The sequence below is a fragment of the Phoca vitulina genome, unplaced genomic scaffold, assembly GCF_004348235.1.
Source record: "Phoca vitulina isolate PV1807 unplaced genomic scaffold, GSC_HSeal_1.0 scaffold24, whole genome shotgun sequence".
NCBI classification, from domain to species: Eukaryota; Metazoa; Chordata; class Mammalia; order Carnivora; family Phocidae; genus Phoca; species Phoca vitulina.
In genome coordinates, this window is record NW_022589727.1 from 7,774,758 (window position 1) to 7,918,936 (window position 144,179).

Consider the following 144,179-nt stretch of genomic DNA (forward strand, 5'->3'; position numbering starts at 1 on the left):
TGGCAGTATTTACACGTACAAGAAAATCAGCCAAAGTACCTGATCTCCTAATTTATTTGTTTCCTGGAATAGTTTAGTAATACTAAAGATTTCAGAGAAGTCTGTAGGGATCTAAGTATAGTAGACACTGAACAAGGCGGGGCTTAAGGGTGCCAAACTCCCTGCACAGTCAAAAATCCACGTATAACTTTTGACTCCCCCAAAACTTAACTACTAATAGCTTACTATTGACTGAGCTTAACCAACAACATAAACATTTGATTAACACATATTTTGTATGTTATATGTATTATATATTGTATTCTTACAATAAAGTAAGCTAGAGAAAAGAAAATGTTATTACAAAAATCATAAGGAAGGGTCACCTGGGTGGCGCAGTCGGTTAAGTATCTGCCTTTGGCTCAGGTCATGATCCCAGAGTCCTGGGATCAAGCCCCACGGCTCCTTGCTCAGCGGAGAGCCTGCTTCTCCCTCTCCCTCTGCCTGCAGCTCCCCCTGCTTGTGCGCGTTCTCTCTCTCTGTTAAATGAATAAATAAAATCTTAAAAAAAAAAAAAGAAAATTGTAAGGAAGAGAAAATACATTTACAGTACTGTACTGTAAAAAATCCAAGCATAAGTGGACCGATGCAGTTCAAACCCATGTTGCTAAAGGGTCAGCCGTACATTTTTCTTTCTTTTTTTTTATTAACATAAAATGTATTATTTGTTTCAGGGGTACATTTTTCTTTTAAGATAGTACATATTGCACCTTGAGAGTCTAATATATCTGGAGCTGCTCTATTTTGATCATTGCCTATCCAAGTTTATGAACTTTTGAGAGGGGTTCTAAGACTTTAGTAGCTTACCATTACCTTTGCTGCTATTTCCTTACCTTACCATGTAAGATCCCCTCCCCCCCAACACACACACACACTTTTTGGTGGAGACAGGATTGTCCCTTCCTAGTATGACATGAAAGGGATTATAGACTTTTGAATATTTTGCCTGTTGTGGTGTAAGCTTGTTAGTGGGGCACCTGGCCGGCTTAGTCGGTAGAGCATGCTATTCTTGATCTTGGGGTCGTGAGTTCAAGCCCCATGTTGGGGGTAGAGATTACTTAAAAAAAAAAAAAGAATGTTAGTAATTGAAGCTAATTAACCAGGAAATCAACTGAATTTTTACAAGGAAAGACACTGGTGGGAACTCAAAGGTGGCCTTTGAGGTGGCCCTCAAAGGAAAGTGGATACAAACATAGCAGCTGGTTTTATTATATGTTTTAGCTAAATCATAAAAAATCACACTAGGTATTAGACTCAATACCAATGACTAGAGATGAAAAGAACTGGGGTGCCTGGGTGGCTCAGTCAGTTAAGTGTCCAATTCTTGATTTCGGTTCAGGTCATGATCTCAGGGTCATGAGATCCAGCCATGCATCAGGCTCTTTGCTGGCCATGGAGCCTGCTTAAGACTCTCTCTCTCTGCCTCTCCTCCCGTTCGTTTGTGTAATAATTGCCATATTAACAATGCAAGCCTTTCAATCCATGAACAAGGTATATATATCCACTTATTTAGGTCTTCTTCGATTTCTTTCAATAATATTTTGTAGTTTTCAGTATATACTTGAAAATCTCCTTGGTTACATTTATTCCAAAGTATTTTATTATTTTTCATATTATTGTAAATGGGGTTGTTTTACTAATTTCATTTTCAAATTGTTCATTGCTAGTACGTAGAACTACAACTGATTTTTGTGTATTTATCTGGTATCCTGTTATTTTGCTGAATTAATTTATTAGCTCTAGTGCTTTTGTGAATTCCTTAGGATTTCTTTTTTGAGGATTTTTTAATGTATAAGATCATGTCTTCTGCAAATAGAGATCATTTTACCTCCTCCTTTCCAATTTGGATACCTTGTATTTCTTTTTATTACCTAATTTCTATGGCTAGAACTTCCAGTATAATGTTGAATAGAAGTGGCAAAAATATATATGCTTGTCTTGTTCCTGATCTTAGGAGGAAAGCTTTCAGTTTTAAATCATTGAATATAATGTTAGCTATGGGCCTTCCCATACACTTTTTTAAAAAAAATATTTTATTTATTTATTTGACAGAGAGAGCACAAGCAGGGGGAGTGGCAGGCAGAGGGACAAGGAGAAGCAGGCTTTCTGCCGAACAGGGAGCCCAATGTGGGGCTCGATCCCAGGACCCTGGGATCATGACCTGAGCTGAAGGCAGACACTTAACCAACCGAGCCACCCAGGCACCTTCCCATACACTTAATATGTTCAAAAAGTTTCCTTTTATTCCTACTTTGGTGAGTGGTGTTTTTTTTATCATGAAATGGTGCTGGATTTTTTTTCATCATTTGAAATGATCATGTGTTTTTTCCTTCATTCTATTAATATGGCATATAATATTGATTGAATTTTGTGTTTGAACCACCCTTGCATTCTTGAGATAAATCCCACTTGGTCATGATGCATAATCCTCTTAATAGGATGCTGGATTGGGTTTGCTAGTATTTTGCTCAGGATTTTTGCATCCATATTCATAAACAATATTGGCCTATAGTCTCTTCTTGCAATAGGCTTTTTTTAAGTTGAAGGAGCACATCTCTTTGTTACTTAGTGGTTATTCCAGGAAAGCCAAAGATAGTTATGGAAAAAATGCATTATTCTGAATTTGAGACCTGTATTTGGAAAGACAAAATCAAGAAGTATAGTCAGAGGCTATTATGAAAATAAATCATAATTATCTAAGGGCAAGGGTGCCAGGGTGGCTCAGTGGGTTAAGCATCTACCTTCGACTCCAGCCATGATCTCAGGGTTCTGGGATTGAGTCCTGCCTTGGGCTCCCTGCTCAGCAGGGAGTCTGCTTCTCCCTCTCCCTCTACCCCTCCCCCTGGCTCATGCAATCTCTCTCTCTCTTTCTCAAATAAACAAATAAAATCTTTTTAAAAAATTATCTAAGGGCATATGCAGTTACAACCAATATTTTGAAAACACAGCAATAATTAACAATGTCAATAAATATAGATCTAACCGTTCCATGTGGAAAGCTGTGTTACACACAAGTACAGAATACTGTGTAAGTCCATAGCAGGAGCAGACAAATCAGACTGAGAACTAAAACAAACAGAAGCGTTGGTGCTTTGGCTGAGTCACTGAGAGCAAAATCTAGCTGGGGAGAGAATATATAAACTATATAATTATAAATAACACAGATTAGTAGTGTAAGGCATTCAAATCAGTAAATGATACAGGAAGAAACTTTTTACATACATTGGACTGGTTGGGAAAGAAAAGGTGGAATTTACGGTGGTCTTTAAATTTCAGGTAGAATTGAGGTAGAGAAGAAGGGTGTGTGAAGAACTGGAATCTTAGGTGAAATTTAGCAATTTTGGTGGCTGCAGGGTTCACGGAAGGGAATAGTGTTGAAGATACATTGAGGTCTCAGAAGACAGATAAGTTAAACTCTAAGTTCAGGCTAAAAACTAGACTAAACAGTTTGGAAAAACAAAAGGATGTACAATAGGGAAAGAAGCATGAAGAGATAGGAATAGATATTGGAGTGAAAGGAAGAGAGAGGAGAGTTATTTCACCTCTTGAGATATCCTCTGAACCTCATAGTAACATTAAAAATTGGAATGATAAACTATAATTATAATCAAACAAAAAAACATATTTGCTGCCTACTTGGTGCAAAGTTCTTGAACAGTGCTTCTCAAAAGGTAAGAATTCCTGTGGTTTTTTATTTATCTTTCTTGAAGTTTATATTAATATTTGGAATGTGACAGTATCTACCTTTCTGCTTCTTTCTACTATGAACTCATAGTACTATGTTAAAATGTATGGATTTGTCATACATCATAAGTCATTTGTCACATGTCAAAATGTTGGATTTTTTTTAAAGATCATTTATTTATTTATTTATTAGAAAGAGAGAGAGAGAGAGGGAGCAGAATGGGGGGGTGGGGGGTGGGGCAGAGGGAGAAGCCGCCTCCCCAGCAAGCAGAGAGCCCTAGGCAGGGCTTGATCCCAGCACAGGATCATGACCTGAGCCAAAGGCAGACGCTTAACCAGATGAGCCAGGCACCCAAAATGCTGGATTAATTAGGAGATTTCTGAAATTAATTTTTAATTATATAAGAAATACATGAACCCATTCTTGTAAAAAATAAAAACAATATAAACACAGGTTAAGGGCTCCAATTCTGATCCTGTCTTTGACACCACTATTAGTGTGTATTCTTCCAAACTTTTTGCCATGCCATTTACATACTTATGAATTCATATACAATATATACTTTTATTTTTTTAAAGATTTTATTTATTTATTTAGAGAGAGAAAGAGAGAGCATGAGCAGGGGGAGGGGGAGAGGCAGAGGGAGAGTGAGAAAAGAATCCCAAGCCCACTCCTCCCTAAGCAGGGACCCCAGTGGGGTGGCTCGATCCCACAACCCTGAGATCAGGACCTGAGCCGAAATTAAGAGTCTGAGGCTCAACCGACCGAGCCACCCAGGTGCCCCACAATATATACTTTCATAAAACGAATGTTATACTGTATTTTTCACTCTGAAACTTAAAAAAACCCTCCAATCCACCACTGGATTTATTAATCTTTTAAACTGCTACATATATTCTATAATATGCAGTATCACAATTAATCTTGCCATTTACCTTCTGTGAATGTCCCAACTCTTAGGGTTAGTGAGCCAGACCGAACAGCTAGCATACAGCTTCTTGTGCAAACATGCTGCTGTTTCCCTAGCACTGATGGCAATTAGCCAAATTGCAGGGTCATAGGGAAGGTGCAATTTTAAATGTAATATATCACGCCAAATAGTCTTCCAAATTGGCTGTACCAATTTACACGCCAATGTAGAGATTTTTTTTTTTTTTAGCCAGTGTAGAGATTTTTAATCACTCCTTTTTCAGCAGATAGTTTTACCCTAGAAGGCGTCCAGGCTGGGCAAACCCCACCCCTCCCCTGGCCAAAACCCCGGCGGCACGCCCCCGTGTGCCTCCCGTGCGCCTCCCGTGCGCCAGTTTTGGCCCCGTCCTTTCGCTCCGAGGTCCTGCCGCTTGGCCTCGCCTCTTCCGAGGGCGGGGCGTGGATGGGCCCTGACGTCACTGCCGGCCAGACGCCATCTTGCTGGTTTGCGGCCGGTCTTGGATGTGGCGGCAGCGGTGGTGAAGGCGTGGGGAAGGGTGGGGTGAGGGGGCGAGGCCGCGGCGCGGGCGGCTAAACTCTCCTCCCCTTAGCCCCACCGCGTGGGACGGCGTGAACGCGGTATCGGAGGGATGTCAGCCTTCTCTGAGGCGGCGCTGGAGAAGAAGCTGTCGGAGTTGAGCAACTCGCAGCAGAGCGTGCAGACCTTGTCCCTGTGGCTCATCCACCACCGCAAGCACTCGCGGCCCATCGTCACCGTGTGGGAGCGGGAGCTGCGTAAAGGTGAGTCGCCCCGCCACCCGGCCTGTTCCCTGGTGCCGCCGGGCCCCCCTCCCTGCCAGCCCCATTCCCCCAGCGACCCCAGCTCCTTGCTGCCCGGCACCGCCCTGCCCGGCGCCCCCGGCTCCCTGGCGTCGGTGGTCCACGGGCTAGGAGGAGCGGCATCCACCGCGCTTCCCGCAGAATCTGCGCTTAGTAGGTATTATTGCTTAGGGAATGAAGGATTAAAAACAACAACAAAAACAAAAATAAAAAACCCTTCCGATTTAACACAGAGGCAGTAGTCAGGGGCTCAGGACTCTGTCCCTGATTAGGGCCAGGAATTCAGGCAGTCAGGTATTTTTTTACATTCTGTAGATCATAATGGAGGATAGGGGTGGAAAAGGGAAGTGGAAAGGAAAAAAAAAAAAGATTGGTGTGGGCATGGGAGTTAATTCCATCATTTCTATAATACATCAACTCAATCTTGTAAAATTAATAGCGGAATCAGAGTTTTGGAATTGGGGAATCTAAAATTGCATCCATGCATGGTGCAGTGGAAGAACCCTGAATTTGTAGATTTTAGAGGACTAGGATTCGGCGAATTTATTAATGTCTGGATTGCAGTTGCCTCACCTCAAAATGAAGTTCGATTGAGTGATCTAAAGTCCTTTCTTGCTGAGTGATTATATGCTTCTAGGGCAGCGTGCTTGTTTTGCAAAACATTAGCGCTCCTGTAAATGAAGTTAACTTTTAAGAGCAGTATGTGCTCTCACTAAAATATTCAGAATCATTTCACTTCTGCAGAGCAACTGTATCTGTCAGAACTGATTGTATGTTAGTGTGACTAAAAATAAAAAAAATTTCATTTGCTTGGAGTCTGGGTTTGCACCTTAATTCTTCAATTCATTGGGGAGAGAGAATGGGCACTTGTAGTTATTGTTTCAGACATCCTGATGTATCGATATGATGGTTATTTATTAAGGGTTTTAACAACTGTTATTAATCAAAATAGATGCTTGTTTACTGACCCATATGAAATCTCTGTGATGTATTAATATGAGAGCTAAAATGTGGCGTTGGCTATAGGGAATGGAGAGCTGTGCTGGTGTATTTGCTTGTGGTTAATCTTAGGAGAAATTGACTTAGAGTCCTGTTTTTCAGTTCATGTATAAAGTGTATGTGTATTGGCACTCAAGGAGGAATTCATCTTCGGTGAGTGGTCAGAAAGGTTTGAGAAACCTAGGTATAAAGGTCTGGAAAATAGCTGTGAACTTTGAAGAGGCAGAAATTGTCTTTGCTCCACCTCTACTTTACTAGATTTCGAAATAAGCAAAAGGCTTATACTTTGGGGTGGAGGGAATTTTAGAAACACATAGAATCAATAAAGGATTGGTACCCAGACTATCTTAAGCACTACTACAAATCAATAGAAAAATAGCAATGCTGTTAAAGGTATTTCACATGAGAGAAAACCTGAAAGGCCAATAAATGATACTTAATAATCAGGAAAAAATAAACCAATGAGGTACCACTTTATACCCTTCAGTTTGCAAAAGTAAAAAAGTATGACAATACCAAGAATCAGTGAGGGTGAGGAGAAAAATGGAACACTCTTACTTAGTGACCTCTAATGAAGTTGAAGGTACATAGTCTTTGACCTAGCAGTTCTCCTTCTAGGAATGTATCCTAGAAACTAGTACCTGTGCTCAAGAAATTATATTTATTGCACCTTCTTAGCAACAAAATTAGAAACCGTTTAAACATCTCATTAGTTGGGAGTATGGACAAATATATTGTAATATTCATAGAATATAATACTGACCAACAGTTGTCATGAAACAACATGACTGAATTAAAAAACAACAAACAAGCAAAATGTTGAGCTAAGAAAGCAAGGTGCCATTTGGTAAAGTTTGAAAACAGGCAAAAACAATATTCTATTTTCACAGATACCTGTAGTTACAGTTAAAATATGCATAGTGATGATTAACATCATATTGCAAGATAGTGGTTACCATAAGGGAGAGAGGAAGTGAAAATGGATCTGTGTTATCTTATATTTCATACATTTTTGAAAAATTTGATACACGTGGGAAAATGATAAGATGTGCTATTTACTGGGTTTGGGGATATTTCCATACATTTAAGTGCTTCATAATTAGAAAAAATTAAAGGCATATAAATAGATGTTTTAGGAGGAGCGTGGTGTTGGGTGATGATGGTGATGGTGGAAGTAGTGGTGGTGATGATCATGCTGCTGCTGCTGCAGTTTTGTTTGGTCTTTGATTATCTGCCAAAAGTTTCTTTTCCTTGACATAACTGTACCTTTGTAGGGCACAGTCTTTGTGTCCCCCCATCCCCACCTCTGCAGTTTTGCTCCTCAACTTTAGGATCCTGTGTTACCTGTAGCATAATGATAATGAGAATAATTTACTGAATATCAGGGATTGTTTTAGCCATCTTATGTGATATCATGAATCCTCACATTATCTCTGCAAAATAAGTGTTTATAAAACAAATTGATCAAACTTGAAATAAGGAAGTAGATGAATAAAATCAGTTGAACATTTTATATTAAGCTTGGTATTCTTTAGTTTCTTGAAATGTTTAAAGAAGACAAAAATGTGACACTAGTAGGAAAAATTAGTGTTCGAAATATAAGAATGAGTAGGTAAAATGATAATGTCACACATGGTAACCATTCAGTTTTGAAGATTTCTTTCTTGTTCTGCCTTCCTTGTTTTTGCCTCCTTTAAAGAAAGAGAATTTCTGGAGTGGGGATAAGAAAAAGAGAATTTCTGTTTAGAGGGATATACCCCAAGGCCTTTATGAAGACTAAAGTAGCTATAATTTCCCTGAGAAATGCAATAGAGTGTAACCAAAAACGTGAGGATTTTGTTGTTTTGTAACAGCTTTAAAAAAAAAATTTTTTTTTTTTTAAGATTTTATTTATTTGAGAGAGAGAGAGAGAGAGATCAGGAGCAGGGGGGAAAGGGTAGAGGGAGAAGCAGACTCCCGCTGAGCAGGGAGCCCTATGTGGGCCTGTCCTGGGATCATGACCTGACCTGAAGGCAGATGCTTAACCAGCTGCGCCACCTAGGCACCCTGTAACAGCTTTATTGAGATATAATTAACATATCACACAATCCACTTATTTAAAGTATACAGTTCATTGGTTTTTAGTGTTGTGAGTCTGCCACCACAATTTTAGAATGTTTTCATCACCCAAAAAGAAACTGCCTTTTAGCCATCATCCCACAACCCCATCCACCTTCCCCAGCCCTAGACAACCATTAATTTACTTTGTCTCTATAGATTTGCCTATTCTTAGCATTTCATTAAATGGAAGCATGCAGTATGACATCTTTTGTGATTGACTTCCTTTGGTTAGCATGTTTTCCACGCTCATCCATGTTGTAGCATTTATCAGTACTTCATTCCTTTTTTTTTTTTTTTTTTTAAGATTTATTTATTTTAGAGAGAGAGTGTGGTTGGGAGGGGCAGAGGGAGAGAGAGAGAGACAGTCTTAAGCAGACTCCCAGCTGAGTGTGGAGCCCGATACCGGGCTGGATCTCATGACCTTGAGATCACAACCTGAGCCAAGACCAGGAATCTGACGCTTACCAGACTGTGCTACTCAGGCGCCCCAGTACTTCATTCCTTTTTATGGCCAAACAATAATCCATTATATGAATTTTTTTATTCATCAGTTGATAGACATTTGGGTTGTTTCCATGTTTTGCTATTATGAATAGTAGTGCTATGAACATTTGTGTACAAGTTTTTGTGTGGCTGTGTTTTCATATTTTTTGGAAATATACCTATGGGTAGAATTGCTAGGTCATATAGGAACTCTGTGTTTAACCTTTTGAAGAACTGCCAGACTGTTTTCCACAGTGACTATCATACATTCCTACGAGCAGTGTATGAGGATCCAATTTTTCTACATCTCTGCCAAGACTTGTATTATCTGTCTTTTAGATTATAGCCACCCTATTGGGTATAAATTGGTGTATGATTGTGAATTTTATTTGCATTTCCCTGTTAGCTAAGAATGTTGAGCACATTTTCATGTGCTTATTGGCCATTTGTATGTTGTCTTTGGAGAAATGTATGTTCAGATCCCCCCCCTTTTTTTTAATTTTTTTTATTTTTTTAAAGATTTTTTATTTATTTATTTGAGAGAGAGAGAATGAGAGAGAGCAAGCACATGAGGGGGGGAGGGTCAGAGGGAGAAGCAGACTCCCTGCCGAGCAGAGAGCCCGATGCGGGACTCGATCCAGGGACTCCAGGATCATGACCTGAGCCGAAGGCAGTCGCTTAACCAACTGAGCCACCCAGGCGCCCCCCCCCCCCTTTTTTAAAGTAGGCTCCACACCCAGCCTGAAGCCCAGTGCAGAGCTTGAACTCACCATCCTGACATCAAGACCTGAGCTGGGATCAAGAGTTGGACACTTAACCGACTTAGCTACCTGGGCGCCCTGATCCTTACCCATTTTCAAATTGGGTTGTCTTTTTATTAATTGAGTTATAAGTGTTCTTTATGTATTCTGGATATGAGTCCCTTATCAGATCCATAACTTGCAAATGTTTTCTCTCATTCAGTGGTTGTTTCTTCACTCTCTTACCTACTGTCTTTTGAATGCAGTTATTTTAATCTCTGACTCAAGTTTGGGGCTGAATTATAAAACTATTACCATACATCACTTATTAAGTTATATTTTACATTCATTGCTATGGAAATAATGACCATGAACATACCAGAATTTACAAAACAACACTGATATTTGGGCTCTTTTCTACACACAAACACAACAAAATTGGGCTCAGTTGGTTAAGCGTTTGACTCTTGGTTTTGGCTGAGGTCATGATCTTGCTGTCATGGGATAGAACCCCACATTGGGCTCTGCCCTCAGTGCCGAGTCTGCTTCAGCTTCTCTCTCCCTCTTTTTTTTTTTTTTTTTTTTAAAGATTTTATTTATTTATTTGACAGAGGGAGAGAAAGCACAAGGAGGCAGAGCGGCAGGCAGAGGGAGAGGGAGAAGCAGGCTCTCCACTGAGCAGGGAGCCAGACGTGGGGCTCGATCCCAGGCCCTGGGATCATGACCTGAGCTGAAGGCAGCTGCTTAACCAACTGAGCCACCCAGGCGCCCCTTCTCTCTCCCTCTTATTCTTGCTTACTCACTCACTCTCTTTCTAAAAATAAATAAAATCTTTTTTTTTTAAGATTTTATTTATTTGACAGGGAGACAGCACACAAACAGGGGGAGCAGCAGAGGGAGAGGGAGAAGTAGGCTCCCCGCTGAGCAGGGAGCCCGATGCGGGGCTCCATCCCAGGACCCTGGGATCATGACCTGAGCTCAAGGCAGCCACTTAATGGACTGAGCCACCCAGGTGCACCAAAACAAAAACATTTATTTTTTATTTATTTTTATTTATTTATTTGAGAGAGAGGATGAGAGAGAGAGAGCGCACATGAGAGGGGGGAGGGTCAGAGGGAGAAACAGACTTCCCACCAAGCAGGGAGCCTGATGCAGGACTCGATCCTGGGATTCCAGGATCATGACCCGAGCTGAAGGCAGCCGCCCAACCAGCTGAGCCACCCAGGCGCCCCCCAAAATGAAAACATTTAAAGTATTTACTTAATAATTACTTATTTTAAAACTACAGTGCTAAATTGATTTCATGTTAATATAAAGTAACATAATGAAAGATAACTATTTCCTAAAAATATTAGGGAAAGGAGTGACTTACATTTTTGCAAATTTTCATGTCTGTCTTAATTGAAGCCAGCTAGATTCTCATGTCTGCCTTTGCATTTAGTCTTGCTGTATTTTATATCACATGACCTCTGGAATACACCACTCTACACCTGTGAGAGAACTAGAATGAAAAAGGCAAATAGTGTAAAAAAATAAAAGGCAAATCATGTCTTGGTATTATTGTGAAAATAGTTCTGACTTCATGGACTCTATGAAAATGTCTGGAGGACCCCCAGGGATCCACAAACCAGACACTGAGAACTAGACCATTTCCTCTAAATTGGTAGTTAGATCAAACGTCTAGGGGCGCCTGAGTGGCTCAGTTGGTTAAGCGTCTGCCTTCGGCTCAGGTCATGATTCCAGCGTCCTGGGATCAAGCCCCGCTTCCCGCTCAGTGGGGAGCCTGCTTCTCCCTCTCCCTCTGCCTACCTGTCTGCCTACCTGTGATCTCCCTATCTCTCTCTGTCAGATAGATAGATAGATGATAGATAGATAGATAGATAGATAGAAGGAAAGAAGGAAAGAAAAAAGAAGAAAGAAAGAAAAGAAAAGAAAGAGAGAGTCTGGGATACATTGCATTACCTAAAGCAGACATTGCTTTGCCTTAAGCAGACATATTCTCTCCAAGATATTAATTCCTGTCCTACTCAATGTGAACTTTAACTTAATTTATGAAATTTCCCTTTGTCTTGTAATTTTTTTAGGTTCTCTTTCCTATGACATAAGCTTTTTAAAAAAATTGTTCATGGGCACCTGGGTGGCTCAGATGGTTAAGCGTCTGCCTTCGTCTCAGGTCATGATCCCAGGGTCCTGGGATTGAGTCCCACATCCGGCTCCCTGCTCAGCAGAGAGCCTGCTTCTCCCTCTCCCTCTGCACCTCCCCCTGCTCATGCTCTCTCTCTCTCTGTCTCTCTCTGTCTCAAATGAATTAAAAAAAAAAAAATTGTTCATGTGATATTTTTGCTGTCACAAAATTTTAAGCAAATTACCCTTAAATTTCTTTTTTTTTTTTTTTTTTTTTTTAATATTTATTCATGAGAGACAGAGAGGCAGAGGGAGAGGCAGGCTCCCCGAGGAGCAGGGAGCCTGATGCGGGACTCTGGGATCATCACCTGAGTTGAAGGCAGACGCTTAACCACCTGAGCCACCCAGGAGCCCTACCCTTAAATTTCTAATAAAAATAAAAGTGTGCTTCTAGATTAAACAAACATAGTATGATAATCCATAATTTTAAAGGTGTGTTTTGGATAAAATGAATTTTTGAGTTGAAATGTATCAGTAAGTTAATTCTATTGGTTTCCTTTTTCCTCAAATACTTATTAAGGGATCTCCTTAATAAGTTGCTAGACCAAGGATGATTCAGCAGATAAGAGACACATAGCTGTCTTCATGGAACTTACATACCAGTCAGGGAAATGGACTGTACTAAATTAGTACCTGAACAGTGATACAAAGAAGAAATATAACTGGGAAGCTAGTCTAATTTAGGCAACCAGGGAAAGCTTCTTTGATTTGAGATTTAAGATATGAATAGAATTTGCCAGGAGTTTACAAAATATATAGACAATTTTTACTGTTGCTTTAGTCATTTAAATGTGGGTTTATGTAGAACAAATGTTACTTGACATTGTAACTATAACATTTCAATTCATGATTCCTTTTTGGAACTAGGCAGGATAATAAACATTTTAGATAAATTTTTAATGTTCTATGTCTACAAAGAACTTTAAGTGATTTAAGATATTTTAAATCTTTTTGTTTGTAAAATGCATTAAAAGGATTATAATGATTATTTAGTCACCTTGCTGTGATCTAGGTTTTTTGGGCATTTTTTGTTCTGTAGCATAACTTGACTGCTATCAGGCACCTATTAGTCTTACTCTTCTTTTTATAGCTTTTCCCTAGTCCCTTCTCTAATAACTGAGAAATTAAGTAAAAACTTTACTGCACTTATGTTAATTGCTTGGACTTCCCAGGTATATTAAAAAATACACAGCTGTATCTTAGTAATAAATGCCCATAAAGTAAAATTCAAAAGGGAAAAAAGTTATAAAGAGAGTAAGACTCCTTCCCATTATTCTTCCCTACCTTACCTACACATTTTCCCCACCTAGAATCAATTTGTTAATTTATATATTCTTCCAGAATTTTCTATGTATAGTCATATATATGTTATAATTTCATTTCTCTTGCTTGGACAGATAGTAGAGTATTATATAGACTAACATATAGACTTCTCTGTGCTTTACTTTTTTCCCTTTTGATATATCTTTCAGATTGTTACGTATTTGTGTATATGGTGTTGCCTCATTTAAAAAAATTACAGCAATGGGGTTGCCTGGGTGGCTCTGTTGGTTATGTGTCCGACTCTTGATTTCATTTCAGGTCATAATATCAGGGTCAGAGTTGAGCCCTGCATGGCTCCACACTCTGTTTGAGGGTTCTCCCCCCACCATCTCTCAAATAAATAAATCTTTTTTTAAAAATTACTGCATGTATTCTGTTTTATGGGTGCACCAAAATTTATATAACCATTACTTTATTGATGAACATTTACAATGGATCTGTTTTTTAATCTTAAAATTTATAAATATTAATTTATGTTACTAAGTATTCTAGTTTTTTTTCTTAGTCGTTTCAGCTGACTTAAGAGACCATGATAGAAGTGATAGGCATTAGTGTATCACACCATTTTTTAAGTTCATTTTTATCCCCACATATTTGAAATGTCTCTTTTATCATAAATTAAGTTTCTATCTGTATTTGGTATATTTCTAGACTGTCATTCTGTTTCATTGGTGTGTCTGTTTATGTACCACTATCACATTCTTTGGTATGTTTTCATATCTGGTAGGACATCTCCCCACCCCCATCCTTTCTGCCCTGCTCCCTGCAAGTTGGTCTTCCCCCCCACCCCAGTTTTCCTGTGTATTCTTATAAGTTGTATGCCCATCAACAGACTTATAATTATTGTTTTATGCATTTGTCTTTTAAATCATGTAGGAAACAAAGAGTTACAAACCAAAACATAAGTTAATACTGGTTTTTATATTTACTTATGTAGTTACCTTTATTGATGATCTTTCTATGGCTTCTAGTTATTATCTAATGTCCTTTCATTTCAGCCTGCAGGAGTCCCTTTAGGATTTCTTGTAGGACAGGTCTACTAGTGACAAACTCCCTCAGCTTTTATTTAGCTTAAAATGTCTTAATTTCTTCAGTATTGAAGGACAGTTTTGCCAGGTTTCTTGCAGTTTTTTGTTTTGTTTTGTTTTAATATGGCATACCACTTCCTTTTGGCCTCTATAGTTTTTGATCAGAAGTTGGCTTTCAGTCTTATTGAGCTTTCTTTGTGCATGACAGTGAGTCGTTTCTTGCTGCTTTCAAAATTCTTTGTCTTCTGAAAGTTTTTTTATAATATGTCTCAGTGTGGGTCTCTTTGAGTTTATCCTAACTAGAGTTCATTGAGATGCTTGGATTTGTAGATTGATGTCTTTCCTAGATTTGGGGGCATTTTTGGCCATTGTTTCCTCAGATATTCTTTATGCACCTTCCTCTCTTCTGGGATTCCTATAATGTTTATGTTTGTTGTATTGGTGGTGTGCCACAGAGTCCTTTTCTTTATTCTTTTTCTTTCTGCTCTCCAGACTCCATTTCAGTGGTCTTATTTTTAAATTTGCTGAGTCTTCCAACTCTGACATAGTCTGTGGTGTCACCTCCCAAGTACTTTATATGGCTATTTTTATAGCACTTACTGTACAGTATTTTAATGGTTCTGTGTTGAGTTTCTTTCTACTGGAGGACTGAGCCTATTCCTTTGTTGCCTCAGAATCTAGCACAAGGTAGATACTCAGTAAATATGTGTTGAATGAGTTAATGAATGAATGTTGGAAAGTATGTAGCATCTGAGACTTTTAGAGCTGGAAGGAGTATTGCAGAATGTTTTGGTGTTTCTTTTAAAGACAGTGCCTGATTTAGGAACTTCTGACATCTTAAGGCAAATAATGAATTCCAGTTACAGACATTTCCCTTATTGAGAAAGACTTGGAAAATTTCTAGCTTTTTCAGTTTGTCATATTGTTCTGTTCTTCCTATATTTATCAATTCTTAGAGTAGTGTTCTTAAAGTATAGCTCGTGGATCACCAAGATTCTTTTAGGGAGTGTATGAGTCCACAGGGTAAAAATTATTTTCATAATACTTTTAAAACATTTTTCCCCTTTTAACTGTTGACATATGCTGTGATAGTGTAAAAGCCGATGTGAGTGAAAACTGGTAGTACCTAAATATTAATCAAGGCAGTTCCTAAATATTAATCAAGACCACTCTGTACTAAAATTCATTGTGTTTGTCACACCACATTCACAACTAAAAATATATCACATTCCTGACTGCTAATCAAAGCAGTTCACATTACTAATTTGTTATATCTTGATCCTTGAGTGCATATCTGTGTGTGTGTGTGCGTGCGTGTGTGTGTTCACAGTGCACCTTTCTTCATTGTGGTAAAGTATATGTAACATAAAATTTAACATTTTAACCTTTTTTCTTTGTCTTTTTTGTGTTAAGCTATACGTAATATAAATTTACCATTTTAATCATTTTTATTTTTATTTTTTTTTTTTTTTTAAAGATTTTATTTATTTATTTGACAGAGAGAGACACAGCGAGAGAGGGAACACCAGCAGGGGGAGTGAGAGAGGGAGAAGCAGGCTTCCCGCGGAGCAGGGAGCCCGATGCGGGGCTCGATCCCAGGACCCTGGGATCATGACCTGAGCCGAAGGCAGACGCTTAACGACTGAGCCACCCAGGCGCCCCTAATCATTTTTAAAATGTGCAGTTCAGTGGCATTATGTACTTTCACATTATTTTGCAACTGGGATCACCATCCATCTCCAGACCTCTTTTCATTTTCCCAAACTGAAACTCCATATCCATTAAAAAATAACTCCCCATTCTCTCCTCTCCTGGCCCCTGGCAACCACCCTTCTACACTCTATGAATTTGACTACTGTAGGTACTTCATATAAGTGAAATAATGTAATTTATTGTGTGTGTGTGTGTGTGTGTGTGTGTGTGTGTGACTGGCTTATTTAACTTCGTATGTCTGCAAGGTTCATTCATGTAGCATATGCCAAAATTTCTTATCTTTTTAAAGCTGAATAATATTCCATTTTATATATATACCGCATTTTATTTATTTATCTGTTGATGACATCTGTTGCTTCTGCCTTATGGCTATTGTGTATAATGGTGTTATGAACATGGTTGTGCAAATATCTGTTTGAATAGCTTCTTTATTTCTTTTTAATATGTATCCAGAAGTGGAATTGCTGGGTCATACAATAATTCTATGTTTAATTGTTTGAGGAACCACTATACTGTTTTCCGCAGCAACTGCACCATTTTACATTCCCACTTGCAGTGTACCATGGTTCCAGTTTCTTTTCCTTTTTTTTTTTTAAAGATTTTATTTATTTATTTGTCAGAGAGAGAGAGAGAGCACAAGCAGGGGAAGCCACAGGCAGAGGGAGAGACAGACTCCCTGCTGAGCAAGGAACCCAGTGCAGGACTTGATTCCAGGACCCCGGGATCATGACCTGAGCCGGAGGCAGACACTTAACGACTGAGCTACTCAGGCGCTCCTGCTTGGGGTTTTAATTTGTATTTCCATAATGACTAGTGATGATTCTGTGTGTGAGGGTTTATTTCTGGGCTATTTTGTTCCTTTGATCTATTTGCCTGTATTTATGCCTGTACAATACTATTCCAGTTAGTGTAGCTTTCTAGTAAGTTTTGCAGTCAGGATGTACAAGTCTTCCAACTTTAATTTCTTTTCTAAGATTCTTTTGGCCATTTGATATCACTTGAGAATCTATATGAGTTTTAGGATGGGTTTTTTTATTTCTGCAAAAATGCCGTGGAGAGTTTAATAGGGTTTCCATTTAATCTGTAGGTCACTTTGAGAGGTATTATCTTATCAGTAGTAAGTCTTCCAACCCGTGGACATGGGATCTATTTGAATTTATTTATGTCTTCTTTCATTTCCTTCAGCAGTGTTTTGTAGTTTTCAGTGTACAAGTCTTAACACCTCCTTGGTTAAATTATTTCTAAGTTACTGTTTTTATCTGATTTATAAATGGAATTGTCTTTAGTTTCCTTTTTGGGTTGTTTATTATAATTAATAGAAACTGAATTTTGAGTGCTGATTTTGTATGCTGCAACTTTGCTAAATAGGTTTGTTTTTTGTGGAATCTTTAAGGTTTTCTACAAGTAAAATCATGTCATCTGTGAATAGATTTTTGGAAAACTTGCATGTGTCACCTTGAGCCCAACAACTTCCCAATATTTTTAAACACTTTTCCAGTGAAATCAATAAGGATATATACACATGTGACTTTTGATACTGCCTAATGAAATGTTTCAATAGTTGGAATGTCTGTATAACTGTGAACCAGTATTTTTCAGAAGACCAATGCATGATGTTACAAAATTATGCATGAGTAAAAGATCCATTCAAAGAGCCTGGTAGACAAGGATTTTAATGTCACAGTTTTTAAAGTTGATTGATATGTTTTAGGATTCCGTATTGCAATTTAGCATCTTTTTAAAAAATAGAATTTATTGGGTTTTGTTGTAGTTTCAAAAAGAATATCCACAATTATCTGTGATAGTTATTAAAATACTTGCACTGACTATATCAGGGTGAAGCCTGCTTTTTTTCATTGCTTCCACTGAAACAACATTATCATGGCTTATTTAATAGAGAGCAGATATGAAAATCCAGCTCTGTTCTGTTGAGCTGAAGATTTGCAAAAATGTAAAACACGACTCTTCATTTTTAAGTTTTGGAAATACTTTTTTTTTTTTAAAGATTTTATTTATTTGACAGAGAGAGAGAGACAGGCAGAGAGGGAACACAAGCAGGGGAGTGGGAGAGGGAGAAGCAGGCTTCCCGCAGAGCAGGGAGCCCGATGAAGGGCTCGATCCCAGGACCCTGGGATCATGACCTGAGCCAAAGGCAGACGCTTAACGACTGAACCACCCAGGCGCCCCTGGAAGTACATTTTTTAAACGTTATGTTAACATCTAATTTTTATTACTACTTTAAAATGAACTAATACATATTTTAAAGTTCTTCTGTTTTAACTTTTAATAAGGTAAGCATTGGTAAATGTAAGCTATGTGAGTAAAATCTCTCTTGTGTTCTCAATAATTTGTAAGAGTATGAAGGGGTCCTGAGAGCAGAAAGTTTGAAAACTGCTCTCAGATTAGTGGAGACCATGAATGTTTTACATTAGTTTTATTTATAATCTTGCCTAATTTAACATAATAATTGTTTTAATTTTTAAAGTTTAGCTTTCAGATCCTTTTGGGGTGAAATCAAAGAAATTGCTATTAATGTCTGTAAATAAGTATGTAAATACCATAAGAAGTTTCTTCCAGTTACCTTCTTATGGGCAGTGCTTGTGTAGTGATTCTTTAGCCCTGAAACTAGAGGTATTAATGTGAAATTATAAAGAATACTGTATATTTTTAGATAATTGTAGATTCACATTCATTTGTAAGAAATAATACATCCTGTTTAGCCTTTGCCAGCTTTCCCCAGTGGTAACATCATGCAGAACTAGTTTTTGTAATTTCCAAAAAAATAGATATTGAATAAAAAGCCCAGCACAGTTGTGATACTGACATTATTATAGTCAAGATAAAGAACATTTCCATCACCACAGGCAATTTTTTTGTTACCCTTTTATTGCTATATTCACTTCACTCCCAGCACACCCCCTACTTATCCTCGGTTTATCCAATTTTCTATTTTGAATTATGCTTTTTTTACAAAAAGATTATTTGAAAGAGAGAGAAAGTGTGCATGCATATGAGCCAGGGGGTGGGAGGTCAGAGGGAGAGGGAGAGAAACAGACTCCCTGCTAAGTGTGGAGCCCAGTGCTGGGCTCTATCCCATGACCCCGAGGTCACTACCTGAGCCGAAATCAAGAGTCTGGCACTTAACTGACTGAATTCCCAGGTGCCCCTGCATTATGCTTTTGATGTCATTTAAGAACCTTGCTTAACCCTGGATTTTGTGGGGTTTTTTTTCCCCTATGTTTTGTTCTAAAATGTTTATATAATTTGCCTAAGTCCATGATATGTTTCGAGTCAATTTTTGTATAAGGTATGAAATTTAGGTCAAGGTTTGGTTTTTGCATGTAGATGTTCAGAATCTCCAGCACTTTGTTCAAAGGCTGTCTTTCTTTCATTGAATTGCTTTTGCACTTTTGTTTAAATTTTTTTTTTTTAAGATTTTATTTATTTATTTGACAGAGAGAGACACAGCAAGAGAGGGAACATAAGCAGGGGGAGTGGGAGAGGGAGAAGCAGTCCTCCTGCCGAGCAGGGAGCCCGATGTGGGGCTCGATCCCAGAGTCCTGGGATCGTGACCTGAGCCGAAGGCAGACGCCTAATGACGAGCCACCCAGGCGCCCCTGCACTTTTGTTTAAATTGACTTGGACTTCTTTGTGTGACTCTATTTCTGGGTTCTCTATTCTGTTGATCCATGTGTCTTTCCTTCCACCAATGAATACCATACATAGTCTTTTTTTTTTTTTTTAGATTTTATTTATTTATTTGACAGAGAGAGAGAGGGAGAGAGCACAAGCAAGGGGAGCAGCAGAGGGAGAGGGAGAAGCATGCTCCTGCTGAGCAGGGAGCCTGATGTGGGGCTCAATCCCAGGATCCTGAGATCATGACCGGAGCCGAAGGTAGATGCTTAACCAACTGAGCCACCCAGGCACCCCACCATACATAGTCTTGATTACTGCAACTGTGTATCTTGAAATTGAATAAACTGGTTCCTTTTATATTTTTTAAAATTGTTTTAGCTATTCTAGTTCCTTTGCTCTTCTATACAGACTTTAGAATAATCTCGTCTATATTAATAAAAGTTATTTGATGGGATTTTGATAAGGGTTCTTTAATGCTATATGTCAGTTTAGGGAGAATTGACATCTTTATTACTTTGAGTCTTCCAGTCCGTAAACATGGCACATCTTTCCATTTCCTTAGATCTTCTTTGATGTTTATAATCAACATTATGTAGTCCTATATGTGTTTTGTTTTTGCACTTGAGCAGTTTAGCTATTTTGAGCAATTTAAAATGGTATTGTATTTTTAATTTCACTGTCCACATGCTCATTGCTTATATATTCAAATACAAGTGATTTGTAAGTATTTATCTTGTTTTCTGTGACCTTGCTAAACATACTTATTAGTTGTAGGAGTTTTTTGGTAGGTTTCCTTGGGATTTTTCTGTGAAGACAGTCATGTCATCTGCAAATGGGTACACTTTTATTTCTTCATCTTTGACCTTTGTGTTTTTCTTTTTCTTACCTTATTGAACTTGCTGGCATTTCAAGCACTGTGTTGAATAAGAATGACGAGAGTGGACATCCTTGTCTTTTTCCTTATTGGGAAAGCAGTCAGTCTTTCACCATTAGAATGTTAGCTATAGTTTTATTTTTAGATTCTGTATGAAGTTGAGGAAGTTCGTCTCTCTTCCTGGTTTTTGAGAGATTTTAAAATAAAATGTCTGAATTTTGTCAAATTCTTTTTTGCATCAGTTGATCATGTGATTTTTCTCTTTAGCCTCTTAATATGCTGTATTATTGATCAGTTTTCAGATCTTGAGCCGGATGTACCTCCCTACCATAAACCCCACTTGTTTGTGATTGTGAATTCTTTTTACATATTGCTGAATTCTATTTGCTAATATTTTGTTAAGGATATTTACATCTGTATGTATGAGGACTTTTGCTCCACTTTGTGTGTGTTTGTGCATCTTATTTTGAAATTAGAGTAGCACTGACTTCATAAGGTGAATTGGGGTGTGTTCCCCTATTTCCTGGAAGAACTTGTGTAGAATTTTTTTAAATTCTTTAAATGTTTGGTAGAATTATTTGGCAGAAACCATCTGGATCTGGAGATTTCTTTTTTGGGAACTTAAAAATTACATATTCAATTTTCTTAAATGTCACAGGACTATTTAGATTTTCTGTATCATACATTGGGTGAGTTGCTGCAGTTTGTATTTTTTTGAGGCAATGTAGTCCATTTCACCTAAGTTGTCAAATTTATGTGTCCGGGGTTGTTCATTGTATGCTCTTTGTGTCCTTATTGTCCTTTTGATGTCTATACTGATATTTTTGATACTGAAAATATGTGTTTTCCCTTTTTTCCCTTGTCATTCTTGGTAGAAGTTCGTCAGTTCTATCTATATTTTCAAAGAAACAGCTCTTTGATGCTCAACATTACTAATCATTAGGAAAATGCAAATCAAAACCACAATGAGGTATCGCCTTCCACCTGTTAGGATGGCCATCATCAAAAAGATAAGAGGTAACAAATGCTGGAGAGGATGTAGAGGAAAGGGAACTCTTGTTGGTGGGATTATAAACTGATACAATTACTATGGAAAACAGTGTAGAGGATCCTCAAAAAATTAAAAATAGAGCTCCCATATGATACAACAGTTCCACGTCTGGGATGTATCCAAAAGAAATGAAAATGCTAACTTGAGAAGGTATCTGCACCCCCATGTTAATATCAGTATTATTTACAATCTCCAGGACATGGAAACTACCTAAGTATTCATTCTCAGATGAATGGGTAAAGAAATTACTGTATATATACACACTGGAATATTATTCAGCCATAAAAAATGAGGAAATGCTGTCATTTGTGACATGGGTGGACTGGAGGGCATTATACTAAGTGAAATAAGTCAGAGAAAGACAAGTACTGTATGATCTTATTTATATGCCAAATCTTAAAAAAAAAAAAAAAAAAGCCCTAGAAGCAGAAACTCAGCAAAAAGACATCAAACGTGTGGTTACCAGAGGAGGGAGGGGGGTTTGGAAGAAGGGGTCAAAAGGTACAAACTTCCGTTTACAAGGTAAATAGGTACTAGGGCTGTAATGTACAACATGGTGACTGGTTTATCTTGCTATATTATATAAACGAAAGTCGTTAAGAGTAAATCCTAAGAGTTCTCATCATAAGGAGAAAAAAACTTTTTTTGCGTCTGTATGAGATGATGGATGTTAAACTTATTGCAGTAAGCATTTCAAAGTGTATGTAAGTCAGACTATTATGCTGCACACCTTAAACTTGATGTACAATGATGTATGTCAATTAAATCTCAGTAAAACTTGGGGAGAAAACAGCTTTTGTTTCACTGATTTTTTTTTTCCTCTACTTTTGTTTTAGTTTCATTAACTTCTGCTTTTATTATTTCCTCTTTCTGTTTTCTTTGGTTAATTTTGCTCTTATTCTAGGTTTTTGAGGTGGGAGTTTAGATTATTGATTTGGGACTTGTTCATCTTTTCTATTATATGCATTTAGTGCTGAAAGTTTCTCATCCCTCCTTCAGTTTTATTCCACAAATTTTGATAGGTTGTATTTTCAGTATATTTGCGTATGCTAGTTGAAGCATTCTTATGATGGCTGCCTTAAAATTTTTGTAAGAGAATTCTGATATCTCTGTCTCTGCAGTGTCAGCATCTATTTATAGTCTTTTTTCATTCAGTTTGAGATCCCTTTGGTTCTTGGTATAATGAGTGATATTTGCTTAATCCATATTTTGTGTGAGTGTTATGTTTGAGAATCTGGACTTTATTTAATACTGTTTTATCTGGATTTCTCTGATACTACCCCATCAGGGAAGGGAGGTACTCTTTGTTACTGTTGAGTGCAAATGGGAGTTTGGCAGACATCACAAAGTGGGGGTTAGGAATATGGTCTTAGGACTGCTGGGCCATTGTGGAAGTCCTAGCTCTCCACTAGGCCTTCTGTGACACCATCCCAGGGGGCAGTGCCTTCTTACTGCTGGGTGGGAATGGAAGTCCAGGCTTCCCTACCTTTGCCTTCTCTGACACCACTCTTGAGAGGTGTTGGGCTCCACATCACAGCCTGGCTTCTCATTTAGCCTTTGTTTAGTGTGGGTGTGGGTGGGGTACAGTTTTTTGTGCTGTTTTATCTTTTTTTTTTTTTCCCTGTGGTATTTGGCTGGAGTAGATTGGTTATTATCTAAAAGTTTTCTATCTTTCTAGGTTTCCCTTTTCCTGGTCATTTGGCTAGAATGGAAAGGTTTGTGTTGGAACTTTTTATGTCGGCACCTGTTAGGATTTCTGGGTTGCTGACTTTTTCAACTCCCAACCTAAGATAAAGGCAAAAAGAAAACTCCAAGAACTCACCTTGTACTATTCTTTGGGTCCCAAGGTCCCTAGCCTGTCTGCCTTTGCTTCTTTTCTTATGTTTGTTTTATTTATAATGCCCAGGATTTGTAGTTGTACTTTGCAGGAGAAATAGGTAAAACGACATCTCCATCTTCCTGGAAACACAAGTTCCCTACAAACTGGTCTTTATATTGGAACTGGGACACATCATTTGGAACTCTGAGACTAGTATTTTTACTAGTGTTTTCTTGTCTTAGATATTATAAGATACTTTCTGATTTGCATGTTGTATTAGTATTTTAACAAACTTATTTTAATATAACTATGCTAAACACTTTTAGTTTTTATTGCTTTAAAATACACACTTGTTATAAAATTTAAAACAGCACAGTAATATGTTAAATTCCTAAGTAAAAATTCATTGCAAAAAGGCCAGTTATTCCCAGATTAATTTGTAAATTCAGGGCAGTCCAAAAGAAATTTGTTCTTTTACAGGAAATTTAAAGCTAAATCTAGAGGTCATTGGGAAAAGTAAATGTGGAGGAAGAGCAAGGCAATTTTTAATTTTTGTCTTGTAAATTTTGACAATTTTTTTAAAAGATTTTTATTTGACAGAGAGAGAGAACAAGCAAGGGTAGTGGCAGGGAGAGGGAGAGGGAGAGGGAGAAGTAGGCTCCCCGCTGAGCAGGGAGCCCAGTGTGGGGCTCCATCCCAGGACCCTGAGATCATGACCTGAGCCAAAGGCAGACGCTTAACCAACTGAGCCACCCAGGTGCCCCATGAATTTTGACAATTTTGAAGGGAAAACAGTAAAGGAGATACTGTGTTCTTTTAGGTATCCACACAGCCTTTAAAGGCATTGAAGTTAGAAGAGTATGATGTCAGTACAGGAATAGGAATATGTATGAAAGGAACAGAGTAGACACTTATGAGGAAACCCATTTTATGTAGGCATTTGGTAAATTAGACACTATATTCATGGGAGAAGGACTGGAATATTACGAATGATTCTTAGATTTCTACTCAATACCATATGTAAAATTAATCCAGTTAAAGATAGAACACTGAGAAAAATCAACTATGGAATCATGTAAGGAAAACATGCATTTATAGTTCTTTCTAGTCCTGCGTTGTGAAAAGACTTTCTAAATAAGGCCCCAGTGGTCTTATAAGAAATACAAGGAGATCATGACCTGAGCCGAAGGCAGATGCTTAACCAACTGAGCCACCCAGGTGCCCCTATAGTCATTCTTTTTGATGCTCTTTTGCCAGTGGCAGCCTCTTAGAGGGTCACTCGTGTCCTTTGGATACAACCCCTGTAATTTTTAAAGAGCTTTCTTGCTTTCTATCATGACAAGTTACGCCAGGTTATGCCAGGCTCATTTTATACATTTCCTGCTTTTATTGGCAAAATGTGTAGGGACCACAGTATGGGTCCTGGGATTGCTGATTGATTTTAGTGCATTTCTTTGAATGCATTTTATTACTTTAATAATTATTTCATTGGTAAATGGAGATAATAACTTACCTTGTAGGGTTGTTTTGAAGATTAAATTAGATACACAATAAACTTTCAGAGCAGTGCCTAGTTATAAGAAAATAGTCAGTATGTATTTTTTTAATTCAAATATAATTAGCATATAGTATTATTAGTTTTGGGTGTACAGTATAATTCAGCAATTCTACACAATTCTCAGTGCTCATTGTGGTAAGTGTACTTTTAAACCTCTTTATCTATTTCACCTACCCTCCCACCCACCTCTCCCCAGCAATCATCAGTTTGTTCTCTGTATTTAAGAGTCTGATTTTGTCTCTTTTTTCCCTTTATTTTGTTTCTTAAATTCCATATGAGTGAAATTATATGGTATTTGTCTTTGACTGACTAATTTAGGATTATACCCACTAGGTCCATCTGTGTTGTTGCAAATGGCAAGATTTATTCTTCTTTATGGCTGATTAATACTCCACAGTATATCCATCTTTATCCATCAGTGGACACTTGGGTTGCTCCCATATCTTGGCAATTATTTTTTTATTTTTTAAAGATTTTATTTATTTATTTGACAGAGACACAGCGAGAGAGGGAACACAAGCAAGGGGAATGGGAGAGGAAGGAGAAGCAGGTTTCCCGCGGAGCAGGGAGCCTGATGCAGGGCTTGATCCCAGGACCCTAGGATCATGACCTGAGCCGAAGGCAGATGCTTAACAACTGACTGAGCCACCCAGGTGCCCTGGCAATTATTTTTTTATAAGATTTATGTATTTATTTATTTAGAGAGAGCGTGTGAGAGAGTGGGGGGAGGGGTAGAAGTAGAGGGAGAAAATCTCAAGCAGTCTCCCCACTGAGCATGGACATGGGGCTCAATTTCATAACCCTGAGAGAATGACCTGAGCTGAAATCAAGAGTTGGATGCTCAACCTACTGAGCAACCCAGGTGCCCCCATATCTTGGCTATTGTAAATAATGCTGCAATAAACATAGGGGTGCATATATCTTTTCGAATGAGTGCTTTCGTTTTCTTTGGGTAAATACCCAGTAGTGGAATTACTAAATCATATCGTAATCCAATTTTTTTTTTTTTGAGGGACCTCCATACTGTTTTCTGCAGTGGCTGTGGAAATTCCACAATACTATTTTAAAAATACTATTCTTAAAAGAGCAAAAAAGTTTTAGTCTCAGTCCCACTCTAGAAGTATAATGTGAACAAACCGTATGATGTGTATTCTTCCAGAACTCTTCCAGTTGACAGTGTCTTCTATAGTGGTCTGATGGTCCAGGATGAAGTTTGTTCTTTTCAAGATTTAAAAAATTCATTTGTGGGGCGCTTGGGTGGCTCAGTCATTATAAATGTCTGCCTTCGGCTCAGGTCATGATCCCGAGGTCCTGGGATCGAGTCCCACATTCTCCCTCTCCCACTCCCCCTGCTTGTGTTCCCTCTCTCGCTGTGTCTCTCTCTGTCAAATAAATAAAATCTTAAAAAAAAATAAAATAAAATAAAAAATTCATTTGTTGTATATACTAAAATCAAAATTTTTTGAAATTATTTCAGGAACTTGAATTGACTTTGACCTATTAGACTGGGGAAGATGTCCATTTGCTTGGGTCTAGGTGGAGTTTTTTTTTTTCCCAAATATTGAAATAAGAGAGATCATGTACCTATAGGACAAAGTCAAATTGGAGCATCAAGTGAGCACTACTCAGAAGCCCTCTTCAGCATGTAGGCCCAAGTTATTTATTTAATATATAACTCATGTGTTTTCCCTTTATTTTATTTTTTTTAAAGATTTATCTATTTTAGAGAGAGAGTGCATGGGGGCAGGCCAGAAAGAGAGGGGGAGAAAGAATCCCAAACGGACTCCCTGCTGAGCTGGGAGCCTGATGTGGGGTTCAGTCCCCATGACCCTGAGACTGGGACCTGAGCCAAAATCAAGTCAGAACACTTAACCCACTGAGCCACCCAGGTGCCCCATGTGTTTTCCCTTTATTACTTAAATCTTTGTTGGCAACTCTTTTTTTTTTTTTTTGGATTAGAGGCACATTTTATTTTATTTTATTTTATTTTTTTAATTTTTTTATTGTTATGTTAATCCCCATACATTACATCATTAGTTTTAGATATAGTGTTCCATGATTCATTGTTTATGCATAACACCCAGTGCTCCATGCAGAACGTGCCCTCCTCAATACCCATCACCAGGCTAACCCATCCTCCCAACCCCCTCCCCTCTAGAACCCTCAGTTTGTTTTTCAGAGTCCATTGTCTCTCATGGTTCTTCTCCCCCTCTGATTTCCCCCCCTTCATTCTTCCCCATTTGTTGGCAACTCTTGACACACACCCCTCCCCATATTATTTATTGATCTTCCCATGAAGTAGGTCTGTCTACTGTGTGTTTGTGTGAATATGTGTAACTTAACACTATGTCTGAGATACATGTCTGAGATATCTTTCCATATCAGTATATAAATTTCTCTTTTTTTTTGAGGGGTGGGAGGGGCAGAGGCAGAGGAAGAGAGAATCTCAAGCAGACTCCACACTGAGCGCAGAGCCTGACTCGGGGCTCGATCCCATGACCCGGAGATCATGACCTGAGCCAAAATCAAGTCGGACATTTAACTGACTGAGCCACCCAGGTGCCCCTCTGTCTCATTTTTGAACAGCTGTAGAGTATTGGATTGTATGGATATACTATGATTTATCTAGTGATATCTTGTTATCATGAGTATCCTTAGTGATTTCTTTGTGCAGTTATGATAATATATCCATAGGGTAAATTCCTGGACATGAAATTTGCAGGGTCAAGGGATTTGTGCATTTACATTTTTCATGGGTGTTGCTAAATTAATTTTCTAAGAGGTTTCACTAATATATATATTAACCACCAATGTCTGAAGGTATCTAAAGGTGATAATCCCACCATATTTTTGCCAACTTTAGTGTCAGATTTTCATCTCCATCACTCTGATAGGTGGAAAATGATAATTGGTTTTAATTGCTTAATATTTGTGTTTCTTTCATCTTTCCATTCACACTAGCCCATTTTTCTATAGATTATTGATTTGTGAGAACTCTAGAATGGAGGAGGAGAAAAAATACTTGAATTCAGTACTTCGAAAATAAGATTAGCTAGATCTGTAAGAAAGTTTGTCTTTCATAATCTGAATTTGAAGTTGAGGTTTCTGAGAGCAGTGTAATTATACATTTTTCCCCCTTCAGCTATGCTGGGTGAGGTTAAAACCAGAAGCCAACTTAGTAGAACAAATAATTAAAGGAAAAGTTTTAGGCCAAAAAAATTACTGATTTAGTAAATAACTAAGCAAATTGTGAATCAACTACTGGGCTTGATGCCATAGATGGGTAGATGAGAGTGACAGTTGTTGCTTTTGATGGAGCTTAGTTTAGTTGGGAAGCATTAGATTAAATAAAAGTAATTATAGTTGGAATAAGTGCTCCATAGGAAAGTATGGGGTGCTATGAGAGCCCATCAGCGTTGCCTAACCTGTGTACTGGGTGGTGAAGGAAAACCAGAGGAACCTGTTTAACTGAGGTCTAAAGGATGGGTAGGAGTTGAGGAAGTTAGAGGAGTAGTTGTATTGGGCATGAAGAGAGTATTATAGAGGGCAGAGACAGACATTTGTGGGCCTTTGGTTTCTATTAAGGATTTACAGTGTTCCCTGGAGAACAGTAGAAAATCTTTGAAGGATTTTAAAGCAAGGGATGGGCTGCCAAAAGTCTGGGGCATTGTGGCAGTGGTACAGGAATACACTGGCTTTATCCACCTCATTTTTCACCCACCTCAGCTATTATGAAGCAGCCAGCTGTATTTGACTGAACTCTTGGTCCTGTCTGGGACAGATAGAATCTATTCATGAGTCACCTGTGGATTACGCACTTTCTGTGGCAAAGAGAGTTAAAGCAGTTTCTGCTCAACTGGCTGAGCTACCTAGGTGCCCCAATGCTCTCACTTTCTGATTATGATTAAGTAAAACTAGATTCTGAACTGATCATGAATTGGTGAAACTAGGTGGCATTTATGTAGTCCTTTGATTGACAAAGTTTGTTTCATATTGTTTATGTAAGAGCCCAGGCTCTTCTTTTTGAACCTTGTAGTTGATACTTCTTTTATTTGAATTGTGAATTGTTATGTAACTGTCTCTTACTTATGTGATGAACTGAATTTGTATTGCCCTTTGGGGGATATGCTCAACATTTTAGGTAATACTATGTCCTCATATATTATCCAGCCAGATTTTATTATTATTTATTATTATTGATTTACCTGATACAAGGTCCAAGGAAAAGGGGCTATACTTAATACCCACAGTAGCTTAAAATTTTTAGTTCAGAGAGGTGAGATATAAGAAAATGGTTCCTTACAATGTAAATATTGACTGGTCCTTATTTGCTTATACTTTATTAGCACAAAAATAGCAGTATACACATACAGATACACTTGGATATAATATTATATTTATGATTGCTTCCAGTGTTGGTGTGATACATTAGTGGAGAGTAGGAATAAAGAGAACTCACATTTTTAGTGATGTGACCTGTCATGTGCCAGTCTATATAGAGCTTGAAAATTCTTGATTAAACAGGAAAGGTTATTTTTGGTCAATGCTCGGCATGGTCCCTGGCACATAGCAAACATTAAATAAATGCTATTTAAATTGAATGGAAGATTTAGAAAATAGCCAGTTTTACAAGGAACCCTGTGACAATAGAAATAAAGGAAGAGATTAGGTCAGACCCAGTTTTAAGCGTTATATTTTATTACCAACAGAGTTTTTTCTTTAAGGAATTATGAAATGGTTTGTTTGCTCTGTTAATTTTGTATGCTTTAATAACAATTTATGGCTCTGTTATTATCAAATTATCAAAATTCATTTGAAAATCATTTTTGTGATTTTCTTCTGGAATTGCTTGTTGTAATTAGTTCCATTAGTTTATTTTTGCTCTACATGAAGGTACACATAGTTTTAAATGGAAGTAAGTTTTTTTACTGAGAATTTGGAGAAGGATATACGTTATAGCGGTTTCTAAGTATTTCTCATATTTTAGCTTGGGTTCCACAAGGGGAAGAAAATGAAAATAATGTGTTGATATTTGGACCTCATACCAAATCCATGCTGTAGTTTTGGTTTGTTTTTTGGAATATGCTGGGAAATACATTTTGATATCTTGTAAATTTTTGCTTTAATGTACATTGTAGAAACCATTCTGAATTATTTTTAAGAGCTGGTAGCCCATGGATGAATGAACCTAGAGGATATTACGCTAAGTGAAACAAGCCAGTCACAAAAAAAAAAAAATACTATATGGTTCTGCTTATATGAAATACCTAGAATAGTTAAATTCATAGAAACAGAAAGTAAATGGTGATTGCCAGGCGCTGGAGGGAGAAGGGCACAGAGAGTTACTGTTTAATAGGTATGAGTTCCAGTTTTAGAAGATGAAAAGAATTCTGGAAATGGATGGTGATGATAGTTGTGTAATAGTGTGAATATATTCAATACCAATAAACTAACACTTAGAAATGGTTAAAATGGTAAATTCTGTTATGTACCACACAAATTAAAAAGTGTATTTTACCATATCTATAAATCCATGGGCTTGGATTAATTAATTAATATTAACCTTTTCTTTGGGTGGGATTTTCTTTGGGCAGGGATAGGTAAAAAAGAGACAGGTTTGAATATTGGGAAAGTTGCCATTATAATCATCTTCATGGGAAAGGGTCCTGGTATCTTAACCAGTTATACTGAATGGTTTATCTAACCAGACAAGAGCCAAAAGAATCAGAAGTTGGTCTTTGTTATTGCCATCTCTTCCATATCTTTATTCTATTCCAGGACTTTCAAAAGCATAGTGGTGAGCCACATCTTTTTAGACAGGCAAATGAGACTATGCAGTGGATGGCACAGATTTATAAAGTCTGGTCGTCTCTGACTCAGTATTTTAGTTTCTTGTAAGCAGGTTGTGTGTCACTAGTTTTTTCTCAAGAAAGACATGAACTCAGAAGTGGCTTTTAATGTGTTGAATGATTAAACTGAATACTCAAATCTAGAGGGCCCAAAGTAGCCTGCCTGTTTTCGTCTTAAATCCACTAAGCTGGCACACATATATGGTGCACTGGATTATCAGTCTTGACCATAAGTTTCCTACGCCATTGAATGTGGATGCCACAGAGTACAGTGTTTCTGAATATAACTGTACTACTTTGAATAATTCATATTTAATTCTAGTAAAATTATATTATGAAAATAGTCAATATAAAAGATTATGTTCAACCTACTAAATTTTACTTGTATGTATGACTCTTGAGTTGTACTTAATACTGTACCACTTAACATTGTAATTAGTAAAAATGTATTCTGGCCCACAATTGTTGAAATCTTTTCCGTTCTTTTAGAAGAATGACTACACCCACTGAATATTATGAGAAGAGACATCTTTTTGTCTAGATGAATTCAGCTATTTAAGGCCATGTAATCCAAAGTGGGTGAAAATCTAAACTGCCCATTTGGTCTCCCTAACATTTACTCTGTCAGCTTGGGAAATATTTATTTCATAAGCAAAAAGTACATAATTAATTGAAGTGAGGTCTCTTTCAACATATTTTACATTTCGTACTCTTGTTTTACAATAACTTAATGATAACTTTAAAATCAATGTGGGTATTAAAACAGTCATAAATTCAAGCTTTAAGGTACCATCTTAACATGACCAGTTACCATCTTATTTTAAATAAGCTGTATTTCATGTAGTGTTTAATAGTTTTAACAAAATTTAGTACAGATTGAGTCACAGAGATGCATTTTTGTAGACCTGAGGATTTTGGTGTATAAAACTACTAATTTGGGAATAGTGATAAGACTAGTAATCAAAAGGTAAGTAGTTTGGGCAACTTAGTGAAAGTGCAAGGAAACTAATTATTGACTAGTTCCTCCTCCTGAGTCCTTTTTTTCCTCACATGCTGCATCTCCAGAAACTATAGAAACCTAGAGAGTTAAAGAATAGTGACTTGATAAGTTCGGTAGTAGAATGAGAAGCTAGAGTTGAACATGATACATAAAGGTTAGTAGGTTTGTTGTAGTTCTCAAACTGCTTGAGTCATATATTGAGAAAGTTTGTCCAAGTTAAATGAGGATATTTTAAGTAGATTTTTAATTTTTTTTTTTATTTTTCAGCCAAACCAAACAGGAAGCTTACTTTTCTCTACCTAGCCAATGATGTCATTCAGAACAGCAAAAGGAAGGGACCGGAGTTTACAAAAGATTTTGCACCAGTTATAGTGGAGGCTTTTAAACACGTTTCAAGGTATGGTAATTGAGTACTAGGTAATCTCTTAAATATGCATAATATGTCCTTTTGTTAAAATTTGCCATAAGCCATTCAAACAAAAAACAGGGAATTTATTTCTTTGAAATTTTCATTTGAAAAGACTTAACTATAAATGGCATTTGTAAATGTGTTAAATACTTTGTGTGAATGGAAATTTTTGAACTGTTGCAATGGTGGGTATTTGGAGTGCTTGAATTAACAGCTTTCCTTTAAGAGACCAAAAGCAACTGTCATTTTGGAATGAACTTCATTAAGAATAAATGAAGGTATTGAATTGAAAATTTGTGTGCTTATAAAGTTATTTTTCCAACTAATATTTCTGGATAAACGTCATACCTTTTCCTTTCATATTGCTTATAATTTTAAGGTTTTTTTAGTGTTTGGATACATATTATAACATTTTAAAATGCTTTGGAAGTATAGAATATTTATTTAGAATAATTATAAGCCTGTTGAAAAATTTTGCTACAGAAAAATTCTGAGGGTAAAGGTCAGGGCTTTGGCTTATGCCCCTTTTAAATGCTTATTTCCAACATATGTGAATATTTGGTAGATTACTGGGTAAACATTATTGGGGTAGACTACTAAATCAGTCTAAATTATAGAATCCAGGGGTAAATGAAGATCTGTGTTGAATGATTTAAGGATGAGAATATACTCCAGGCATGCCCTGCAACTTTAGTCATAGTGGATGCATTTTTCAAAAATTACAGTGCTGTATGTTACTTTCTTAAATGTATATTATTTATCTTTCCTTTTAGATATTGTCTTTTACCATCTTTTCAGATGTTGGCATTACTTAAGAGTTCAGTCCTAAGCCCTCTTTCTGTGGTCATATTCTTCACTTGACCTCTGGGCGATTTTATACATTGCATGTATTTATTTATTATCCACACCCTAATAACTCACAATCTTACACTCCAGTCCAGATGTGTTTTCTTTGTTTTAGACCTGTGTGTCCTGTTGCCTAATGAATTTCTAGTTGTATGCCTCCATACATCTCAAACGTACTAAGTCATGTTGAACTCATATTATGTCCTTGCTCCTGTCAGACTTGTTCCTCCTCTAGGTTTCACTCTCTCAGTAGATCCAACTCTATCTATCCAGATGCCCATATGAGAAATTAGGTGTCAGCTTTAACTTTCTCTGATACTGTGATATATAGTATATCACATTCTCCTCTCTCTTTCACTCCCTTTATCCCATGTAGTATATATAGTTCCCACAGTTCTTTAGATTTCTTTCCATTCCAGTTTCCATAATGTCATTTCTTTTTTTTTTTTAAGATTTTATTTATTTTTTTAGAGAGAGAGCGCACACGAAAGCATGAGCGGGGGTTGGGGGGAAGGAGGGACAGAAGGAGAGGGAGAAGCAGACTCCCAACTGAGCAGGGAGCCCAAGGCGCAGCTCTATCCCAGGACCCCAAGATATGACCTGAGCTAATGGCAGACAGTTAACTGACTGAGCCACCCAGGTGCCCCCATAATGTCATTTTCTATATAATTGCAGGAGCCTCCAGTATTGTTTAATCCACTTACAAAACTAGCCACAGTGCAGAGCTGATCATAATGCTCCCTTGCCTTTGAGTTGTTCTCATTTGTCCCAGAGATTAAGTCTAAAGTCCTGAGCAAGACTTAAGGTGTTGCTTCATGGCCCTGTCCACATTTTCAGACTCCTGTCTCACATTTCTTCCACACACACAATTTATAGTCCAAGTTTAAGCTAACTGAACTCACTCTTTTAGTTCTTTCTACCTTAAGTTTTTTAAATATGTTGCCTCTTCTGAGAAATTCAATAAAGTATTTATTGACTGCCTACTAAGTGCTGGGCCCGAAGGATACTTTAGCGAACAGGATAAAGTTCTGTCCTAGTGGAGCTTGCATTTCAGTGGATGACAAAGGTAAAAACTAGATGTAGAGGTGAATATATACTATGCTAGTAGGTAAGTATTGTGAAGAAATAAATTAAGGAAAGAACTAGAGGGTAGGAGAGCTTTACATCATGAGATAAAGAATGACTATTTTGGGGAGGTGGCATTTGAACAGAGACTGAAGGAAAAGATGAAATGAGCCACTTGAGCATTCTAGGAGAGGATTCTATGTAGAGGGAATACTTGGCAGAAATAGACAGCTGTGTGCTGGGCATGTTTGAGGATCAGCAAGGAGATTTGTATGGGAGAAGGTGTTTTGTTTTTTTTTAAAGATTTTATTTATTTATTTGACAGAGACCAGCGAGAGAGGGAACACAAGCAGGGGAGGTGGGCTCTCTGGGAGCCCAGTGTGGGGCACAATCCCAGGACCCTGGGACCATGACCTGAGCCAAAGGCAGACGCTTAATGACTGAGCCACTCAGGTGCCCCTGTATGGGAGAAAGTATTTAGAGAATGTAGACTGAGAAGTAGCCAGGAAGTAGAACATGTCCACCTGTGGTCCAGCATAAGGATTTTGGTTTTATTCTTGGTATGATTGATAGCTCTTAGGGGATTGAAGAGCCGTATGATTTGATTGACATTAGTAGAGCATAGTGAAGAGTAAGAGCCTAAGAGACCAATGAGAAGACTTAAGAAATCCAGGCAAGAGGTAATAGCAGCTCAGTCTACAGTGGTAGTGATGAAGGCAGTTCGGAGGTGGTTGGGAGTAGTCTGTTTGCCACTACCCTGTTATTCCAGTCATCAGATCTCAAATATCACTTCCTCAGATCCTTTTTTTAATCTCTTTTGAAGTGGGCCAGGCCTCTGCATTATGCTTGTCTTTAATAGCTTGTTCTTTTTTGTGGCCCTTATAAGCAACGGCTGCTATAAAGCTCCATTTGTATCTCCAGTGTCAAAGATAGTGCCTTGATCAATAAGTATTTGTTAAATAAATTTAAAAATCACCTATTTGAAATCTTCTTAGCCTCATATTCAGCCGCCATTCAGTTAGGGGCATCTTCTTTGTAAACCCCTAGTAGCCAGTGTGAGCACCTTTACATTTTTTTGTAATTTTTTGTTTAATAATGTGTCTAGGGGTACCTGGCTGGCTCAGTCAGTAGAGCGTGTGACTCTTGATCTCAGGATTCTAAGTCTGAACCCCATTTTGGGTGTAGAGATTACTTAAAAAAATAAAATCTTAAAAAAAATATATGTCTATAAGATTTTAAAGGAAGCAGGGAGTAAGTCTGTCTTGATCACTTCACCCCTGAACTTCTGGTCACATAGTGGTGCTCAGTAAACATTTGAACAGCTTTTTTCAGGGAATGAGTGTCTGACTGTATTGAAAATAACCATTACCTTCTTAGTAGCTCTATTAATTGTTATTATTTGTATTTTTTCTTTAGTGAAACTGATGAAAGTTGTAAGAAGCACCTTGGAAGGGTATTATCTATTTGGGAAGAAAGGTCTGTTTATGAGAATGATGTATTAGAACAACTTAAGCAAGCTCTGTGTAAGTGTGTAATCTTTTATCATGATCTCTTCGTTAAAATGTTTGCTTTCATTAAAACTTCAGTGTTCTTCCATTTCAGATGGTGATAAGAAGCCTAGGAAGCGAACTTATGAACAGATAAAAGTGGGGGATGAAAATGAAAACTGTTCCTCTTTGGGATCTCCAAGTGAACCACCACAGGTAGAAGTTTTTCTGTGTTGAGGGAGTTTTGCTACTGTTACTTCATGTGGCCACGAAGCTTTATTAATTTTACTTAAGTTTTACTTAAGTTTTACTTCTATAAATTGATTTTTATTATAATTCTGAGTGCAAGAAAGAAGCTATGTGAATATCTCTTATTTTCTGATTAACAGATTGCTTATGTTTAATATATGTTGTATAATGTATATTAGGCAACCGTATTTTGCATAGAAAAAGAATATCTGATTGCTAAATATGAGGTCTGGTGAGATATCCACCATTTAAATAGTTTCCTTTTAAATAAATAAAACATTATGTGGTAAGACTATTTTGTTATATGATTTAAGTACACTGAAAATGCCATTCCTAGAGATAAACACTGCCCTTTAAAGTATTTTTTCTTTTAAACATGTAAAAATGAGTGTTACAGTAACAAGCATGTATTCATACAGTTCTATGTAACTATAGAACCATATAGTTCCATGGTAAAATAAGTGGATTAGAGTCATTATCTTAATACCCCATGTCCTTCCAGGTTGGTACAGTATAGCATTCTTTAGCCATCAAATGATTCCAGAAAAACATTTTTAACTTTTAATTAATGTGGGCATTGAGTGTTAAAGCTTCCTCCTTCTATGTTTCAAACATATAGGAGGGACAGATAAAATTTAAAAGGAGAAAATGAAGACATAGCCATACTCATAAAACAAGGTAAATATCTTCGTGGGCTAGAAATGGTACAGAAGCACAATTCAGTATGTGAGCCAGAGCCTGGTTCTTGCTAAGCTTTGGTCCGGAAGTACATATGGCTTTCCAGAAATACTAGGGTAATAAGAACTCAAAGTGCTCCATGGGAGTTGGAGGACTGGACCTGAATTCACTGCATGAAACCAGAGGCTGGGTGAAACTCTTTCCCAATGAAAGGAACTTGAAAGAAAGATAAAACCAATCACTGCCTAAAACTGTTGGTGTGTTATGTCACTGTTAATACTGGGGAGGCAGAAAGAATCTCAGCTAGGTACTCAGCCAGGACCTGATCCAAACTACCTGTTCACTCATTGACAGGAGGTACAGAAGCCCACATGATCACCAGGGACAGAAGCTTGAGGAAAAAATAATAACATAACATTTCAAATAACCAAACGCTAAGGTTTATATTTCTTTCTGTTTGGTAATAATTAAGACAAAGCACTTTGTGCTGAGAGCCTTATTATGATTCCATGAACAGTATTTTACCCAAGTTCTAGATACAGGGTCTGATCCTCTTGTGTTCTCCCTGATGAAAAGAGTAACCTCAGTTGTATATCTTAGGAGTATCTGTCTGACTCTAATCTAGTACTTAAATAAAATGCTGTTGCTTTTTATTTTATAATGACTATTTTCAGATTAGTTGTACTGCTTAATTCTCAGTGGTTCAGCTTTGTAGCTACCATTTTATTTTAGGAATGGCTAAAATTTCTCTTTGTAGGATCCAATTGAACTCATTTCATTCTCTTCTATTAGAAAGTTGTAGGCTAGTGTTGTTTTCAGACAACTTTGCTTTTTTATCTGATCCTTGACCCAGCGCTGGAAACTTAGAATTAACTCATGTGGGAATGTAAAGGCGAGATGAGAGCAGATTGTAGTTAAAGCATGCATATCAAGACCATAAAGCCAGATTACTTCTCAGAACTTCAGAAAATTTTAGAACTTTCTAAGACTAATTAAAAAATTACTATATAAAAGTTAATTGGGGCACCATGAGAAACAAGCTTCCTGATAATCATCATTGCTCTTAAGCTCACTTTCATTTGTAAGGGGATATATCTTACATCAAAATTATTTTGTAAAATATTAGAATATTAAACACATAGTAATGAATTAAAAGCATATGTGGGATAGTATATTTCATATTAGATTCCACTCATTCTTAATATTGTTTGATATTTACTTTGTGCTAGACCCCAGTGACAGCACTTTTTTGTAAGGGAATAGCTTAAAGAAAAACCAGTAACGATCTGTCAGTGTCATCTTTAATGTATACACAGAATTGATTATATCCTATATTTTTCAAGTGTGTGTAATTTCCTACTGTTCCAGGAACTAGTCTTAGAGATTAAAAAAAGAAAAAAAGAAGGAGGTGAGATGGAAATAGAGACCAGTAAAAAGAAAATGTATTTATTTTTCTCTGGAGTAAATTTATAGACATTATGAATTGTGAAGTTACCAGCAAAGGCTTGCTGTTCCCTCCTAATTATATCTGATATGAAAACAGTGCAAGTAAAATATTCTAATGATAAAATAATTTTTATATTGGCTAAGTGTTTATGTAAGTATTAGTCATCAGATATATGGAATTTTGTGATATTTTAATGATCTTATTAACAAACTGTAGAGTAGTTGAAGATACCATATTTAAACATATTCCAAAGCTACATTGCTCTTGTGCTTTAATTATGTCATATAGAAATACAATCGGTAAGACTCTTCTTTGTTGTAGTAGAACAATTTGTATCCCCCTACCCCAAATATGCAATTTAGTATTAAAAAAATTCTGCTCATGTATAATGATAATATAATGAATATGTCATATGTAAAACTTGTATTGTCTAGGTTGAAGTTATAGCCTGCTTTCCCTTTTGCCACTGTATGTATTTGGCATATAAATGAAGCATGTTACTTTCAGAGTCTGATAATTATTTTTACACTATCTGTCTCTACCACTGGAGTATGACTTCCTCAGGGCTGAGGGCCATGTCTTATTTTAGTTTTCAATTTATATATTTCCAATACTTGACATAGTATAGTTTCTTTTTCTTAATATTTCTTAAAAGAAATGGACTGCCTTCAAAAGTAGTTTATATTTAAAACTTCGAACAGATACATAGCCCATAAGGAGTAAGGAATATGAAATAAATTTTAAGTCTTTTGTATTTGTTTAAGCTTCATTTATTATGGTTCTAAAGTTGTATAACTTTTTAGACTCTAGATCTTGTTAGAGCATTACAAGATCTAGAGAATGCAGCCTCAGGTGATGCAGCAGTTCATCAGAGGATAGCGTCTTTGCCTGTTGAAGTCCAAGAAGTATCCCTACTAGATAAGATAACAGGTAAGAAAAGGAAAATGTGATCTGGAACTTTTTTGGAAGTCAGGGTGAGGGAATGGCATATGGCATTGTTTTTGTTGTGTAATAATGTTGTTATTCTGTGCTTTTCTTAGATAAAGAATCTGGAGAAAGGCTTTCTAAAATGGTAGAGGATGCTTGTATGTTGCTGGCAGATTACAATGGCAGATTGGCGGCTGAAATAGATGATAGGAAGCAACTCACTCGAATGTTAGCAGATTTTCTTCGTTGTCAAAAGGAAGCCCTTGCAGAGAAAGAGCATAAATTGGAAGTGCGTAACCTTTTCCTTCTTTAGTGCTTGTTTAATTTATTTCTTGGGTAGGCGTTTCAGAATACTCTGTTTCCACACATTTTGCATTTTTTGACATAGACCTTTTTAGACAATGGCCCAGGTAAGCTACTCCTTGCAGGAATGGGTTTCTTTCTACTTGAACCAAGTCAGCAGCCTAAGTAAACTTAGAAATTTGGTATTATGAAAATTGGTTGCTTTATAAAATTATTCATGTGGAATTCCAGTAATAGTAATTCATCTGAAGAGCTTAAACTCTTATTTTCAAGAACAGATTTATGGGAAAATAGCAGTATAAAGTCTGGTGTCAGCTACAGTAAATTATGGTTGGATTTCTTGAATTCCTGTTCAGAGTACATGTATGCACTTTTAGGTATACAATCAAAAAATAAAAAGAGTTTTTTTGGCATAGAATTAATTGTGGGTATGCTAGTCCCCCTCTCCCTGTCCCTGTAAAGTTCATCAATTCCGTTCAAGAAGTTAGTCTTCAAGTTACTCTTTTGTTCCATCCCTGATTCTAATGTTTAACATATTCCCACCTCACTCCTGACTTATACACAACCTTTGGTAAAAGAAAGTCATCACTCCTTTAAGTTAAGTGGTGACTGATACTGTTGATGAGTCTGGAGGTTCAGGGGTGAGAAACATTTTCCTACTTCCTTTGAGCAGAGTAGCTGTTGTCAGGGGTGGTTGGACCAGAATCTTTTTTGACTAGTTCTTGTTTAAATTGTTTATTGCTCTAGCAATTTCTTATTCTATATGTATATGTAGGAGAATTTCTAACTCGTCTGGATCCCTTTATTTAAGCAGTTCTCTGTAAATTTGTAGGTATGTTATGATACTGCCTCTACTAAGTTGCTTTTATTAGTGTCTAGTTCTTGTTTTAGCGGTCTCTGCCAAAGAGGATCGTCATTTCTACCTGTGAGACCAGCTGTTTGATCAAGAGCTCTCCCACCCCAAATTCTCAGCTTTTAATTTAGCATTACCCCTTTACAATTTGGAGCATAGTTATTGGCACCATGCTCTACCTTGGAGAGAGCACGTACAAAAGGTTTCCCAATTGTACATAGAAAGGAAAAGGTAAAAAATTTTATGAAGATACATACGATATTTAACTTGGCTAGTTTTTGATCTTGTGATGCAACTTCAATCTTAAACATATTGTTACTTGTTTTATTGTTAGCAGAATTAAGGGTAAGTAATGTTATGCAATTTTTGTCCTTAGTCTTTTGGTATGGTTTCTTTAACTTCTATTGAGCTTCTGTTGCAGGTATTGGACATGGGCGTATCTTCTAACGATGTCATCATCATTAGCATATTCTTCCTGCTAAAAATAAATATCAAACTCCAAAGCCTGTATTGTCTCATGTTTTTGAAAACTGAAGACTGAAACTGTTATTCTACTGTATACTGCTTTTTCACTTAAGTTGGTTATTTATCACTGGTTACAAAAATAGAATTTATGTTTGAAATGTTAGGAAGTGTAGAAATCAGATGTCACCCTCCAGTTCCCTCTTTTCCCAGTTCCTTTCAGCTAGATTGCCTAGTTGATGGTTATAGGTGATGAGGCTGATGATAATAATAGCAATAACATTTACCATGTGTTAGGTACTATTGTGAGCACTTCACATCTGTCAACTCATTTAATCCTATATAGCAGGAAAAATGATCCCCATTTTACAGGTAAAGAAAACCGAGGCACAGGGAAATTAAATAACTTGCCCAAGGTCAGAAAGAGGTAGTGAGTTGTTAAGAACCCAGGAACTCTGCCTCCAAAGGGCACATTTGCTTCTAGGTTTTACTTAAAGAAATTTAAATTCACAGCAAAAGCTAAAAACTCTCTCTCCAACTCTTTCTGCCTGCTCCCTCCTCAGAGGTAATCACTGTCTTAAAGTGTTCTAGGAACTTTTTTGATTTTCAACGTGACTGGATATTATCATATTAAAAAGAGACCACCTAAATTATGCTGAACATGTTTTTACAAGTAATAAAAATGTAGATTTCCAATAAATTAGGAAGTCATTCCACAAAACTCTTTGTAAGTTATTATTTATAACTAAGTGATTTCTTTGTCAGAAGATTATGGAAATGATTTGAGATATTTAGACATTTTTTGTATCAAGTAGGTGGCATCACTGAAGTTGAAACTGAGAGGTCAGGATTTATACTTACCATATATATAAGCTGTGATACCATCAGATAGTTTTCAGTTATCTGCATCTTTGAACATCAACTGTCATTGACCAGGTATTGATGAGTCGTTTTTTGTTTTTCTTTAAATCGAATATAAATTCAAAGTATTCATTCAGGGATTATCTATTTCACATTTTTTAAGGAGGTTGCTATTTAAAGCATTTGTAATGAATGAAAACATGAAATTATTTTGGAAATTATGAATCATTTTTGGAACTTGTGACTAACTTTAGCAGGTTATTAAGCAGATAACTGTTAGACTATTAATCTAATTTATATTTATAAAATGCATGTCACAGATTGCTGTAGAAAATCATATTTCACCATTCAGAAGTTGACATTATTGAATAAACTCTTGTTCACCTAGTTTATTATTTTGGAAGGCATTCATGGATAGGGGACTTAAAGTAACATTTTGATTTTGATACTGTTGGGGAGGGGAAAGTATAGAGATCAGCAGTTCTTTCACATTTAATAAGATAATGTCTTTGATGCTCTGTTCAGCTGGTATAAGGAAATACGCTTTTATAAAACCCCTATTTTATGTCATAGTATCCAGATGTGTTTTAAATTCCTAGAATTCCATAGAAAATTGGAAATCACAATTTGATGGCTCTTAAGTCAAATTATAGTTCCAAGTTCTAGAAGTCAGGATGGGAAAACTGTCGGAGAGGACTGTTTATCTTTTGCAGTCCTACATCAGTATATTCAGATTTAGCTCATTTTTTAAATTGATGGCGTAGTATTCAGTGTATGAGTGTTATTTATTTATTTAAGTCTGTCCCTCTTCTCATGGTGTCAGATTGCAGCCACTGAGTTGCTTTTATTAATTTTGTGCATTTTGGTAGTGCAGCAGAGAACATCCTGGTGAGGCAGGCTTGTATAGTTGTGCAAGTATATCTGCAGGATTGACTACTTTTCTATTTGGTTCTAAGTTTGCTTGTTAATGTTTCTCTTTTCTTTTATAGATTCTGGGCTTTCTGGATATAGTTAAGATGGTGTTCTCAATTCATAACTTTAAAAATACTATGCTATTTTTCTAATAATTTTTTCCTAATAATTTTATCCATTAGGATTTTTTAATTCATGGTGTGACATAGGGTCTAATTGAAAGTGATGGTAAATGTCCTTTGTCATGTATTAATTAATGATTAATGAGTTAATGACTCAGTCTGTCTTTTATTATGTTGTAAAAAGCCGTTTCTGTTATACTTAATTCCTATATATGTATACATGGGAATGTAGTCTCTTTTTTATTCTAGTGGCCCATTTGTCTTACCCACCTTTAATTATGCAGTAGATTTTTGTTCGTATTATTTCTGGTATTGTTCATGTCTACAATTTTAACTAATAATGATCGTTGTGTATATGAATTTTTACTTCCTTTCCACTTACTTTATATGTATTTGCTTTCATACTTAATATTTCAAATGACATTTTCCTAAGTAGTTATTTCTTACTTTACTTGGCCTTCTCCCTGTTTCTGAACACATTGTTTACTTTTGTTGTCCATCCCCTCTGTCTGCTAGACAGCATTATCCAGGATTTTCAAGATTGTTACACTCATAAAACTTCGTTTTCCAGAAAGTTCAATTTTCATTTTTTAAATGCTTAAGATAAATTTTGTTTTGCCTGAGACATTTAATGATTAGAAATTCCAAATGTCTGCTCTCGCACTATAGGAAATAAGAATGTATTAAATAGCACTGAAAGTGCAGATTTCAAAATCTTCCTGAAGGTGTTACCTGCACATAGCTTTTTGATGGTTATTTATCAAATTTCAAATTTTATTAAGGGTATAGTGGTAAGGATATGGAGAACTGATTATGGAATCTTTCATCTGTAGTTCAGTTATTTCTTACGTTTTACTTTTTTTCACTGAATCATTGATTTAAATTTAGAAGTAATTTAATAAGATGGAGTTATATGGGTTTTTTTTTTTAAAGCAGACATTACTAATTTCTTAATGGTTTCTTATTTTTTGAGATCTAAATATCATTAAGTGTAAAATTTTTATGGTTAATTTACTTTTCAAGAATCATAATCTTAGTATTTTTTATTATGCAGTTAATCTATGTTCATCAATAGGAAAAAAGCTCCTTTTTTTTCTTTTTTTTTTTTTTTTAAGATTTTATTTATTTGACAGAGAGACCGTGAGAGAGGGAGCACAAGCAGTGGGGGAGTGGGAGAGGGAGAAGCAGGCCTCTCACTGAGCAGGGAGCCGGTTGTGGGGCTTGATCCCAGGACCCTGGGATCATGACCCAAGCCAAAGGCAGACGCTTAACAACTGAACCACCCAGGTGCCCCAGGAAAAAAGCTCCTTGAGCAAAAGGCTTAGCCCTGTGTTTTGGCTCCATGTATTTTGCATACTGTTCTTTTCATGTAATATATGTACAACTTACATCACTGTTTTCCGTTTAATGAATGGCTATATCATAATTTAACAACTCTGTGTTCTTTGACTAAGTGTTTCAGTTGCTTTGATATTATTATAAACAGTATTGCAGTGAACATCTCTTCTAGTATACTCTTGACTCATCTGTGTCTTCTTGTTTATGTATGTGATAAATTCCTAAAGATGAAATTGTTGATTCATGTTAAGGACTTGATACATGTTATCAGTCTAACTTTCAGTAAGATTGTACTAGATCATTGTCTTTGATGATTCCCAAATATTATTTATAGGTCTTCTCTTCTGGGCTATTAATTTTCTCCAAAAAAAAAAAAAAAAATGCATCGCATTTGCTGGGTAGATAACATAGGCCATCTGTTTTCAGAATAGTGCCTTAGTTTTGTCTGTGATTTGGATCTTCAAATGCAAATCTTTGGCTTGGTTTCTCACTCCTGTCTTTTGGCTCTATATGATAAGAGTTTTAACAGACTGATGTAGAGATTCTCAGTTGATCTTAATTGTCAACCTTAAGGCTATTACATTTCAAGGAGCTTGGTACCTCAAAGTCCTGAGCCTCTCCAAAGTTGCTCAGGATGAATTATATCACTTTCGGTCGTTATTCCTTGTTCCACTTTTTCCATCTTCCAAAAGTTTCATGACAGCTGTGTAGTATGAGTCCCTTTTCTCCATTCCTTTCAGTTTCCACCTTTATAAATTGTTTTACTATTTTAGTGGCTTTTTGGGAGGGAGTGGAGAAAAATATGAGTTCAGTTTATTATAAAAATGGAAGACCATTGTGTCTTGTAAAATAGAACTATAGTATATGTGTTTTGTAACTTCTGCCAACTACCCTTGTCTAAGTGGTTGTCATACATTGCCTAGATTGTTAACAACTCATCTTCCTGTTCTCTTAATGCCCTAAGCAACTGCAGCCTGGTTTATCTTTTAAGAAGTCAGGGCTCATCATACCCCTGTTTAAAACTCTGCACTGCTTCCCTTTACACTTAGATCTTATTTAAAACTCCATGATAGCCTAGTCATGAGTCTCCATTTAACCTCATCTTGAACCATTTCAACAGTATCCATTTTACTCTTAAAGCAGGTGAAGCATTTCTCACATCAGATCAGGGTTTCTGCCTTGCTAATCGCTAACAGAGTAGCTGGATGCTCTCTCCACCAGATCTTTACTTAGCTGGTGCCTTTTTTCATTTAGATTTATGTTTCTGTGTTACCTCTTCAGCGTCCTTCACTGCCCTTTCATTTGGTTCCACCTGCCCTTTTCCCACCCACTGTATTACACTGTTGTTTTCTTTTTGGCTTTTTATTTATTTTTCCTTCACAGTACGTATCACTGTATATGTACTTAGTTATCATCTGTACCTGCCATTAGAATGTGAGCTCCATGAGAGGAAGAACTTTGTTTTGTTTTTCATGTTTATTGCCATACCCTAAGCACTTGGAGTAGTACTTTTCTCCTGGTGTTTTTGTTGAATGAATAAATGATTCAAATGATGAATGAGTGAATACCAGTACAAATGTAATTTGCGAGAAGTATATAAATATTTATATTTTAAATTGGTGATTTATTTTGTAATTAAATCAGAAAAAGAATGTTGCCTTTAAAAATGATTAATGAGGTTTTTGAGGAAAATTATATCAAGCACAGTAGGTGAACTAATTTTTAAGTCATATTCGTCTAGTCCAATACCTTAAAAGTGGGCCTTGTGTTCAAGAACTGCAGCTTCTAGAACTGCGGCTGAGCATTTGAAATAAAGGAGTGAGTGGCCATTTAAAAATAAAAGTATTTTACCAGTTTGCCCTGTTTTTCCTTCAGTAGAATAACATGTTAACAATATGTTAGAAAACATGAGTAACAAATGAACAGTACTCATCAGTGAAGAAGCACTGAATGTATGAGTCACAGTGCTACCTGGTGGAAGAACCGGAGCCACAAATGTTATCAGTCTTTAAGCCAGTGTTCTTTCTTTTTACATAAAAAGAAAGGAATTTAATCTGTAATTGCCTTGCTCACTCATTTAAAGAATATAGTTGATAATAGTAATACCCTTCAAGAGGGGCATTGTGATTAAAGAATTTATGCTTACAAAGCAGTTAGCACTCTCCCTGAAGTAAGTGCTCAATAACTGATAACTTCTACTACTGTTCCTGTAGCAGCTGAGAATTACTAGAAGTGAGGTGAGATTGGAAAGTAGTTAGAACCAAATTGTGGAGAGCACTGAAGGTCAGGTGGAGCTGATGGTTGTAGCAGTCCAAAGGTTGGAGAGGAATGGTGGCATTGGCAGTGTTTGCAAGCCTGGTTGAAGTTAACCGAGTGGATTACAATGGGGGAGAATTCGCTATAAGAAGACCAGATAGGATTTAATTAGAAAATTTTATATTATGGATAATGAAGGCCTGAACCATAGTTGATGATAGCAGTGAGAAAGGAATGGGCAGGTATGGGAAACCATTGAATCATAAGAATTTTATCAATTGGGTCTGAGGGTAGAGAGGTAGAAGGAATCCGTGATAAATGAAATTTTGAAAACCATGGGGCAGATGATTCTGACATTGGCTAAAAGGATATTAAATAGGGAACTGGTGGGGTGCCTGGGTGGCTCAGTCCTTAAGCATCTGCCTTCGGCTCAGGTCATGATCCCAGGGTCCTAGGATCGAGCCCTGCATCGGGCTCCCTGCTCAGCGGGAAGCCTGCTTCTCCCTCTCCCTCTGCCGCTCCCCCTGCTTGTGTTCCCTCTCTCGCTGTGTCTCTCTCTGTCAAATAAATAAATAAAATCCTTAAAAAAAATAAAAAAATAGGGAACTAGTTTTGGTGGGGAGGATGATTTTGGTTTTAGGAAATCAAATTAAACTTTTTCATTTTTATTTTTTGTGCAGCGAAGCCTATTATTTTTTCCCAGGTTTATTGAGATAACTGACATAATGAGTGAACTATTTTAAAATTCTTTTTTTTTTTTTGCTTTCTTAAAAAATTGAATAGTTGGCACTAAAGTTTTTCTAACTGTAAAAGTAGTAAGTGATCCTCATAGTTTAGAAACCCTTCATAAGAACACACAGATACCATCTGTAGTCTCATTACCCTTTAAATGCAATTGACAAGATTTGGAAGATGGAATCATATAGTGCATGCTCTTTTACATACTTTTTTACACATTTATAGTAAACATTTTCTCATTATAAATATTCTAATTATCTAAAATGAAGTATTTCTTTAGCCAGCTGCCTACTGTTTAGCAGTTTTTTTTTCCAGTTTCTTGCTATTGAAAAAACACTGTTTTGAATCACCTTTTAGCTAAATCTTTGCTTATCTGTGATAATTTTTTTTCATAAATTCCTAGATGTAGGGGGGAAAATAAAGGAGTGAAGTGAAGTGAAGTGATTTTCATGCTCAGTCTGCTACAATTTAAGAAAACAAAATGAGGGGCGCCTGGGTGGCTCAGTCGTTAAGCGTCTGCCTTCGGCTCAGGTCATGATCCCAGGGTCCTGGGATCGAGCCCCGCATCAGGCTCCCTGCTCCTCGGGGAGCCTGCTTCTCCCTCTCCCACTCCCCCTGCTTGTGTTCCCTCTCTGGCTGTCTTTCTCCCTGTCAAATAAATAAAAAAATCTTTAAAAAAAAAAAAAAAAAAAAAGAAAACAAAATGATACCCTGTCTGGTGACAAGAGGAGGTGGAAGTGGAGATGCCTCTGTTGCATTTTACTGATGTAAATCCATAGGACACAATCTGCGTGAAGACAGTTGGTAATAAAATCAGAACCCGATTTTACATAATTATTTTTTCTGCTTTTATCCTTTTACCAGGTCATTTAAATTGCATAATGCTCTAAAAGTAGCTGGTTAGTAGGGGAAATTCTGGGAGCCATTAAAGTGATGGCATAGTTCTTGCTTTTATATTTTAAAATATTGTAAAAAACACATTACCTAAAATTGACCATCTTAAGCATTTTTAAATGGACATTTCAGTACTGTTAAATACATTCTCATTGCTGTGCAACCTATCTCCAGAACCCTTTCATCATTAATGGGTACAGACTTTCAATTGAAAGTCTGTGCCCATTAAACAACTCCCCATTCCCCACTGTCCCCAACCCTGACACCCACCATTCTTTCTGTCCCTGAATTTGACTAGGTATCCAATATAAGTGGAATCATACACTATTTGTCTTTTTGTTACTGGCTTGCTTCAGTCAGCGTCATGTACTCTTAAGTTTTATTAGTGTTGTAGCATGTACCAGAATTTCCTTTTTAAGGCTGAATAATATTCTGTGGTGTGTGTGTGTGTGTGTGTGTGTGTGTGTGTGTATACCACATTGTTTTCCAATGCATCTGTTGATGGGCACTTGGGTTGCTTCCACATTTTGGTTGTTGTGAATAATGTTGCTATGAGCATGGGTTCTTAGCAGATACTCTTTTGAGTCCTTGCTTTCAAGTCTTTTGGGTTTATACCCAGAAGTGGGATTGCTGGATCATATGGCAATCCTATTTTCAATGTTCTGAGAAATTGCTGTACCATAGCAGACCATCCATAACAGCTGCACCATTTTATGTTCTTACCAACAATGCACTGACTTCTAATTTCTTCACTTCCTCAACAACACTTGTTATTTCTGTTTTTGTTGATAGTAGCCATCCTAATTGATTGGCTATTTGTTTATCATCTTGAAGAAATGTCTGTTCATGTCCTTTGTCCATTTTAATTAGGCTGTTTGTTTTGTTGTTGTTATAAAGGGATGATATATATATAGTCTAAGGTTGATGATAACTTGTTACCACAAAGAGTTTTGGAGATCATGTAATCCACCAGTGCTGGATTGTGCTAGATGTTATTCTAGAACATCTCCCCCAAAATAGCCTCTGCTTGAATGTTTCTGATGTAAAGGGAGCACACTGTTTTGAGAGCAGTCTTCCATTTTCTGGAAAATAGCTAGAAACATGTACTTCTTATTTTAAAATTTTCACAAAAGTATTTACTCAAACATATATATTTATGTGTGTGTGTATCCACACACACATTATACATTGGGGAAAATGGAAAGTATCAGAAGTCTAGAATGGAAGATAAAAACCAGAATCTACTATTGATATTGAAAAACGCACCGTTTGAAATAAGAGCCCCTTAGTTTTCCCCTCTCTTTCCTCCTTATAGACCAGTTTTGTTTATAAGATCTTAGACCCTTTATTGATGTGTAAAGAATCATTTTTCTTATTTTTTATTGTGTCATTACCATTTTTCATGTATTATTTGTCATTAAAAATTTTAAATGGATAGCTATTTCAGTCAACTATGTCAAAATAAAGGACAAGTATAGCAGTCATGAATAGTGACAAAAATAGTGCAAGTCCTTGCATGTCTGAGAATGGCTTTCCTTTCTGCTCACCCATGAATGACTGCTTGGCTGAATATAGAATTCTTGGGTCATGTCTTTTCTTTTTCTCTTTGTCTTAGTTACTGTATTTTTCCTTTCTCTTGCACATTTAACACTTTGCCTAACATATGTAGGATATTGGTCTTTTGTTAATTTTGCTTGATATTTGGTGTTCCCTTTTATTGCGAAGATCTAAGTTGCCTTTTTTTTTTTCCGTTTCTCCTTAAATTCCTGTTATGTTGAATCTTCTGTATCTTCATGATGTTTACTTTTCTCATTATTTTTCCTCATTTTTGTAATTTTCCTTTAATATTTTCCTTGAGTTTTTTGTTGTTGCTGTTGTCTTTGTTGTATTTGTCCTTACAGTGTGCTTATCTGATGTTGGAAGTTGAGATTGTTTTCTCACGTTTTTATGGGATTCTGTTGAAAAAAGGGATTTATTGTAGCTTTTAGTGGGGCAGTTCACAGATTCTACAATTCTGGGGCAAGTCAAAAGGAAATCAAAGTCACAGGAGATGATAGTGCCAAAGTTTTGTGAGTTTGCCATGTTTGCCCGCACCTGACCAGAACCTTGCCTCTGTTTTGCAAGCACACCAGCCACACCATCCAGTACCGGTTTGGTTATTGTGGTTCCTGAATCTTCATGTGGTTGGGAGTCCCGGCAGGCACAGGTTGCCTTGTGAAAGTGACCCACAGGAGAATCAGCAGTAAAAATGTCCATAACTACTAGAATAGTCATGCCTCCAAGAGCTTGATACCAAGAGTGTTTGGACCTATTTAATGTAAATGTAAAATACTGTTTAAGTAGTAATTTTTATAAAGCTTAATATGGGGTTTTTTTTGTTGGTTATTTTATTTATTGCAGCAATGCATGCTTAAAGCATTTACTCTCCCTGCTTTTAGGTAACTTCCTAATCCATGGGTTTAGGAATTTTGCAATTAAATATTTAGAAGTGTATGTCTGATGCAAGTAATGGGCTCTGAGAAAGGATCTAAGGATCATTTCAGTAAACAAAGTATGTAACTATAGTAAGATCTGTAATGTGTCTATATTTTTTATTTTTTAAATAAAGAATATTTAAGTAAGGTCCAGTAAATAAAATTTTTACTATAGCATAAATAGTTTATGACATTTCTTTCTGTTGTGTATAAGCTTTACTTCTAGGCTCTGGAGTGTGCGTGTGGTTTTTTTTATGGAGTGTACATATTTTTGACAGTGGAGCATTGGCATTTTTTTGATCATGTTAATTTTAGGACTACTTCAAACCTCTTTTATTTTTTTAATATCAGCCATTCTGGGAGTTGCTCATCAGATTCTTACGTACTTAATTTTTAAAATATATGTATCTTTATTATCTTATTGAGTCAATGTTTCAGCCCATAGATTTTCTTGAAAACTTGACTTTTGTCATTTATTTTGGCTCTCTTGGCTTGCTTTCTTTTGCAGATTTCTTAAGGCTATATTCTGACTTATAGATAAAATGTTTTTATGTGTTGAAGAGATAAGGCCAGAACATAGGTCTGTCTGTGGTTAGAAATTTTTCTTAGTTGACTTTGGTCTTAGATCAGTGAACACTATGAGAAGCAGTTCAGCTTTGTGATGAAGAGTGGGAACTCGAACTGGATTATCTGAGTTTAAATTCTGGCTTTACCATTTACTAGCTCAGTGATACTAGGCAAAACATTTGACCTCTTTGTACATCAGTTTCCTTGTCTGTAAAATAGGAATAATAATTATACTTGCTTTATATGGTTATTATGGGATTTACATGGATTGGGTGTTTAAAACTGCCCGGTGTATAGTAACTACCTCAGAAAGTTCCAGCCCCACACAAGAAAACTTGGAGTTTTCTGGCTAGCTTATGTCTGTCTTAGATCTATAGTCCTCTCAAAAAAGGAAGTTTTATATTGCTAGTTATATTCTTAGCATCTTAAGGATTGTGCCTGGATTCCTAAGTTCTTTTAAACAATATGTTTAGTCATTTTTTGAGATCCTGACTTACCTGTCTCAAGCTTACTTGTCTGTTGTTTATGGAATCTACCTCTTTAAATTAGGTACAGTATTTGCTCATGTTCACCTTTTTAGTTCTTCACGATTTCTTCAAAGTGATTGTCTCAGAAATCAAGTTGGTCTAAAGTTCACCCCAGTGTTCTGGAATGTAATTGATTATGTTGAGAGACTTGGATTCAAATAAAGTGTTACATTATTTCCTTGATGATTTAGATTTTCATTCTGTTCTGTAGAAAAAAAAAAAAGCAGGATAGTTGCTTTGACATTCTAATCTTGACTTCTGTTTTAAGATGTTAGAATAAATATATAAAACTTAGTACAGTCTGTCTTTATCATACAAGTAATAAAGATGTATATATAGATACCTTACATATTGTTACATATCTCTTATATAAATACAAAATAAAAAGATAGATATAATGAGAAGAGGATGAGGAGAAAAATAAGATGGAAAGCCAGATGAAATAGAGGCGTTGAGATGAAATGTATAGAGATATAGAGCTGCATGAATTGTTCAGTAGGTGGCCACTAGCCACCTGTGCTATTTAAGTTAATTAAAATTAAATAAAACATAAAATTTAAATCCTCAGCACTAGCCATATTTCAAATGCTCATTAGCCACATGTGACTTTTGGCCACTTTGTTGGATAGTGTGGATACACAGCATTTTCATTGTCACAGAAAGTTCTGTTCATAATGATTGGTCAAGATTGCTTAAAAGATAGGTATTGATACACAGAAAATGAAGAAATTATATTTACTCTATATATGACATAGCTCTGCTCTGATAAAAAGGAAATGATGGGTGCCTCCCAGTGGCAGTATTGTTAGAAGATAGATACTGACAGGAATCGAAGAGAGGAACCGCATCTTGGCATTTACTCTACTAAATGTGGGAGCGTTCACACAAATACTCTGTGCCCCACATGGAACACCTAGAAGCAGGAGGTTGGAACTAAGGGTACTGCAGAGTGGAAACAATCGGGAGGATCAACTCCAATTACATCTCCTTTCTTGGGCCAGATTGCAGTGGTGAGGAATCTGTCTGTATGGGAGCTTGGAGCAGAGGAAAAGAGCAGTGTCCCTTCTGGCTGGTGGGGCCCAGGAGTGATGGGGATCATATATATTCAAAAAACCAATCACTGCTCTAAGTCCATGTTGGATCTTGTCCACTTTACTGACAACCAAAGCAGGTTATATACAGTCTCTAGCTACATAAAAATAATAACATCACTGGAACCACAGGGCATTTTCAGAAAGACAATACATAAGATAGTTGGCACAGAGGGAAGAAATTTCCCCTAGGAAATAATAGAAAACTCAGCACAGTGATGTACTGAAAATGCCTAAACACCTGTAGATCCCAGCCCACCCATATCCATCAGAAAAGAGTGTCTTCACAACCATGTTACGAAAAGCTCTGTACTTTTAAATTCTGATTGACAAAGATTCGAATGGTTGGGAATTCTAGGCAAGTAAAAAAACAATATAAACAACAACATTATAGTCATAATGGCTGTAAAATGAGAGCGTAAGAGTGAAACAGTGGGACAAGTGAGCTACTTTGTGAGATTGTGGAAAAGTGAGGCTGCTGGTGAAGTTTAGACTTAGTGTTCCATCTTTGCACATAATGCATTCCTAAAAAATGTGAATAAAAATATAGGACATTTTAGCAACAAAATTATGTATTGTGAGGGACAGTGTTTTCCCCAGGCAGATTTCTTAAATTAAAAATTACTATCGTTAATATTTTTTTTAAGTTGTTTTGTTTTGTTTTGTCTTTTTGAGAGCGTGAGCAGGGGATGGAGGTGCGGAGGGAGAGGAAGAGAGAATCCCAGGCAGGCTCCCTGCTCAGTGTGGAGCCCGACACAGTGCTTGATCTTACAACCCTGTGACCCTGAGTTCATGACCTGATTTGAATGCTTAACTGGCGGAGCCATCCAGGCGCCCTGTAGTTAATATTTTAAGCCCCTATATGTTATTTGAGATGTAAAATTAGTAAGGACATGGATTAATTATTAAAAAATGCAATTTTAAATAATACGTCATTCTCTTGACTAGATAGGAATAACATTTACTAGTCAGGAAGATCTAATCTTCAAGTTGAAAAGGATTTAGTTTTTAGAGCCTTGAACTAGAACTGGGATGTTGATTTTGACCATAGTTCCATCAACTTTCCCTCAATCTATAAAGCAAAAGTTGTGCAACAATTTGCCATCTTCTCTTGTCTTTTCATGAAATGCAAAGAAGCAATATCCTCCTCTTTGGATTCATGTAATTCCCTTTGCGTTTGGACCACTGGTATTTTTTTATGCTGAATCCCAATTCAGAATTAAAAAATTCTGTTCTCATTTTCCTTTAATATGGAACATACAGCCAACCAGCTGAAGTCCAGGGAGTATCTGAATGGACCTAAATATTTGCCACCTTTAGCATGTCTTTCTATCATTCTTATCACAAATATTAGTACCCACATAAGTCTCCAGACTGCTGTACAAATTGGAATGACTGTAGCATCCTTATGGGGTAGCTTTGACTTGTTTGCTATCTATAGTGTGAAACCTGAATTTGGTGTCAAAGCTGTTTAGAATTACCTGTATATTGTGTATATGCATAGTGTACATTAGGCGTACTGGTATATATACATTTCAAGCAAAATGAATTTTGTGTGAAAGTTGGGAGATGCCCTGAAAGTAATGTAGAACTGAAAATTTCACAGTACAGCTGTAAATGATGGCAGTGTTAAAGAGTTTCCTTTGACAGGATGAGGCAAGGGAACAAAAGCAAAAGAGAAAAAAGATGGACAGAAGGAAAACTGGGACAAAGAAGGAAGATAGGAACAAACAGTACAACTTTCTTTATGCCTGCCAGAATTTAGTGTTGTGTTCCCATCCAACACTTGGTATCATGTATACCAGGTGACCCTTTTTCCTCAACTCACTACCTGTCTTAGAAGTTATCATCTGGGGGCGCCTGGCTGGCTCAGTCATTTAAGTGTCTGCCTTCGGTTCAGGTCATGATCTCAGGGTCCTGGGATGGATGCGGACTTCCTGCTCAATGGGGAGCCTGCTTTTCCCTCTTCCTCTGCACCTCTCTCCTGCTCTGAGTGCGCGCCACACGCTCTCTCTCTCTCTCTCAAAAAAAAAAAAAAAAAATACAGGGAGGAGTGGACCATCTGGATGGCTGGGGCTAGTGAGTTTGAGTTCTAGGTTGTCAGTTTGGGCTTTTCATGCTAGATTACACTCTGCAATCCCTTTCTGACTAATCAGCACCAGTGCCCTTCGTTAAAGCTTTGTAATGCAAAAAAAGAAAACACATTTATTCAAGAAGCTCTGCTCTTGAAGCCTCTAGTAGCTTATTAGTTTTTGAATAGTCAGAATTATTCAGCCTCTTGAATGAATCTGCCAATAGTGCATAAAGGATATGTTTCCATGAATTCTTTGAGTGAAAAATTACTAGTGTCTTTGTACCTAACCTGAAACCCTACTGTTGCACTTAAACTTCACTGTAGGAGAGAGAATAATTTAAAATTGAAAATTTTATCATAAATAACTAATAGCATTTACTCTGTGCCAAGGTATTGATCCTATTTTTATTTGTAATTCTATGAAGTAGGTAACTTGTTAACATGTTTTATAACTGAGAACACTGAAGTCCAGAAATATTAATATATTACAAATTTGAAAAACCCACTAAGCTGAATACATTAAAGGCACTTAGCTCCTGATGATATATTTACAGATTTTGTTTATTTGACAGAGAGACAGCTAGAGAGGGAACACAAGCAGGGGGAGTGGGAGAGGGAGATGCAGGCTTCCCACTGAGCAGGAACCCCAATGCGGGGCTCAATCCCAGGACCCTAGGATCATGATCTGAGCCAAAGACACATGCTTAACCGACTGAGCCACCCACGTGCCCCTCCTGATGACATTTTGATATATTCCTTTTATCTTATAATAAAAATCATAGAAAATATCATTGTAAACAGTTATAAAATTTTTTTTTAAAAAACAGTTAATAGCCATACTGTATGTACAAATTTATGTTCTACTAGGATAACTTAGTCTTCAGGGAGTATAGAGTATGGACTTAGAATAATGACAGAACTTAGAGTTACAGGTTCTGGAACTTAACTATGTGAACTTGAAATTGTATAATACCAAGCCTGTTCCTTTCTCATCTTTAAAATGCAGATATCAAATCTAATGATTTGTAAGATTGTTCAAGTTCTAAAATTGAGTGCTCTTGCCTTTTTTCCCCTATTCCTTATCTCATGCTTGGGAACTTCTAAGTATTTAAGCTTAATTCAACTTAAAAAAGCAATATGTAGAATTTAAAACTTTTTCCTTGCCTTTTTTCCCTAAAACACTCTCCCACCATAAAAACAATACATGCTTATTGTAGAAAATCTGGAAAATAGGGGCACCTGGCTGGCTCAGTAGGTAGAGCATTCAGCTCTTAATCTCAGGTTGTGAGTTAAAGCCCCACATTGGGTATGGAGCCCACTTAAAAGAAAAAAAATCTGGAAAATACTGAGAAAAAAATATAAAAAAGCACTCATGAGTTTACACCAACCATTGAAAACAATTATTAACATTTTGATATATTTTGTTCCACTTCTTTGTTTTTAAGTAGTTGCGTATATTCACTTTGATTTTTTAAAAAATGTATGTGCAACTGACTTTCTAAACTTAACATTTACAGCTGCTGACCAGCATTTATTTTATTTTTTGTTTCCTTCATTTCAGATAGGAGTGGAACTTTAAGGGGAAAAAAAAAGACCATTTATCTACATTGAGTTAAATAAGTTATACTTCTTGGACTTACTTAAAGAACTAGGTGTCTGTGACAAAATTGGGGAGAGAGGTGTACCATCAAGAATATTTGTTTAATAAAAGTTATTGCCTAAGTCCAATTCCTTCAGTACACCGTTGTAATTTATTAGGGGAGTGGTATTACTGGTGACTAGGCCATCTAATTTATCCACTCCTTGCTTTTGAAGTAAGATTTGTGTTAGAAATAGAACTTAAGTCTTGATAATTTTAATATCATTGCATACATTGGATTTGTTTAAGTAAAATGTAAACCTCTCATGTAGTTCAGCCAATGAAAATTTTATGGAGAACTGTGCGTCATTCATACTAACCATCTCATAGAAAGAGTTCTGTCAGACTTTATTTTTTTTTTTTAAGATTTTATTTATTTATTTGATAGAGACATACCAAGAGAGGGAACACAAGCAGGGGGGAGAGGGAGAGGGAGAAGCAGGCTTCCCGCTGAGCAGGGAGCCTGATGTGGGGCTTGATCCCAGGACTCTGGGATCATGACCTGAGCCAAAGGCAGATGCTTAACGACTGAGCCACCGAGGTACCCCAGACTTGACTTCTTAAAGCAAGAATTCTTTGTAAAGCATCTCCTAAATCTGGTCATGTTTAGACCAATTTATGGAAAAATTTAATTGCTTCAGAGCAAAGCCTATTCTTCTTGGAACCTTTCTAAGATCCGGTTATCTGATTCCAATATGAAGTAGTATTCTTGGGAGGTTTTTAGGATTAATAAACAATACATTTTATTTTTCAACTATACATTTTAAAACAATTTACATAACAAAATGCACGGATAGTAAAGCAGCTCATTATCTGTAAACTTGGTAAGTTTGGCGTCCTATTTGATGCTAGACCTAACATTATGCCACAGTAATATGTTTTGTATTCTAATTCCTAATGAGATAGTAGTTATCATTTGACTTGTGGGAATATAACTAAGTGTGTTTAGGGATTTTTTAATTTAGAAAAAGTGTTCATGAAAATCAGAAAGATTATAGAATATTAGAACATGGACATTCTTAACCTATTTTGAGTTGCCAGCAGCTTTGAAAAATCCAGCATGCACACAGATTTGCTTACAACTTCAGTTTAGGGCCACCTCTGAGACTAATAATGGTTCACAGTTTAATGACCATTGTTCCATGACCAGTGCAAATTGAATGGGGATCTTTGGGAATCTTGCATTGCTTTCTCTGCTTAAAAACTTCCACCGTCAGTTCCTCCTAAGTTCACTGCATCAGTATGGTCAGGACCTGGTTTGGCATCACTTCATGAGAGGAAACACTAGTCATGGAGCAGGTAGCATGGTGACATAGCTGGCTTAAACAGTGTTAAGATACACTGAGTGTTCAGAATATGGCAAGTACATTCTCTTTCATTGGTTGCTGGTTCAGTCACTGATGGGTTTCTTACTCAACTCTGGATTCCACGTTAGCAAAAGGAATTAACTGCAGAGGCAGGGGCCAGGATGACAAAGGAAATAGAAACAATACCTTGGAGGACATTTGAAGGAAATGGGGATATCAAAGATCAGACTTGGGGACAGGCATAATTTATGTGCTGTTTCCACATGAAACTATCAGAAGATAGTTTGAAAACTACCAGAAGAGAGGAGTTGGGTTTAGATAAGAGGGTACAACTAGGACCAGTGGACATGTTACAGGTGACAAGACCCTTCTGCTAGTTAGAACTCACTAACGTGAAAGGACTGTTTAATAAAGAACTGAGTTTCAGCCTCTGTCATCCATATCTACAGCAAACACAGCCCATCTCCTGGCCAGATGAAGGTAAAACCTCACAATAAAGACCCATTTACCTCAGTTCCTATTACCTGATAATCATGTTCAGCTTTTGAAAAAATTACAAGGCATGCCAGAAGCCAAGAAACAGCCTGAAGAGACAAAACAGATTCATGTAGAGAACGACTTTTGGAACTATCAGACCAGGAATTTAACTGATTAATGTGTTAATAACTCTAATGGAAAAGTAGATACCATGCTAGAAATAAAAAACACAAAGGAGGAGTACCTTTGGACACCTCAATAGACTGGACACTGCTGAGGAAAGTATCAGTGAGCTTGATAATAGGTCAATAGAAAATTCGAAACTGAAAAGCAAAAAGAAAAGGGGAAAAATCCAACAGAACATTCGAGAATTGTGGGATAATTTGGAAAGATGCCACACGTGCTTGGAACACAAGGAGAACAATTGAAGCAGAAGAAATATTTGAAGACGTAATGACCAAGAGTTTTCAAAATTAATGACTGACATCAAACTACTGATCTAGGAAATTCCAAGAACAAATACTAGGCAGGATACCAAAAAAACCTACAGTCTACACTTAGGCATATCTTTTCCAAACTGCAGAAAGCCAAAGACAAAACTTTGGAAGAAACAGTAGGGGCAAGGGAGACATAGGATGAGAATTACAGTGGGTTTCTCAGCAGAACCACTTGAGCAAGAAGGGAAGAGGGATGAAAAGTGTTGAAAGAAAAACCTCACCAACCTAGAATTCTATATCCAATGAAACTACTCTTCAAAAGTGAAGGATAAATAAAGTAGTGAGTTTGCTGTTCGAAGTGGTGAAGAAGAGGTTGAATGACCAGGACAAGAGAAATGTTGGGTCTATTGTTTGTATTCTATATATAAACTATTAGCCCTGGGAGGTGGGTGGGATGTATTCAGCAAAAATGTATTTCAGTGATTTTGAGGAATGTTATAAATCAGATTTTGCTCTTGGAGCTTTGCTCTGAACGTGAGCATATTAAGGGTTGGAGGGATGTAGCAAAGAAACTTTTTGCTCCCAAAAAGCTCAGAATCTCTGACTCGTGATCTGAATGTTAAAACTTTGTGTAACAGTGTTTCATGAGACACCCAATTTGGTAAACACCAGATTAGCTGATTATTACTCTGAGATAGTGTGATTCTTTAGTAACTGGATAATATGTACTGAGGGAGTGAGGCTGAAAGGTCACACAGAAAATGAAAATAAAGATAGCATAATTAAGTCTACTTCCTCATTTAAATATCAGTAGAATAGAAAAATTAACTTGCTTGTTAAAGCTCACTGACTTAAATTACTGCTCCCAACTTGATAATTGTTTAATAAACAGAATTAGCTTATATGCTATTAGCTTCTGGACAACCTCTTCCCCACCAAGATCAAAACTGATAATTAACAGCAGGTTCTGCTTTCCTGGAATATTGGTCATCAGTCCTGAGTAGACTAGCTCCTTTTCTTGTGTCATTTCCCTTGTGTTTTCTCTGTGTTTTTGCTGCTTTTACTATTATTCGTCCTTTTTGTGTTTAAAAAAATTAGTGTTAAGGCCCATATGCTATTATTCATGAGAAAAGGACAACTCTCCACTACTGGGAATTCCAGAGATGTTTAAATGGCAGAATTAGACTACCTAATAAAAGTCACAATTTGATTGTAGGATTTTGTTTTACGGACAGGACTTAGTCCTGCCACTGTAGTGATCCTGTATTTGATGTAAAGTAACTTTTCAGTTGGATAACCTATTTCCTCAGAATACCTATCCCATTAATAATACCAAGATATGAAAGGGTAACATAATGGTTAAGCATGAGGATTCTGAACCCAGACTGTCTAGGTTTGAATTCCTTTTTGCTCCTTAATCTCTTGATTTTGGGAGAAGTTTCTTAATCAGTAGTTAATTGTGCTTTAGTTTCATTATATGTAATGCAGGGATAATAATGGTTTCTACCAATGAAGATTAAATAGATCACTTAGAACAAGTGATTCTAATGGTTGGCATTTAGTAAGCACATCAAAATTTTAGTTAGGGTCACAATATGCTAGAGTGCATCTAGAAATGTATAAAGCTTATTTATAACAGTATCTACCCGTATTACAAGTTAGCATTGATTTTCCAAAACCTAGTTGATAACCAGGTGGGCATTGGGTTCCTTGCAGAGAAAATAGTCCCTGAGAAAACTGTCTTTTTTCCGCTTGTTAACAATTTAGAAGGCTAATGAACCTTTGTAACTTATTAACAGGTGGGAATTATTTATTTCAAGGATATTTTTAAAGTAAAATCTGCCTTTAGAAAACTTATTTAGGAGAATGAGAGTAAGCCTTCAAAGGATGTGAGAGGTTGTGTTAGAGGTTATTTACACTAAAGTATTTCCCACTAAATGGTAAAACTTGTGCACATAGTCAAGGAAAAATGGCTTCATCAGAGAGGAGTGTGATGTGAAAGGAAATAAAGGATTTGATAGCTGCATTTATATATTTTTTAAAATGATCAAAAGCAGGATTAGATCCCAAGCCAAATTTGGGTATTTATGGAAGACAAGTTAGAACAAACCACTGAGTATCTTTATCTGCTTTGCCCTTTCTCCTGGAGATAGCAATAGACTTGACTACTCAGTCTCAGAAAGTTCCTAACATCACGGAATTTTTTGGCCTTGTTAAAAAACAAAACCTTGTGCAATTTTTTTTTTAAGTCTTGATCAATACTTCAATTAACTTTTCCTATCCTAGCAAAGAGCCCCAACCCCAGGGTAACCAAAATGAAGTCAATTACAGTGAATCCCGAAAAGTAAGAATCAAAGCTTATAGTTATATTGAAGACAGAGGCTTAAGAAAGATGTGTATGTTAACATTTTAGGAGAGGCAAAGAACAATGAAATACACGTCAAAGAACAAAACCATATAGGGGTCTGCAAGAGAACAAATAAAAGGAACCAAGATTGTAAAGATTGGGTTCTATAATATAAAAATTATGTCTCAATACTATTTTGAGTGAAGATAACTAACTTTTCCTTCAACACTAATTTGCTCTTTTCTAACCCAAGAATTTACTTATTTTAATTCTCAGATATTTAGTTACAATAAAGACTGGTAAGAATGATAAAACACATAAATTTTAAATAGAACTGAATCAATCAGATTTCAGACTAAGGATACATATATTGAGATATACAGGGAGAAATTAAATTGCTTAGATATTTGCATAGCTATGCCTTCGGAAATACTTTGGAAATAAGGTGTCATGGAAATACTACACCACTATCTCCATCGTCAAGAAATACTGTAGGGGAAAGTCTTTAACCATCATCCTCAGATGTTCCCGGTTTCCTTTGCTGGGAAAAAAAAAAAAAAAATCCTAGCGTATCTTTTTATTGGGTGTTACCCAGTCCCACCACATTGTTCTTGAAAGGGACCATAAAGATTGGTTTTACAAATGAAAAGTGAGAGAATGACTTCTCAAAGCCCTGTTTTCAGAGCATTCTAAAACGGGCCATGCTCAGATTTGCATCCTGCAAACGCTACGCAGCTTGCTCAGTAGAATCGGGATTGGGCTTCCTGCTTGATGCATTCCTCCTGCTACAGCAGCTCTCAGAAAGTGGATAGGAGAAAGGGGCTGTACTGTGGTAGGCCTGAGGCTTGCAGTTGTTGCCCAGTTTTTAATGACCATATGTGGATGCAGTTGAAATTCTTCTAAGTCTTTCTTTTTTAAAAAGTCACTGTCAAGTATGACCCAAGAGTGGAATTATTAGTAGCATCTGCAAGAAAACAGCCATGTAAATACTTAAATTCAGAAATAGTTAAAACATTTATTTAAGGCAATTGGAATTTTAGAACAAAGGTATTTGGGTCAGCCTTAAAATGAATAAGAACTCCAAAGTTTGGAACATTTGTTTTCTTTGCTCTTAGTGCAAGATGGTTCTGGTACCATCCCAGAATGATAATCACAAATTATATAGCACTTCATAATTTGAAAACTTGTACATTAACTTATTTAATCCTTACATCCCTATTTTAATAGGGATCCCTATTTTATAAAGAAAACACCTGAGGCTTAGATAATCTTAGGGAGTCCTTACCTAAAATCACATAGGTAGTAAATTGAGGAGGCTTGCACCCAGATCTGACTTCATGCCCAGAAGTATTGACTAGGGACTTCATAGCCAGTGCTCTGCTGGACACAAAGTGTGTTTCACCCTAATTATGGATATGAAGACTAGGCAACAGTATAATAGTATTTAAGTTCAGAAATAACTAATAGTAGTGGCTCACAGGAAGTTAATGTGAGGCTAAAGTAGAAAAAGTTTCTGTGGCAGTGTCTGGTCTTAAGGTAGGTTTTTTAAAATGGAGAGGATAGACAATATACACTCAGTTGTAAAGAAAGGGTTTTCCAAAGGTAGTTCGTATTTCAAGCTTGCCTCTAATCCACTTTCAGTGTGCACAAGACATCACACCTAATTCATTAATGTTGAAGTACATGGTAATACAAAGTTTTCAGCCCTTGGGATGGAGACACAACGTGTGTATCTGTAAATGAAACCACATATAGTTTCAGCAAATAAAGGACAGAAATACAGGTCTTGTTAAATGAGGGAAATAGCGAAGGAGATGTAAAGTGACTCGTGAACAGTTGATGGGAGTGAGGTAAAGCTTTGGTTCCAAGTGTTACTCCTGCCACTGTGCTGCCTGAGAACATTTATTCTAGTAGTTATTTTAGTGTGTGAGTGAGATTCCAAGTAGCACAACGAAGCTGTCATTATATGGATGTTGTTTCTTAGAATGAAGCTCTTAAAAAGTGAGTTGATTTAACAGCATAGTAACTTGTGAAGAAATAAAAGGTGGCAGTCAGCTAATTGAAGTTTGGAAAATCGTGATTAAAAGTTGAGAGAGGTGGTTTGAGGAAGCCTGGGGTTCTGAAAAGCATATCTCTTGTTGTAGAGTTTTGGATATATAACACATAACACTACTCAAAGTATAGCATGTACGTAATAGTTAACGGCCCTAGGGGGGCCCCTGGCTGGCTCAGTCAGTGGAGTGGGTGACTCTTGATCTTGGGGTCGTGAATTCGAACCCCACATTGGGTGTAAAAACTACTTAAAAAAATAGTTATGGATTTATGATGTGTCTCATTTAAAATATTGTAAATAGCTTTTGGCTAAACTGGTGGTGAAGACTGCAAAGAGAATTTGTAGAAGGAAAAGATGCAAAGTTGGTTCTCTAGTTAATTTAAATATCATTTGTTCCTAGTAGAAAAGCACTCAGGTAAATTTTTCATTTGATTTATATCCTTTTTTCAAAAATAATTTTTGGGGCTCCTGGGTGGCTCATTCAGTTGAGCAGCTGACTCTTGATTTTGGCTCCGGTCATGATCTCAGGCTTGTGAGATCAGGCTGCATCAGGCCTGGCCCTTGTCAGGTTCTGCCACTCAGTGGGGAGTCTGCTTAAGGATTCTCTCTCCCTCTGCCCTTCCCCCCACAAAATAAATTTTTTTTAAAAAGGTTGTAGCTAAACCATTAATGAAGAAAAGATCTGTATTTTCTTATGAATGTTGCATTTCTTAAGAAATATAAGTGTGTGTGAAAGGGCTTTAGCTATTCAGATGACTAGAATTGTTTTCTGTTATTTTTTTGTGTTCTCATTGTTCATCAACTTTCTAGTATATCCTATATGTGTAGTATGTGAATAGTCAATAGGATGTCAGAGCAGGATGTTGTTGAGTGATCAGGTAGTAGTGAAAGTTCAGTGTGGAAGTAATCAGGGAAAGTTCAGTTGGAGTGCTTGGGATTTAAGCTTGCACTTGCAGGATGGATAGAAATTGGATGCAGATCCTGGGCAGGTAAAAGGGGTAATTTGGACAAAGGATTCTGAAGAGAAATTTGTATCATTTAAAAAAAAAATTTTTTTTAGAAATTTGTATCATTTTTGGCTGCACAAAAATTTTGTGTACAGAGCAGGTTTAATACTACAGAATTCCTCATTATTTGTTAGTAAACTTAGTGTATTAATATGTTATTTGGAGTCTGAAATTGCAGATCATTCTACAATATTCTTAACAAATCTGCATCAGAATATGGATAATTTAATATAAATAGTATTCTACAAAACATCTTGAATAGTTTTTGATTGTATCATCTTTTTGAATGGTAATTGTTATAGCATTTGGCCAAGAATAACTAAGATCCATTAGTTTATTATTCATTAATTTTGACAAATGTTATTAAATAAAATGTGTTGTGTGACTGCCGTCACGCATTTCTGACTTGAGCAATTTATGCTTAGTTTTCTAAATCTCAGTTTTCTCATCTGTAAAACAGGGATAGTGATACCTCTGTTGCAGGATTTTTGTGATGATTAAGATAAGAATGTATGCAAAGTGGCTTCAATAATCTGGGAAAATGTTTAATTTTTCCATTAGATTTTTTTTAAATAAACTTTTTATTTTAGACAATTTTAAGTTCACAGAAAATCTATGAAGATAGTACATAGAGTTCCCATTATACCTCATATCCAGTTTCCCCTGTTAATCTTTTATGTTAGTATGGTATGTGTGTCACAATTAGTAAGCCAATTTTTATTAGCTAAATTCCATACTTTATTCAGATCTTTAAAAGTTTTACCTAATGTCCTTTTTCTGTTCTAGGATCCCATCTGGGTTATCACATTACATTTATTTGTCATGTCTCCTTAGACTCTTGGCTGTGACACTTTTTTCGACCTTCCTTGTGTTTGATGATCTTGATGGTTTTGGGGAATATTGCTCAGGGATTTCGTGACATGTCCCTCAGTTGGGATTTGTCTGATGTTTTTCTCAAAATTAGAATGGAAGGGAGGAAGACAGGAAGACGCAGAGGTCAAGTGCCATTTTCATCACATTTTATCAAGGTACTTACTATCAAATGACCTATCAGTGTTGATATGCCCTTGATCGCCTTGCTGAGGCATTGTTTGTCAGGCTTCTCCACTGTAAAGTTAGTTGATTTTTTTCCCCTTTTTATACTCTACTCTTTGGAAATAAGTCACCATGTGCAGCCCACACTTAAGAAGTAGGAATCCGTTAAACTTTTCAAATATGAAATGCTTTAAGTGGACCTTTTTGAAATCTCAAATTATACCGATTTGTATTGAATTCTCTCATAAGAACTTGGAGAGCAGATATTGAGTTGGTTAAGGATGATTACTGAGTTCTTCAGATAATGGATGTGAATGGTATATTGTTCTTCTGAGGGTTGGATAGTCATAGTACCAAAGGAATCTGTTGGGAAAATCAGTATTTTCCTAAGAAAAAAAGGTCAAACCTTTCCACGTATAGGCCTTCCTGATTAGCTTTCACTGTTTTTTTTAGTCCTTTTTAATACTGGGAACATTTCTGCCTTCTGTCATTAGCCTACTTCTCTTTCTTGTATGTCTCTTTCCCAACCAGGAATGGGAGGGGACTTGCCATATTTTGGTGTACATTAGAATCATAAGGATGTGGTGTGGTATGATGGATAATTCAGTAAATCAGGTTCAGTATACATTTATTTTTTTCTGAAACCACGAAGAGCAAAGTTTGACAATATCTTGGCTGATGGTAGATATATAGAAGATAGAGTGGGGGAAGGGTGAAGCAAAATGGCTTAAGATGGCTCAGAAGCATTTCTGTATATGCACTCAAACAGGCCTAATGGGCTCCTGCACGTTTCATGGTTTATAGATAGATTTTTATTTGCTGCCTCTGAAGCCCAAATCTTACTTCCAGCTCAGAATGCTAGAACCACATTTCCAAGTGCCTTCTACTAGAAGTCCCAAGGATAACACACTTGACATGCTGAAAATTGAACTGTTTACTTCCCCAAAGGAGTTTCTACCCATCTTTGCTACCTCAGATAATAGCACCTCCTTCCAACCACTTATCAAGCCTAAAACCTCATCATTCTTCACATCAGAACTACAACCAGTCCTGCTGATTTTTCTTAATACAGATTCTTTTTGTCTTTTGAGTTAAGGTATTGCGTGCATACAGTGTAGTTTGTAAAGTGCGTTGCTGCTTGACGTACAGTGTAATTTGTGAAGTGCCCCTACTGCTGCTGGCTTGGTTCAGGCCCTACTCTGTCTTTCTTAGACATTTGCAGTAAACTAATTGGCTTTCTTCCTCAGGTTCATCCTCTTAAATGTGACTGTATTTGGTAATGGAATTAATTTCTTCACTTTGCACCATGCTCTGTGGTGGTAGTGAATTGGCTTGCTCATATCATGCTCTTTATCCTCCCTGCCCTGTTATCTTGCTGTTCCCATGTCCTATTATGTTCTACTCACCTCTCCTCAGTTCTGAAACCCTTCCCTGAACTCTGCAGTGTGGCAAAGTCCTCCATCCTCCAGTTCTGGTATGTCACAGAAAGTGGTTTTTGCCTCTAATGGAATACATCATACTTTATTGTAATTACTCATTTGTTTGCATGCCGATTAAATTGTGTATTCTTCTAGGTAAGGATTATGATTCATCTTTGTGTTCCCAGCACAGTGACTGGTACCTTCTATAGTAGATACTCAAGAAACATTTAACTGAAGTATGGAGTAGATCAGTTGAGACCTTCGAATTCAATATCAAATAGCAGAATGATGCATTATTTGAAAAATGAAAATGAAAATAATATGCAGTAAGAGCTAGAATCTCAAGTCGGAAGACTGTCAAACTGACATCTAAAATGTTGGTGTGTAAATTAGTAGGTGTTATAAGTTACAGGTGATGTATAGAAAGTAGTTACTATAAGCAGTGCCTGTTTATTTTCTATGGCATTGCTTTTGTTTGACCCTTTTGACCATCACTCATGTTCATCACTGGTTTTTATATAATATTTGCATGAACAGAGTGGTCTTTCCAAGAAATCAGGTTGGAATTTGGTGGAGAGTATTTATATTATATGAGCTTGGCATTTACTGCACCTGGAATAACAGGCTCACCCTTATCCTTGAATGTTTTTCTTTTTTAAGTGAATTTCTTAGTAAAGTAGCAGAACTTGGAATCCATTTCCCATTAAAAACAATATTATTTGGGGGTGCCTTGGTGGCTCAGTTGGTTAAGTGTCCGACCCTTGATTTCAGCTCATGTCATGATCTCAGGGTCATGAGATCAAGCCCCACATCGGGCTCCGAGTTCAGCACAGAGTCTGCTTGTCCCTCTCCTTCTGCTTCTCCCCATTAGTGTGATCTCTCTTTCTCTCTCTCTCTAATAAGTAAAATCTTCTTAAAAAAAGAAACAGTACTGTTTGTGGCACTGAGGTTCTCAGACTCACAAAGCCTTTTTTTCCCTTCCTTTAATATTTTTATTGAGATGTAATTCACATGCCATGTAACAGGGTACAGGTTTGTTTTTTTTTAAGATTTTATTTTTAAGTAATCTCTATACCCGACAGGGAGCTCCAACTTAAAACCCCCAAATCAAGAGTCAGATGCTCTACTGACTGAGTCTACCAGGCACTCCTACAGTGTACAGTTTTTAAATATATTGACAGGATTTTGCAGCCATCACTACAATCTACAATTTTAGATCATTTTTATCCACCGTAAAGGAAAGCTCTTAACCATTTCCACTTCATCCCACCCCAAGCCCTAAGCTTGGCTCTATATTTGGCTCTTCTGCAGATTTCATATAAATGGAACCATACAGTATATAGTCTATTTAGCTAGCTTCTTTAACTTAGTATGTTTTCAAGGATCTTTCATGTTGTAGCATATATCAATACTTTGTTTATTTTTATGGCCAAATAATATTACATGGTAGAAATATATCATGTTTTGTTTCTCTATTCATCAACTGACGGATATTTGAGGTTTTTTCCTACTTTTTGGCTATTATGAATTACTATGAACATTCATATTAAAATTTTTGTGTGGCCATACATTTTCATTTCTCTTGTATATTCCAAGGAGCAGAATTGCTGGGTTATATGGTAACTCTGTATGTTTTTTTTAGGAATTGCCAGACCACTTTACATTTTCACCAGCAGTGTGTGAGGGTTCTGGATTCTCCACATGTTTGTCAGCACCTGTTATAGTCTTGTCTTTTTGTTTGTTTGTTTGTTTGTTTGTTAAATATTTGAGAGAAAGAGAATGAGCGCACGTGCATGAGTGGGAGTGGGGGAGGGGCAGAGGGCGAGAGGAAAAGAATCTCCAGCAGACTCCGCACTTAGTGTGGAGCCCGATGTGCGGGCTTGATCTCAGAACCCTGAGATCATGACCTGAGCCAAAATCAAGAGTCGGATGTTTAACCAACTGAGCCACCCAGGCGCCCTTGTCTTTCCTTTTTATTATAGCCATAATTGTAGGTGTGAAGTGGTATCTTTGTGGTTTTGATTTGCGTCAAGTTTTTCATACTGGCAGAATAAACAATACTATACATTTGCAGTAAAAGCAGTATATATCAGCTCAATATTTATTGCTAAGGGAAGGGGCTTAATTTCTTAATGGTTTTGCTCTGGGGGAATTTTTTATCTTAAATTTTAAAATTCAAGTTCTCTTTGGAGCTAGAACAGAATTAAATTCATTTAGGGAAAAAAGTTAAGTTGAAACACAAAATAAATTTTTTGAAAGCTATTTTTGCAAAATGCAGGTTTAGTTAGCAAAGAATGAGAAGATTATGAAAGGGATTTAAAAAACCGGTATTGGCTTTACCTATTGACTGACTTATGAGGTTGAATTTCCCGATACAGTACATGTGTGCCACTGGACCCACAATTTTTGTTTTCTCTTTCATGCTTAGGGTTTTTTGGGGAGTGGGGGTGCAGTCAGTGTTGGTTTACTAATAGAATAAGGAGAGATTTGTTTTTCCCAGCTTTACTGAAGTAAAATGGACAGCTAAAATTGTATATATTTAAACTGTACAGTGTGATGATTTGACACATGTCTATTTTGTTGAAATGATCACCACAATCAGGGTAATTAACACATCCATCACGTCACATAGTTGTGTGTGTGTGGCGAGAACACTTAGGTCTCCTCTCAGCAAATGTCAAGTACACAACACGGTATTATTAAATATAGTCAACATGCTGTACATTAGATCTCCAGAGCTTATTCATCTTATAACTGAAGGCTGGTACCCTTTGACCAGCATCTCCCCATCCCCCCCTCCCATCCCAGCTTTTGGCAACCACCATTCTACTGTTTCTATTAAGTTCATCTTTTTTTTTTTTTAAGATTCCACATGTAAGTGAGATTATACAATGTTCATCTTTCTCTGACTGATTTCACTTAGCATAATGTCCTCTAGGTTTATCCATTTGCAAATGCCAGAATTATCTTTTTTCTTACAGCTGAATAATATTCCATTGTATATATGTATGTACCACATCATCTTTATCCTTTCATCCGTTGACAGAAACTTAGATCTTGGCTGCAGTGAACATGGAGTGCAGATATCTCTTTGAGATAACTGATTTTCTTTCTGAGGTCAGTGTTAGATATCTGTTCTGACACCAGGAAGTCACCTTCAGCTGTCTCCTACCCTATTTCTTTCCTGCAAATTAGTTGGCCTACAGTTTAGCTCCTATTACGAATCTTCTAATTGCTTTTCACCATAGCCTCCACTGTTCTTGACAGTTCCCTTAGGCTTGAACTTCTCCTTGCTTTGTTGTTGTAACTAAAATGTGAAGAGATTAGGTTTTGTCTGTTTTATGGCCTGCTTCTTCTGTCAGGCAAAAATTTTTTGTGTTGGGGGTCTGTAACTAGGAGCAGGGACAATGGTAAACTTCTGTTTGAGTGTTACCTCTGCTATAGATGCTGAGCTCTTAGTAAGAGTGAGGAGGCAGCAGCCTGTGTTCGTCTCAGCTTTCCCTTTCTGATTAGACCATCACCTCCTGAGTCGTGCGCAAGGCTTGTCAGTGCCCCAGTATTCTTGGCTTGCCACATGCAAGGTAGAGCCTCTGTTTCACCAGTGGGGGCTGAGTGAAGGGCCTCTGTGAGGCAGCCTTAGCAACAGGTAGCCGGGGATAGGATGACAAATGCTGATGCCTTGCCCTTCTCAGGAAGAAAGCCCTCTGACTGGGAGCTGCCAGAGAGTGATCCTTGTGTTCTTGCAGTGGTCTGAGGGGTGTCTGCCTTGCTGAGCTGGGGGGGGGGGGGGGGACATCTTGGTTTAGATACCACAGACGCTTGCCCTTCTTAATGGATTTTTCTGGAATAGATGTTTCTTCATACGTTCTTTGCCTTTAGGATCGTTTCCAGAAGCTTTAAATGGCTAGTATGGTTTTTAAAAATAGTTTTCACCAGGAAGTGGGTCAGTTGAACTCCTCACACTGTCATGCTGGAAGTGAGTCTCTAGGTCACTGGTTCTGAAAGAACATTTTGAATCTTTAATCCCCTCTTAACTATCCCCCTACATTGCTCCATCTTATTCTCCTTTTGCCCAACTTTATTTTCTTCACTGTATTTATATCTGAAATAATATTTATATGTTTTTTATGTCTCCTTCCTCCTGAAATGTTAGCTTTGTGGAGGCAGGAGACCTCATCTGTTTTTTTTTTTTTTTTTTTTCAATGCTGTTTCTCCATTACTTAATAAATATATACTTGGCATATGCCAGGGACTGCTGCAATAGCATTTCTCTGAAAGTGCTGTGAGCATTCAAGGTGCTGTGATGATTTTGATTTGAGAGAAGTACTGTCGTTACTGTACATCAGAATCAAAGTAGTAATACCGCCTCTTATAAGCATTGTTGCCATAAGAAACCAACCTGGGGAATCTTGGAGCCTCTTTCTAGACCACCTAGTCAAGTAATTTAAGACTTTCAGGGCTATGGCCTGGTTCACGTTATCAGGTAGTTATCAGGTTTCATCCAGTGTCTTCTTCAGGCTCACATCAGACAGCTTGCCACAGCTCCTTAAATCTTCTGGGTAGGAGATCCTGCCTGTGGTAGTAAGCAGAAAGCTTTTGACTACTACATACTTTTGTTTCTATTTGGGAAAGTATGACTTCACATGCTTATGAAAGATAATAACTCTTCTCATGGGATTATTGAGAGGATTAAATGAGTTCATATTTTAATGCCTGGCATATAATGGACATTCAGTAAATGGCAGCTTTTGTTTATATTTGCCAATTTTTTGTTTGCAGTAGATACCAATTGGCTGAAGGCTTTTAGCTGCCAATATCATTTGAATCAAATCTTGATTGAAGAACAATTATCTGGATGCTAGAAACTAGAAATTAGGGTGAGCCGTAATGACCACTAAAGGCACATATGACATTTCTCAAAACGTTCTCTAGCAGAGAATAATTGTTTTTGAACATGTTTGAACAGCATCTGAATATATCATGCTGACCTCAGAGTGTTTTATGTATTATTTATTCAAGAATGATTCAGCTAAGAACAGTGGGACAGATGGAGATAAGTGTTTGCCCCCATACCAGTGTGTTTTAAGGAAGAAACGTGCTAAATGTGGACATGAGTAATGAGATCCTACTGAGAAGTATGCATCTAGAATGTGAAATATTCTGGTGTTAATCTTTTGTATGCCACTCAGAGCTATTATACTGAAACTTACTTGGTGTTCCAGTGTGTATCACTGGTGAAGGAGATAGGGGAAGGGGAAAATCATGCCTTGAGATTGTAGATTTCTATTAAACTCTCTTTTACTCCATGTTGATCTTCATGATAAATTAGAGATGCAGGGACATGTAGACATGGCAAGAATTAACACCTCTCTTGTGTGCCTGAGGCTGTCCTTGAACTTTCCCAGCCTTGCCTGCTTCGCCTGCTCCTGTGCCCAGTTCCACGTGCTTCAGAATTCTCCTCTCCCCCATTCCCTTGGAGCAGTTGAGTTTTAGTAATTCTTACAAATTCCTTTCCCCACATGTGGTTATTCTTTAAAGGAGGAGGCTCAATCATGCAAAGAAACCTCACAAGTTGATTTCATTTAGGCAGAAAAACTAAAGAAGTGGCTCACAACTCTGTATTAGCATTCTTTTGGGAACTTCTACAAAATCCATGAACTCTGGACCCACTTCCAGAGATTATTCTTATTTAATTGATACGTAGTAGGACTGAAGTTCTCTTGAAAAAATCTGTTTATTCAAAAATTTCTTAGCTGATTCTGATGTACAGAGTTGAGAAACACTAAAGAAGAAGGATAGGCCTTCTACCCAAAATGAAAGCTTATCAGTCAACTTTTCTGTCTTGTTTGTGAGATCAGCCTTGGTTATTGGTTAGAGGGAGGGAGAAAGTTTCTAGTCTTTTCTAGAAGAAAGAATACCTATTTTCTAGATTCCCCCTTTCACATCCCACCTCCACTAGGTGACGGAGCATAGAAGGATCTTCTCTCTCCATGTGGAAATCTGGCTACTGCAGTTAAAAGGAGATATTCCCAGTGTAGAGAATGGGCTGTTTCCCTCTAAGCCAAATACGATCTTGATTGGTTTCCATTCTCTGGGTCTTTGGGCCACTGTTGGCAGGGTTTCCTAACCTTTTTGGGGCCGTTGGAACCCTTTAGTGGTCTGGTGAAGCTTTGGACCCCTCTCAAGTTCAGTATTTTAATGTAGAAAGTAAAATGCATAGCATTACAAAGGAAACAAATTATATATAAAATACAGTTGTTGACATAATAAAATTTGTATAATATATGCTTCTTTACTGACACATTATATAGCGTTTAGTTGGTCTAATAACTACCATAATTTCAAAGTCATGATAAATGTAAACAATATTGGGATGCCTGGGTGACTCAGTCAGTTAAGCATCTGCCTTTGGCTCAGGTGTCATGATCCCAGGGTCCTGGCATCAAGTCCCGCATCAGGCTCCCTGCTCAGCAGGGAGTCTGCTTCTCCCTCTGCCTGCCCCTCCCCCAGCTTGTTCTCTCTGTCTCTCTCTCTTTCTCTCTGGCAAATAAATAAACAATATTTCAAGATAGCTTTAAAAAACTGTATTGTAATATTATAGCAACTTGTTTCTATTGGAGACAGACTCAAAGGTACTGATAATACTCCTGTGGTTTGTTGCCAACATTCACAATTGAAAATAATGCTAATGTTCAGTTTAGGTTTGTGAAAACAGATACGTAATTTTTCTTATCCAAGCTCAAGGATGCCTGAAAATCTTATTATGTTGAGGTTAAGTATATTAATCTGTTAGTCTTCTTTTCACAGATGTGTCACAACAGTGCCACAACACAGATGTGGGTGGCTCAGTCAGTTAAGCATCGGACTCTTGATTTCAGCTCAGGTCATGATCTCAGGGTTGTGAGATCGAGCCTCGCCCAGCATGGAGCCTGCTTAAGATTCTCTCTCTCCCTCTACCCCTCCCCCCCTCCTGCTTGTGCTCGCACTCTTTCAAAAAAAGAAAGATTGTGGTTTTTCATAATAATAGAGTTTACCAGTATATTTCCAAAGTCCCTCCTTTGATCCTAATGCTAACATTGTAATCATCCTTTTTTATTTAGCATTAACTGAGTGTAATACCAGATTTTATGCAGAGTATTAGCTAGATAGTGCTTCTCTCAACTCCAAGAATGCTAATGAAAGTGGTTTGATGTTACAGGAATACAAGCGCAAGTTAGCCAGAGTTTCCCTGGTGCGCAAAGAACTCAGGTCCCGGATCCAGAGCCTGCCAGACTTATCCCGATTGCCCAATGTCACTGGAAGCCACATGCACCTGCCCTTTGCGGGGGACATCTACAGTGAAGATTGATGACCAGTCTCTTTCCAGGGCCCAGGACTTTGCAAGAAATGGAGACAGGTTAGGTGGACAGTCCTGTAGCGTTATTTTTGTATATGGTTGAGAGAATGACTAACAAAAGAAGTGACAAGTAATTGATAGAATTGTTTAAAATGTTGGTTTGTTTACTATTTTATTGGTAAGTTAACATGACTTAGTTTAAACAAAGTGATGATCTCTGTGTATTAATAAGCTCACAAATAGTGATTATTTTCAAAAGATCTTTTTGTAAATTTTTTTGATCCAGGGCCTTGTGAGAAATTCCATGTTTCTATTTCTTCATGTATTTTCAAATATTTTTCTTTATTTTCTTCAGTATCTAATCACTGTAAAGTATGTAATTCCTAAAGGGTGAGAACTAATCAAGAGTTGGTAGAGACTTTATTATGGTATAGTTAGGACTTGATTGTAGGAGTGACTAAATGTTCCAACTTAAGCTTCACCCTTCTCCCTGACCAAAATATCAGTTCTGTGCCTCTTTAATGCCTTTGATTCCTTATTCCCTAGAGGTCAGTAATTTAACACTAAAGGGTCAGATTAAAGCTTAGAGAACTTTTCCACAATAGTACTGTAGGGGTTCCATTCCAGCTGCCAGTGTAGAATAAAAGGAGTGTTAAATAGGGACCCCCTTGATCAAACTGTTTAGAATTATTTGAGTAGGTTAATATGAAAATGCTTTGGAAATGTTGTAAAATGTGACCTTCTACCAAGAGGACAACTTTGATTCTGAAACTGATTGCTATTTTCAAATCAGTCTCTTTTTAACATAATCGATCCCTTTAACATAAAGCCATCTAGGGGATTAAAAGAAACATAAAATAATGGTACTTTTATTATTCGCTTAGCCATTTAACTTCAAAAACAATAGTATTTTTAGCTCTAAAATCTCAACACAATATTCCTTGAATTTCGGTAAAGTAACCTGGAACATTTTTAATGTTTCCTTAAGGTTTTTGAATGACTGTATATTTGGAAATTAAGCAGTGCTACACTACAGGGTAGATCTGGCAAATGCTATATTTGTATATTTAGAATTACCAAAACAAATGTACTTTTACCTTTTATTTCTAACCCTGTGTGTTAGAGCAGTTGCATGCTCTTCTGCTTTCTTTTTAAATCACATTGTTAAGCTGTGGATTTGTACTCAATAATGACTTAGGATAAACATTATTTTCATTCATCACATATTAGACATTTTTCTTTTCCTTGTAAGCAGATTCAAATTAGATAGTCAATAAAACATCTTTAAATCCCACAAGCCAATTATGTCTCACTAGTCTGAATGGCTTCACTCTTTTGTTCTCAATATTAGAAATTATAGTTAAAATGAATTTATATGTGAAGGAGAAGGCAAGTATTTATTTTCAGTACCCAATAGTTCTGGAAACAGTGCTTTTAACAGTTTGACCTCTCTCCAAAACATAGACACATATTAGTAGTCCCCATCCATCTATGGCTTATATTCCAAAGTCTTTTAGTCAACTTTTGGGCCTCTGGGCACATTGTCTCACAGAAACAATAGGAGTTAGGTTCCCTGTAAACACTACCACAGAAAGCTCACCTGGGAACCTAATCCACTTAACCATGAATGTACTTATTAACTTGTAATGTGGTTGACAAATTACTAATAGACCCTGACCAGCATTTGTAACATCAGTCTAACTAAGGAAATGGTGTGCAGCAGCCAGACTCACACACTGGGGTGTCTGTCTGTCTTGTGTACCTCTGTCCCTAGGTGTAGGATATGTAAGAAGACGACTCAGCATGGGGGGTGGTGGGGTAACCAATGCACAATTATAAAAACCTAGTTATACCTGTTATAAAAGTATACCATGTAAGTTAGTTTTTCTTGTTAAAGTGAAAGCAAAAACTTGTATATTAATTTATTTTCAGTGTCTTGATCTTATTTATGACCTGCTAAAGTGGTGATTTACCCATTCAAAATATATTTTTTCCATTTAAAACTAATTTATAAACTATGTACTCCTGGGAAGATTTGAATTATTAGAAGTTTGTTGAAATATTTTCACCACTTAAGACAGACTTCTGACTTAGATACTGATTTTAATGCCAGTATCTGTTCTAAATATTTATGATAAAAATGCATTATTTTTTTAAAGAGCTTGATGGGATTTGTGATAAGTGATAGTACTCAACCTGAATCCTACCCCCCCTTTGACCAATCCTCCACAAACCTTTAGCTGTTGGTTAATTCACTAACTGTAAACACAAATAATATGGTCTGGTTTAGAAGTTATCTTTTCAGCCTTATGATAGTTAACATGGTAAGCCTTAGCAGCGAACAGTCTTCCTTTCTAAAAGGTAGACTTAGATTTTCTCAAGAAATGGGGTAAGATGGGGTACTATAATACCAAATTCTAAATCATGAGCATTTTCTCCACTGTGTTGTATGTACATGAGGCAAATCATGCATCTTTGAGTGCAGTTTGGCCTGGCCCCTCAAGAGAAAAGCATGTCACCACACTTGCAGTAGGGGTACTGTGGTTTGAATGGATACCATCACTCTTTTCTCCACAAACAGTGCAGAGAGCTGTCTGGAGTGGCAATTTGAACAGATTCCCTGGCGTTCCCTCTGCTCCTTCCATCACTACAGTAAGTAAAAGAACCACCTGGGGGAACCCGGGAGTCCGAGAAAATCAGCTCTGCTCAATAGCCAAGCTCCCCCTCTAGGAAAACCAGTCCAGATGCAGCTATTTTAGGGGGTATAGCTCAGCGGTAGAGCATTTGACTGCAGATGCAGCTATTTTGGTACCTCTTCTCACATGCACTCTGAATCAGGGCTTTTCTGTAAGAATTCCTTCAGAATCAGCAAAAGCTGGGATGACCTGGTTATCTTGATTTGCAAAATTAAAAGAACAAAACTAGGTAGTCAGTTGTCACTGTAGATGAGCAGGTAGTCTATTACAGTATAGTTATTGAACTGGCTCTGAGAAATCTTTAGAAAGAAAAAACTCAAAAGTCCAAATTAATTGGGAAAGTTAGAATGCCCTTTCTGAATTTTCCATTCTAAAAATTTGTATTATATGAAATAACATAAAGCTACAAAACTGCTTTGTATTCTATTAAGAAATAGCTCCTAAAGAGTAGTCTTGTTTCATAGTTGTTGCACTATATCAAAGCTTTTTAAAGTGTAAACCCAGTTCTTCTCTGTATAGAAAGGGAGCATTGTGTTACTGAATTTCTTTATACAGAGCATTTGTTGCCGTCTGTAATTCCAGCCATCCGCACACAAGTCTGTTCTGAGGTGGCAATAGCACATGGGAAGATGAAGTTTCCCTGTTTATTTACCCCCTTTTCTTTGGCTGTATCTGATGACAATATAAGATGTTCTTAATAAAGTTTTATGTTGTTTTTGAAATGTGTAGATGATTTCTGTGAATCTGATTAATTAGATGTGGGATGGGAGGGGAGAGATTAATGGACTGAGAAGGAAGCAGAGTACTGGAAGTATTCAGTGACTTTATGGTGGAGAAACTGTTGAAGGAGACTCCTTTGGCTTGGCCAGTGGTTCCCGAACTTGAGCGAACATCAGAATCACCTGGAGGCGATTAAACTCCTTCTGGGGGAAGGCCTGATGGTTTCGATTTTTAACAGTTCGATGCTGATGCCACTGAGTTGAGGGACCACATTTTTGACGACCACGACTCTAGATCAACTTTAAAGCCCATGATGTGCTTCACAATTTGTAATTCCAGGTAATGAGATAATAAAGTATGGGTTTTAAGCTCATTCTTCAGCAACTTCCTTACGGGGAGAGAACAAGATCCCCTCTTTTGTGACCTACCGCACAGCAGTGCCAAAGTGCTTTTGAGCGAACAGGTGCAGTTGGTAGCTTGCACTTCTGGAGCACAGACCCTCACCGCATCTTGAATCTAAAGCAGAACTGGGAGTACTAAAAATCTGTGAGAATCTCTAAGGCAGTGTTTGCCAAACTTCTTTGATAAGACTCACTTGGGACATTTTCAGAAAGGGCACCTACCTACTGAATCAGAATTTTGTGTGATTCTTATCGTCTAGAAAGTTGAGGAAATGTCTTCCTCTGACCACTCCTCCTGGTTCTCCGTTCCTCGAAGTCCTCTGGTCACTTCATCTGAATCCAGGTGCTCCCCACTCCCACCCCAGTTTTCCCCCTTTGCAGTAGCCGGTTTTATACAGTGGAGCCTATAACCAAAGATGCTCTTTAAGAAGATTTGGGATCCAGAAGCCTGCATTTTAAGCAAGGTACCCAGATGATTTTGATGCGCTTTGAGAAAGACTGCACTTTGAGAAATAGTGCCCTACAAAGCAAATTATAGTCTATACTAAACAATAGTGGTAGTTCACACGTATATGGTACTTAACTGTGCATTGGGAACTGTCCTAAGCACTTCATATATCCCTTGCAATAGATACTCTGGTTATCCACTTCTACATACTAGGAAACTAAGACACAGTGTAAATTCTTTGTGACCCTGAACAGGTCAAATGGTGAAGCTGGGATTCAGACCCAGCTGCAAGTTTGGCCCTGAGCCTGTGCTTCTTAACCACTACACAATGATGCCTGTTACACGGATACGTAGTGTAGCAGCTCCATGATTACCAAATCCACATTTTGCATCACACGTCAAGTTAATAGTGAAATTATAACATTATGCAAGTATGCAAGTTAAAAACCAGCACTACTGGAGGGGGCTTATCAAAGGACGTTACACCCAGGTTTGTTTTTGTTTTTGTTTTTATTGAGGTAAAATACATGTAACAAAAATAAAAAACACACGTAACAAGAAATATATCATTTTTTAGTGTACTCTGGCATTAAGTACATTGATGATTAACATTGTTGTGCAGCCATCACCACCATGAATCTTTAGATTTTTCATCTTCCCCAATGGAAACTTTACCCATTAAACAATAACTGCCTATTCCCCAGCCCCTTGCAAGCGCCATTCTACTTTCTGTCTCTGTGAATTTGACTTCCCTAGGTACCTCATATAAGTGGGATTAAAAATATTTGTCCTTTTGTGACTGGCTTATTTCACTTAGCATAGCGTCTTCTGGGTTCATCCATGTTGTAGCATGTGTCCTTTTTAAGACTGAATGATATTCCATTGTATGGATATGCCACATTTTTTTTATCCATTTGTCTGTTGATGGACACTTGGATTACTTCCACATTTTGTTGTGAATAATACTGCTATGAACATGGGTGTACAAATATCTGCGCAAGTTCCTGCTTTGATTTCCATTTGTTTTTCAAAGCAGTACTTATATTCACATCAACAAAGGAGAGTTAGAATGAACTATTGATAAGGATATTCTAGACAGTTGATGTCAAATCTTTTGAGATACACAGATATTACTCAACTGTATGTTTTCTCTCAAAGAGTTTACAGTCCAGTGGGAATGAAATACAGTGACAACTTTTAGAATTGCCCAAAGCTTACTTTCATTTTTAAACTAGCATATTTCTTCTAAGTTAGTGGTTCCGTAGGCCAGCAGTATTAGCCTTAGCTGAGAACTTAGCAGTGCAAATTCTTGGGCTCCAGATCTATTGAATCCGAAAAATCAGAGGATGGGTACCAGCGATATATCTTTTTAACAAGCCCTCTAGGTAATTCTGACCCAGACTCAGGTTCCAGGTTTGCTTTGTGCGTCACTGTTCCAGGCATCCAGCACTTTACCTCAGAGAGATTTGTGAGAAACCGTTAGAGGGAGTGAGAGGATTTGCTCCAACAAAAGCAACTTAAAAAAAAAAGTGTGCTTTCTTGACAAGCCAAGAAATGCTTTTCATCTGTGTTCTTTCAAGTCTTAATGAGCCCCACCCTCTACCCTGGCAAATTCTTCCATATTTCCTTATTTCATTTCTCTGTCTAGTGCATGTCTTGCAATTCTTCAGAGGTACGTAGAGTGAAGGAGAAACTGAAATGCAGTCTGGGGTCTGGCCATCATCTACTGGATCTAAAAGACTCACTAGCCCTTGGTGTAGTTAAACCACCACAGGTTTAGCTATTTTTGCTGCTGAAATCCCTGTGATTTTATTTCCAACTGTTCAATGACATCAAAAATGGAAACTATTTTTAGTATCTTTGTGGTAAAGATAATTATCTTAATAATAATGGACTTAAAATGGAATGTGAAATGAGTTTTAGAATTATACATTTCACATTTGAATTCCATGTACCATGGAAAAGGTACAAAACAGAATATTTGAATTTAAGTGAAATTGTTATGCAGAGCCATTAGCTAATTAAGATAGTCTAGAAAAAGTCAGTTGTACAACAAACAGTACAACTGTTTGGTTAAATTTATCATCTTTTTAAAGCTCTGTTTCTTTGTTCAGGAAAAAGTTCCATTTTACTCATGGAAATACAAGCCAAATGAGAGATTTTAAGAGGTTTTAAATCATGCATTAATACAGTAGTATTTATGGTCTCCTTTTTCCAGCTCTTGATATTTAAATTAGACAATCTTGTACTTTTATGGGATCAAGTTAATAGCAGAGCGCTACTGATGGTGTTTGAATTCTTCTTAAAATCTCTTTGTGTATTAATAATAAAAATAAATGTGGGGGGAAAAAAAATCCTTGTGTAATCCAGTTATAACTGCCCTAAGGTGGGAAGTGGTGCCTTGGTTATATACTGCAGCTGCAGTGTGCTTAGAGGAGGGAAATTAAACTGTTTTCATTCTTCTTTTTGAGCTGGTGTTTGAGCTATGCGGGATCTCAGGTAAGCTTCATGCCCAGTTCCTTTTCCTATCTAGTTGGTAGCACTAAATACTCTAGCCTGAACAAATGTCATTATTAGGGCTTGGCTTAACATTCTCTGCGTTTGAATTGCTAGTCTCCATGTCTTGGCTAGAATGATGAAGAAAGATCTAGTTCCTTTATCTTTGGTTTCTTGCTTTTATATCCATTGATGAACAGAACAGTTACAGTTGTGGTGAAATTTTACATCAATAGCATAAAGCTCTTTTTTCCAGTTGGGTGTAATTTTCCCCACCAGGAACCAATAAAAAGCTAACTGCTAGTGATTGAGCTTATTGACTGGTTAAAGCATAATTTTTTCTTACGGCATAGACTTTCTTTTTTTTAAGGTTAATATCTTTCAAAGCATGTGACTTGAAAATAATATTTAAACAGAAACCTATCTTTTTTTTAAAGATTTTATTTGAGAGAGAGAGAGAGAAAGCGAGAAACAGCACAAGCAGGGGGAGGAGACAGAGGGAGAGGGAGAAGCAGGCTCCCCGCTGAGCAGGGAGCCCAATGCGGGGCTTGATCCCAGGACCCTGGGATCATGACCTGAGCCGAAGGCAAACACCCAACTGACTGAGCCACCCAGGTGCCCCAAACCTATCTTTTTTAATATAAAGTGTTTTCAGTGTGAATTTTTTAAAAGCTCTGTTATTTAAATGAGTCTAAAAATCCTCGTAGTTATACAGTGAAACAACTGCTAATTAAAATAACCCAGAGCAGGGCGCCTGGGTGCCTTAGTCGATTAAGCGTAGGCCTTCAGTCAGTTAAGAGTCTTACTCTTGATTTCGGCTCAGGTCATGATCTCAGGGTTGTCCGATGGAGCCCTGCATTAGTCTCCACCCTCTCGGCACAGAGTCTGCTTAGATTCTCTCTCTCCCTCTCCTCTGCTCCTTCCCCTGCTCGTGCGCATGTGTGCGCTGTCTCTCTCTTAAATAAAATCTTTAAAATAATCCAGGGCAATAAGTATGCCATTTTATTATCAGATGTTACTTAGTCATATGTGAATATGAATATGTGAAATAAAATATTCACTAGATATATTTTTGGCCCCTTAATACCTTTGAATACTCTAATGAGGTTAGATACAATGAGGAGATTTACTAAGTGCCTGTTTGCTGTCATTTTACAAATTCCAAGTAGTTACTTTTATTATAAGAAGTTAGTGCCAGTAATAAGCATCATTTGGTTAAAATATTCCTGTTTCATGTTTACTTTCAACTTTGATTTGGTTTCTATTTTTGTTACATTAGTCAGTGCATCATATGGATGTGATAGCATTCTGTAGGCATTTTAAAACTTCTTTACTGTGTTAGAAACCTCATTTGTTACTAAAATACAGTGTTAAGGATGTATAGACTTGTTTAATGAAATGGTAATTTGTATTTTATGTTCTCTAAGAATGCTTCTGTACAATATACTTTTGTTTCTTAAAAGATAAAACTGAATCCTGATTTCATCGATTGTTCCCAGAGGTCAGCAGTTTAAAAAAATTAGTCTTGGGGCGCCTGGGTGGCTCAGTCGTTGAGCGTCTGCCTTCGGCTCAGGTCATGATCCCAGGGTCCTGGGATCGAGCCCCGCATCGGGCTCTCTGCTCCGCGGGAAGCCTGCTTCTCCCTCTCCCACTCCCCCTGCTTGTGTTCCCTCTCTGGCTGTGTCTCTCTCTGTCAAATAAATAAAATCTTTAAAAAAAATAAAAAATTAAAATAAAAAAAATTAGTCTTACTCTCTAGAAAGATATACCATCTAAGGTAGTCAAATAAGAGCCAATAAAATTTAGTTATAAACTCAAAATTTTATCATCAGGTGCTTCTGATCCTTGAAGATAGTTTATCGAAGAACTCTGCAAGTTTTCATTTTGTCTGAACCATGCCACCTTTTCTTTAGAGCAAGAATGACAAGTATATGTCATACATGCCCTTTTCCCCATAAGTTTCTCTGTCTCTTGCTTATGGCAGAGGTCTCTAATTCTGTGAAGCCTCATCAAAATCAGAGCTTTGTGCAGCCATCACCCATTGACTAGGGTTGGAACAGGAATTGAAATACATTTCTTTGCTATGTGTCTAGGGGAAAAGTTGAATGTGTCTTCAGTTTTAAGAATGGTGCCACCATTCTGAACTTGAAATGTAGTAACCAGTAAGAGGAATATGTTCTCAGAGTTTGTAGTTTCCTAAGAATACCCAGTCCAGAACTCTTCCTCAGCTTTTCAAGATTTTATGGACCTAAGTTGTCAGAAGCCCAGTTAATATATCTAAATAAATACCCCTTTTCCGTTTAATAAAGCAAATATAGTTTCTGTGGTTTTTGAATGAATGCATTAATATGCATTATTTAATACTATACCAGAAGCTGAGATAATTGAAACATGAGAAAGATACAGCTTTGCCCTATAGAACTCAGAATCTAATGTGGGAGAGAGACACTGACTGTAATGTAAGTTCTACATGATGGTGTGAAAAAATGTTACAGAAAAGATGAATGGCATTTGAACTCATCTCTAAAGGTTGATCAACTGACCATGGATCGAAAAAATAATGAAAAAGATTTTTAAAAATATGTTCCTTACCTATGTTTCAACAATACTGATGAATTAAATGAAAAACTAATGGGATAATATATATAAATATACTTTTTGCTCAGTGGAAATCGGAAGGCATTAATCTTACTCATGTTGAATAACATGGCTAAGTTTAGAGTACTTTTGGATAGAAAGGTTGGGTTTTCAAGAACAATGTAGTTGCCCGATTTCAAGTATATGCTGCTTGGGTCAAACAACAGAAGCGGTCTTTAAAATTGTTCCCTGTGCTCCCATCCCCCACCCCCAAGCCACAGCTGTGTATTTATTTTTCTCTGTGGCTAAAAGGCGGTAGTTTTATTCTGTTCATGTGGTATGAAATGCTGCGATGGCTAGAACATGGCTCCATGTCTGAAATCAATTATAACAATAGAGTATGGACCAGTAAAATAAAGACCCTCGCACACGAAAATGAAACATGATGGGCAAACTAACTTCTTTCGTTATACTTGTTGCCATGACTGGGACTGACTGTATTTGACAAAGGGACAGTGGGACAGACTGTCTGAACTGTAGACTAAGGGCCATGCCACTTGTTCTCACTGGTAAAAGGACTAGATTTACTCTCGGGCGGACACCACACCTACATTTGTCTGACCATGTAATTTGAGGAATGCCATTTCTGACTGTAAATATCTGAAGCAATAGCCAGAACTGCATACTAGCTGAAGGAAAATATCTGAATTCTCCTTGGAGGAGCATCTCTCACCCAGCTTTGGCTGTGTCTCAGATTTGGACTTTATTATAAAGACTTGAAAGAGGGTTCTGTTTACAGTTTAACCTAAGGGCTGACTAGGTGGAATGTATTCTCCTGCTTTTATTGGAGTTAATAACTCCTATGTGAGCCTGAAGGCTCTCATATTAATTGAGGTTATTGAATTCCCCCAGGTAAAAAAAAAAAAATCTGAGTGTTTTTCTCTCATGAATTTAAGAACTGTAGTTTTCAGGGAAATGCTTGGAATATTAGCATATTTGGTGCATATATATATATTTTTTTTTAAGATTTTATTTATTTATTTGACAGAGAGAGATACAGCGAGAGAGGGAACACAAGCAGGGGGAGTGAGAGAGGGAGAAGCAGGCTTCCCGCTGAGCAGGGAGCCTGATGCAGGGCTCGATCCTAGGACCCTAGGATCATGACCTGAGCTGAAGGCAGACACTTAACGACTGAGCCACCCAGGCGCCCCAGGTGCATATATATTAAGACTGATGAGAAAGTTTATAAATTCTTTAGAACAGAATTGGTATGCCCGCAATATTTTAGATAAGCCATTCTCTCTAATGAGGACACTTTTCCTAGACAAGATAGTGCATCTTAGAGGTATCCTTGAAGTTCATGGGCATAGTGAAGTTCTTATTGAATTGATAAGAGGAGACAACACAGCACTTAAGCAGAATCTTAGCAGAGGCGTATGCTCCCTGCAAAATCCAGAAGTCCACATTAGAGTTTTAAACAGAAGCTTGAAAAATAAAAAATAAAATAAATAAATAAATAAATAAATAATAAACAGAAGCTTGAAGGCAGCCATACTGCTACCCAACTACTCCTTTATATTCCAGTTGTCCAAAAGTCAAGTATTTGATCAACCCAAAGGCAGAAGTTTGAGTACATATTTAAAATTCAGAAACAGGGACACCTGGGTGGCTAAGTCGGTTAAGCGTCTGCCTACGGCTTGGGTCCTGGGATCAAGTCCGGCATCGGGCTCCCTGCTCAGCGGGGAGCCTGCTTCTCCCTCTCCCTCTACCTCCTCCCCCTGCTTGTGCTCGCTCTCTCTCTCTCTCACAAATAAATAAATTTAAAAAACTAAATCAATAAAATTCAGAAACATTGCTTGTATTGACTTGGGAATGCAACATAAAACTGATTTTAAAAAGATAAAAACTGTCACTAGGAAATAAATAAATTAGGCCTGCTTTTGGCCACAAAATTTAAAAAATTAAAAGATAATTTTAGACCTAACCTAAAAAACTTCTATTTATCTCTTCTTATTAGTCACATATAATTATATTTAAATACCAGATATCCCGCTTGGTGTTTTCCTGAGGGTATATGAAAAAAGTAGCTTGTATTATAGTTAGCTAATACAGGGAGAATTTAGATCTATATCCTGTAAATGTAATTCCAAGATACTGAAACAAAAGCCCAAACATAGATACTTAACACCACTATCTAATCTCTTACATGAGTTTTGTGTGATCTTTTCCTAAGTTCAAAATGAAACGATGAAATAAGTGATCTGAAACTAGTATGATTTAATGATAGGTCTGAAGATTTTATATTTCTAAAAGTTAAGGATTTAAAGGCATTCTTTAAATATTGTAAATTATGTGTACATTTGATGCGTGTGGGTGTGTGTAATTGCATACTAAAGTTAGTAAAATATTCTCTAAAAAGCTAATTGGTCTGAAAAGATAAATTTAAAATATTTCATATCAAAACAAAAGGGCCTAACAAGATTTAATTGAGTATAAAAAAAATGTATACTTTAAACACTTGTACTACTGCATTCTCTTTTGTCTATTAACTTTAATGACAATTGATAATTGTACCTAAGATTTAAAACTAACATTTTGGGATGCCCAATTTATAAAAGAATATGTTAATTCCAAAAGTGTTGCTACAGTTTCTGTCTTTGAGAAAAGTAAAAGGTGATTTGGAATTATTCCAGAGAAACTTGGGTATAAAAATCTTGTCCTTACCACTATGGGTTGAGCCACCTCAGGAAGACACAACTGAGGCTGGAAGGACCCCTTGTGCATAACTTTGGAGATTGAACCGCTTGGGTTTTCTGCATTTCACAAAGTGAGTTCATAGAACAGGCTTCCCTTAATCTCCGGTACTTACAGGCCACCTCAAGGAATCAATTGCCAAAGTCTGTCACTTGTTAGAACACCAAACCACCTTGAATTGAATATGAACTTAAACAATTAGACTGAAGATATATTAAGACAAGTGTTGATATCATTAAAGAAAAAAATTATTCTAACACTTGTCAAAAGGGTAAGAAAGACTTTTTATTCAGGACTTTTGTGATATGTATCAAAACTATCCCAATAGGGGAGAGAGATGGGGCTCAACTCTGAAGGTGTCAAAGACAGTTTGGTATTTATAGCCAAGGAACAGAGTGAGGGGGTCAGTGGGGTGGGTAATTACTAAGAGGAGACATCAAAGGTGAGGGGATTCTTGCTGAAGGCAGGCCAGGGTGATCAGATGTCAAGGGTGGGGGAATTCTCCCTAAACTGACCTAGCAAGATTCTTGCTAAATCTAGACTAGGCAGGTGGAAGACAGAGCCCAAGGAGGACACCTAGTCAAAACTGGGGTTCGGAAAAGCCTGTGTAAAGTTTGGTCAAGAGGAGAGTCTTTGTCAATATAATTGCAACAATTTTTTTACAAATGAGTTCAAAGGACAGCCACCCTAGGGTAATGCTAGATCTTATTCTTCTGGTGGTTTTTTTTTTTTTAGTGTTGGTATTCATATTTTATAGATTTTTTGGGATCAATTATGATGACAAATTGCTTGAGCACTTTCAGTATGCCATCTACTCTTCTGGGTATTTTTCCTGTACCATCTCCTTGAGTCCTCACGGCATCCTTATCAGGTAAGTACTATTATTATTGTCACTTTACATAGAAAGAAACAGACTCCCAGGAATTAAGAAAGCCAAAGATTATACAGTTAATTAAATGTCATAGTCTACCGCAAAGACTACAGTCTTAACCAGTAGGCTGTACTGCCTCCCAAACAGGTCATTTTTGGTCAGAATTAAGAATTATAATTAAAGGAATAGTAGTATGGTTTATCACATTATAAAGAATACTGTCATTGGGTTGAAGGGTTAGAACATTCAAGTGGACATTTGGTAATGTGAGAGGTAAATTTTAAATATGAGAACTCAGGATTTTTAAGAATTCATCTTTTCCAGATCTTACTCTGGAGGAGTCTGGTAGCAGTACCATTACTATCCGTCAGTAAAAATATCCCCAACATCCTGTCTCTGGCATCACTACTTTCTGCTTGAAACTAGCAGGGTTTCTTGGAGAGTGGAAGCTTCCATGTCTTAGGCCGGAGAGAATGAAGATGGTCCTGGAACTTTCTTTGCAAGAAAGCAAGAAGGATGCTTTCAAAGTTCTCATGGGGTCGCAAGAATAAAGCCAACTTAAAAGGGGCTCTCGGGCGCCTGGGTGGCTCAGTTGGTTAGGCGACTGCCTTCGGCTCAGGTCATGATCCTGGAGTCCCTGGATCGAGTCCCGCATGGGGCTCCCTGCTCAGCAGGGAGCCTGCTTCTCCCTCTGACCCTCCCCCCTCTCATGTGCTCTCTCTCTCTCATTCTCTCTGTCTCAAATAAATAAATAAAAATCTTTAAAAAAAAAAAAAAAAGGGGGGGGGCTCTCACTGGCCAAGATATAACAATTTAATCATCCAAATAGAAAATAAAAATTGTTTGGGGTGCCCAGGTGGCTCTGTTGGTTAAGCAGCCAACTCTTGATTTAGGCTCTGGTCATGATCTCAGGGTCCTGGGACTGAGTCCCATGCCAGGCTCTGCACTCAGTGGGGAGTCTGCTTGATGATTCTCTCTCTCCCTCTGCCTCTGTCCCTGTCTCTGCTCACGTTCTCTCTCTCTCTCTCAAATAAATCTTGAAAAGAAAAGAAAAGAAAAATTGTACTAATTAAAGCAAGTAGTCTCTGGAAAAATTGTCTCCATAATGTCTTTTAAAAGAAAAATTGGTATTTTCTTTTTTGTAAAGATTTTATTTATTTGACAGAGACACAGCGAGAGGGAACACAAGCAGGGGCAGTGGGAGAGGGAGAAGCAGGCTTCTTGCCGAGCAGGGAGCGCGATGTGGGGCTTAATCCCAGGACCCTGGGACCATGACCTGAGCCAAAGGCAGACGCTTAACGACTGAGCCACCCAGGTGCCCCAAAATTGGTATTTTCTTTCCAAATAACTAATATTATTATACAAATTTATTTTTATTCATAAAAATTCCTGTTTATATTTAATTGTAAGTTTAGTCCCAGGATAGATAGAAGCATATTGAACACTTTCTACCTGAATTATACCTGGGGTTGCAGCACCCCCAGAGTTCGGACTGACAAGTCTCTTAAGGCCTCTCTGTGAGAAGAGCTGTGTGCAGGCAGGAGGGGCACCTTACAAGTCCACCAGAGGCATCCGACCCAGGCTCGTGGTCAGAGCTTTGAGCATTTCTCTGTGGGTGTTACACTTCAATAAATGGTTTACTGAACGAAGAAAAAGTGGGGAAGGGAAGGATCCAGGAGAGGAAGAAGCTGAAGATGAAGGAAAAGGCAGGACTATTCCATTGACCTGAGTCAGAGCAGGGGTGGCATCCAGGCTAGATGGGCAGACTGGCCCATTGGGTAGGAGGAAGGCTGGCTCCTCTAGCGAGAGAAGCAAGAGAGAGAACTCAGCTTTGAAGCAGAGTGATGTCTCAAATGTGCAATTGCATTTTGAGCCCAGTTAATTCACTGGCACTGTCCCTCTCAGGGGTGAGCCACCTGGGAATATTACTCAAGAGTTCTAAAATCTGAGTAGTGGTCACTATTAAAACTCACCATTGTGCTTTCTGCAAATAAGTCCAAGGGGCTGTGCTGAGGGAGAGAACAGTGGCCTACAGATTGTCATCAACTATGTGACACCAAAGTTCTTTGTGACACGAATGAGGCAATCATTAGATCTATGCTCTCTTGCCCCTTTCCCACTCATTCCTGATTAGGTTTTCTTCCTCAGCGTTCTGCCCACCCCGTCCCTCTCTGGATGGTGAGGGCCTCTTTTTCATCCTCATAACGGCTGCCTTTAGCGTAGGGTTGCTGCAGCCCCCAGGGTCAGTGGTGCTCTGGTCACGTGTCCCAGGCTCCATATCCCCTGACTGGACAAAGAGCCCAGAGCTAAGTGGAGCTGTTTTCAGGAAGCACCCCAGTAAGTACATCAGTATATGAACAAGCCCTATGGCGATGGGATGGACGTCCAGGAGTTAGAGCTGTACAAATGCACGTTTGCTGCTTCTCTTTACGAGACTATCATTTTCATTTAATCCTGAGTATCTACACTGTAATCTGTTTAGGAAATGTTTCATTTTCATTTTTTAAGAACAGCTTTACTGAGATAAAATTCACGTACCACAAAATTCACCCTTTTAAAGTGTAGACTTTAGTGGTTTTTAGTATTCAGAGTTGTGTGGCCATTGCTAATTCCAGAACATTTTCATCACCCTAAAGAACTCCATACTCATTAGCAGTTATTCCCTGTCCCCCCCCCCCTCAGCCTCAGGCAGCCACTAATCTATTTCTGTGTCTTTTCCTATTCTGAGCATTCCTTATAAATTGAATCATACATTATGTGGCCTTTTGTGTCTACTTTCTTTCAATTAACATATTTTCAAGGTACATCCGTGTTCTAGCACGTATCACTAATTCACTTTTATGGCTGAATGATATTCCACTATATGGATATATCATATTTAGGTATCCATTCAGTAGTTAGGTTGACATTTGGGTTGTTTCCACTTTTTGGCTATTACAAATAATGTTGCTATGAATATTCATAAACAAGATTTTGTTTTCAGTACTGTTGGGTATATAACTAGGAGTGATACTGTGGGTCCTGTGGTAATGCGATGCTCAACTTCTTGAGGAACTGTCAAATTCTTACAACATGGTTGCACAAATCTTACAATCCCAGAAGCAATGTGTCAGAGTTCCAGTTTCACCATATTCTCATCAACACTTGTTACTGTCTGTGATTTTAGCCATCCTAGTGGGTATGAAGTGGTAGCTCCTTGTTTTGATTTGCACTTCCCTAATGACTAATATTAGATGTAAGATGTTGAGCATCTTTTACGTGCTTATTGGCCATTTGTTTCTTTGGGGAATTGTCTGCTCAGACTCTTTGTCCGTGCTTTGTCTTTTTATTATTAAGTTTTTCCTACTCCTGGATATAGGCCTCTTAAGAGATACATGATTTGCAAACATTTTCTCCCACTCAGTGGGTTATCTCTTCATTTTCTTGATGCTGTCCCCATTTGAAACACACAAGTTTTTAATTTTGAAGTCCAATTTATCTATTTTTTCTTTTGTTGTTTGTGATTTTGGTGTCATAGGTAAGAAACCATTGCTTAATCCGAGGTTATGAAGACTTAGTTCTAGGTTTTCTTCTGAGTTTTATGTCCACAGTATTATTTTAGTATTCTCTTTAAAGATGCCCAAAGACCCTTCTGCCAAACAGAAAAGAAAGTAAAGAATCCATGGTATTTTTCATTTGCCACTGAGGTAATGTGAATAACTTCCTACCCAGAAGTTCTTGCTTTTACTACTTTTTATCCTTTTTCCAGTCAGGTGGCTGAAAGGACCTTAGTTCTAAATCTGGTATGTAACAAGTGGGCTAAGGAATTCAAATGTAAATGTAGTGGTTTAGGGATATTTGCAGAGCTTGTGCTCTGTGCTGGGCCACAGCAAATGAGATCATGTAGGCCTGCAAAGAGCTCACAGGCAGTTGGGGACAAAATCAGAAGCAGGAAACTACAGGGTCACCAGCACTTTGATAAAAGAGTGGCCCTTCATAATGCAGTAGGGTTGGAGTGGAGGGCAGTCTGCAAAACCATGCAGAGGCCCAAAACTGGCAAGAAAATGGTATGTCCTAAGAACTATAAAGAGCTCACTATGGGTGATAAGGGAGAGTGGTAAGCAAACAGAAGAGCAAGAAGAAAAACAGATATTCCAGTGAGAAGTTAGCCAGAAAGGTAAGGTACCATAACCAAAGTATTGTGCTAGATGCCCTGTACACAAAGGGAAGGCCCAGCTCCCTCACCTATGGCTCACAGGCTAAAGAAGTTCAGAATGATGACTCTTGCCATCCCTCTCTAATGCTGGCACTGTTAGTATTATTTCACTTCATAGAACTACAAGACCAACTCGTTAATAACCTTGGCCTTTCAGTTTGCCAAGCCCTAATGGGAGAAGTTTAAGTTTTAAATTTTTAAACAGCAGAGAGAGTTTGGAAACAGTTTATAAAGTATCTAAATTATTTAAGGAATTTTTAAAAGACAGGTTGAATACAACCCTAGCCTATCATTTTAGTGTATCTATGTTCCAGAGAAGATTTAACATAGCTAAACTGTTCCTATGTTGTATTCTGCTCTAAATTTTAGACCTAGAAATAAGTCTTCACCAGAGCAAATAAAATGCCACTTGTGATAAAATATTACTAGGAACAATAGAAAGTTGTGAAAATGAAATCTGGGGTATCGGAATGATTTACAATTAAGAATGCTCCATATATTTACTTTTGCCTGCAAAACAGGAGTAATGTTCAGCTTTTATTTTTGAATGTTCAGCTTTTACTAATACAGTTATGCAGATGATTGTGGAAAAACAACGCATACGTGATCCTTTTTCTGAATTAGCAATAAAGCAGAAGACGCCTAGAAAGGAGTGAGCAGGCCCTCTCATTAAGGTTTCAATTTCCTTATGAAAGAAAATGACATAATGCAAACTGCTCATTAAGGGAAGATAAAACAATATGACCACTCAATGTCCATAATAGCTTTGCTACTTACAAGGACCTCTCCTATATTTTTGATCCTCACAACCACCTGTGAGGTAGGCAGGTTTCAGTTATTCATTTTCATGAGGTATTCTCTCCATAAACACTGAAAAATGCCCAGAAAAGTTTGTTCGTGGACCCCAGGTTCCATGTACTTAAAGAATAAATAAATGGTTTTTTGGGGTTCTTTTTTAAGATTTTACTTATTTATTTGAGAGCGAGCAAGCAAGAGAGAGAGAGCACAAGCGTGGGGAGAGGTAGAAGCAGACTCCCCGCTGAGCAGGGAGCCCAAAGTGGGGCTCCATCCTAGAACCCTGGGATCATGACCGGAGCCGAAGGCAGATGCTTATCTGACTGAGCCAACCCGGTGCCCCAGAATAAATAAAAGTTTTAAGAAAGATGTTTTTCTGACTAACTTTAGTTTCAGAAATTGCATTAAACATTTATTTTCACAGCCCATCCTTTACAACGATAGTAAGAAATTTCTGAAGTCCACCTTTGAATTCTTCTGGGATTCACTCTGACTAAGCAACATTTTTAGTTGAGAGAAGTGTTTCTTTGTTTTGCTCACATTCTTTGAGGAGCAAGTGGGTGCTGACTGTCCAGATGTAGGTGTCCTGAAAACAAACATAAAACCACACTTAGGGATACTGGTAAGTTTAAAAAATGCTTTTCCTGCTTAGCCTAAATAATTGCTACTAGAATCCTTTTCTACTCTTGTGTATTATGGCCATAAATGAGCAGTGGCTGAACCCAGCATTCATTCCCATTTTGTTAAAAATCTCCTTACTACATAGGCTTTAGGCAACATTCAGGAGGTAACTGGGTGGTTCTGGAAGTTTCTATCACACCTGAAGAAGGTTAAAGGTAAAGTGTCATCAGGCCTGAGTTCCCTTTAAGTCTGACATCAAGATTCATGACAATTCTAAGGACTTTAAAAACCTATTTCTTCATGGCTCAAAACCACTTCCTCTCTCAAAAATGAAGAACTTCAACCCACACATGCAGGTGCCACTCCACTGTATCTCCCCACCTAGAACATGAACTCCATAGGGCAGACTTTATACTACTAATTGTATATTCCACTGCTTCTTAACAGTGCCAGGCACAGAAAAGGCCTTCTAAAAATATTCGCTGGATAAATGATTCCCCAGCTGCTATGTGTGTATTTCTGTTTCCTTCTATTTCATGCCCTCCAATTGTGTTCCACACCCACGAAACTTTATTAGGGTTTGTCAAGTCTGATCCCTCTTCTACTCCCCATCTGTATAATAAATATGAAATATCTCTCATTCCTGCATATATCTAAGCAGCAGTCTGGACTAAATGCAAGTGAATTATTTTAAATATGCCAAATTCTCTTTTACCTACATTTAATCCAATAAAGTAGAAACTTCTATGAATTCCTATCATGCCAAATATCAAAATAATTAAATCAAAATATAGAGAAAACTAGACTTGAAATTTTAGTTCTTATCCAATTTTATAAATGTCAACCCAATATAAAAAACTCAATGCAGTAAACAGATAATTCAGTCCTTGCTGAATTTTGCTGTTTATGTTCAAGAAACTACCAGACTCAGTTTCTCTTTTGGTATAAAATGTTCAAAAATTCATTTCCCAGTTTCTATGAAACTAAATTTACTATCACATTGAATGAAGTACTGTGAACTACAGTACAGTGCTCAGTCATATAGTTAACCTAGTAGCAGCTGACAAATCCCTATTCAGTGAGATTTCCACAGGAATTTCTGACAGAGGAAATACCAAGAACAAAGTAGAGCAGGAAAGTAAACTGAGTTTACTTCAGTTTTGCTAACACATAGGATGAATTAAGGCAAAGTAAGAAGGCAGACGCACTGGTGCCAGGTAGGAAGGGCTGGGAAGCCATGCGGGAACATTTGATCTACATGCTGTAGCGTGAGATGGTAAAGGCTTCTAATCAGAGCTGTGCTTTAGGGAAATTATCAGACTAGAAGAGTCTGAAACTAGAAGCAGAAAAGTACTGTAGTAGTCCCAGCAAAAGCTGAATACAGACTGAACACAGCAGGAGGACAAAAGGAGAACAGATGCAAACCCCATGGAGGAAGGACAGAGAGAAACTAGCGACTGACTGGACAAGGACCAAAGGAGTAGTTGTCTACTCTACCACCATTTCAGGTCAGACTGTCTACAAGGGCATGTTCACTGACGGAAGAAGGAACTTAGGAGGATGAACAGGTTTGAGTAGTCAGCTGTGGGGACATGTTGGGGGGATAAAGTGGATATATTTAGCAGCAGCTGGGAACAGGCAAAGGGAGAGGTTGGAAGTAGAGGAATAGAGCTGGAAGTTAGAAGCAGAGGTGAGAACAAAAGATATACGAGCATATGACATTAAAGAAAAGGGTATGAAGGGGAAAAAAAATGGGCACAAGGCCTGAACTGCGTGGCAAACTTAGGGAGTATATATTAAACAGAGGAAAGCAGAAGAAATAAGAGTTCACACCAGCAATGCAAATAGCTTAACGAATTAAGATACCTGAATATCAAGGCTGGGCTCTTGCCTTTGGAACCACACTTCTGATTTAAGTTTGCAGAACTCGGAGTCTTTCTCTCTGGTGTCTTCAGGCTGAGCTTACTCGTAGGAGTGGTAGGACTGCTCTTCAGTGCTGAGAGAAAGCTTCTACTTTTACCATGATGTTTAACTGTTCTGTTGCATGTTTTACAAGTAGTCAACTACCGTAAAAAGAAGAAATATTGGGCCAGATTTCTCTTATTATTTAATCCAATAAATTACATGTTCATTAAATTCTTGTATGTAAGGGACTACACTAGGTATGAGCGGGTAAGACAGGCTGCCCTCAGGGAGTCTATAATCTAGCAGCAGCAATCAGACAAGATACAAATATAAAATGAGAAAATCTACAATTAAAAGTTACTGGCTAAACATTTGTATTTAATTTAAAACACATTTTTATTTATTTTAAAGATTTTATTTTTAAGTAATCTGTACACCCAATGTGGGGCTTGAACTCATGACCCCAAGATCAAGTCACATGCTCCACCAACTGAGCCAGCCAGGTGCCCCTAAAACACCTTTTTAAAAATAACAAAGTCTCTACTTTTTCAGTGTAAAACCATGTTTGGGGGGAATAAAGGAACTGTGACTGATACCCTTTAACATCTGGAAGAGTGTTCTTTATAACAGCAGTTGACATTTAACTTTTGTCTCAGAACTCCAAGCTGTTTTCCAATAAAACATGGCAAATTATCCCTGAAAATCTAAGTGACCCCTTCAAAACCTTAGAGATTCTATGTTCTATAAATATAGGTGTAAATCAATTTATAAAACCATCAAATGAATTCTCACACCTCTTTACTTCATTAATTCCAGAGGCTGACCTATTATGGTCGGAATTTCATAATGTATGTAATTGTCAAATCACTGTGTGTAAACTTGAAAATAACATATCAACTATACATCATCAAAAATTTTTTTAAAAATAAGTTTTACTTTTGATGAAACATCAATCACTAAAAAAAAAATTTATGTATATATATTGACAATCTATGTATACTATCACATACCTCTGAGTTGTATGTAGCCTGATCCTTAATCAACCTCATTTTAAGTAAAAGAAAATTCTTGTTTATTTATACATACTGGAATTGAAATCTTACCAATACACTTTTGGAGTCTTTGTATTTTTTCACAATTTTTGCTTCTTTAAAACTGAGTGTATAATTTCTTGCCTCTCGGTTAAGAAGTTTTTGTATTTTGGGTGTCAGTTTGGACTTGGGTTTGAGGCGCACTCGAGAGTTATCCAAAACCAGCAACTGGAAACAGTATGGACATGTTCCTTCAAAAGTTATGTTATCATCTGAAATAATACAAATGAAACTCATGATTCAGCAAATCAGAAAATTTTGTTACCTCAAACAGCCAATATTCTGTGATAAAGTATACTATTTAATATGAACAGATATATATTCTCTTTAAGCAAACTCAAAATATGAGAACTTGCAAAAAAGACAAATTGGCATTAATTTATTTTGCAAAACACTGTAATTCTATCCATTCACTCCTTTTAGCAGCAGACAGGTTAAGTCCCCACTCTTTGCTATCTTACTCATTACTTGTTACTAAGTAAAAAAAGCTGTCTCACCAATTTTACAAACATATTTATCACAAATCAATAAATTACACTGTCATTTTCACAATTTTGTGATTTGTGGGCCAGGCTTTCTGCAGGTAGCTCTCAGTACAAGGTAACAGGAGAACAGACTTGCCCCAGATTGTCTATGCAATCAAGACAGCCATCTACCATGTTAGGCTGAGGAGTCATAAGTAAGGAGTAAAAGAGCTGCTATCTTTAAGTAACTCACATTCTAGGGGAGCCCTAAGCAGACAAAAATAAGACTGGTGACAAATGTAACAGAATATGATTAAAATGCCCTGGAAACTATTAAACTCTGTATGGACCGGCCAGAAACACTCCGAAGAAGTGGCTTGACAAAGGTCAAATACTCCAAACATCTGTACTTGGAGATGGCATCCATTACTGGTAAAGGGCTTTCAGGTGGAAGTACAGTGAAAAAGAAAGCATAGCTATTAGGGAAAGGTGAGGGTGTGGGGGTGATGCAGCTGGAAAGGAAGGTAGGCACACCATGGATTTATTCAACAATTATTTGTTAGTGAGCACTCTGCTAAGTATACGACAACTAAGGACCATGCTTGTAACTCACTTCTGCCAAATGTTAAATTCATTCATATTTATTGAGTGACTGTCAAGTGCCAGGCACAGTTCTGGGTACAATAAGCAGAACAGTGAATAAAGGACAATTCATGCAGAGAGAAAGTAAATATAGCAACACCAAATGTGTAGCGCGGGGAAGAAAAAAAGACAGGGATAAAGAGTAGCAATGAGCTGCCCTGGTCTTAGTTAAGGTAGCCAGCGAAGGCTTGTGGCGTGGCATCTGTAGAGAGCAGAAGGAAACAAGGAAGGAATCCACGCAGATATGTGAGGTAAGAGTTCCAGGCAGAGGAAGGGCAACTTCGAGGCTGTGAAAGAGCAAGGAGGCCTAACAGTGGTTGGAGTTGAGTAAGCAGGTCGGAGAGGTAATGTGGGCTTTTGATGTAGGGCCTCGTAGTCCTTTTCAAAGATTTTCACTTTTACTCTGACATGGGGAGTCATTTGAGAGTTTGTGGCAGAGAAGGAACATGATCAAGCTTAGGTTTCTCCTGCGCTCACATGGCTGCTCAACTGAGAATGGATGTAGAAATGCATGAGCGCTGCTGGCAATAACCCAGCTGTTGACTCGGTCCAGGATGCTAAGACGAACTGGTGAGAAGCAGCTTAGGTTCAAATATGCCAAAAGGCATATTTGCTGGCCAGTGGCTTGGGGAGGAAGGCTATTAGGGAGTCACGAATGGCCCCGGGGTTTGGGGGGCTGAGTTCACTCTAAGGATGGAATTACCATTTACTGAATTGGGAAGAACTGGAGGAGGACTGTGTTGGGGGGTAAAGCTCGAGTTTTGGCCTGACAGACATTCAAAAGAAGGTGTCAAGAAGACATCTGGCTATGAGCCTAGAATGGGGCGAAGTCCTGGCTGGGGGTATAAATTTGGAAGCCATGAGACCGGATGAAAAGCCGTCACCAAGGAAGTGAGTTTAACTAGAAAAGACGTCCAGGGAATTTGGAGTTTTCACGAAACAGAAGCCACTGGGGGGTTTTATGAGAGCAGTGGGTCCGTGAGATTTCTCTTTCGCGTCATCCTGAGCGCTGCGCGGAATGCAGGGGAGCGGGGCGACGAGCGCCTGACCCACAAGCGTCGGACGTTCTCCCTACCGTGTGACGAACTGTAGGCCCAGCTGGAAAGGAGAAGGAGACCGGTGAGGGAGGAGGGAAGACCCCGCCGCCGCCGCCCGCCTCCCCTCTCCCGCCCCTCTCTTACAGGAGATAGCGGGCCTGGCCCGGGCAGCTCTCGTGCAGTTGCCGCGCCGCAGCCTCAAGGTAGTGCTTCTGCCTCATCGTTACCGCCACCCCCACGCCGATAAGACGAGCGACGAGAGGAGTCTCCGGAAGCCGGATTCGCAGGCTGCCGGACTTGGACCTCGGAATCCAAGCTCCTTCCGGAAACCGGCGCCCGCGGCTGAGGAGTTCCGGTTTCCCTCGCCTCCGGCCCCGCACGCAGGCCGACCCTCTCCCCGCCTCCGGCCCTGCCCCCTAGGCTCCGCCCCGTCCCCGCGGGCCCGAGCGGACCCGCCGCAGACCTGCGCCTGCGCGGAGCAGTGTGACCAAGCCGGGCTGGCGACGTCCGCTCGCGGCAGTTCGGCCAGCTTCTCTTTCTCGCTCCTGATAGCGTCTTCTGTGGTACCCCTGTTGTCATTTCCTCAGCCCACGTCGCCTTCTAGATTCTCCATCCGGGGTGTTGGTTGGGGCCGGGCAGGCGGTGTGCGGCCCGCAAGGAGGCCGCCGTTGGCGCGGCCGCGGGCCTGGGAGGGAAGAGCAGGGCTGTCAGTGCACGAGCCAGCTTACCTTCTTTCCCCGTTCTTCATGGAACACGGCGGAAAGTTAACAGTTCGGTGCTGCGCAAACAGCGCTGTTACCGAGTTTGGAAGCATTTCTGTCATCCAGAAGGAAACCCCATCCCCATTTAGCAGTTGCTTCCCATTCTCCCCTCCCTCCCAGCCCCTGGCGACAACTAGTCAGCTTTCTGGCTCTATGGGCTTACTCCGGACATTTCTTGAAAATGGAATCATAGGTGTGATCTTTGTGTCTGGCTTCTTCCACTTAGTATCATGTTTTTTAGGTACAACCTCCTTGTAGCTTATATCAAACTTAATTCCCTTTTATGACTGAATATTACATTGTATGCATACCAAGTATTGTTTATCCATTCATCCATGATGGACATTTGGATTGTTTCTACCTTTTGGCTGTTGTGAATATTGCTGCTAGGAACATGTCTGTTTTCTGGGGGTTTTTTTGGGGGGGGGATAAACATGTAGGAGTGAAAATGCTGGGTCATATGGTAATTCCATGTTTAACAAGGATTCCAGTTTCTCCACATCTGCCCCAACCCTCATTTTCCACCTTTGTTTATTTTTTTAAATTTATTTTTTATTCTAACCATCCTAGTGAGTGTGACTATAGTTCTGATTTGCATTTCCTAGTGAATGAGTTGAGCATTCTTTCATGTGTTTGTTGACAACTTGTATATTTTCTTTGGAGAAATGTCTATTGAAGTCCTTTGCCCATTTTAAAATTGGGTTGTTTGCGGTTTGTTGTTGAATTGTTAGAGTTTCAAAAAATAAACTCTGGAGACTAGGCCCTTATTTAGCCTTCATTTTCAATATCCAAAAGGACTCAAATTGAGATAGGGAAACTGAAAAGGATTCCATTTTTAGAAAGACTCCATCTCTGCTGTTTTTCTGCAAGGCTCCATTTGCTCATGATATTTCACCTTGCTTCTGAATAAACCAAAGAAGCTATGTTCCCACTCCAAGGGGGAGGCAAGAAAGTTAATCATTCTTTGAGTTTTGTCCTAGGCATCCAAATACCTGATAACATCTAAGAAGAACTGAATCTCAAACATGTTCCAGGACATTAGATTTGAACAAACCTCACCCAACACTGGCATCAATACCCCCACCTTCAATGACTTATGAAATAACACCTATTATTCACCTGTCACTCACCTTTGAATTCAACCCTACCCTGGATTCCTGAAGGAACATGTACCCTGGACCGCCTTCCAATATGAACCCCTCACCCCAAGTGATGAAGAGGCTCACTCTCCTTTCCTTTCTAAGTCTCCCAGACTCTCCATCTGCTATACTCTGTCACTTACACTATTCAATAAACTCTGCTTTCACTTCCCACTTCCTGATTGCTCTCCTGCACAAAGCCAAGGATCCTCTTAACCAAGAGGTATCCTTAGCCTCTGGGTCCTCAGACCTGGCCTGTCTACGTCAAAATGGTACAGAAGTTTGTAAAGAGAAAAATATATTTACATCTGTATAGACATATTTTAATTTTTCAAAAGAAAAGTTATTACATCTGCTCTTCTCACCTTCCCATCCCACTTCTCTGACTGATCAGCATTTAGTAGTTGGGTATCTTCTCCTCTATGTCCACACGTAAGTAAATGGATGAGTGTGTATAAATCCCCTCTCACCACACACACACACACACACACACACACACACACACACACTAAAAAACCAAAACATACACAAAAAAAGCTAAACCAAAAATAGAAAGTCCCTTACTATATAACTTGCCTTTTTCCTTAACCACAGACCTTTCCAGGTCAGTACGTATATTTTTGCAACAGCAAAAAATCTTGTATATTCTGGTGCTTTTTATTTCCTTTGTCTGAATTCCTAAAAGAGAAATTACAGAGTGGAATGATGTGCACATTTTTATTTGCCAGCTCATCCAGAATAGGTTGTAGCAGTGTGCACTCCCAACATCAATATCTGAGAAAGCTGGGTCAGAAGATATGATGGCCACTGGGTCACCTAAATACTAGTCAGATAAAGTCTCTTTTCACATGGTCCTTGATGCTTTGCATTTTCTCCTGTGAAGAGAAATCTTCTGTTGGGTTTATCAGTTTCTAGGAGATCTTTGTGTCTTGGGAAAATTTATCCTCTTCTTGTCATATATAATGCAATACTTTCTTACCTCTTATCTTTGGCATGGTTTATAGCATTTTTGCCATATAGGACTTTGTGTTTTTTTTGTTTTTTTGTTTTTTTAGATTTTTTATTTATTTATTTGAGAGAGAGAGAATGAGAGAGAGCAAGCACATGAGAGGGGGGAGGGTCAGAGGGAGAAGCAGACTCCCTGCCGAGCAGGGAGCCCGATGCGGGACTCGATCCAGGGACTCCAGGATCATGACCTGAGCCGAAGGCAGTCGCTTAACCAACTGAGCCACCCAGGCGCCCTGCCATATAGGACTTTGTATGTGGTCAAATGTTTTTCATTATTGGGTCTGGGTTTCCTGTATAGCTTTAAAGATTTTATTTATTTTTTTGACAGAGAGAGAGAAACCACAAGCAGGGGGAGGGGCAGAGTGAGAGGGAGAAGCAGACTCGCCACTGAGCAGGGAGCCCAATGTGGGACTCGATCCCAGGACCCTGGGATCGTGACCTGACTTGAAGGCAACCACTTAACCAACTGAGCCACCCAGGCACCCCTCCTGGGTAGCTTTAAAAAAGCCTCATGTAGCGCTTGCTTTGGCAGCACATATACTAAAATTGGAAGGATCCAGAGCAGATTAGCATGGCCCCTGTGCCAGGATGACATGCAAATTTGTAAAGCTCTTAAAAAAAATTAAAAAAATAATAAAATAAAAAAGCCTCGTTTATGCCAAGACTAGACAACTAACTATTCATCCAAATCTTTTTCTCATACTTTTCTAGTTTAATTTCTTCCATGCACATCTTTAATCAATACGAAATGTATTTTTACTTAAGTATAGGGTAGAGATCTGACACATTTTTCTAGATGGTTAGCAAGTTATGTGGATATCTCTTAGTAGGTAAATTACTCTTTTGCTATTGGAATTGAAGTTTTAAAAAAATGTAACGGACACTGAATATGTGGCAGGCACTTTTCTAAGCATCTTACTTGTAACTCATACAGTCTTCATAACCCCATGGCATAGGTGAAATGCCAGTTTAACACATAGAAGCTTTTTAACATCGCTGCATCTGTTTCTGGATTCTTCATCTGCTTCCGTAACCAATACAGCAGAAAAGAGGAGAGATGCACTGTATGTGCATGCACGCCTACTTCCCCTGCCCCCCAGCACACTTCCCTTCAGTTCTTCTCTCACCTCAACACCACACTCCTATATCCAGATGCCTCCTCAGCATCTCTGCTTGCATTGCAACTTGTCTTCTCTGACGCAGGGCGGCCCAGACGGCACTCGTGATTTCCCCCACCAACCTGCCCAGCCACCCAGTCTTCCTCTGTCTCAGCCCCACCCAGTCCCATTGCCGCCTCCCCTTCCTACCCCTTGCAGCCAGTCTGCCCTGGGCTGCCACCTCCCCACCAGGAGCAGATCTGCTCACTTCTCTGCACACCTTGGCCATTCTTTCCTTTTGCCTGCACCCCTGCCATGGCCCCTGACATTTTCTCATCCTGCATCCTCTCTCGCCTGCTTCCTCTCTCCCAGTCCATTCTTTATGGAGCAAAGTGGCCTTCTTAAAATGTAAGTCATTTTTTTGGGACAGGGAGTATCCTTGCTCAGAGTCTCCGGGCTCCTCATTGCACCTGGAACACGATCGCCTGGTTGTGTTCTGCAGGTTCCTGCATGGCTGGCTGCTGCCCCACTTCAGACCTCACCTTGTCTCACCTGCCCACCCTCACCCTGAGCCTTGCTACACTGGCCTTCTCTGTCACTCAACATGTCCTGTTCAGACCTACTGCAGGGCCTTTACTGTTCTCTGCTTTGAGTGAGGATCCTTCCCATGGCTGCTTTTCCTCATCATTCCAAGATCACCTCAAATATCACCCCCTCAAGAGGCCTTCCTTCACTACTGGAATAAACTCTCGCCCAATACATACACCCTTGCCCATCAAGTCACTCTCTGCCATAATTGGTTTTTATTATTGTCATTGTAACCTCACTCTCTGAAATTATTATTCATTCACCATTTACCTGTTCCCCTCCTGAATGTGACCGCCTGGCAGCAGGACTTTTTGGCTGCTCTGTACATGGACCCCCAGCCCAGGGCCTGGCACAGAGCAGGGGCTCAATAAGGGTTTGCTGCAAAATCATACTGGAAGGAGAGGAAGTTGAAGGGGTCAAAAATAAAACTAGAGGGGCACCTGGGTGGCTCAGTCGTTAAGCGTCTGCCTTCGGCTCAGGTCATGATCCCAGGGTCCTGGGATCAAGCCCTGCATCGGGCTCCTTGCTCAGCGGGAAGCCTGCTTCTCTCTCTCCCTCTCCCCCTGCTTGTGTTCCCACTCTTGCTGTGTCTCTCTCTGTTGAATAAATAAATAAAATCTTTAAAAAAAAAAAAAAAACTAGATTGACCATGAGTTAGCAATTGTTAGCAGTGAGTTTGGATGTTGAATTTTGTCAAATGCTTTTTTTTTTCTTTTTTGAATCAATTGAGATATAGTTTTTTCCTTTATTACCTAAATATAGGGCGTTATACTGATTGATCTTGTCATACCAACTCTGTATTCCTGGGATAAAATCCATTTTCTCATGATGCATTTGTGTATTGTTGGATTTGATTCATTTACATATATTTTTAAAAATTTTTTAAAGTTTTATTTATTTAAGTCATCTCTACACCCAACATGGGGCTCGAACCCATGACCTCAAGATCAAGAGTCTCATGCTCCTCTGACTGACCCAGCCAGGCACCCCAATTCACTTATATTTTATGAATGTTTTTTGTATTTGTGTCATGTAAGGTTTAGTGTCAGAGATATGCCAGTCTCACAAAACAAGTTGAAAAGCATGCCTTTCTCCTTCGTATTCCAAAAGAGGGTTTTTAAAAAAGATTTATTTATTTACTTTCGAAAGAGAGAGAGTGTTCAAGGGAGAGGCAGAGAGAGATGGAGAGAGAGAATCCAAGCAGACTTCCTGCTGAGTTCGACCCTGAAATCATGACCTGAGCCAAAATCAAGAGTCGGACACTTAACCGACTGAGCCACCCAGGCGCCCCCTTAAAGAGTTTTTTGTAAGATTGTTATTATTTCTTCCCTAAATGTTTGATAGAATTCACTAGTGAAACCATTTTGGGCTGGGGTATTCTGGAAGGTTTTTTGATCACTAATTCAATTTCTTTAATAAATCTAAAGCTATTCTATTTCTTTTTGTGTTAGTTTCGGTAAATTGTATTCTTAAGCAATTTGTCTATGTCATCTAAACTGTCAAATTTATTGGCATAAAATTTGTAATATTCTCTATTGTCTTTTTCATGTCTGTAAGATCTGTAGTGATATCCCCTCTTTAATCTCTTATTGGGGTTCTTGTTCAGGGTAAGAATGGAACAATCACACTCCATCCTGCCTCTCCCACTGACTGTAATCATTAAACCCAGACAGACTGCATAGTGCACCCATAGGAAGACTGAAAAGTAAATAGTAGCAGGTTGAATGAAAAGAGGACTTAAAGTGCCCGTGAACTAGAGGTGAGTTTACCACTATTGTTCCTTTGATATCTGCTGGCCTGAATGCAATGCAGCCTGAAGCCCAGAAGTGGGAAGTGGGATGTGTATAGGGAGAGCTCCAAGAGAAGCCTTGGAGTTCTGGCTGAGTAGCTGGACACACCTAACCCTCAGAGAGAGGGTGTGGAATTCTCCGTTTTTTTGTTTTTTGTTTTTTTCTTCTCCCCATTTCTTGAGCCTTGGCCGCCAAGCCGTCCCTTGTTGGCCACAGCAAAGGCCACAACAGGAGCCAGCAGGAGCCGAATTCTGAGGAAGGGGAACATTCCTTTCCAGCCAACCAATCTCTCTTGCTTTTCCTCCCCCTCTCTTTCTGTGTCCTACCACTTGGCCAAAGATAGGAGTAGTCACAGAGGAACACAATGATGGAGTAACTTTCTAGCCCCAGCTTTCTGGCCACAGAACCAGTACTGGAAAGTACTGGGGAGATTATGGAGAAAGAAGAGCTCTTTCTTAACTTTATAGGAAAATCCCATTAAGTTGTATGAGAACTTCCAAGCTCACTGAGCTGTGCACACATGGATCTGATCAGTTTAGCAGTGACTTTGAGAACAGAACTAACAGACCATCGATCAGGTTCCAGATGACCACTGGGTAGTACATATTTAGGACCTACCCTAATGGTTCTGCAAAAGCTTTAGAAACTGAACCTAAATTTGAACAACTCACAGAGAGCAGGTTGAACTTGTAGTATGAACCTAAGCAGATCTGTTGCCTAAAACAAAAATAAGTACATTCTCCATAGGATTTAAAAAAGACCTGGGGTCTCATTACATTATATTCAAAATTTCCAGGAGACAAGCCAAAATTACTTGTCATATGAAAAACCAAGAAAATCTCAACTCACACGGGAAAACAAACAATCAACAGACACGAACAGCAAAATTGACAGAGATGTTGGAATGATCTGACAAAGACTTCAAAGCAGCTATTGTACAATAGCCCTACCAGTCAGTCACACTCTTGAAATGAGTAGAGTTAGCAAACTTTCCCACAGAGGGCTTGGCAGTAAGTATTTGAGGCTTTGCAAGGCATGTGGTCTCTGTTGCATCTACTCAATTCTGTGAAAGAGCCACATACAGATAGCCATCCACAATATAAAAGCAAGTGAGTGTGGCCGTTTCCCAGTAAACCTTTATTCATGGGATTTGGCCCATAGACTACAGTTCACCAATCCCTGAACTATAGTGTTTTTTAGATATTTTATTGATTTTTCTGTGTTTACTTGTTCTAAATATTATCAAGAGCAGGGTCTTAAAATCTTTCGCTGTGATTTTGGACTTGATTATTTCTCCCCTTAGTTCTGTTAGTTTTTTCTTAAGCTATTTTGAAGCTCTGATATTAGGTGCATAAATACTTTCATTGTTATGTTTTCTTGATGCATTGACCCCTTTATCATTTTGAAATTTCCCACTTTATCTCTAATAATGTTCTGCCTGAAAGTCTATTTTGTCAAATATTAATATAGTCACTTCTGATTCCTTTTTTAAAAACATTCTATTTATTTATTTATTTGAGAGAGAGAGAGCATGAGCAGGGGAGAGGCAGAGGCAGAGGGAGAAGCAGACCCCCCGCTAAACAGGAGGCCCCATGTGCAGCTTGATCTCAGGACCCTGGGATCATGACCTGAGCCGAAGGCAGACGCTTAACCAACTGAGCCACCCAGGCGCCCCAGATTTATTTTTCTTTTTCTTTCTTTCCTTCTTTCCTTCTTTCTTTCTTTCTTTCTTTCTTTCTTTCTTTCTTTCTTTCTTTCTTTCTTTCTTTTTCTTTTTCTTTCTTTCTTTCTTTCCTTCTTTCCTTCTTTCTTTCTTTCTTTCTTTCTTTTTCTTTTTCTTTCTTTCTTTCTTTCTTTCTTTCTTTCTTTCTTTCTTTTTAATTGAGGTAAAAAACACATAACATTAAATTCACCATCTTCCCCATTTTTAAGTGTCCAGTTTGGTACTGTTATGTATCCCCACACTGTTGCGCTACAAATCTTTAGAACTGTTTCATATTGTTAAACTGAGATTCCTTACCCTTCAACACTAGTTTACCCTCCTTACTCTCCCCAGCCCTTGGAAACCACTTTCTACGTTCTATTTCTATCATTTTGACTACTTTAGATACTTCATATGAGTGGAATCATACTGATTTTGTCCTTTTGTGACTGGCTGATTTCAATTAGCATAACATCCTTGAGGCTCATCCATGTTGTAGCATGTGACAGGATTTCATTCGTTTTAAAGGCAGCATGATATTCCCTTGTGTGTATATACTAGATTTTCTTCATCCATTCACCTGTCAACGGACATTTGGGTTGCGTCCACTTCTTGGCTACTTTGAATACTGCTGCAATGGACATGGGTATGCAAAGTTCTTTTTGAGATCCTGCTTTAAATTCTTTTATTTATTTATTTTTAAAAGATTTTATTTATTTATTTGACAGAGATGGAGATAGCGAGAGCAGGAACACAAGCAGGGGGAGTGGGAGAGGGGGAAGCAGGCTCCGGGCTGAGCAGGGAGCCCGATGCGGGGCTCGATCCCAGGATGCTGGGATCATGACCTGAGCAGACGCTTAATGACTGAGCCACCCAGGCGCCCCTGCTTAAAATTCTTTTAGATAAATACCCAGGAGTGGGATCGCTGGATTGTATGGTAATTCTATTTTTAAATTTTTGAGGCACCTCCATACTGTTTTGCATAGTGGTTGTACCTTTTCATAGTCCTGCCACCAGCGCATGAGCATTCCGATTTCTCCCACCCTCACCAACACTTGTTATTGCATGGCTTGCTTGTTTGTTCAGTAGTGACTATCTTCATGGATATGAGATGATATCTCACTGTGGTTTTGATTTGCGTTTCTCTTATGATGAGTGATGTTGAACATCTTTTCATGTTTGCTGGTTACTTCAGATTTTTTATTCTTCCTCTCTGCCTGGTGTAACTCTTTCTATCCTTTTACTTTCTTTTTTCTTTTTATTTATTACTATTTTTTAAATTATTTATTTATTTGAGAGAGAGAGCACATGCAAGAGCATGAGTGGGGGACAGAGGGAGAAGCAGGCTCCCCACTGAGCAGGGAGCTCAATCCCAGGACCTTGAGATCATGCCCTGAGCCAAAGTCAGACGCTTAAAGACTGAGCCACCCAGGTGCCCCTGTCCTTTTACTTTCACCCTCTTCGTGTATTTGTATTCAAAGTGCATTTTATTTTTTATTTTTTTGGTATATAGTGTGCAATTGGGTCTACCAGACTCTGGTAGGCTGCATAATGGCCCCCTGAAGTTGTCTGTGTCCTAATCACCAGAATGTGTGAATATGTTGTTGTACGTGGTGAGAGGCATTTTGCACATGTGATGAAGGTTACTGACCTTAAAATGGGGAGGTTATTCTGGATAATCTGAGTGGGCCCAATCTACTCACATGATTCTTAAAAGCAGGAAACCTTTCCCAGGTGGGTCAGAGAGATGAGACAGAAAAAAAGGAGGACAGATTTGAAGCATGAAAGGGACTCAACCCAAAGTTGTGGCCTTTGGAGATGGAGGAAGGAAGCCTCAAGTCATGGAATGTGCCCGGTGGGAGCTGGGAATGATGCTCAGCTGACAGCCAGCAAGAAGGCAGGACACTCGGTCATAGATCTCAAGGAACTAAATTCTGTCAACAACCTGAGTGGGCAGAAAATGCATTCTCCGCTCCAGCCTCTGCAAAAGAACACAGGCTGTGAGTACATTGACTTTGGCCTGGTGAGACCGGTACAGGACCTCTGACCTCCAGAAGTAAGATAATAAATCTGCGTTGTTTTAAGCCACTAAGCTTGTGGTAATTTGTTATGGCAGCAATGGAAAACCAATACAGCACATATTTAGGGGTTCATCCTCTGCACGGATTCCTCCCTGGATTGCCCCTCTAACTTTCCAATTCTCCTACTGTCCCCTGCCAGCCAGTTAGGCTGTGGTTCTCTGCAGTAGGAGCAGCTCCTGGCTTGGGGGGCTGCCCTCGGGGGGAAAAAAGCCATCAACTCCCAAATCTCAACAATTTCTATTCATCTTTCAAGGTTGCTCTCCTATCCAGTTTCTGCCTTTGTTTGGTCATTTGCCAAGGCCTTCAAATACTGCTTTTAAATGTTTTGCTTAGTTTTTTTTTTTTAAGATTTTATTTATTTATTTGACAGAGAGAGAGAGCGAGAGAAGGAACACAAGCAGCAGGAGTGGGAGAGGGAGAAGCAGGCTCCCCACCGAGCAGGGAGCCCGATGCGGGGCTCGATCCCCGGACCCTGGGATCATGACCTGAGCCACCCAGGCGCCCCGCCTTTTGCTCAGCTTTTATAATCGTCATCTGCAGGAAGATTAGTCCATGGTTACCAAAAGCTGGGACCTCATTATACTCTTCTGCCTCATTATACTCTTTTACGTTTGCAATTTTCCTTGGAAATAAATTGTTAAAAATTAGTTTGTGCCATGTCTTAATTTTTCTCATTCTCATTAATCTGAAGGCTCAAACGGAGTTGCCTTGTCTTAGTATGGCACTTTAAAAAATGAATAAAAGGCAAGTTTTCTGACTTTTGATGGGAGTGGGAGGTGGAAAGGACCCCAACCTTAGCCCCCAGGAGGGAAGGAAGCTCGGTGCCGGGTTTGTCCCACCACATGCAGTTCCCCACAATCACCAGCAGGGGGAAAATTAGTTCTCTGTTTCCAACGGATCCCAGCGCCTCGCCGCTAATTCCCTAACGAAAGGAAAAGGGAAGAGCGCCGGGGAGGTCTCGGTCAGTGTTCGGAGGGAACTGGCTTCGAGGGGTGCCTGAGAACGCCAAGACCCCGCGAAAGAGGGTGTACCTATTCCCAGCAGCCGCGTCTTTCGAGGCACACGGAGAAGTTGGCTGGACCTCCCTGCCGACCCCGCGGGCAGGGCTGCGGCGGCTCAGAGCCGCCTCCGGAGCGACCGCAGCATCGCGGGCGGGACGCGAACCCAGGTGCGGCCGCGCGGCTCCGCGGCGACCAGGTGAGCCCGCGGTGACCAGGTGAGCCCGCGCCGGGGTCTGAGAGTGATCCAGGTGAGTCCGCGAGCGAGCAGGTGAGTCCGCGCCCGGCTCCGCGGCGGATCCAGGTGAGCCCGCGTCCACCACTCCAGCGTCTCGGTCGGAGTCCGGTGCTAGGACTCGAGCCGTCGGCGGGCAAAATGGGTTGAAGCGGCGAGCGCCGCGGGCTGGTGATTCAGGATCCGGGCCTGGGCACGGTTGCGGCTCCCGGGGCTGGGGTCACGAGATCTGAAAGGACCTTCCACTAAGTGGGTTCATAGTATTTTAGCCTCAAAAACAAATCATGCAAATGAGGTGATGTGTATGGGAGAGGCGACTGAGTGGTTCTTTTATTCGTGCTGAGCATTAATCATTCCCCTGAGGACCTTGGCTAAAGTGCTTCTTTTGTAACCGGTGGTACAGCCTGGGTCTGTGCCCCTGAGTTTTGAGTAACTGCGTGGGTAAATCACGAGCTGCAGACGGGAAGAAACAGCCACCACTTTAGGGGTGTTTTAAGATTGAAAGTCACTGGATGCTGAAGCAGTGAGAGATTGGAAGAGGAAAGCGAAGAACAGAAAGGTAAGAAGCAAACATACGGGAAGTAAAAGCAAAGCAAAACAAACAAAAAACCGCCTGGAAATAGCCTAGTGGATCCCATAGCTCGGTGGGGCGCGCAGGTGAGCAGCAGGAGAACTGTGTGGGTTGCCGTGGGGAGGCGAGGGGGGGAGACATGACCCTGAACAGGGAGTCAGAGGAGGTCTCTGGTGAAGAAAACGTTGGTTATCGCTGGGATTTTAAAGTTACCACGGGAGGTATAGAAACGGATGCAATATGTAGGCAACAAATTTGCACAAATTATCGAATGATAAGGTATAAACCTGTAATTGGATTAGTAGATAAATTGCAAGGTGCTGTGTTTTTCTATACCTTGATGAACATTCAAAGAGGAATCTCTAGAAAAGCATTTAGTGTAAATAGAGTTTAGGATCAAAGTGTTACAAAACAGCACAACAAATTATTATTTTAGGTCTCAATCGCCTATGGCAGCAGAACTTTATCTTTAAATGTATTTCAAGAATGTGTCCATTTGGGGCGCCTGGGAGACTTAGTCTTTAAGCGTCTGCCTTCGGCTCAGGTCATTGTCCCAGAGTCTTGGGATCGAGCCCCGCATCGAGCCCCGCATTGAGGAGGCCTGCTTCTCCCTCTCCCACTCCCCCTGCTTGTGTTCCCTCTCTCGCTGTGTCTCTCTCTGTCAAATAAATAAATAAAATCCTTAAAAAAGAGAGAAAAAGAATGTGTCCATTTGTTTTAGATAGCTAACTACTATTTAAAATAGATGAGAATATAAAATATTCCAGTACTTTGAAATATACACGAAAGTCAAATAAAACAGTTGCCAAATTCTACATGAAAATGAGTGAAATAATAAAATAGCCAAGTTCAGCTACTTTTCTTTCTTTCTTTCTTTCTTTCTTTCTTTCTTTCTTTCTTTCTTTCTTTCTTTCTTTTTTTTTTAAAGCTATTTTTCAAAAGATAGGTATTATGCTTGGAAGCTGCCATTTCCTCTGCTCTCGTATTTGAGGGCCGAGGGGTGTTTGTCATTGCAGACTTACATCTGTGTGCCCCTCAGGCCTGTAATACCTAAATGGCCTTCCCACTTTTCAGTTTATCAGTCCTAGAGTCTTCCTAGGTACATCTTTTTTCTTTTTTTTTTTTAATCCTATTCTTGTGTTTTAAAACTTGCCTATTTGTTTGATGTTTTAAAAAATTTGAAAGGGTAGAGAAAAGGCAGGTTACATATCCATGAATCAGAAATGAGGGGAGGGAGGATATGGTAATACTATTTGAACTTTGCATGCTATTTCTTCCTAAATGGTAAGGAGTTCAGAACAGGCACTCAGGCTTAGTTTGGGCTGAAAGATATTTAAAGTATTTTTCTTAGGCAGTGTTTATATGAGGAGTTTCTTAGCGCTTTCTCATAAGCTCCCAGGGACTGCCTCCTAGTATCTTAGAGGCAAGGTATTTGTCACTAAACTGTTACTTTAAATCTTGCATTAGTATATCTTTTTTGGCTCTTATGGAACTTAACAATCAGAATATGTACTATTAGTTATTTTTTTTTAAACAGGAAATGAGTGTGGGCTATTTGATTCCTTCTGTTAATTATTCACATTTGAGCCTGTGTCCACTGGAAAAAACAAATAACTGTTGCCTAAGTAAGATATGTATGTATGTATGTATGTATGTATGTATGTATGTATTATTTTTTTAATGTGTAGACACTCTGGAAGGAGAGGCAGTCCTTGGCTGGTATAGCAGCTCCTCTGTCTCTCCTAGAACCTAATCTCCTTCTCTCTTTCTTTCTGCTGTCCTCAGTGTGTAGCTTCTATCTTCCAGGTAACCTCATGGTTGCAAGATGACTGTTCATCACACCCATATTCTAGACAGGAACACAGAGGAAAGGGAGAAGGGCAGAAGGGCACCTGGGAGCTGAGTAAGATTTAACAGCTTCCACTTATGTTTTGGGGTAGATTGCAGAGATAGCTGCCAGTAATTCTTGCTGATGTCACTTTTCCCATCAAGGAGTGGAATTTATTTCTTTTCTTCTTGAGTTGGGACTGGCCCTGTGCTTTGACCGATAGAATGCATTGGAAGGCCTTACTAGGTCTTGCTACTTCTGTTTTTGCCCTCTTGGGATCTAGCTGCCATGTAAAGAAGCTTGCCCGAGACTACTGAGTAATGAACAACCAGGTGAGGAGGGGTCTAGCCCTCTCCACCTGAGGGAGCAGGCATGTGCGTGAAGCCATCTTGGTTGTGTCAGCCCCAGCTGAGCACCAGTAGGCACCACGTGGAACACAAGAACCCCCCGGGTGAGCCCTGCCGACTTACAGAATTGTCAAGGAGAATAAATCATTGCCGAATTGGGCTGAAACGTGACCAATTGGCCCCCTTTCTCCAAATACCAGGATGTCCAAGAAGTGAGGTTCATTAGTGGTGTACTTGGCTGCACTGGACATGGTAGAAATTCGTACAACATCCCAGCAAGCCCCCTGGGATGGTTACCCATATGCTTGGCTTTGATGGCATTGGGTCACCCACCCAGGCTGTGCTCCTGGGTTCAGCTTCAGCCCTTCTTCTCTGCTCTGAAGTTTCTGCGCCTGCATCGCCTCAGGTGGCCCTGGGCCCCCTCTGGGCACACTGTGAGCTCTCAGCTCCCTGCTCCTGTCAGGCCGCCTAGCTCTTGTTCTCAGAGTGGAAGCCTGATCGGATCAGATCACTTTGCAACCGGCCCATGGCGAGGCTGTTGCTGTGCTCTGGATTCGCTGCCCATCCCTTACTTCTTATCCCTTTCCTAGTCAGCCCTGCCAGGAGAGGGACGTGGTCCTTGAGCTCTGAAGGCACTGGATCAAGTTCTGGCTACATGCCTTCCTGGCTATGGGACTTGAGCAGGCTTGATCATTTTTTGCCTCAGTTTTCTTATCTGTAAAGTGGGACTAAGGGTACCCACTTCATAGGGTTATTATTAAGATTAAGGCCAGAGTGCCTGTAAACACATGGTGTGTGGTCAGTAAATGGTGGCCATGACTATTCATGTTTTATTGTAACTTACACAGCAACTATGTGCTCCCTTTGTGGAATCCATGATCTTGAAAAGTCAGCTGTCTGTCAAGTGATACTTTCCCATAGATGTCTGTCATAAAATGAGAATTTTTTTCCCACTGAAAGGTTTAACAGCTTCTTTTAAAATACTGCAAAACTTTTTTCAAAATCATCAATTAAGAAGAACATTATCTAATAATATACTTAAAGATAATCAGAAGTCTTTGCCTATCATATACCCCTGGTTTTGCTCTGTCTGGGGTGAGTGGGGAGGTTGAAAACATGAGGTGTCCCTCCGAGTTCCGTGTTACACGGTTTCCCCCCCTGCAGCTTTTGGGTGGGACTTACACTGCTCCCCTGGAACAGAGGCAACTGAAGAGGAAAACCAGGGACATCTAGGCGCTTTTGAAGACATACTTTCGATTTGTTCTAGGCTGTGCCTTAACCCAATGTACATATGAGCTTCCATGCAGGAAGAGTTTAAAAATTTTTGTAAAGTGGATTCTCTCATAATTGCTTATTTAATAGCTACGGCCAGAGATGATGCACTCTGTTGATGCATTTATTTGATTTTTTTTTTTTTTTGTAGGTGTTTATAGTGAGGACACGTTTGCCATTCTGTTTGTGATGCACCTTTAAAATTACTGCCTGCATTATATATTACTTCCGTAAAGACAAATCCTTCAAAGGGGACTTTTTGCCCTTCTTAGACTGTAAAGCACTATAAAAATGTAGGTATCCCTATAATTCTTTAAGCTGGGCACACCCTAACTTGGTTGTGACATTTCTTTTTGTAACACTGGAGGACTAGGGGGTGCCTAATGTAGAAAATGATGATTGATTTTGTGAGCTTGAGCGTGGTGGGCTTTATAACCACTGGTCAGAGTATACACTCACATCTCAGTGCATCTGTCAATAGGAGGCAAGGAGGGGGGATGCTTTCCTAAAACAATGAGTTTTTACTTATTTATAAACTAATCTCCTCTTACAAAGTTCAGACAGGACAGGAGGGTGTGAGACGTCCCCCCTACCCTCAGAGGTAAGCAGCCACTGCTAAGAGTCTCTTATCCTTCTTATAGCAATTTTCTGTACATTAACAAACATGTTTTCTTCTATTTCAACACAAATGATGTCACACTGTATGTGTTGTTAATGTCATCTTTTCTTTACATATCTCTAGGGCTGGAATGTATTTTCACTGCAGCGTCTATATTCCTTTTTATTCTTTTTAACTGCTCCAAAGCATCCCCTTAAATGGCAGGACCAAGATCAAACCAATCCCAAGTGATGATCATTTCCAAATAGGCTATATCTAAAACTAAACACTTTACTAGAATTTTTCAAAATTATTAAATCAATTTTTAATAGACTTTATTTTTTAGAGCAGTTTTAGATTTACAGCAAAACCAAGCAGAAAGTACAGAGATTTCCCATCTACCCCCTGCCTCCACACATGCCTAGCCTCCCTGCTATCAACATCCCCATCAGAGAGTGGGACATTTCTTATAAGCCATGAACCTACATTGACATATCATTATCATCAACAGTTTATAGTTTACATTAGAGTTCATCCTTGGTGTTGTATGCTTTATGGGTTTGACAAGTATAATGATATGTATCCACCATTATAGTATCAGAGTAGTTTCACTGCCCTAAAAATCCTCTGTGCTCCACCTGTTCATTCCTGCTGCACCCCACCCTTGGCCATCACTGATCGTTTTACTCTCTTCATAGTTTTGCCTTTTCCAGAATGTTCTATAGCTAGAATCATGCAGTATGTCGCCTTTTCAGTTTGGCTTCTTTCACTTAGTAATGTGCATATAAGTCTCCTCCAGGTCTCTTCCTGGTTTGATATCTCATTTCTCTTTTGTGCTGAATAATATTCCATTGTGGGGATATACCACAGTTTATGCATCCATTCACCTACTGAAGGACATCTTGGTTGCTTCCAAGTTTAAGCAATTATGAATAAAGCTGCTATAAACATCCCTGTGCAGATTTTTGTGTGGGCATAAGTTTTCAACTCATTTGGGAAAATACCAAGGAGTGTGATTGCTAGATCATATGGTAAGAGTATATTTAGTGTTGTAAGAAACTGCCAAACTGTCTTCCAAAGTAGCCGTATCATTTTGCATTCCCACCATCAGCGAATGAGAGTTCCTGTTGCTCTGCATCCTCACCAACATTTGGTGTTGTCAGTATTTTGGATTCTGGTCATTCTAATAAGGATGTAGCAGTGTCTCATTGTTGTTTTAATTTGCATTTCCCTAATGACATATGATGCTGAACATCTTTTCATATGCTTACTTGCCATTTTTATATCTTTTTTGGTGAGGTATCTGTTCAGATCTTTTGCTTATTTTTTTAATTAGGTTTTTAGTTTTCTTATTGTTGAGTTTTAAGAGTTCCTTTTTTTTTTTTTAAGATTTTATTTATTTGACAGACAGAGACACAGTGAAAGAGGGAACACAAGCAGGGGGAGTGGGAGAGGGAGAAGCAGGCTTCCCGCCGAGCAGGGAGCCTGATGCGGGACTCGATCCCAGGACCCTGGGATCATGACCTGAGCCAAAGACAGACGCTTAACGACTGAGCCACCCAGGCGCCCCAAGAGTTCCTTTTTTTTAAGATTTTATTTTTATTTATTTATTTGAGAGAGAGAGAGAGAGAGCATGAGTGGGGAGGAGGAGCAGAGGGAGAGGGAGAAGCTGACTTCCCGCTGCTGAGCAGGGAGCCCAATGTGGGGCTCAATTCCAGGACCCCAGGATCATGACCTGAGCTGAAGGCAGATGCTTAACTGAGCCACCCAGACGCCCCTAAGAGTTCTTTTTAACACTCCTGTATCAGATATATATATCGAGCCCCGCATCAGGCTCCCTGTTCAGTGGGGATATATATATTGGCAAATATTTTCTCCCAGTTTGTGACTTGTCTTCTCGTTCTCTTGACTTGATTTTTTTCTAACTACTGAAAAAAAAAATTATGCCCATTGTGGCAAGTCTAACAAAGCAAAGATGAATTAAGAAAAATACAATAATCTTCTCTTTCCCTCTGATTGTACCCTTTGAGGCAACTAATCTGAATAGTTTGATTTGTAACCTTCTGTATCTTTCTCTGCCCAAATGCTCATTTTTTTCTTTATCTTTTGTTTAAAAATAAGCTCCTTTATATATTTATCCATAACTTTCTTTTTTTTTAAAGTAAACCCAACGTGGGCCTCAAGCTCATGCCCTGAGATCAAGACTCACATGTTCTATTGACTGAGCCAGCCAGTCGCCCCCGTAATTTTCTTTTATACATTCCCTCTATATAATACATCACTGGTATATTCCTAGGCAAATATGTATAAATGTAACTTATTCTTTTTCATGGCTGTGCAATATTTCTTGGTACAGATATCATAATCTAGTCTAGTTGCTCCTTAATTGTGAATATTTAGGTTGTTTCCAAATTTATTTTCCTTTTCTATTTTAAACAATGATGGTGCTTTTATTCCTGTAGGAGAAATCTCCCAAAGTGGGACTCCTGGGTCCAAGGTGATATGTATTTCTAATTTTTTAAAATTTTATTATGTTATGTTAATCACCATACATTACATCATTAGTTTTTGATGTAGTGTTCCATGATTCATTGTTTGCATATAACACCCAGCGCTCCATTCAGTACCCATCACCAGGATAACCCATCCCCCACCCCCCCTTGTATTTCTAATTTTAATAGGTATTGCCAAATTATTTTCCAAGAGATTGTAATAATTCATACTCCCATCACTGTAAGAGGTGTGCATTTCCCCACGTTCTCATCAGTGCTGGCTGTTAGCAGTCTTTAAAATGTTTACCCAACTATTAGTATTGTTGTTTTTTTTAAGATTTTATTTATTTATTTGAGAGAGAGAGAGAGAGCACGAGCCAGGGGGGAGGGGCAGAGGGAGAGGGAGAAGTAGGCTGCCCTCCAGGGAGCCCCATGGGCACTCGATCCTAGGACCCCAGGAACATGACCTGAGCCGAAGGCAGATGCTTAACCGACTGAGCCACCCAGGCCCCCTCTGTTACTTTTTTTTTTTTTTTAAGGCTCCAGATTTTGTCCTTTTTTTTTTTTAAATGTTTTATTTATTTATTCATGAGAGTCAGAGAGAGAGAGAGATGCAGAGGGAAAGGGAGAAGCAGGCTCCCCACTGAACAGGGAGCCTGATGCGGGGCTCGATCTCAGGACCCTGGGATCATGACCTGAGCTGAAGGCAGACACTTAACCATCTGAGCCACCCAGGCGCCCCTGTTAGTATTGTTTTAATTTGTATTGTTTTCACAACCAGTGGCACTGGGCATCTTTTTGTAGCCATGAGTGTTGGTGGTTTATATCTTTGCCCATGTGTCTGTTAGGTTTAAATGTGGTAGCCTTTTAAAGGCTAGAGTAGGACACAGCAGAACCAGGCACCAGGTTTGTGGTGGGCAGGGTGTCGGGTTCCGCCCTCTGGGCAGCTGCTGTCCTCACAATAGGATGGCGATGCTCACCAGTGAGGCCCCCCCCCCACCCATCTGTGTGTCCACTTGCAGAGTTGCACGTAACCTCCGTGCCTGTCTGTTTGGCATCCTTTTAGACTCTAAACTTACTACTTTGATCCTCAATGCCTAGTATCGTGCTTGGTGCATAATTAGGCCTCCAAAGAGTTGGCTGATTGAATGAATAAAAGCGTCTGCAAGAGCTGACAGGCCTCAGGAGGTGGTGTGTATGCGTGTGCATGTGTGTGCACGTCTGTGCGCGTGTGTGTGCATGTGTGTGCATGCGCGAAACGTCAGGCACTCAAGGGCAACCCAAGGCAGCCCTTGAGTAGGGGCTGCTGTCAGGAAGCTCAGCCTGGGCACAGAGGAGGGGTGCTCAGCAGGTGGGAGCCCCTTGCTTTCTACTTTCCTCTACCTGCTTCGCTTGGCTTCGCTTGGCTTCTCTCTGCTGTCCCTCTCTCTGCAACTTGAAGTAGGAGTTGCTGTCCTTTCCTGAGAAATCCCTCCCACCCACAGCTTGAGGGGCCTTTCCACACCAGGGCAAGGAGATTGTGTTAGATGAAGCCAATTACTCCCCAGAATATTCCTCCCAGAGAAGGTGGATTCTACACACTAACCATTTGCCTTGTGTGTGGCTCGAAAGGAACTGGCTGAACCCCAAAGACAGAGCTCAGAAAAATCATGACCAGCTATTACTGATTAAAGGAACTAAGTGTAGGGGGTAGGAGTGTGTATGGGGGGGAGTCGGAGATCAAGGTGAATGGGCTGGGGATGGGGAAAGGAAATTGAATGGACAACAAAAGCCATTTTATTGATCAATTTTCTCCCATTCATTCATATGACAGATTTTAAACAGGTTCAGGATTCACAAACTTTTGAGGTCAACAAATTCTCTGAGTATCTGGAGAACACTATTGACATCTTCTCTCACAGAAGCATAGGTTATTTGCACAAAAGTCTTGCATACAATTTGGGGGGACCTCGCCGATCGCCTGAGACCTCTAAGCTCCTTGGTTCTTTGTAGCCTCAGAGGAGGACAGATATCCTAGAGGTAGCTGACTTCTTAAAGGACTATTACCACATTATAATTACTTTTTTCCCCCAAAAGCTAATTAAAGCACCCACAAAGCATTAAAATTTTCTTAGTTGGATTGAGTCACAGTGGAACAGTAAGGAGACAGGATAGAAACGTCTGTTGCCAAAAGCACATGAATGCCAGGTGAAGATTAGAAAAGCCTCATAAGAAAGATAAAAGGCATAGTTTTCACTTTGAACTTGGGAAAAACATCCACTCTGCACAGAAGCAAGTAGCCAAAGTTGAACGTGACAAAAACAAACAACAGGGTTCAGAGCCGTAATCATAGGCATTTAGAGCTGTGGGAACTCTTTAGAAGGTGCATCATGCATTTACCCTCACGGCATTTTTATACATTTATTGCATAATTTTGTCATATTTTCCTGTTATAAACCTCAATGTCTTCTCTATCATCATTTAATAGGAAAAGGCCTTGCAGGGTAGGTAGCCTGGGCCAGGGGCCACGATGTCCTCATGTGACTGTGGACGAGGCAGGAGTGGTGCGGCCACAAGGCCTGGAAAGAAAGCCCGGAAGTGGAGGGGAGGCTTCCTCCTCCATGGAGGGGCCGAGATTTCCATCCTGAGGTCTTCGAAAGGTCCTCACCCTCTCAGGCATTGGCTGTGAGTGCAAATGTCACAGAGTCCTTTCCCTAGGATTTGCTGATCTCCCTTTCTCAATTGCCAGCAACACACTGACTATCCCAGGACTTGGGACATGAGTTATTCTGAATTAATAAATGCCAGCCCTTTACATCCACATGTCCTATACCTTTAAAGAAATCATTCCAAAAACATAACACATGGTTTGACCTTACTCAGCTGAATGGACCATTTTGTTTTGGAGGGATGGGGAGAGATTCCACCAGTGGTTAATGCCCGGGGGGGGGGGGGGACTGCATGCAGGCTCACACAAGTTCCCAGTATTGGCCTGCTTTGCAGGTACTTTCCAGAAGTACAAAGGAGAATGTGGGGCTGCAGACCTGGAGGCAGTAGAATGAGGCTGCTTTCTTCAAAATTAATGAGTTCCAAGCAGAAGCAATCCTTTCCCACAACGCACAATGCTTTCTCAAATGCCAGAAAAACTCCACCTTTTCCCTTTGTGTCCGCCATCATCCTTGTCCTTTGATTTTCCAGTGGCATCCCAAGTGTTGTCTACTGCTTATGCATCTCTAGCCCAATGCGGCTCTTCAGCCAACCCTTCCACCTCACTGATGTTGAGGTTGCTTAAATATGCAGGAGATGCATCCCTCACTGTCTTCAGGTTTTATCCAAAGCCCACCTTCTGAGCTGAGTGCACTTTTGCCAACATAACAGGAGACTACAGTTCCTCTCTAGCTTCCTTGATATTTTACCTTTTCACTGAATTCCGAGCAGAGGAAATATTTGAAAATCACAGCTTTCGTGTTCTGAGGCTGAAAGTCTTGGTGAGTGCTGCACCACTCATTATGCTGTGGTCTCTTGGCTGCAAACCCATCGTTCTCTGCTCTGTGCGGCTGGGCTGGGACTTGGCAAACCTCGTTTCCCCCCTGCCCACACCCAGTTAGGCTCTGCCCGTAGGGGGCGCTCGATGGAAACTGAGGCTGCAGGAGGAGGGGATTTTCTCTGGCCCCCTTCTCCCAGTTTGTGGGTTCCTGTGACCATCACTCCAATAATGGCTCACCACTTAGCAGTGACGGTTCCTCCCGGGGGGCAGCTGGATCCTATCTGATCCTGTTTGTAGTTCTCCCAACACTTGTGAAGCCAGATTCACCATACTCCTCTGAGCGACTGCAGCCCCAGCTACCCAATGCCTCCTCCTAGACATCTGAGTTCCAGGCACGGCAGGCTTCTGTCCAAGCTCAGACGCCTCAGCACCCACCAGCCAGTGCCCCCTCCTCACGTCTCTGGGTCCCAGGTCTGGACAGATGTCGTCTTTCTCTGAGCAGCTCAGAAACACCAGCGTCCAGAGAAGCAGCTTGCCCTCTTGTGTCTGAAGAAACGAGCCTTCCCTTGCTGGAGAACTTTCTTGTGAAATGTCTCATGAAATGAAATTCTTTAATAACATTTTATTTTCTGAATAATGTCTTGAATTGTTAAGGTAAGAGGGATGGTAGAAAAAAAACTAACCTTGGACTCTCCTTGCTCACCACCTTGTCTAGCAGTAGATTCATTTGCTGTCCTCAGGCAAACGCCTGGCTCTGTAGTGACCATTGGATACAGTTGCATAGATACAATGCAATCAGGAAGGGTCTCTTTCTCAGTGCACGGCTCGCAATTGGCAAGCAGCTGGGAAAAATCGAGAGCTTGAGGAAGATTAGATTTCTTCTTTCTTTCTTCCTTTCTTTCTTTTCTTTCTTTTTCTTCCTTCCTTCCTTCTTTCCTTCCTTCCTTCCTTCCTTCCTTCCTTCCTTCCTTCCTTCCTTCCTTCCTTCCTTCCTTCCTTCCTTCCTTTCTTTCTTTCTTTCTAATGGATGCCTGTAGTATTAGGATATGCAAAAGGAGTCAACATGTCCTTTTTTTTTACGCTTCAAATCAGGGGCATGGCTCCATTTATGCGGAAACTGGCAAGCACCATTACAAAACCCGTTTCATCAGCCTTGTACAACTGCCCAAGAAGAAGGAGTACCTTGTAGTGCATTTATCTGAGAATTCCACATGTTGTCCAACAACTCCATGGTCTGATCAGTCCTGTCATGAGTCACTTTGAAATGGGCAAGTCGACCTTCAGAAAATGTATCATTCAGTCAGACACATTTGGTCATTGAAAGCTTTTGCCTTGGGCTGGCCACCGAGCCGAGCCTTCCCTAAACACCTCTTCCTCCTCCGCACCCTCTTTCTTCGGAGCTGGGCAGTGGTCAATGGCTTTAACAATAAAGGTCTGAATTTGATGAGCTGTCCCTTCTAAGCTCTGATGTCCTCTACGCTGATGCCTTTTCTTGGTTAAGTTTGCGTTTGAGCAGAGCCTGTGACAAGGGCTTTGCTGCAGGCAGTTTCTTGGGAGGTGATTCCAGGAGAGGGGAGAGTGAGGCAAGGAGGAGGACAGGCAAGTATGAGTGGAGGCTGTCTCTCGGTCAGGACCTGCTGGAAGCATATGGAAGCCTCCTACAGCCATCGTTGGGCCATCTGCTGCATTGCTCCTGGAACATTTTTCCTCTGGCTCCCTTGGCCCATTGATTGCAGGCTACCCAGGGCTCTTCACTGCCTTGGGTAGAGTGGGATAGCCTGGGAATGTGGAAGGGTGCAGCACAAGCTGGAGGGGCTGTCACGGTTCACAGGGAGCTGTCCCCTGCAGCTTGGCTCCCATTAGAGGGGATGGATGGGATGGACACGGGGACCACGTCAGATCAGACCTTAGCTCCCTCACTGATTAGCCATGAAATCTCGGTCAAAAAACCAAACATCACTTTCCTCATCAGATATTATCATCCTAATAGGGATAATAGTACTTTACCTCATGGAGTATTGTGCTCAGTAAAAATTAGCTGTGGTTGTCCGACCATAGTCTCCTAGTCCAAATTGTGTCCAGAGCTCCCTTTTCTCTTTCAAGGCAAGCGCAATTTCTCTGTGCTTCCATATTTCTCCAGGGAAATGTGCAGCCCTGTGTCAGCATCGGAAGTACACCTTCTCTCTCCCGCCACATACATCAGGGGCAGCTTAGCTGCCTCTCCGAGGACTCCCACATGGACTCCGTTCTCCGTTGTCATCCCTCTGCTTCTCCGCGTCCCTGACCTGTGTGTCCTCTGGGCGCAGAGGGGCTGCAGAGCATAAGCCCTCACTATGCCCTCCCATTTCTGGCTGGAGCCCTGGGGGCTGGTGTCACATTGTGTTTTCTTAAAAAAAAAAAAGTCACTGCAGCTCACTGTATTTTCTTGTAAGTGCTGATATAAACATTGTAATCTTCCAGTACTTAGATTAATGTTGTCACTTTGACCCTTTAATATGGATAAGCTGAAGTGGTTTGGCTAATGTCAGTGTTCAGGGGCCTAAACTTTCCAAATTGACTACAACCATCGTAGAACTTACTTACTGCTGGGAAAAAATGTCATATCTTCTGGCAAAAAGGGATTTATGTAAAAATTTAGCTTTTTTTTTTTTTTTTTTTTTTTACCTTGGCTGCCAGGATGCTCTGAGCGAAATTGTGTGTTTCTGTATAATGATTATATTTCATTACTGTTTTCTGATATATCCATTTTTCCCCTCTGGATATTTAATTTGTCTTTTAATTATCCTAATATATAGGGTTTTTTAAATTGTAAGCTCACCCAAATCCTCTTAGGGCAGTGTATAAGTAGAAAACAGTGCATGAATTATTGGATGTGTCATTGTCCCATGAAAATATACAGTTATTGTTGGTTGGTCTTTTTGAGCATAATACTTTTTAAAGCCAGAATTGATTGATTGATTTTTTTTGAGAGAGAGAGCATGCGTGCATGCGAGCAGGGAGGGGCAGAAGGAGAGGGAGAGAGAGAATCAATATGCAGAGCTTGACACAGGGCTTGATCTCACAACCCTGAGATCATGACCCTGGTATCATGACCCTGAGATCATGACCCTGAGATCATGACTTGAGCCAAAATTAAGAGTTGGACACTTAACCACCTGAGCCACCCAGGTGCTCCATCAAAGCCAAGATTTCTAAAGCCTGTTACACAAGATGTTGGTCGTTTCCATTTTATTAACTGTTTAGTAATTCAGAAGACGTGGTATTTTAGTTAGGATGTTTTTGGTTATAGGTTACTGAAAATCCCATTTAATGCACAGGCTTGAACATCAGAGGAGATTCACTGGGATTTGTCATCCAAGTGCTTGATGAGCCCCAGGAATGCTTTGATCAGTGTTGTGTTTCTGGCTCTATTTCTCTTAGTTTCTTCTAGCTTGGCTCTCCTCTGTGTTGGCTCTTTCTTGAGACTGGCTTCCCTTGGCGGGGGGGGGGGGGGTACCAGCTCCCTCCGATGAAGGCCCTGTGCTTTGCTCTGCTCGGGCCACGCTGGGGGAGCTCATCCCTGAACCAGACACCACAGCCAGGGGAACGGGAGTGCGTTGACTGGGCCAGACTCATCAGACCCTGCCTGTAGCTGCGGCCCCACAAAGTCCCCAGGTGCCACACAGTTGGCTGGGGGGGTGAGTTGAAGACAGAGAGGGAGGTTTATTGCCATCTCCATCCAACAGGGTGAATGAAAGAACATGGGAAGGATTTTGACCCACCACGAGGAGAGCTACTATAAAACCATGCATTTGCATTTATTTGCCATGGACAATGCCAGATTATGCCCTGATGGGCCTTGTAGGTTCTATCAAAACACTCACTTTTTTGTTGGCCTGAAGAAAGAATTTGCCTTGGGGCACCTGGGTGGCTCAGGTCATGACCCCAGGGTCCTGGGATCAAGCCCCACATCAGGCTCCCTGCTCAGCGGGGGTCCTGCTTCTCCCTCAGCCTGCCATTCCCCCTGCTTGTGCTCTCTCTCTCTCTCTCTCTGACAAATAAATACATAAAATCTTAAAAAAAAAATGCGCTCTAGACACTTTGTGCTTCTACCTAACCAAGGAATGTCCTAATTCTTTTAAGAAAATAACCCCTTTCTTTCCCAGTTGCTGCATTTTCCTGTATCTAGTTATAATTTACGTTGCAGGAAGCATTTAGTAGAGGGCTCCCAGAATTTATGGGAAAGATGCCCAGGGAGCGCATGCGCACATATGCATGCGCACGCTTACATCCAGCCCCACAGCGACCGCGTGCTTTTCCTCGGGCATGTTTTTCATTGCTCGACTAATCGTAGGACAATGGCCTCTGTCAAATGCCTTTTCCTGGAAGGGTACTGTGGCTTTCACGTTCCTTTGCAGAGCTGTGGCTTGGCCATAGGCCGCAGCATAGACAGCGTTGGGTTTGTGAGTAAAATGATCCAGGGCGGAAGAATGAATATATTGGCTGGGTGAGGATGGAACGTGCCCCGGGAGACGACCTTTGCCATTTCTGTTCCCTGACTCAGATGTCCTGAGAGCCTGGCCTCTGCTGGGTGGGGCCAGGCTGCCTGTATCTCACCAGGGCTGGCAATGAACTACGAACCTTTGTGGCGTTGTCCTCAGTGAGGAAAACCAGGCCAACGTAGACTGAGATTCTCTTTGTAACAGGAAAGATGCTGTGTATTCCAGGGGTTGTGGCCATCTTTTTGGTAATTACTGTCAACTGCTTAACACTTCTCCCCACCTGTCTTCATTTCTACCTAAAAAAGCAAGAATGATGAAATCAAAAAGGCCATTTGTTGAATCCACTGTTTTGTTTTGTTTTTTAAAGATTTTATTTATTTATTTGACAGAGAGAGAGACAGCGAGAGAGGGAACACAAGCAGGGGGAGTGGGAGAGGGAGAAGCAGGCTTCCTGCCGAGCAGGGAGCCCAATGAGGGGCTCGATCCCAGGACCCCGAGATCATGACCTGAGCCGAAGGCAGTCGCTTAACCAACTGAGCCACCCAGGCGCCCCGAATCCACTGTGTTTTTGCTGATGGTATAAGACACCTGAGTCGCCAGGACTGGTTCTTGCTCTGGGAAACATTGCTGTACACCCATGCCAAAAAATGCGAATCTGCACCCAAATGGAGTCAGTGGTGGAGATGTACGCAGGTGCTTCTGTGAGCGCGGCTGTAGGGGTGCTGAGGAGGACAAAGGAAGGGTCAGTCAGGGCTGGGGAACCAGACCAGCTAGAGGGCTCACCCTCAAAGAAGTGGTTAACCCTTCAAACTAAAGGTTCCAAGGATTGTGGGTAGCTCTGGATTGTTCTGACAGGGACGTGAAGCTCCGGTTCTTGGGGCCCAGCCTGCTGATCAGGGCCCTGATGCAGAAGCCCCATCATGTGAATGTTGTGAAGATTGGGATTTCTAGAAAGGCCCTCAGGTAGGCTCTGGGAGAACAATTTCCAACTTACCACAGTCTGGTCTTTAGCAAAAGTCTCGAAGATTACTCAAAGGCTATGTCCCCAGCTCCACCTGCTGGGGATTAAACTGGGAATGCGGGAATGCTGGTCCCTGGTCTCTGGCTGGGCCCAGGGTCTGCAGAAATGCTCACTTAATTGCAGTCTCAAGGTGAAGCCATGACCCTGCTGTTGATGAGGACATTCACTGTGTGACACAGTCTTTGCTTCCCCGGGCACCCTCAGGAGAAATGTGACCTACTTGAAGAGGAGGAAACGGCACTTCTCAGCATGAGACTTATTTTTATCGTAAGGACACTGTGAACTAAGTAAGCGTCTCTCGGTGCTGGAAGTTTCTTAAAGCCAAATGGGAGTATTAAACCTGTTTATAGGGCTTTATTGTATGCATTTTTGTATTTACTAATTCCTGACTCCATTTTATACCTTTAGCCTTGTTTCATTCCTTCTTTTTCACCTACTTTTTGCTTATGTTGCCCTCTTGCATTTTATGTATCCTTTTAGTCTGCCTTCCGGGGCTGTGCTAGAACCATTGCGGTTGTTAAATACTGTGTTCAGGAATTTTATGATCCCCTTGTTCAACAGTTGATGGCTTGAAATCAACCAGGGTGGGAGAATTTACACCATGGATATAGGCAGACGCTACAAAATAGATCTTTCTTCTTCTTCCAGAGAACTAGTTTACCAACATACTACTATCTCTATCTTATCTAGAAAAGATAGTCTTAGTAAATATGTTTTTAAAGTATTATTTTTAAAAAAAGTATTACAAAAATATCTATCTTACTTAAATATTATATGTGTTTTTTTTTTTTTTAATTTAAGTAAGTAAGTTGTACTCCCATTGTGGGCCTCGAGCTCACAACCCCAAGGTCAAGAGTTGAATGCTTTACTGACTGAGCCAGCCAGGCACCCCTTATATGTGTTTTTAAGTCTTAAGAACAGTGGCCCTGTTTTGGGTCCAAAAATGTTTCAAGGGTAAATAAATTTATGAGATTGCTTTTTATTGATGACAAGGGAAAAATGGGATTCATCCAAAATGTGCCTTCCGGTCAACGTGGCTATCATGCAGCTCTTCTATAAAGGAGCATATTTATGTATGTGGATGTGGTGAAAGCTGTTTACATTTCTGTTTATTACAGTTTAAGTTATACTCTGGAAGAGCTAAGTTTTTGGTAAATCTAGCAGTATTAGAAGCAAGTTGATATCCCATTCAATGTGTGATGGTTGCTAAGGGACCATTCAATGCAAATTAGAAGTAATAATAGCTCTGGTTTAAAAGGGCAGAGAATTAGGACAGGGAAGGGAACATGAGTCCCTACAGAAGACAAAGGTTTTGCAGTGACAAATGTGGATGTCTGCTACACAACTCTTCTTTCTGCGCTGTCCGGTGACAGAGAGCCAAGGAGGAACGGGGACAGCACAGGGACGAGGAAAGCCACAGTCACTCCTGGCAGGGGCCCAGGCTACTCTGGTCTTGGCTTACCTTAGAATAGGGGCAAATTACTACAGAAAGCATGTTTGTTACCCAGAGCTGGAAGCTCAGCAATTGCAAACTTCGGCAACAGCACGAAAGAGAAGAGAAAAAAATCTCTGGCAGTAAAATTGTAACTCCTGGGCCACAAACAACCAAACCAAAGGCAGCTGGAAAGTGCCCCAAACCTGAAGAGCCCCCAAAGGCATTGCAGTGGGGCGGTTCCTTGACTGGGGAAGAGCTAACAATGATTGCTCGTTTGCTGCAGGACTGCACTAATAAACACTTTCCTGGTATGAACCCATTTAATGCTCACAACAGACAAAGAAACTGAAGCATGGATGGGTAAAGTCCCTGCCCGAGGTGCTCAGTGAATAAGGGGAGCTAGGATTTGAGCCTCTGCTCAGATCAAGCAGAAAGAAGGACGCGTGTGGATGGTGGTGGTCTGAGCTGCAGTGATCAGGGCAGGGTGCAAGTGAGGATGTAAGGAGCCTGACAACAGTAAGAGAGAGAGGCTGATGCCAGATTGAGGGGTGGGGACGACACAGGGCCCAGCTCAGGAGGTCTACAGGCTGAACCAGAGGAAGACAAAACCTACCTCCAACACCTAGACAGTCTGCTATCTTCTGGCCAAATCTCACGATGTCCTGAGGCCATCGCAGAGCCCCCCCTACTGTTAAGGGCAGCTCCAGGTGGGGGACTTGAGGGGTTGGGGTGAAAGGGCCAGCGAAGGCTTGCTCTCTTCTCTTTGGTAGTTCAGCATTGAGAGAGAGGCCGGGCAGTTTCTAGAGGGGACTGTGCTGAGCTGCATGTCGGGAGTGGTGACCTATAATCCAAAGGGTGCATTATTATCACCTTATTGGGCTGGGGATTGGGACGGAGATTCAAGCTCCTGAGACGGTCAGGAGCAAACCCAAAACTGAGCTAAACCTTAGGGGAGAAAATGGGAATCTCCGTGTCTTTGGAATAGAGTGAGCACCACAAATTGGTTGGATGAACACAGCCTTGGTTCTTCCTTGTGAACTCCATCTATTTATCCCTGAAGCCCACTACGGCTTATCAAAGAGCACCAGGCACCATATTCTTCCTGATGCTGGCAGGAGTTCCATCAGGGGCTCACAGAACCAGCCAGGAGGGTCCTTGGCTTTGCAAAGGATGGAAGTCAAACATGAGACAGCAGTAAGTGAGAACAGAGTTTATTGAAGACATAGGTAGAGCAGATACAGACGGAACACCAGGGAGACTCAGAAAAAGGAGCATGAGTCTTATCTTTGTTTGGGGCCTGGGGTTTTTACTGAGGACAGTGACCTGGTGTATGTGTCCTCTCAGGCATCCAGGGACCAGTTAGAACAAAGATAAGGGCCCAGGGGTTATTTCTTGGAGCCAGGGGTTCTTGGCACTGAGATGTCCAGCCCTGGTGTTCTGAAATACGTTTATGATAGATTCGTCTGGTCATTCTCACCAGGTCCTTCCTTAGATATAACCATTAACTCCTATCCCACTTACAAGGAGGACATACGCTATTTGCATTACAAGGCATGTGTAGAGTGGGGTGGGCGTGCAGGTCCTAGCAAGAAGAGAAGCAGGACAAGGAGCAAAAAGATTTTTATGGAGTCCTTCAGTTTCTCTGTCTCATTATTAGCTGATGAAAATCTTTTTGTGGATTACTGGTCAAGTAATTACAGATCAAAGCACCATACAAACACACCAGGGGCTAGGCCTTCTGTTTGAGGAGCTCCTCCTGCTCGTTTTTACAGACCCCTGATTTCTCAAGTGACTTTGGTGTTTCTGGGTACACCAGCACTGAAGACAAGCTCTGGCTTATGAGAGGTGAGCTGGAGGTCGGTTGCATCCTCTCCTAGCCACCCCCCGAAGGACCTGTGTCTTCACGGAACAGTTTTCTCTTTCCTTTTCTTTTTCTTTTTGAAGATTTTATTTTTAAGTAATCTCTTTAATTTTTTTAAAGTAATTAACCCAACATGGCACTCAAGCTTACAACCCGGAGTTCAAGAGTCCACCGACTGAGCCAGCCAGATGCTTCTCTCTCTTTTTAAAAAACAGTTTTAGGAGATACAATGTATATAGCATAAAATTCACCTGTTTAAAGTATACAATTCAATGGTTTTTAGTATATTTAAGGACGTGTACATACATGACACAATCCAATTTTAGAACATTTCCACCACCCCAAAAAGAAATCTCTTGCCCATTTCTGTTCACACCCCATTCTTACCCCCAGGCCTAGGCAGCCACTAATCTACTTTCTGTCGGAGCAGTTTTGTATGCTGGTGACACAGTTTGTTGTGCAAACACAGCATCTGCCCTGCACCTGGGGTGAGGGAGAACACGGACACGTTGACTGCTTTTGTGTGAGTCAGCGTGCAATCCCACAAACTGAAAAATTTGGTGACCAAGTTAATGTGTTAAAAAATACAATTACTATTGCTTGTCACCTTTGAATATATTCTGTGAAAGACCCGTTCAGAACGATTGGCTGACTTGAAGGTGCAAACTTTTAGATTGCCAGATGATTGTAGAGGGGCCCTTGAGAAAGTACGGGGAGGGTCTAGATTTTTGTTTTCTATTTTCTTTTCCTCTGAGATTCCATGTCACTGATGGAACGCGTACCCTTGGGTTCTCCTCAGAATACGAGCTGCTATTACCAAGCAGCCATCATGAGGAAGTTGGTCCTACATTAGACTCCGAACATCATATGCATTTGGATCTTGCCTGTAGTATTTGATTCGTGGACGGCTCCCTCTCCTTTCTCCGGCTGACCCTTTCCTCCTGCGGTTTTCCTCCACTGGACATTCCGGATTCACCCTTGCTGCAATTTCTCCCATTTACGGAAACCCTCACTTTGACCTGGTTTCCCCTTTGGATACTGCCCATCATCCCTGATTCCCTTTTCAGAAACTTCTGTGATGGAATTGTCTAAGGTAGCCATCCCTACCTTGTCTTTGGTTCTCTCTAGAATTCGCTCTGGGCAGGGCTTTGTACCTGCCACTCCACCAAAATGGCCCACGGTGTTGTTGCCGGTGACCTCCGTGTCGCCAACCCAATAGTTGACCCTCAGCTTCTCGTAGCTTATCGGTTGCATTGACACATTGATGATTCTTACCTTCCTGAGACACTTTCTTCTCCTGGCCTCTCGAGCCGCACTGTCTCTTGCTCTTCCGTCTCACTGCCCTTCCTGTTCGGTCTGCCGTGCTGGTTACTGCTTATCATCTCTCTAACACGTTTGAACATGTTGGGGAGCCCCAAGTCTTGCTTCTCCACCTCGTCTCTCTCCTGCCTGCGACACCCCCTGTGTGACCTCATACAGGCTACTGGGCACATTAGATCCTATCTCTTCTGACTTTCCAATTTGTACCTCCAACCCACCCCATCCTAAAGCTGTGGGACTCCAAGAGAACTGTTCATGGAGATGCTAGAAATTAGATGCACGGAGTGAGGGAGGGGATGTGACAACAGAAGCAGCGGTTAGAGTGATGCAGCTGTGAACCAAGGAGTGCAGGTAACTTCTAGAAACTGAAAAGGGCAAGGGAACGAATTTGCCCCTTACAACCTCCAGAGGGAACAGAGCTCTGCCAACACCTTGATTTTAGCCCCATGTGACTTATATTGAAATTCTGACTCCCAGAACTGAAAGATAGTAAATCTGTGTTGTTTTAAGTCATTAAGTTTGCGGTATTTTGTGAACGTCAGCAATAGGAAATTAATCCAGTGGTAAAGCCCGTGTTAAGGTGCTCATCTCCCACCTCCTGTGCTGATGGCCTTCCTGTGACAACTCTGAGCGGGTGATAAAGCACAGTGATTCCTTGAGCAGCTTGAAGAGCCCCATGCCCTGGCACGAGCCCTGGGCTGCCACAGAGGCGTGGTAGGCGATGCAAGGTGGGAGCCTCTTTCCAAACGGTATGGCCGGGTGAGGCGTGATTCAGATAAGGACAGCTGCCGGAGTTTTGAGACCTAGAATCCAGGCTGGTCAGTGCTTGAGAGTTAGGGCGGCCACTTAGCACTCTCTGCCTAAGTGCTAACGGGACCTTAGACTTGGGATCAAGAGGCCGCGTGGAGTGGGACAGTGGGACCTCAGGCACTGAACAGTGCTCCCCAGTTAGAGCCAGAGCAGAAATGAGTGGGGTGCATGGGTGGGGAGGGCTGGACCGGCAGGCACGCATGAGAGCCCCGTGGCCGTGTTAAAGGCATCGGAGTGAACGAGATTTGGGGAATGCGGTGGTGAGCCTAGGCCCCTCAGCTTGGGGCTGGTGGGAAGGCTGGGTGACCTGAAATACTTCTTCTGATGGGACTGCTTTAAGAACGGAGGTGGGCTGGCAGTTTTGGAGGGAAAGGATGTCAATGAAGGCAGCTTGTGGAAGCTGAAGAAGATGGAACAGTTGAAATGATACGGAAGCTAATGTTTCCCACCATCCTCGTAGTCGATTTAATAGAGTCACAACAATTTACAGGTCATGCAAAGTCCTACTAGCGCTGGACTATGACGATAATATAAGGTCACATTTCCTTCTAAATGCCCAAATTCTAATAGCTCAGTGGCTCTCAACCTCGGCTGGATTACTGGAATGACCTGGGGAGCTTTGAAAAATCCTAGGGCCTGGTGCACCCCCAACAGGGGTCCTATCCGTGGCTTGGCGTGTCAGGAGGCAGCCTGGGCACTAGGATTTGAAGAAGCCACTGCTAGTGGAAGCCCCACCATCTTACCGTGTGTAGATTGGATCTCTCTATCCCACAGCTATGCCCACGGGTTCCCCAGGCACATGCTCACCTGGGCTGGGGGCGGCGCCCCCCATGGTCTCTGGCAGCCTCCTGGCCGTGCTGCTGGGCCACTGCCTCCCATTCTGGAAACCTCCGGCCTCAGGAGAGGCTGGTCTCCCTAAAGTTACAGGCTCCGGTATGAGACAGGCCCTCTTGTGAGTCCCCACAGGGCAGCTGTGTCCCAGGCCTTCCTGAGGTCCCGGGTCAGTGAAAGGGAAGCAAGCCAGAGAGCAGCTGACAAGCCCAAAAGATTAGGTGGCTCCTGGGGCCCGCAGAGCCAGGCCTGTCCTCAGGGACACTCGCAGGACCACTCACTGCCAGGAAGAGCCAGCTTGTCCCCTGGCCAGGAGTGCTCTGGACATCACCGCCACTCAGAGAGCAGACCCCGCTGCCCCAGCTGGCTGCCTCCTTCTCTCACCCAGCCTCAAGGCCTTGCCTGAGCTCCATTTCCAGCCCCAGGATGATGGACAGTGGGAAGGTCCACTCTCTAAGGGGGTAAACTGCCCTCCCCCTTATGGCCTCCAAAGATATTAGAGTACAAGTGTGCAATGTGGGCACTTTCAGGGTAACTGTCTGAGCAGCCTGTGGCCTGTAGAACAGCCTCTTCCAGTCGTGGGGTGGAGGCCAGAATCTGAACCTTTGCTGTGGACCCCAGCAAACAACCACCCAAATAACCCAGACAAGAGTAGGTGGGAGTTCACAGCCGGCATCCGTTCAGACAATGGCCATGTGTTTCCCAAAGAAACAGTCTTTAGAGGGGCTCAGCTTACAGAATTATAAATACAAATGAGTTACAAAAATAAATATTTATATAGAATGAGAAAAAAACAACACAACAAACTTCAAATTGCAAAAGGCTGAAAATGCCTTAAGTAGCACAAAATGCAGGAAAATAACCTAAGGTTTTAATTAATCAACAGCCTGACACACCTTTATGTTTTTCCCTATTCTTTTGACTGCATACTCCTTGATCACTTACCTTATTCTACAGAAAGAAGAGAAAGATCATACTTTCTATTTGGCATAATTTCAGATTAGCATAATTTCCTTTAGCATGACTGATGAAAATTTACTTCAGCTGGAACTCCAGATGTCATCAGGACAAGATGCGTCAGATTTATTAAAATGGAATCTGACATGTTGTGATACATAAAACTCACAACTCCACAGAGATGTCGTCAGTGCTGGGAGTATTTTATAGGTTTATGTCCCACAAACAGAGATTCTGGAAAAGCTCACCAAAATAAGAGAGAAGAGTGTGGTATGTTTATAATTGTATAAGCTTCATTTATTGAGACTGTTCCTGACAAGAGAGAACATCCATTCTGGTTAGGCTTGATGAGAACTGAATCCACTGCTTACAATTTTATATGTCTGGTGATTCAAGGAATTTCCCACAGGCCAGCTCCTGGCTTGGGGCATTTCAAACTTTGTTTCTCCTCCTACCCACATCTTTCTGTTGCTGGAGGCCCCAAGATATGCTCAGCTGGCAGTATGGCCATGAGCTCTCAGCTTCCAGGGGAGGGGAGATAGCCCTGTCCCTGGAGGACATTCTTGCACCAGGGCAGTCAGCAATAACTTAATTCCACAGAGAAGTGACTGCAGGCCCCATAAATGGATTGGCTAAATCCAAACTCAATGGATGCCCAGCCTCATTTCCCTTGTTGGAACCCCCAAATGTCATGACCATTCCACTGTCACCTGGCCTGAAGAAGAGTGTGACATAGGGAGTTTGGAGTAGACATGGGCAGTGGTCTCACTCGGTGGTTAAAATATCTTACTTTTAGAAATTTTACGGAAATAGATGATGTTTCCAAGGTCTGCGAAATGAGGTAGCAGAGAGAGGGGCCCTGAAGCTGGAGCTTCAGAGGTGAGGGTCAGCTGGAAGGCACCTTCCATGCACAGCGCGATACCCTCCTCTGGCTCTTGGTCTGCAGGTCTTCTAGGGGTAGGTGGACCTCCAGACCTGAGGAAGCAGGACTTGTTCAAATCTGAAGAGCCAAAAAGCCATTTAGAATGTTTTTCCAACAAGGGACACTGCCTCAAAACTCAAGCCTCCACCATTTGGGAGGGAAAAAAACTACTTGAAATTTTAATTTAAAGTTTTTCCAGCATCTCTTTAATCACAGCTTTTTTTTTTTTTCATCCAGAATTAGCCACTTCCTTTTTTATATCTTCAAGGACACCTTGCTGATGTTTTTAGTTAACTGGTGTCAGTCACTACATTAGTGTTTTGCAAACTGGAGTCCACAGGTTTTTGATGAGAATTTTTAAATGTTATATTGAGCAAAATGGTACAGGTGCTCTGGAAAAGTTTGGAAGATTTTTTAAAATAAAACTAAACATACCATTAGCGCACGACCCAACACACTCCCTCTTAGGCCTTCATCCCAGAGGAATGAAAATTTATGTTCACACAACAACCTGCACATGAATGTTCATAGCAACTTTATTTGTAATAGCCAAACACTTGCCACCACCAAGATGTCCTTCAATGGGTAGATGGTCAAACAAACTGCTGCACCCATACCGAGGAACATTACTCAGCAATAAAAAGGAACATCCTATCGAGACACACTACACTTTGGTTGGATCTTAAGGGCATTATACTGAGTACAGAAGCTAGGCCTGACACGTTGCATCCCGTATGATTCCATTTATATAACATTCTTGAAATGACCAAACAGAGGGCAGATTAGTGGTTGCCAGGGGCTTGGGGGTGGGTGCGGCACAGGAGGGAGATGTGTGTGGTTATAAAAGAGTAGCCCCAGGGGTCCTTGTGGTGACAGGACTGGTCCAGATCTTGACTGTGGTGATGGAGACCACGCATGCAGTAACATGGCATAGAACTAAATACACACAAAAATAAACACAAACGACTAAGTGCATGTTAACCTGGGGAATTCTGATGAAGACTGGTGCATTGTCATTGACATTGTCAGTGTCCTGGCTATGATAGGACTATAGTTTTACAAGATATTACCACTGGGGAAACTGGGTGACAGATACATGGATCTCTCTGTACTGTTTCTTAGAACTGCTGGTGAATCTACAATTATGTCAAAATAAGGAGTTTGTTTTTTTAAAAGATTGTGTTTATTTGAGAGCATGTGCACGAGTAGGGGGGAGGGGCAGAGTGAGAGGGAGAAGCAGACTCCCTGCTGTGCAGGGAGCCCGATGTGGGACTCTATCCCAGGACCCCAAGATCATGACTTGAGCCAAAGGCAGACTTTTAGCCAACTGACCCACCAAGGCACCTCTCAAAAAAAGAAGTTTAAATTTAAAAGAAGTTACATGGATATTTTCATGGTAATAAAGAGATGATTATTAGTATATTCTGGATGATCTGAGTGACTTCTTTATAGCCTTGTAACCTAGTTCCCCTGGGGGCCGTCAGTGCTTTCTTTGGCATGAATGTTTATTGCCAGTCACTTTGCCCCAGTAACAACCACGAGGCGAGAACAGAGTCAAAGACAAACCTCCCCAGTGAGGCACGTGGTACAAACCAAGGAAGATTTTGTAAGGCAGGACTGAGCAAAATGCTGACGGATCCCCAGTGTTGGTTTTCATGTTGTAATGCTACTTAAATACGTAGAAGCTCATCTACAGCTATAAAGCCAAAACAAATTCTAACTGAATATAATAAAAACTACAAAACCAATAAAATTCAAATTAGTGACATTAATTTAAAGCGATGAATGATGCCGATGTGCTGAAACTCATTTACTGATCACACGGAGATTATATTCACACTGCTACAGAGCTCACTTGCCATCTTCATCAGAGCTGAGATTTCGGTACATCTTGAACTTTCTAGGGTGCTAGGGAGCAAGTAGGAAAGGGCCTCAGACCTTCTGGAATAAGTGTAGCAAGGACTGCTAGTTCTCTACCTTAATCATACGCATCTTGCTCAGACACAGCCTCGCCCCGCCTGGTTAGCCAGTTCCCCGGCCTTCACAGGCAGGGCAGGGGCATTGCTTCTGCCGGCCGTCCTCATGAAATGACCACAGACAGTCTCACCATCATGGCGGGATTGGAAATTTATGAAAAGCAGGTATAGAAACGAAATATTTTAGCACTCGAGAAGAGAAGGCACGGAGCTTCTGAGAAAATCACTGTATGATTGTATTGCACAATAAATAATGTTCATGACAATAACTGAGCAATAAATGAAAGGTTGAATTAGGTTGAGAATCTCATGGTTAGGAAGAGTGGGCAGTCCCATCTGGACCCTTAAGTGTTTTTGAGTTCTGGTCCTTGAATGAGTAGGCCTCAGTTATCTCCAGACCTGGGCATCTGTGGCGCTCCCTCCCGGTAGGGAGGAGGCGGCTGTGCGTGCGCAAATGTGTGTGTGGTGTATGTGTGGGGTGTGTGTGTGTGTGTGTGTGTGTGTGTGGTGTGTGTGTGTGTATGTGTGTGTGTGGGGTGTGTGTGTGTGCATGTGTGGGGTGTGTGCATGTGTGATGTGTGTGTTTGGGCGTGGGATGGGAGAGGGGAGACTGAATCCTATGACCCGTGGAACAAATGTTCTCACACACGATTAACCGTGCCCCACCCCCACCCCACGCTCAAGGCTGATAATTGTCACCCCCCCCCGCCCCGTTTCAGGAGTTTGAGGCAGCGTATCCGACCTCCTGAGCTTTCATCTTCACACCTCTTCATGCCTCTTGTGACAGACAATTATGGCTGAGTATGAGCATCAACAGGAAAGCAGACCTCTTATCTTCACATTGGGCACTTAAATGAGCATTTTAAGACAAATTATTAATAACTGTGCTTGAAAAAATGATATCAGCAAAAGCTTCTGAGATACTGGATTGTTGTATTGTGACTGTGGAAGAGAAAAGGCCATTTCCATGATAAATAGGGGCACTTTCATGAAGTAATTAAATATTAATTTATGCAACAAATATTTATTACATACCCTCGGTATTCAAGATACCTTATTAGGGGCCACAGGGCACACAAAGCCATACGTGATTGAGTTCCTGATCTACTGAAGTTTACAACCCAGACTCTAGAAAACATTTATCGTTTAGAAGTCCTACAGTATAAAGCAGTGTCCACAATGTGGTTCCGTCCTAGCGCTTGAGGAGGTGCGAAGCGGGGCTGTCTCCTGAGAAGGGCTGCCCAAGCTGCCCCTGGAAGCACGGGCCGCGCGGTGGTGGGCAGGGCGGGGGAAGGGCATGCCCGCGGGGGGACGGCGTGAGCAAAGTTGTAGCATCAAATACTGACGGAAGAGAAGCTGGAGATGGACAGAGATCCGGCTGGAAAACCTTTCTAAATGCTAGGAGGCCATGGCCAGCTTCCAGGAAGAAGGCCTGGAGAGGGGAAGGAGGAATTTTTCAGTGGTTTCAGTGAAGTCTGGAGAAGGATGAGCCTCACTTTGGGTCGGAAGATTGCACCATGTCTGATAAGGCTGTATGGGGGACAGCAGGGAGGGGACCCAGCCTCTAAGGCACTCCTGCCCCCGACTTCAATGTCCTGAAATTAACCTAGCAAATCTGTCTTATCTGCGGGTTGACACTGTGCAGTTTTGAACTGATCCCAGTCATGTGGTCTCATGCGAGCTGCCTTGACTCTCCCAGAAGGTAACCCACACCCGGCAGTGAGTCCCAAACCTCTTGCTGGAGTTGGTCAGAGCCTCCTCCCTGCTGAGCATGCCCAGCACCCAGAGTGTGCACAGCATGTGCAGAACTCGTAACCGTGGTCTCTAGCAAAGGCCTCGCTCAAGTTAGACCTTCACCGATCGGTCGGTTCATTCAGCCGAGTATCCTGAGCCCTCCTGTGTGCTGGCAGCTGGGCCGGCCCGGTGGCTGGCAGCCACAGTGACCTTCCTCTGAAGTCCCACGCTAGGGAACAAGTGTGGTGCATCTGTGGATCTCACAGGCCAGTTCTTCGCTCTGGAGGTCCTGAGAGTGGAGGGTCACCCGCTGGGCGGGATCTAGACTAACCAGGAGAGGACTGAGGGTCACCTCTGTGGGGAGCCTGGGGAGGAAGCCCTCATGTCAGCTCTGCATGTGTCACCAGGTACTGCTGCTGGGACCTACCAGGCCCCGCGGGCCACGTTCTTTATGATGGCACACCTGATCCCCTCAGGGCTGTTTTGGGAATGCAGCCCTGCCACCCCCAGTTTAAAGATGGAGAAGCAAACCTGTTTGAACAAGGATCATGTAACATTTCCCAGGTTACACAGCTCATAAGCCAGATTTGAACCCAGAACATTCTGGCTCCAAAGCTTAGGCCCTGGCTCCCCCGACACACTAAGGGCCCCTACTGTCACTGTGGTTCGAAGATCCGATTGCATTTGGCTGCAGGTAACAGTTGCTGGTCACTGTGGCCTCCACAGAGGTGCTTTTAGGGCCTAGCACAGGGCCGGGCACACACTCGAGGCTCAGTGGTGTTTGTTAAATGAATGAAGAGTGAATGTTTTCCTTTGGTAATAACTCTACTCATATCTTCCACCCACATAACATTTTATTGTTCGTGCTCACTCCCATTTCAGGGGTCACAGGGAAGATCCTCTGCTGCTCTCCCTGTGAAAACAACTCTGGGCAGAGGCCAACACAGGCTTTAATATCTCCATTTTGCAGAGGAAGAAACCGAGGCTTAGAAAGTTTAAGCGACATGTCTGAAGTTCCAGAGTAAGAGCATCACAGTGTGGAATTCAAAAGCCCTTTTATTTATTTTTATTTTTATTATTTTTTTTTTACGTTGAGGTCAGTATTCCTTCTCCATCACTTGCCTCTTCCTCTAAATAATGTGGTAGAAGCCAAGGTGCATAGACTTTCTTTTCTCATTAACATTCCCGCCAAACTAGGTGTAGAGATTTGGGGCCATTCTATTAAATGCCATAAACCAATGGGCCCATTCTATTAAATGCCATAAACCAGTAGCCCCCAGCTTGCCCTTCACCATGTGGGCTTCCGTCTTGCTTTGGGAAGCATCTGCGAGTCTCGTGTCCTGAAGCCAAGGGGAGAAAATGTATTAGGTTCTCTAATATGATAATATAAAAGAAATTTATGGTGTCCCAGAGGGAGCGAATTACAAATGGATGAAAGGTGATTATTTAATGTAGAGGCTTTTTTTTTTTAGGGTGTAAAAATAAATAGAAGAAAATAGAATATAGAACCCACGGCCAATGGAAAGCAAATGGGCCTGTTCCATCAGCGCCCCTGCCGCAGTCCACCTCCCTGCACGGTGACGGCCATTTTTAACATGTCCTACTTTGTCATTTTGAGGTAGTTCTGCAGTCTCTCAGTTCTTTGCCAGTCTTCAGGATGTTTCTAGAGCTCCCAGTGAGTGAACGGTGCCTTTGACCCTGTCTTTCCTCCCCTTACTTCTGCAGGCCTTGCCCTCACCACCTCCCTCAGGGTTCTCTGGTTCTTCCTCGAAGTCGGACCCTGGGCCAAGCCCGGCAGGGATGGGTACTCCCCGGGGCCCGCTCCACCCAGTCCTCCATACCAGCACGGTCAGTATGCCTGGCTCGGGGCCCTCTGTGGGCAGCCCCCAGGAGAGCCAGGGAGCCCGTCAACCAGGGAATCCAGGCCTTGTCATGTGCGCTGGTCTCTGCCACAGCGTTTTCCCTCCCAAACTCCTGCGCACATTGTCATGAGCTTCCCCCCACACAGGGACACCCAGGGGTCCCCAGATGCACAGCCTGGGGTGGGGTTCTGCCCACTGCCTTCCAACTGCAGGCCTCAGTCTGCCCTGCTGGCACCATCTCAGCCCTGCCGAGTAGGGAAGCCGCCAGGACGCTCCGTGCAGACCGCTTCTGCCCTGAAATCCAACTGTGCTTCACCAAGGCCACTGGCCATTCAGGAAGTAAATTCTCATTTCCCCGAGTCTTACCCCATCACTGTTCTTGGGGAGGCCCCTGACCCTCCACGGCAGTGGTCTCCCCCTGCTACAGATGCTCTTTGACTCACCCGAAGCATCTTGTCTCCTTTGTCTCGGGCCGGCTGCCCTCCCTGGGCAGTTTCCTCATTCCGCCACCTGGCAGGTTGGGCTCTGTGAGCTAGGAGTTTTGCTCTAAGCTTTTCTTTTTCTTTTTCTTTCTTTCTTTCTTTTTTTTTTAAGATTTTATTTCTTTATTTGTCAGAGAGAGAGGGAGAGAGAAAGAGGTCACAAGCAGGGGGAGTGGCAGAAGGAGAAGCAGGCTCCCCGCTGAGCAGGGAGCCCGATGCAGGGCTCGATCCCAGGCCCCTGGGATCATGACCTGAGATGGAGGCAGACGCTTAACCGACTGAGCCACCCAGGCATCCCTAAGCTTTTCTTTTTGATTCCTACTCTCTCTTCACACTGCCCTCTCATTGACCCAAACAAGCCACGCAGTTCCATCTCAGGATGGGCATGGAGGACCACTGGTTCCCTCTAGGACCAAGAGGGGTGGGGTGGGGGTGAAGGGCCCAGACATCGAGCGGGGACAGGAAGCTTGTCTTGTTCCCTTCTTCCCGCAACAATGCCCCCTTCCACTGTTCAGGTCTCCTCTGGTCCCAGCTGCCCTGGACTAACCTTCCAGCTTGCCTGGGCCCAGGATTTTCTGGCTGGGCCCCGCCTCCTCCTGGGCACACTGCTCCCCTGCGCTCAGGGTGGGGCAGACATCCCCTGGGTGCTGTGGGCCGTTCTTCTACCCCCGTCAGAGGCCTGGCCTGGATGAGGCTCAGCTGGAACGGCAGAGAGGCGAGGGCAGTCATGGGTGGTCTGCCAAAGGACTCTCAGGGACTGAGGCTCTGCCCCTGCATGGCCCACACTTCGGTTGCTGGTTCCTGGAGACCAGGTCTCCTAACATCGGGCGAACAGGCAGGGCCTGTGTTTGTGCATCGTGGATCTGTTTCTGGGATCTGCTCATCATGGCCTCAGCAACCCTCTGTTGCTGTCTGGCCAGGGCTGGGATTTGCATCTCCCTGCCATGCACACCACGGGGCTTTCTCCCTAGTTCTCCAACTGCCTCTGTGTCCCTTAGTTTCTCAAAACACACCATAGACTGCTACATATATGCTGATAAATATGGGAATGCCTTCATTTTCCTAAAACAGGACTTAATCACACAAACCCACTTCTGCTGCTTTTCAAAGGCAAGGTCATCATGTACAGAATTTGTTTCTTCTGAGTTTAATCAGTATGAGCCAGCCCCTGAGCCTGGCCGCCTGGGGACATGGATACCATCAGTGTCTGGACTTTCTAAGCAGAGGTCCTGGGGAGTGGGGAGCTTCTCCCAACAGCCAGCAGCGGGCCACTGCCTAGTGGCTCTGTGACAGGCTCTCCTTTCTCAGAGGTCCTGTCCTGGGCCCGAGAACACAACAAGTTCTTAAAAAGTGAGTGGTGTCCAAAAGAGACAAGACGGGAAAGCTCCAGGAGCTTGTGGAGGGCAAGTTTGGGGAGTTTCTTGGTGGAGGTGAGCAGAGGGAATGAGCCTTCTATAGCGGGCTTGGGTGTGAGGAAAGGAGCTCCTTGCCTGTTTAAGCCTTGGAGGTCACTTTTCTATGCCTTGCAGTGGAATGCAATTCTATTTAACATGCAAGGGGACAGAACAAGACACTAGCCCTTGCCATCTCAACTTCCATCCACTGATTTCTTCTTTCTCAAGCCTGTGATATTGGTGCAATCTGCTCTTTCTGCCCCCCTCCCTCCCTCCTTGTGGCACACGTCACGTGGCCTGTGCACTGTCTTCCTTCACACCTTCCCAGGTCCCCTTCTTGTCATGTTTCCTGCAGCACCTCTCCTGCCCTGCACTCCTTCTACCCCCGTCAGAGGCCTGGCCTGGATGAGGACTCTGGTCCTGCTTTATTTTTCTCCCAAGCACTGCTCCCCTTCCATCGTGTATTTGCTTCTTTATTCGTATATTATTTGTCTGTCTCCCCTAGAATGTGACCTTGATGAGGATGGGGTCTTTGCTTTGTTCCTGCTGTATCCTCAGTATCTAGAAGAATGCCGACTATCAGAGCTACTGTAGTAATAGTCCTGGAATGAATGCACGGATGGAACAAGAAGCCTGGAGGTGGAGGATAGGGCTGGTGTGTGGCCCACTGAGGACGTGGGCTCTTTCTCCCTCATGCTCACAAGATGCCTTCTAGGCAGCACATCCATATTCTGGGCAGGAAGAAGATGAAATCCAAAGGCCAAAAAGCACATGCCTACTCGTGTGAACCCTCATGACAACAGAAAAAGAATAGCTTAAATTCCTCCTGATTAGAACTATGTCACAGGCCACCAGCTGCAATGGATGCTGGGACATGGCCACTGGGAACCTATCAGGTTGTGCTGGAGAGGAAGAAGCAGGGAAGGGAAGTGGGATGGCAGCCAGAACTGCCTGAACTCTGTCTTCTGCTGTCCTCTGTGCCCTCTAGTGCTTCCCCAGGACCTCGTGTGCTCTTTGGGAAGAATCGCCTGATTGGTGAAAGGAGTTTGGGGGAAAAATTACTTATTTGGGGAATGCGTCCCCCTCCCAGACACTGCACACACTTAGATACAATGGTGAGAATTTAGTCCTTGGGGAAGAACCCTTTTTACATCATTTAGGCGGGAGAAGGGATTATTTTCCTTCGAAACGGTTCATTTTTTAATCTGTTCAATTGTTCGGTCTATACAAATGTGGGCATGCTATGTTAGAGTCTCTGGAACTCTTCTTTTATTGGTGGAAAACCATGTGATGTTTAATTTCTACACTTTATTTAATGTCCAATCTGTGCTCAAAGTCCACTGCCCTTTTGAAAGATGGGTTGAATAAAACTGGTGTGTCTGCTTTACTGGAGACAAGTAAGGCGAGCATTGCTGTAGGTCTTCCACCAGTCCCCAAGCCCGTGACTCCAGCAGAGTTTGGCAGAAGGGGAGTCTGGAGGAGAAATTTCAATAGGTCACCTTTGGAGGAACTGAAGTTGAGCATTCTTTTGATTTTGGACCCACCTCATTTTATTTTGTAAGGAAAAACAAATGGCTCACTGAAAAGAATCCACATAAAAATGATATGTAGGAGTTTTTGAATAAAAATAAGTAATAAATAAGTAATAAATCCTCCATAGGACCATTGGAAATGGATAGCAATAATGCTGTGTTTACCGCCTTACTCCCAAAGTGCAGATATTTATTATAATTCAGGGCAATTCATTGTACTAGTCGCGCATTTATAAAATTCTAATCATAGTATTAGAATAAGAACCCATTTCCTAGGAAGTATTGTTGTAATAAACTGTAATTAGTGTCTTGGAAACAGCCGTAATCCATTTTTGGAAGGAAAAGACCTGTGGGCAGCTAAGTATCTGTGTGCACGTAGGCTCTCTGAGCGTTTCCAGCAGGCTCGGGGGCTCACCGGGAGCGCGCAGCGCCCACGCTGCCCCGGGCGGGGCTCCGTGCTGGCGGCTCCAGGCTGCCCCGCACCGAGGCCGTGGCTTTCCCCCTGCTGCCGTGGGCCCAGCCCGGGTCCCCGCGCCCAGTCCCGATGCCGACCTCTGTTTTCCAGCTTGCTCGTCCCCGTGCACGGCACGTCGGATTGGCTGAGCGGAAGCCAGGCGGCCCACCTGGAAGAGGAAGCGGGGCAGGGGCCCGCAGGCCAGGCTCACCACGACACGGTGTGAGACCTCGGGCTACAACACGGGACCCGGGCGCTGCTCCGACCCCTCGTGTCTTGTGTTGCAGCCGGAGGGACGCAGGTCCGCAGCAGAGCTGGCAACGGCCGCCCCGGGACTCGACGCCGCTGGTGGCGCGGAGACGGCAGGACGCCCGGCCCGGGGGAAGGTAGGTGTGCGCGGCGGGGTGGCCCGCGGGCGGTCCGCTGTCGGGCCCCTTCTTGGTGCGTGATCGTTCTCGGTGCAGGGCTTCGCCTCACCCCCGGCCGCTGCGGGGAGCTTGTGCCAGCGTCGGGGTGGCGGGCGCGCTCTGACCCGGGCTTTGCGGACGCTCCGCCGCTCAGCCCCAGCCCCCCGGCTCCACAGTGAGGCTTGAAGGTCAGCAAGGAAGCAGCAGCTCCCCCAGCAGCTCTCGGGTTGGTGGGAAAGCCCGCCATTAGCCCTGCGTTCCGGTCGGCAAGCACTGGCCTTTTGAGTTGTCCATGGAAACGTGTTTTCTGCGAGGTGCTAGATTAAATGAGGCCGCTGTGGGCATCAGCTGGGTTTCATTTCAGTTGATTATACTCCTTTCCAAAGTAACAGAGACTCCAGAGGGTAATGAAACCGGATGGTGAATTCCAATAGGGCGGAAGCTCCAACACAGGACCCCAGACCTGGAGGTGGGAGGCGTCAAGGGCAAGCTTCCTTACCCTTTGGGTCAGTGGCGTCACTGGGGCGGGGGCGGGGGACACAAGGTCCGTGGAGTGGCCCCTGATGTAGGAAAGACGTTATTAGGCTTCCAGGCGGAAGGCCAAGAAAGAATTCATGAGAGGTCTTTGGTACAAAAAGGTGATTTTATTAAAAGCGTGGGGACAGGACCCGTGGGCAGAAAGAACTGCATGGGGGTCATGAGGAGTGGCCCATTTTATCCTTTCAAGTGGTGGGGGGGGGGTTAGGGATAGTAAGTCACTAAGGAATTTTGGAAGCAAGGTTTCTAGGACCTTGAGGGGCTAGCTGTTGTTGGGAAAACGTCATTTATTACTGTCTAATAAAACTTTAGTCATGAGACCCTTCAGATGTATATCCGTGGGCCATATGCTTGGGGGATGATTGCCAACATGTATCTTGGGGGTTTTAGAGATAAAGGAAGTTTCCAAAGGAATTTTTATATGTTAAAGTAAACTTACAGGATCCTGAGGGGTGGGTGGGTGGGGGGAGACAGGGTCAGGCTAGGATTGCCTTTTGCCCTTAGCAAAGTATTAACATTGAGGCAGTTGAGTCCCTAGAGGAATGTCTCTCTGCCTGTTTCAGGGACTTCATCAGTGGGCTGTAAGTAGTAAGAAAATTTAATTTTTCTTCTGCCTTTGTTTCCCACATCAGCCTCTGCTTTCACAGCTGGGGTCTGTGGGTGGGATTTCTGCAAAGCAGAATTCCTTCGGCCAGATGGGGATCAACCGTCTGGCCCCACGACTGTCCGGGTGGAGGCTCCTCCATGCCTGCCCCCAGTCCTAAGTAGAAAGGACGTTTATTCCTGCACTTCTCACCAGCCTCATGGTGTTCACAGGGCCCCCTCTTTTGGCAGAAACTTACTAGTTTTTACATGTCATAGGTTCAGCTTTTTCCTTCTCTTGAAAGATTTGGAGGGGACTAGAATAAGATGAGAGACTGTCTTGCTGGCAACCAGCTTGTTGGGAGGCTGAGATGAAGCAATGGCTGCAGCTAAGCTTCCGGGGGAATGTGGCTTCGGCACTGGCTT

The 144,179-nt window shown here is 40.4% G+C and overlaps 2 protein-coding genes and 1 non-coding gene across 6 annotated transcripts; 2 read left to right on the plus strand and 1 right to left on the minus strand.

Moving 5' to 3' along the window:
- The first annotated feature begins 5,108 nt into the window (after positions 1-5,108).
- Positions 5,109-77,817, plus strand: RPRD1A (regulation of nuclear pre-mRNA domain containing 1A). 3 transcript variants are annotated; one of them, XM_032421177.1, is made up of 8 exons: positions 5,109-5,434; positions 32,098-32,227; positions 35,567-35,673; positions 35,753-35,853; positions 38,815-38,941; positions 39,052-39,227; positions 73,332-73,529; positions 76,051-77,811. In XM_032421177.1, the coding sequence occupies exons 1-7, from the start codon at positions 5,284-5,286 to the stop codon at positions 73,479-73,481; spliced, it is 942 nt and encodes a 313-aa protein (XP_032277068.1). In that variant the 5' UTR covers positions 5,109-5,283; the 3' UTR covers positions 73,482-73,529; positions 76,051-77,811. The 3 variants fall into 3 exon arrangements, with proteins under 3 accessions (XP_032277068.1, XP_032277067.1, XP_032277069.1); XM_032421176.1 differs by having other exon boundaries at positions 73,332-77,817; XM_032421178.1 differs by lacking the exons at positions 73,332-73,529; positions 76,051-77,811 and adding an exon at positions 40,516-43,406.
- Positions 77,818-91,695: 13,878 nt separating this feature from the next.
- Positions 91,696-97,753, minus strand: CUNH18orf21 (chromosome unknown C18orf21 homolog). 2 transcript variants are annotated; one of them, XM_032421374.1, is made up of 5 exons: positions 97,327-97,590; positions 97,221-97,243; positions 95,052-95,251; positions 93,910-94,106; positions 91,696-92,008 (listed from the first exon to the last, which is right to left on the minus strand). In XM_032421374.1, exons 1-5 carry the CDS (start codon positions 97,401-97,403, stop codon positions 91,855-91,857), a joined length of 651 nt encoding a protein of 216 aa, XP_032277265.1. In that variant the 5' UTR covers positions 97,404-97,590; the 3' UTR covers positions 91,696-91,854. The 2 variants fall into 2 exon arrangements, with proteins under 2 accessions (XP_032277265.1, XP_032277266.1); XM_032421375.1 differs by lacking the exon at positions 93,910-94,106 and having other exon boundaries at positions 91,749-92,008; positions 97,327-97,753.
- Positions 97,754-100,606: 2,853 nt separating this feature from the next.
- LOC116642885 lies at positions 100,607-100,713 on the plus strand. The gene has a single exon (XR_004301416.1). It is a non-coding gene; the product is annotated as a U6 spliceosomal RNA (small nuclear RNA).
- Positions 100,714-144,179: the final 43,466 nt, after the last annotated feature.

Bases quoted from the DNA above. Each gene is read 5' to 3' on its own strand.
- RPRD1A (XM_032421176.1), top strand. From the start codon at position 5,284: ATGTCAGCCTTCTCTGAGGCGGCGCTGGAGAAGAAGCTGTCGGAGTTG. The intron at 5,435-32,097 runs GTGAGTCGCCCC...TTTATTTTTCAG, and splicing joins GGAGCGGGAGCTGCGTAAAG to CCAAACCAAACAGGAAGCTT. The intron at 38,942-39,051 runs GTAAGAAAAGGA...TGCTTTTCTTAG, and splicing joins CCTACTAGATAAGATAACAG to ATAAAGAATCTGGAGAAAGG.
- CUNH18orf21 (XM_032421374.1), bottom strand. From the start codon at position 97,403: ATGAGGCAGAAGCACTACCTTGAGGCTGCGGCGCGGCAACTGCACGAG. The intron at 97,244-97,326 runs GTAAGAGAGGGG...TCTCCTTTCCAG, and splicing joins GGCCAGGCCCGCTATCTCCT to CTGGGCCTACAGTTCGTCAC. The intron at 94,107-95,051 runs GTAAGATTTCAA...TTTTTACGGTAG, and splicing joins AAGACTCCAAAAGTGTATTG to TTGACTACTTGTAAAACATG.